This window comes from Brachycentrus maculatus, unplaced genomic scaffold, assembly GCF_059751285.1.
Source record: "Brachycentrus maculatus isolate JH-2025_06_01 unplaced genomic scaffold, ASM5975128v1 h1tg000115l, whole genome shotgun sequence".
Lineage (NCBI taxonomy): Eukaryota > Metazoa > Arthropoda > Insecta > Trichoptera > Brachycentridae > Brachycentrus > Brachycentrus maculatus.
This window is the reverse complement of record NW_028280868.1, coordinates 2,543,262-2,670,000: the sequence shown is the minus strand read 5'-3', so window position 1 is coordinate 2,670,000 and position 126,739 is coordinate 2,543,262. Positions and strand designations below refer to the sequence as shown.

The 126,739-nt window shown below is 32.6% G+C and overlaps 7 protein-coding genes across 9 annotated transcripts in view; 4 read left to right on the top strand and 3 right to left on the bottom strand.

The window, feature by feature from the left end:
* Positions 1-6,096: 6,096 nt before the first annotated feature.
* On the bottom strand, positions 6,097-75,911 carry LOC148309959 (uncharacterized). 3 transcript variants are annotated; one of them, XM_088259287.1, is made up of 3 exons: positions 75,762-75,911; positions 8,704-8,826; positions 6,097-7,739 (listed from the first exon to the last, which is right to left on the bottom strand). In XM_088259287.1, the coding sequence occupies exon 3, from the start codon at positions 7,722-7,724 to the stop codon at positions 6,447-6,449; it is 1,278 nt and encodes a 425-aa protein (XP_088115413.1). In that variant the 5' UTR covers positions 7,725-7,739; positions 8,704-8,826; positions 75,762-75,911; the 3' UTR covers positions 6,097-6,446. The 3 variants fall into 3 exon arrangements, with proteins under 3 accessions (XP_088115413.1, XP_088115414.1, XP_088115415.1); XM_088259288.1 differs by having other exon boundaries at positions 8,766-8,826; XM_088259289.1 differs by lacking the exon at positions 75,762-75,911 and adding an exon at positions 33,487-33,574.
* A 160-nt stretch (positions 75,912-76,071) lies between these two features.
* Positions 76,072-85,126, top strand: LOC148309958 (ets DNA-binding protein pokkuri-like). Its single transcript, XM_088259259.1, has 5 exons — positions 76,072-76,485; positions 79,561-79,851; positions 81,906-82,583; positions 82,987-83,236; positions 83,595-85,126. The coding sequence occupies exons 2-5, from the start codon at positions 79,575-79,577 to the stop codon at positions 83,974-83,976; spliced, it is 1,587 nt and encodes a 528-aa protein (XP_088115385.1). The 5' UTR covers positions 76,072-76,485; positions 79,561-79,574; the 3' UTR covers positions 83,977-85,126.
* A 2,258-nt stretch (positions 85,127-87,384) lies between these two features.
* Positions 87,385-90,217, bottom strand: LOC148309957 (single-stranded DNA-binding protein, mitochondrial-like). Its single transcript, XM_088259252.1, has 4 exons — positions 90,032-90,217; positions 89,872-89,959; positions 89,663-89,771; positions 87,385-88,668 (listed from the first exon to the last, which is right to left on the bottom strand). Exons 1-4 carry the CDS (start codon positions 90,044-90,046, stop codon positions 88,437-88,439), a joined length of 444 nt encoding a protein of 147 aa, XP_088115378.1. The 5' UTR covers positions 90,047-90,217; the 3' UTR covers positions 87,385-88,436.
* Positions 90,218-91,040: 823 nt separating this feature from the next.
* LOC148309956 (inosine-5'-monophosphate dehydrogenase-like) lies at positions 91,041-93,613 on the top strand. Its single transcript, XM_088259279.1, has one exon. The coding sequence runs from the start codon at positions 91,354-91,356 to the stop codon at positions 92,896-92,898; it is 1,545 nt and encodes a 514-aa protein (XP_088115405.1). The 5' UTR covers positions 91,041-91,353; the 3' UTR covers positions 92,899-93,613.
* Positions 93,614-97,652: 4,039 nt separating this feature from the next.
* Positions 97,653-103,666, bottom strand: LOC148309955 (rab proteins geranylgeranyltransferase component A-like). Its single transcript, XM_088259278.1, has 9 exons — positions 103,471-103,666; positions 101,989-102,193; positions 101,526-101,691; positions 101,200-101,443; positions 100,781-101,003; positions 99,924-100,273; positions 99,145-99,293; positions 98,753-98,881; positions 97,653-98,310 (listed from the first exon to the last, which is right to left on the bottom strand). Exons 1-9 carry the CDS (start codon positions 103,514-103,516, stop codon positions 98,146-98,148), a joined length of 1,677 nt encoding a protein of 558 aa, XP_088115404.1. The 5' UTR covers positions 103,517-103,666; the 3' UTR covers positions 97,653-98,145.
* Positions 103,667-104,838: 1,172 nt separating this feature from the next.
* On the top strand, positions 104,839-109,773 carry LOC148309954 (histone PARylation factor 1-like). The gene is made up of 5 exons (XM_088259273.1): positions 104,839-105,633; positions 106,558-106,706; positions 107,589-107,824; positions 108,781-109,034; positions 109,581-109,773. Exons 1-5 carry the CDS (start codon positions 105,040-105,042, stop codon positions 109,632-109,634), a joined length of 1,287 nt encoding a protein of 428 aa, XP_088115399.1. The 5' UTR covers positions 104,839-105,039; the 3' UTR covers positions 109,635-109,773.
* Positions 109,774-111,608: 1,835 nt separating this feature from the next.
* The window catches only part of LOC148309953 (uncharacterized), a 72,926-nt gene continuing 57,795 nt past the window's right edge, over positions 111,609-126,739 (top strand). Inside the window, exon 1 of the mRNA XM_088259290.1 lies at positions 111,609-112,021. The gene's annotated coding sequence lies outside the window, so the exon portion shown is untranslated. The remainder of the gene's footprint in view (positions 112,022-126,739) is intronic.

Sequence of the window (126,739 nt, the reverse complement as noted above, 5' to 3'; positions counted from 1 at the left end):
CAACGATGTGTGCATTTAAAACCCAGCACTTAATATACCTACATATTAAAAAAAAACATTTCATTAATTGATTGCTAGCAAATCTTCCAAGCAACATTGCGTTCACCGGCATTTATGAAAATCAAGAATTTCTCAAATTTATAACGTAAGAATAAAGTTTGTATTCTTCTTTCTCGTGCCCAGTATTTCTCAACCGGAACTCGGTTCGCCGTTATCAAGGGGGCTGTGAGGCTTATAATAGGCAACACCGGAGTCACCTGCGTACTTCCTCACCAATACTGATGCAACTCTTAAGAAACTGTTGCATCCGGTTCCAATTTACTCAAAGGTATTGTAGTGACCCCACTACACGCGATCGAAATACCCGTTAAAGCAGCAATAATAAGTCGTTTATTACGTTCGACATCTCAAAATAATACGACTACTTTTTGAGTTTTTTATTTATTTTGAAATACCAAAAATGTATGCAAAATGAACGTTCGATTCTGATTTATAATTTCAAAATTTGTATTTTAATCATCATTAATGAATATGGAAGCGGAGCAGAGTTTTATTTTAATTATATTATTTACATATAAATAGATACTTGGGAAAGGTTCAATAAAAAAGTCAATAATTCAAGTCGTAATATTCACATTTATATCGTATCTAATTAGTTAAAGCTGAGATAAGCATTATCGATAAAATCATGAAAATATTATCGAAAAAATAATGTGGTTGGAAATAAAAGCATAGGAAGACCGAAGAAAAATGGCGTTATCAAGTAATTAAAATGCTTGAAAGTGGTCAGGTCAGGAGTTGAAACAATCGGCGGGTATGTATGAGGAAATGCATGAATGTGGAAGAGGCTAATATAGTTTGCAAAGACATCGATGTGGCGTTCTAAATAGAGGGAATTAATATAAATTATTATTTACACTTAATTAACATCATATATATATATATATATATATATATATATATATATATATTATATATATATATATATATATATATATATATATATATATATATATTTATATATTTATATGTATATATATATATATATATATATATATATATATATATATATATATATATATATATTTATATGTATATATATATATATATATATATATATATATATATATATATATATATATATATATATATATATATATATATATATATATATATATATATATATATATATATATATATATATATATATATATATATATATATAAATATATATATTTACATATTCTCACAGTATGGTAAACAAAACATTTATTTTTAAATTCATTCAGACTCTTTTCATTTTTCATACATTCAGGCATCTCATCATAAATTTTCAAACCCTTATACATTAAACAATTTTGTGACTCGGTTTTTTTCAACAATGGCAGACTTATTTTATCCTTATTTCTAGTAATATGTTCATGAAAATTTTTGTTTAACACTATTTTATCCTTAAAATATTTCGGAGATTATTTAGCGGCGGTTAGCCAGTTAAAAAATTATAAAAAAGTTTTTTTTTCTAACTAATGTACATTTTACATTATTTTATTTTATTTTCTGTCTACCGCTCAGGAATAGTTAGATAGTTTTTTTAAATATTAGAATATTATATTTTATTTAACTTCCACAAAATTAGGGACCAAATCCCCAATAATCAATCAAACCCTGCAACTCATATTGTTATCCAAATAAACTTATAATTAAATTTTCGAGATAGTTATGTATTTATTTCATATCAAGCCGTAAAATTTAAAGTCATTTACGTTGATGTTGCTACGAATGAATATGTGAAGATCCATAAATATGTAGGTATTATATCTAATCTTAATAATATTATTATGTTGTTTTATTGTTATTTAATGGGCCTTAAGTGGTACGATGTCGTTAGTATTCGAGTCGGAAATGAAACCGGAAATATTCAGGGTCGAGACACAAAGGTTTGTCTTCCTGTTTGATAATGTCGAGGAATTGTTCCTTGTCCGCTTAATTGTTTCCTTACAATGGTTCATTCAACGTCTATTTACGTCGGCGCTGTAATTTTATTTCAATTATCTGGCGTAAAATGTAAAATAATGTTCTCACAGACATCGGGATAAGGCCGCATGTTTTCCGAGAAGAGATGCTTCTTTTGCGCAATAATTGATACCATACTCGACCACATTTATGTATTTATTTCATCATGTATCATATCTTTCTCCAATCCCTCATCCGCACCGGATTGCGCATAGGGCACTGCATCACATAAACGCCGGGTTATCTTGATCGTTAACATATGAAGGAAAGGTGACCAGCCCTCCGTTTGAGGTATTAATTATTCCAGGGTTATATTGAATAAACATTATTCTAACCCTTATCCACACCCGGTAGCGCATAGGGCACTGCATCATAAAAACAGCAGCCAATGCTGCCCTTGTCTTTGCCATATGTTCTTTTAAAAAAAGATTGTAATAAAAACCAGTATAAAAACCAATAATACAGTAGTACAGTAAAACCTCGATATAAATGACTAATTGGGGGGAAAGTGTGTCCGTGAAAGCCAAAAATCCGTTATATAAAGATAGGTTTAAAACAAATATATAAAAAAAACAATGCATTTAGATATAAATAAACAATACAAAACACAAACAAAATTCAATTTATTGTCTTCGGACACTCGTCGTCAAGTGACGTTGCTGTTTGATATCGACGAGCTTGCTTTCGGTAATCCTGCTTTGAAAAAGGAATCAGTTTTGTTTGCACTTCATAAGTTTGGTGTTTTTTTATTGATAATCAACTCTCTAAAATGACGAAAATGGGTATAATATAGTTGAACTTCGTTATCTGACGAATAGTCAATAATTTGACCGGATTTTAGTCCGATATATCCAAAGATCGTTAAATAGAGGTCCGTTATATCGAGGTTTTACTGTATTGACATGTCTACTGGTCAAATGAGCTAAGCTTTATGAAAACGCTGCAACAAGTACTGTATTTAATTTTTTTTTTAAATATTATATTATATTTTTTATGACATTTGAAATTTTTATTCACATTAAGGAAGAATACTATATATCGTATGTTTATATTTATTTTGCAAGACATAAACCAGTTTCTTTGTTTCTAATTATTTTGCAATAGGTATTCTAATTCTTGTGTCTTATTGTCTACCGTCATCTTTGGGATGTGTCATTGTTTGGAAATATCATTGTTTATCATGAAAAAACCTCGCAACGTAGTATTTTCACACAGATACTGTTTATGTACTTATTCAAACCCTTATCCGCAACCGATGGTGCATAGGGCACTGCATTACATAAACAGAGTGTTATCTTGATCGTTAACACACAAAGGAAAGGTGATCAGCCCTCCGCTTCAGGTACCAGTCCAGGGTAATATGAATAAATATTAGAGTGAAAAAATCACTTATATTTATTTGACCCACCTGGGAATCGAGCCCGGGACCTCCAGAACGGTAGCCGACCGTGCTGACTGATGTAATATATTACCATAAACCCTTATTTATGAATTATGTTTCGCAAATTACATTGAAATGTGACAAATTTACTACTAATACCATCATATCGATTCTCTGCAGAGGTAGGCAGAAAGGATGCAACGCCACACTCGTTCATCCTAACATACTCTCGTAGGTTTAGGCTTCCCTTCATCCATACATTTTGTCAAACATGCCCTCCGATCGAATAGTATTTTAGTACTACCAGTTATGATTGATTTGGTCGTGCTAAGCCTTTCTTGGCCAACATTTGCCAAATCATTTCAATCTAAAAATTCGAATAAAAAAGGTAAGTAAATATTCCAGATCCGCCTCTGTAATATAATGGTCAGCACGCTCGGCTACCATGCTGGAGGTCCCGGGTTCGATTCCTACGTGAGTCAAATAAATATGAGTGATTTTTTCACTTTAATATTTATTCAATATTTCCGGACTGGTACCAGAAGCGGAGTGCTGATCACCTTTCGTCCATGTGTTAATGCTCAAGATAGCAGTGCCCTATACACCATTGGGTGCGGATAAGGGTAATAATAAAACCCTTATCCGCACCCCGATGGTGCATAGGGCACTGTGTCATATAAACGCAGTGTTATCTTGATCGTTTACACATGAAGGAAGAGTGATCAGCTCTCCGCTTCAGGTACCAGTCGATGGTAATATTGAATAAATATTACAGTGAAAAAATCACTTATATTTATTTTGCCCCCCTTGGGAATCGAACCCGGAACCTCCAGAACGGTAGCCGAGCGTGCTGACCATTACACTACGGAGGCGGATAAGGGTAAGAAAAAGTAAATGTTCAATCTTTCTAACAGAAGATGCGAGTTTATTAATAGTACCAAGAATACACACATGAAGAAATATAAAATATATGTTATAGTACCAGCCTGTTTGTAATTCATGTGTATTGAGATTATTGCGTAAATACATATATCCAATACATGCTTGTTAGAGCAGTCACATCCGGTGTTGCCACATTCCGCCTCTGCTAACCGGAACTGCCCACCGCCGGAGAACCGGAAACCGCCATGACTCGCAACTGGCAACGTCTTAGACATTCAAATTTAAGCACGGAATGTTGTTATTTCCTCAACGAAATCATTCCATGTAACGCAGTTGAATTCGTGAATGATTTTTTTAATGTATTGCGCTCCAATTGAATATTCGTTTTACCATGTTTTACCTTTATATCTGGAATGGAATTATAAAGCCATATCGACATGGTTAAAAGTAATATTGTGTCGATAAGTTTAACTATTCTTTTATCCCAGAAGAAAAATATATAAGAAATTAAATTAATACAATGAGTGGAGAAAAAACCGTAAAACAAATTTATGAGCCGAATGCTGTTGGAAATAAAAACATAGGAAGACTGAGAAAATCTTCTCTTCGAATGGGGAAACAAGGAAATAATGCAAGGCTAAGATAAGCATTATTTATTTATTTATTTGGGATTTTTACAGCTATAACAATACAATATACAATAACAATAAATAAATCTAGAGCCAATTACAAAAATTCACAGATTATGTTATTCTTATTATAATTAGTGATGAATGAAAGTAATGTTTGTGGTTGGGGTTAGTGTGTGTGTGTGTGTGTGTGTGTGTGTGTAAGAGGGTGTGTATGTATATACTATCGATAAAATCAAGAAAGGTGTGTTGAGATCGTTTGGATATCTGGAACGAATTAGTGAGGAAAGAATGGTATTTTTTGTTGTCGAGGCGAGTTTAGTTGGAAATAGGTGCAAAGTAAGACCGGAAAAATCTTGGCATGATGAATAATTTCAAATACTTTACGGGTGATCAGGTCATGAGTCAGAATAATCGGCGGGTATGTATGAGGAAATGCATGAATGTGGAAGAGGTGAAGATCGTTTGCAAAGACAGATAATTATAATAATAATAATAAATTTGGATAACTTATATAGCGCCATTTTCGTAAAAAAAAATAACTCAAGGGCGCTTCACTGTGAATGAATTGGGGAAAATATTATAGTGGAAATGATTTAGCAAACAAATGTGTTTTTTGTCATGTGTGGCGGTTTATTCTCTCTGCGTACCCCTGCAGTAAGCGGCTTTAGTAAAATCAAATATGATTTAAAAACATTATATTTGATTTTATCGTTACTTAATTAATAACTGTGCCGGATGTCTTGCCGGTTATCCGCCCATCCGGCTTGTGAGCCTGCTGGATATCCGGCATCCGGTGTCCGGCCAAATCACTATCCTTTTCATAATTTATTGAATCAAACTCTCAACAAGACAGTGTTAGCAATGATTCTTGCCTTAATGCTAAGTATGATAAAGTAATTTTACCCATGTATTATAAAAAAAATATTAATTTCCTTTTTACTCTTTTTCTCACCCAATGGTGCATATGGCACTGCATCTCATCGGCGCAGGTTTATCTAGATCGTCAATTAACAGTAGGTAATGTGATCAGTCCTGCACTTTGTCCAGGGTGATTTTACTCCCTAAAATAAATTTTAGGGAGAAAAATCACGCTATATTTATTCTGACCACCATGGAAATTGATTCCGGGATCTCCAGTAAGGTAACCAATCGCGCTGATAACTGCAGAGTAGAATTAAAACACACATGTTTATGATATATTTTATTAGATATTCACATACAATGATACTATACAACACTGTTTCACTCTAAGGCGATTTGAAATTTGCAGAAACCCTTAAAACTATAAATAGTAGAAATTTATTATAGAAATATAAACAAATCATTTAAAAATATAAATTTCTTATTTATTCAATTATTTGTAACACGCAAAAAAAATATATAAAATTTAATTGACAAAAAAAATGTTCTTTTTATTGTACAGAAGATTTATGTTTGCGTGTTTTAAAAAATAAGATAATAAATAATAGTGATAATATTATCATACAATAATGTGAAAATGCATTCAACATACAAAATACTCGAACGTTTTGTACTAATTAGAGAACTTTGTATTTAACATAATCCCGTATAATACCGGTTGCTCTTTTATTAAAAGCCGCCTTGGTAACCGGATCCTTGAATCTGTAACTTTCAACACTGGGATTTTCAAGGCATTCTTCCATATCCATGAAATCCTTGGATTCGTTTAACAGGAGCGGCAAAAACATTAGTGAAATCACTAAGCCGAAAGGAAGCATCGCTTTAACTTGCCAATCATAAATATCCCTGGGATAGCAGTCCGCTATGTCACAATCCAACTCTGATAACCGAGAACCGAGTGAAGAATAGTAATACTCCATTATTTCATCAAAATGATCTCTTCTATAGTCTTCATCAGTGCACGTAAAGAAGAAATGGAAGATATCGGTCACTGGGCACCCTCGGTATAGAATCTGGTAGTCAAGAAACAATACTTTGACTGGTGTGTTACCCTGATACTTGAAGAGAATGTTATTTATCCATGTATCTCCGTGACAGAAGACATCATAAGGCAAGACATTCTTGCAATCTGTACTATACTGGACAACGTCAGTGAATTTTGGTTTGAATGCCTTCAACTTTGATACACAATAATCATCTTCGATCTCTAACTCCGCTCTTTCTTTGGATAGATTCGCAAACACTTTTTCGGCGTTCTTAGAAAACCAGGGCCAACTGTCAACAAAGGTTGCCAGATTGTTGTACGTTTTCGGGTCATGTTTTTTCAACGCAAACGATAATGCGTGGAAGAACGCCAAGTTCTTGATTACAACTTTGATATGTTCGTGATCCAAAGTTTCCTTTCTGTTAACAGTTTTGAAATTTTTATGAGCCAAGTCTTCCATTATTAAGTATTCATTGAGGTGTGCGGAATCAGCTTTGAAATACTTGATAAAGTTGTATTTATCATCACTCTTGATGTATTTCGTTTGTATTGCTTCGAAAGCCGGGATTATGTGGGTATACATATATATCTCGATGGTAAAGATTCTGTCAACTGCTATCTTGTTTCTGAAAACTTCGTTTTTTACGGATGTTTTGAACACAAACGACTTACTTATTTCTTCTCCATTTGGTTTCTTTCCAATTATCATTACTCTTGAAACAACACCGAGAAAGTTGCTGCCTTCAGACGCTACGCCAGACACAGTCAAACCACGAACTTCGATGGACTCACTTTTAATAAATTCTTCTGTATATTTTCTAACATTTTCGTCTGGAATTTTATTTATTTCATCAAGATATGCCATTATCTTGTCTTGTTCAGTAGACACTGTTACTTGATTTGCGAACATATACTAGCAGACTTCCTAAGATAAAAGAGAAAAAATGTTGATTAACCATTATTTACGAAAGACAAACCTTACACGAAGAGTTTATGAATAGCAAACAATTTCATTTTGCTGATAACATAAAACCTGAGAACCAAGAACACCGCATTGAAATCAGAACGAAATAATTGAATATGTTTTAAGCTTCATCTTTATCTTAATTTTTTTTTTCATCATTATTCATCTTTTACTTGTTGTTTACGTTTAACTTTTCATCATTCCATGGTACATGTAGTCAAAGAAAGACAGCGAAAAAATACAAGTAAAACTATAAAAAGGTGTTTTAACAAAATTCAGAGGAAAAAGTTGAAAATTTTTTAAAAATATGTAAAATATAAAAAGAAAAATAAATAAAGCATAAACTAATATTAAAATAAAGAGTAGATATCCTCAATAAATATGAATTTCGCTCATTTACCTGACTTCTCCGCGAAAAAATCTCAATGATCTCTTTCTATAAACAGTAAATATCATATTTTTAAAAAAATATTTATATTTTTGACATCTTAACATAGATGAAGAAGAATATACATGTCTAGGTATTTGCAGGGCTTATGACCTGTCTTAGGCTGGTTAAGTGGTCACTTCACACACTACTGTGGTTGTCAATTATGGGTAGAATGGTAAAAGTTATTACTTAACCAGGCTATGACAGGTCGTAAGCCTTGTAAATACCCAGACTTCCATATTCTTCTTCATCTATGTTGAGATGTCAAAAATGTAAAATAACTTCAAAGAGGAGACACCCAGATTTGTGTTCAAGTATTTGAACACACTCAAAATGTCGTGAACATTTTATGTATTCGATCTTTTTTATTTCTGTTTTTCTTTTTCTTTCTGCAGTTTACAAACATAAATTTGATGCTTTCTAAATATGTTTTTACTGCCCATAGTTTTATTATTTACAATTATGTATTAACAATATACTTTGCGAAGAGCCAACCTGGTCAGATAATATCCAAAAACAAGTCAATCCAATGAGATAATTATTAATGAGATTATTACTTTAGGCATTGTCTTCAGGCTTCGGATATTAAAGATGAAAGAGGAAGACTTGTCTTCAAATCTGGAAAAAAAATTTAAAACATTAATAAATTTAAAGATTGATCGATTCCTCGTAACAGGGTAACATAAAGAAGTAAAGAACAGTTATAAGGGCACAGAGATAAGTAATTACAAGAATTGAGTCATCCACTACGTCAGAATAGTCCACGAAAAGACTATAGTGTATAGATGACGATAACATCAACCTTCCTGAGTCCTTCGTAAAAACCCAATCCCGTTAAAACTCTCCCGAAAATAAGAAAACCCTCGACTCCTAAACGTGTATGAAATCATAAAAGAAGACCGAGTCACTAAACCTGATATTAGTGTTAATTCAAACCATAGTAAGCATAGTCACATAGTAATATACAGTAAATATATTTATATGGAAATAATTCTAAGTAGGAGCTTTTAGGTAGGTTTTTCAATTGAAATGTAATATCAAAAAGTACCAATTTCTCTACAAAAACACTGTCTACTACTACTGACCCTAATCCTTACCTAATGGTGTATATGGCACTGCATCAAATTGACGACATCTTATTGTATCGTTAATTACCATTAACTACCGTTAATTGGGTAGTGTAAAGGCAAAGGGCTATATCTGTCTCATACCAAATTTTACAGGAGAGCAAAAACAAACTTGTGAAACTAAATAACTCATTTGTTTAATGAATTTTTAAATGTACATATCTTAATAAAACTAAATAAGTATTGCAACTACAGCTATATCCTTTTTCCAGATTATGGAATACACTATTTTAGACATTTTGTAGAACAAACATAGAAAATGAAAATTTTTACAGATATACCCCTTTGCCATTACACTACCGAATTAAAGTACCAGTCCGGGGTAATATTAAGTAAATATTAGAATAAAAAAAATACGCCACTAGGATTGAACCTAGGACCTCCAGGATGGTATTTTAATGTCCAGACCACTACACTATGAAGAAGGACACAAAATACAAAAAAACTTTAAATATTAGAGATAATTCTTTTTTAAAAATTGCTTAATTTTCACTAGATTTTTACCCATACGATGTTTTGCCGGGAAGGTATAGAATGTTGATATAACGTCAGAGACATTTAGAGTGAAAAAATGCGGAAAATAACGAATTTTCAAGAGCTTAAGATGCTTTGAAATTGGTCAGTCAACAAGTCACAAGTACGATCTCAAGTCACAAGTCCCACACCTGAGCGTTGGGCATCTCGGCCGATGGCAGATTACGGAACCGGTCGAGCAAGCAGCGGCAGGCAGGCAGGCTCGGGCGAGGCGCCTAATGTATTCATGACGATTGCGTATTCGCTCAAGTCACGGGCAAGGTCAGCTGATCGTCACTTTGCCTGTCGAGACTCTACCTGTTACCTGTTACTTGTGATTCCGTATTCGTACTTGCTTAATTGTTGCATTTATGCACTTTCATATGTGTATACGGGAGTATCGATGCAGCGCAACTATTGCAAGTGAGGAGTAAAGTAGTTTTAATGCTAAAAACAGCTTTTGGTATGGTAATATAACATGTCAAATACTTGAAAGCGACCTGGTCAGGAGTCGTAATAATCGTCGGGTATGTATGAGGAGATGCATGAATGTGGAAGAGGCGAAGAATGTTTGCAAATACAGAGTGGTATGGCGGTCGATTCTCTCTGCCTACCTCTGCGGGGAAGCGACGTGATGGTTAGTTAGTTAGTTAGTTAATATAACACTTATTATCATTCATCGTTCCGTTTGTGTAATACCACGTAAAAACTTTTGAGTCATATTACACAAAGTGAACGATGAATAATAAGGATGATACTTGTGTTTCCATATTCATACTTGTTTAATTATTGCATTTATGCTTGTATACATATTTATATACCGGAGTTTCGATGCAGCGCAACTATTACAACAATTTCTAAAAGTATTTTGTATATTAAAAGCCTTATCAATTTTGTGGTATGGTAATATAACACTCTCCTTATCATTCATCATACACTTTGTGTAATACCAATTTAAAACATTGGTATTATACAACGTGAACGATAAATAATAACGAGTGTTTTAATATTTGAAGCCCTAACTGTGTGATTTTCCACATTATAGCTTACAAAAAATTATGTTTAAAAATATAACTAACTAACTACCTAACCATCACGCCGCTTCCTCGCAGGGGTAGGCAGAGAGAATAGAGCGCCACACCACTCTGTCCTTGCAAACATTCTTCGCCTCTTCCACGTTCATGCATCTCCTCATACATACCCGCCGATTGTTACGACTCCTAACCTGACCACTTTCAAGTATTTGGCATACCTGATCGTGCCATGTTTTTCTCGGTCTTCCTCTGCTTCTTTTCCCGCTAACATTCGCCTCATAAATTTGTTTTACCGTTCTTTCCTCACTCATTCGTTCTACATGTCCAAACCATCTCAACACACCTTTCTTAATTTTATCGATAATGCTTATCTCAGCTTTGCATTCCTTCCTTATTTCACTATTCGCACATCTATCATACATCGTTTTGTTACACATTCTTCTGAGAGATCGCATTTCGACTGCATTCAGTCTACTTTCATCCTTCTTTTGCCAACTCCATGTTTCACTTCCATACATTAGAGTTGGAACCAGGACTCCGTTGTGCACTGCCAGTTTAGCTTCCGCTGATAGGTTTTTATTTGCTATAACTGATTTCAGTGCACCATTCACTTTGTTCCCAGCATTCACTCTCCTTTCTATGTCTTTATCAATCTTTCCATCCCTAGAAAACATACTACCCAAATACACTAAAAAATATCCATGTATTTTTTTTAAACTACTTACATACATAGTAAGTTGTAATAAAATACATATTTTGACTGGTTTCGAAACAAACAGTTTCTTCCTTTATACTAATTAACAATAATACCTAACTTAAGATTGAAACATTTGGGTATGATTCTTGTTTTTAGTAATTTTTTGTAGTGTTGAAGAAGAAGCTATTTACTTCGAAATTGGTCGATATCATAATAATATTATAATAGGATAATGTTGATAATATAACAAAACTATGTATTTTGTATGATTAAAGAAATGTATTTCCTTAAAACATTTTGAAGTTTCCTTTCCTAATTTTTTTTTCATTTAGTGAACATTTTTCTTTAATTGTTCTAGGTTAATCCGAACAACCGTTTCTGAACTCAAAATCAATGAAAACGTAACCAATTTCGTTGAGCATATTAAAATGTCTAATTAACGTCCATATTTTTTCCACTTCACTTATTCTGTTACATTTTATTATTTTAATTTTTAATATTTTATTGTATTTTTTAATAAATAAATAAAACCCTTATCCGCACCCCAATGGTGCATAGGGCACTGCTTTATATAAATGCAGTGTTATCTTGATCGTTTACACATGAAGGAAAGGTGATCAGCCCTCCGCTTCAGGTACCAGTCCAGGGTAATATTGAATAAATATTACAGTGAAAAAATCACGTATATTTATTTGACCCCCCTGGGAATCGAACCCGGGACCTCCAGAACGGTAGCCGAGCGTGCTGACCATTGCCCTACGGATTCGGACACTTACATTTACGACTGTTACATTTACAGTTGATATTTGTAGAGTAAGTAATTGTTTTTTTTTTTTTAATCTTACCTCTGTCTTAAATATGTAATACCAATAAACTAATTTATTTATTTACAACATGTTGTAAATAAATTGTCTGGTCAAATTATAAGCTTAAATAATAAAAATGAAAATGGTATTTTCTGGCGTTTCTCATGTGTGTGATTATAATCCAGGATTCGGACCTCACATACTAATATAAGAGTTTCTGCTTAGTAAAAAGCTTCTTTACATCTCACTAATATATGTCTCTAGTGAAGTTCTAGTGATTCAAGAACAAAGTTTCTAAATTGGTTCATATATACAGAACTTGCAAGAATTTTAGTAGTGTGGTTGTCAATAATGGGTAGAATTGGTGAATGTTACACGTGTGTAAAGCGATCACTTAAACCAGCCTATGACGGTCGTCAGCCCCGTAAATGCCCAGACTCCCATATTTTTCTTCATCTTTGATGATATGTCAAAAAAATATAATTAATTTAATTTAATTTCAAATAAATGTGGTTTTTTATTACTGTTTTTCATTATATTAAACATAATCGATAATTGGTCTTATAGATTATACCTAATTGTATATTTTAAATATTTTAGGTAAATTTTAAATGTACATTTACGATCAGTGAAGTGTTATTTCTTTGTAAATCATCGCATTGGTGACAAGTGTGTGACCAGGAAACTCAAGGGACCAGAGCCTTATCTGGGCTCGTCGGGTAAACCATCTGCTGTTCACACCATTTCTGAAATAAGTTGCCAATGTGGATACAACGGCTGTCAATTATAGTCGAATGGACATCCAGAACTATACTGAAACCCCACAAAACCGTCATTCAAAAAGTTGAAGTATTGTTAAAGACTGTGTCCAGGGCGTACATTCCATATAGGCAGAAAATCAGTGCCTATCCTAACTTACCCACGTGACATATAAAAACGCAACCAGTACCTACCCTACCTTACTAAGTACTAGTACCCAGCTTACCTTACTACCTACCTCTACTGCTTACCTTAATTCATTTTCTGTGCACAACACTAAGTGGGTCTAAATACTTGTTCACAAATCTGGATTTTCTCTAATTAGGAGTTTTTTTTTCATTTTTGATGTCAACATAGATGAAGAAGAATATGGAAGTCTCAGTATTTACAGAGATAATGACCTATCATAGGCTGGTTAAATGATCACTTTACGCACTTGCAACATTCGCCATTTTACCCATGATTTGAATAAAAGGGTCTCTGCTAAATAAAATCTTCCTCAATCCAACAAAGATAGTTTTTGTGAACTCATATGTGCTGTGTCATGAGATTGATCGATATATCTAGGAATTCTGAAATTTCGAGTAGTGTTGTTGTCAATCATGGGTAGAACGGTGAATGTTGCGCTTGTGTAAAGTGACAACTTACCTGGCCTTAGACAGTTCGTAAGCCCAGACATCCATATTCGTCTTCATCTATGTTGAGATGTCAAAATGTAATAAAAGTTTATGTATTAATTTTAAATCAAACACAGATTTTTTGAGTCTACTAAGTTGTATTTTATCAACAAAAAACATATAAAAAATTATATTGTGACAATTGTTTCGCCTTGTTAGGGCATTAAACAATTATCACAATATAATTTTTTATGTGTTTTTGTTAATAAAATACAACTTAGTAGACTCAAAAAATCTGTGTTTGATTTAAAATTAATACGTGAATTAAAATGGAGTTCTACAAATTAAACGCCAAGTCAATAAAAAAAAATAAAAATAAAAAAAATGTAATAAAAGTTGTTATTTCTCTAAATAGAAGTTCAACTGCATTTTATTATTGCCTTGTAGTATTGCATAAAAATTATTACGGAGAGCATTGATTTTTCTTGTGTTAGTTATTGTATTTATTAAGTACGCATACGCGCGTTCATGTACGTACATGAAAATATTATTACCAACGTGTGATATCTCATTGTGTTCGATAAAATATGACAGGTAAGTAATGAGCATGTTGCTTCCTGTTGCTCTTATCACTATCACATATCACGAATGTACTTATGAAAGTCAGCTGATAACGGGACACGTACTTCAACGGGTATTAGAAAATAATTCGCCGAGATCTGATATAACCTGCAAAATGATAAGATAAAATTGTTTCTCTTGTAACAGAAAACGTTAAGTAAAAACATTTTTTAACCCCTTGCACCAGTCGTATTAAATTGCCTACCTATGTTTATTACGGTCAATACAAACTTTTATAATGTGTGTTTTGAAATTTCTGACCAAGAAATATATATATTTAATATAGAAATTGTCCGCCTCCGTAGTGTAATGGTCAGCACGCTCGGCTACCGTTCTGCAGGTTCGATTCCCAGAGGGGGGTCTAATAAATATTAGTGATTTTTTCACTATAATATTTATTCAATATTACCCTGGACTGGTACCTGAAGCGGAGGGCTGATCACCTTTCCTTCGTGTGTTAACGATCAATATAACACTGCATTTATATGATGCAGTGCCCTATGCATTGGGGTGCGAATAAGGGTTCGAATGAATGGTTTTAGTATATGGAAACTACATAGTTATTATTTTATTATATAAAATGAAGTTCTACTAAGAAATGTAGGTACATACAAAACATAAATTTAATGAAGAGTTTGTAGTAAAATAAATTAGTATGAAAATAGTAGGATTCGTTTCCCCTTAAGTAGGTGTTCAGATGTTCGGTGTTCTGTACAGGTTTGTGTTCGTACCTGTTTGTACTCTCAACCCGGAACTGGAATAAATTATCGGCATACGACACTCGACTTGCTAAGTGTTCCTACTATACATACATTGTACGTTTTATCTACACGCACAGAGTGTGCATATTTCAAATGTCTCGTAAAAAATACGATGAGCGACCATTACTCATATTAGCTATAACTCATAAATGTAGACTAAATATCCAATAAGATAAACAATATTGCAATATTAAAATAAATATTTTAATACAATCAATCAGTACAAACGTAAAATGATTCTGAAATAATTTCACAAATCGTAGTCGTACTGGAGAAAGTGACAACTGACAAAACGTAAAATGTTCAGGAGGGCCATTCAAATCACTTTTGCTTGGCAAGAAAATAAACATCAATGCAGTTAGTCATTTTTAACAAGTCGATATATTATACTTCCAAGTTTAAAATCCTTTGGGATTTTTTCAGGATAATATTAAGCTAGTAAGATATGAAATAGTCAATGTTCACGTTTTTGTAAAAAATGCACTTGGTCACTTTCTCCTGTACGAAATGTATATGTATGTATATATGTATATATGGACATCTAGAGGAAGGCTAAAGATCTCTTGGATGCTGCAGAAAGAAAACATGATTCGAAGGCATGACAGGTGACGTTAGTTGTGGTCAGCTTTCCTCGTCCTACTATCTTAGGACGAGGAAAACTGACCCCAACAGTCCACAAAAACGATAAGCTGGAATGAAATTAGGAAGAAATATTTGTATAATGCCTCTGGCTCTATAACTTCACATGAATTTCAACAGATGGAGTTTAAACTCGCATGAGAAATGTTCCTTATCAAATTCATAAATCAAAGTAAAGCGGATATTTAATCATACATATGTAGAATGATGAATATCATATACAAAATAGTGATCATTTCAACCAGCCGACGCAAGCTCTGAAAATGATAAAACATCAATATCCCGATATAAATATCTCCTTCATCTCTGTTTTCATCTTAATAAGAATCTCAATATTTTAATATCATTCAAATAAATTCAATACAATTTAATACAATTCATTTAATCAGTGAGTACGGCGACATCTCAAAGACATTCTCGCATTATTTTCTTGAGTGTGTAGTGAATCACGGTACTTTTCCATCATGTTCATTACATTTTTCCATTTCCTATTTCCACATATCGCCCCAATTAATAAACAAAAAAGTTTCTGATTAAGTTAAATGGTTGAAGTATAAATGATTTCCCAGTCATTTTTTTTCTATTTCAAACTAAACAAGTCTGGTGTTTTCTGTCTAATGATTCTATTATCTCTCAAAACCAAACAGCCTCTGAGATTGTGTTCAGTTCATCTTGATCGGTCATGTTATGACGTCATTCGACTTAAATAGGTTTACGAGGGGTTTCAAAAAGTTAACCTTCGGAAGTTTTTTTAAAAATATGTAAAATAATTTTTCATTCAGTGTAAACAGAAGACAAAGAACAGTTTGACAAAGAAATATGGTGGATTTTTTTAAAATTGTTACTACTACTACTACTATCAAGCTGTTTGGGTGCAGGATAGGCAGAGAGGATGAAACGCCACACTCTTCTGTCCTCACATACACTCTTAGATTAATTCGCATCCATAATTGCATCTAGTTATATATCATATGCTCTCCGATTACGTAGATTTTTGACACCACCAGATTTTGGGCTCTGATGGATGGGAGTTGCATTTATTATTTACCATGCTTATCATGTACAAGGTTTATAAATCGATTCTTAGATTTTTGTTTCTTCTAACTAAAAACGTGTTTTATTTTAATCTGTGTTGGGAACAGGATGGATAATCTAGTGTGGGCCAATCAGGAACTTCTCAGCATTTTCTCATTGCTGGGAGAAAACCACCTCCTCAGGAAAAGCCGGACTGCTGACTGTCGTCAACAGGTCTTCCGTTCCACTAGAAGAGGGTTCGGCATTTTGTGTCCTAGCTTGGTTTATGGTACCAATGTCCTTCAGTATTTTTATAAAGTACTAAAACAGTTATGTTATAAATAGCAAGATTGGTTACGAGGATACAACAAGCTGTTTCTATGAACTTTTTGAAACTCCTATGTACAAAACAATTATAAAATTAATTACGCAATTGCTTATGTATGTAGAATAATCGTACATCGGTTAACGTAACAATCTTCTTCTTGGCGTCAGACATACGGAAGTCTATTTGTGTTGTGTTCATACACTCGTGTTATCTCCAATATAGACTCGCTGAGAAATGGAAACGTTTCAATTTTAGTACATTTTCATCGAATAGTACATCTTCGGGATATCGTTACCCTATTTATGTATTAATATTTCCTTACTTTCAAATCTGTAGAAAAAGTACTTATTTCTACCATCTGCTTCCCCTAACGTTTATTAATTTCAGGTACATTAAAAAAAAACACATACATATTTTCACATATTTAAATATTGTACTGAATAACAATTAAATATTTAATAAAAGTGACGATTTTTTATTCTTTTATTAATTCATTCAGCTTTATGATAATATCTTTCCATTTTTTATTTAAGTTTTACTTGATAAATACCACTATCTCATAAAATCTATTGCGACACGTGTTTCTTTGTATTCCGCATCATTTTCAAACACTTTATTTAAATTTCAAACACGGTGTTTAAAAATCATCTACGTTATATCTTTCTTCTCTCTTATGAAACTAAATGTGCCTAATTAAAAGGCGTGTCCTTGATAATTTTCTCTCGATTCTCATCCAATTATAAACTATCGAATCACCGCTTAAGATATTTCACTTCGAAAAAAAAAATTATTTATGAAAAGTAAATTTAAGATTTTATTTACCCACGATCTTGGGTGAAAAAGTTTGAGTTCGCATACTTAGGAAGGCATTTCCGTTAGGAAATATTATCGATTTTTAAATCAGTCGATGCAAATTAGCAGCCGATGTTCTCCAACAGGTGGCAGTAGTTTGACAATGAATCAGAAACGAGTTTTTTTTTCGCTTCTTCAAAACCCGTGAGGTTTTCGTACATATTTTTTATCCGACTACGACCAAAACCCGTCATTTACAGCCAACAACCATTAGCCAGGGCGATTTTTTAAATAAATTAATCGTCTCTAATATGTTTATAGAATGATATGTATATGATGACGAAAAAAGATAAGCCGCATACATTTGTATAAAGGTTTTGGCAGAAGAGAAAGATTTTTTGAAAGATTTGTTTTTATTATGTCACGTTTTTATTTCATTTATTTAGAAATTTAACAGAACATTAACATGAATACATTTACAATAATGAATAACAAATAAAACAGGTAAGTGTAACATTCCAATCACAAAATTTTCCAAATGTTAAATGAGTTAAAAGTAAACAGCAAGGATAAAATATCAGCAAAAAATTAAAATAGCAAAACTTAAGAAGATTTAATAGGCAGTCTTAATTTAGAGCTAAAGTAAAAAAATTAAAAAAATAAAAACAAAAGCAATTATACGATGTACAAGTTGAGAAGAGCAATAAAGTAAAAATAAGTACTATAAGGCAACACAAAAAAAAATCAGTAAACACATAAAACAGAAAACATACGCAACAGATACGTAGCTATTCATTTATTGATAATAATAATTATTTTCTTGTTTTTATTTTTTGCGTCTATAACCTTCTATATGATTCTAAGAAGGATCATTTTTCAGTCGCAAACTTCTCTATAGTGGAGTCGACGTCACTACTACTACTCATTTCACGCCGTTCCCTGCAGGGATAGGCAGAGAAGATGAAATGCCAAACTTTCTGTCTTGACATACACCCCTAGCCTCCTTTAAACTAATCATGGGGTACACGAATCATATCTGAATTAATATACATACTTGAATAATAACACCATTTATTATGTTTCTTATTTGTTTTATTTTGTAAATTAAACGCATTGTTTAACTTTGTGGAATGGTAATTTAACACTCTCCTTATCATTCATCGTTTAGAATTATTGATCAAATGAAAGGAATCATAATGAAACATTCACCTTATCATTCATCGTTCACTTAATGTAAAACACTACTTTATGGCTGCCGGTTTCAGAAGTCTACATTTGACACGATGGTGGATTTTTTTAAAGATAATTATTTGTGTTTTTATTATTTACACAAATTTTTCAATTTCATACTATTTCTGAGAGCCTAAGCGGCTCATTATTAGAAATAGGAATCAAATTGCGAACCGAGAAACTCTGTCACTAACCACAGGATCACAACTCGAATTGTCATTTAAAAACCGGTAGTCATGAAGTAGTATTTTTAAGTGGTATTACATAAAGTGAACGATGAATGATAAGGAGAGTGATAATTCTCGGTAACGATGTCTAAAGAACGATTTTCCGAATTTTTAGTTAGAGATTGGCGACGGAAAGTAACCAAACAAAACGAAGTATCAGGAGATCAAACAAAGCGAGGAGGTGTTTGAGTTTCCCGTGGATTTCAGCGTCGCTGTACAACTACATAAACAATGTCTGTCTATTTGTATTTTCATTAGAGGCGCAAACATCTCAGTCCGCATCGGCTCCATACTAATTCCATCTCCACCTATTTACACTTAGCGATTGTTCATCGCGTTTCAGTTGAAGATAAAGCCACAGAAACGCAATGTTTTTAAAACCGTCATTATTTTCTCACCAAATATGTGCACACATAGGTAGGTCAACCCGTACATTTTTTTCTCAAAAACTCGTGTGATTTTTTTGTTTCTTTATTTGCATATACCTATTGCACACAGATATCTCTATTTCCTTATTTTATCAATTGATTCTGCAGTCACCTTGCTGTAATAAGCTATCAATTTCAAAATGTAATATTGACTTGGTAAACTACCACTAAAAATAAACTATGTTGTGACACGTGTTTCGATGCATTCAACAACAGTTTTTAGACAATTATGTGCATCGAAACACGTGTCACAAAATAATTGAAAAATTATTTTTTATTACCCAGATTTTTCTTTATTTAGAATCGTTTTACTAAATTCAGGTGTTAATTTTTTTGTATAATTTTTTTCAGAAATTTCATCTTATCCCATATCTTATTTTAACACCCTAAAATAAAAGTTTAAACTAAAATAAATAAATATTTTCATCCTGCCCTTACTTGATTTTATCAACGGAAGCTTAATGTTTCAATGTAACTATGACGCAAACTTGTATTATATATATATATATATATATATATTATATATATATATATATATATATATATATATATATATATATATATATATATATATATATATATATATATATATATATATATATATATATATATATATATATATATATATATATATATATTACACATATAAGTTGTTTTTTTAGAAAAAAATGGTTTTTGTCGTTGAGAATTTGCTTATATATTCTTTAAATCATAAATGCACTAGCATTGGGTATTGTAAAGTCCTATTTTGAGGCATGGATAGTAAAAATAATGTTAAATTTCTTTAAGGCAACTAACATAGTCTTCCTTGAGACTGGTGACATTGATTTTCAACGTTAATTTTTAACTGCTTTTACAGATTACCTTTTTGAAAATCAACGTAACTGATTAAGTTGTGATTTTTGATACTAAAACAGTTATTTTTATGATAAATTGAACGCATTTTTCAACTGACTGTTTAACAATTTGGAAAAACCACCAATCACTTAAAATTAATCCCATTCGATTTCTTATCAAGAGTTAGAAAACCAATACTTGTAATCAGTACCATTTATGAACATTTTAATTCTGGAAGGAAAAAACGTAGATTACAATCATAATTTGTGCTGAATCATTGATGACAATTTTCCGCTAATTTTCACAAATGTTATTTAAGTTTTGTCAATAACAGGATATAGAATTATCTTATCACCTTTATATTATTTTTGAGAATAAGTAAAGAGCCACACGTATTAACGATTTATATAGTGATTATGTTTGCGGTTCTCAATTCACAGGAACAAGACAGGAGCTCTGATGAAACAGATCTAATAAGAGAGGAAGAGGAAGATTCTCAATTTCAAACGTAGAGAGATTTCAGGACATTGATAAACATGTTTGTCTCATAGAATACGGAACTTTTTAAAGTTATTAGCTTTGGCAGCGCCATCTATTAACGAATAACAGTGTTGGAAAGGTAGATTATTTAATAACATAAATTACTGTGCAAAGACTGTAAGGGACGGAGTAATTTCAATTACAAATGATATTTTAAGCTTTTAACTCATTATCAGGCATACGCGCCTAGTGCGTATTACACAATGAAGTGGAATATGGAATGTACGCGCCTGGCAAGTACGCCGCACACAACGTGTACAACGAATTAGAATGGTTTTTATATAATATTTAATTACGTTATTAAATTTTAAGCCTTTCACTCATCACAAGCCATACGCGTTTAGCTCGTACTCCACACTGAAGGGGAAATGTATGAAGTACGCTCCTGTCGCGTACGCCGCATGTAGCGTGTTAAATTAATTAAAGTGGTTTTTACTATGATATTTAATGAATATAAGTAATACCTAAATCTATCAGGACTAATGTAATTCATGTAATTGACGATCAAGTCATGTATACACATACGTGCCAATATAACTAAATATTATATACGTGTAACATTCACCAATTCTACCCATTATTGACAACTACACTACTCAAATTCTTGGAAGTTCTATATATATGAACCAATTTAGAAACCTTGTTCATGAATCACTAGAACTTCACTAGAGACATCTATTGGTGATTAATAATATTGGTGATTTATAATCCAGGATTCCGATCTCACATACTAATATAAGAGTTTCTGCTTAATAAAAAGCTCCTTTACATCTCACCAATAAATATTATATTATTATCTTTACACAAGCCTTACCGTAACGTACCTTGTATTTTACCAAATATTTTAGTTCTCAAAGCAAATTGCCAGATGACATAATTGCCTAAACTGGTACTATGATACGTGATAAAAATGTTGTTTTTGTAGCGAAAAGATTATTATGATTTCGCGAGTATTATAAAAATAGATTTTATCATTTATTAACCTTTTGATAGCAGTTGGCATGAACCGGGTCTTTCAAATTATCGACTGATACCGGCAGGTTGATAATTTGGCCCGTGGCTCTCGAGTATAAAATTCATAGAGAAAATATCCAACAAATTTCAACGTTTGACAGTCACGCAATATGGCACAACAGTCTTTACATATCGCTCACTCCTTTCAACAACGTCATATATAACAAAAATCGTCAATTTTCAGTTATGCATGTTTTCGGAATGCCCCGAAAATGTACTATATCCCAGCAACAGCGGCATATTTTTAACTTAATATTTACCTATTATTTTTTGACATCTCATCAAAGATGAAGAAGAATATGGAAGTCTGGGCATTTACGGGGCTTACGACCGTCATGTCAATGTTGATGAGATGTCAAAAAATAATATGAAAATAACTCCTGTAATTGGAGATAATCCAGATTTTGTGAACAAGTATTTGGACACACTCAAAATGTTGTTAATATTTCCCCGCTAAAGGGGAAAAAGTGTTGTTTTTGCATTTTGAAGAAAAGGAATTGCTTAATATTTTTTTTTAAATGTACTAAATATTTTTCAAATGGAGAAAAAACCTTTAGGTTTTACCTAAAAAGATCTGTTGCACAGTAAATAGTTCAATAAGTGGCATGATATTTATTTTTTATACATTTTATTATATCTTTAAACTTTAAAAACGATCTCCTGAAAAATCTTTTTATTTTATTTATGACGTTCTTGAAAGGATTGAGCGATTTGCATGTATGAATTACTCCCCATAACACAAGAAAGCACCTCCCAGTAAAGCACATAATAACACACTTTTTTGAAACAGAAAAATGGCTAAATATGAAAAACAGGTAAACATGCTTTTCAAGGGCAAATAAATCCTAAGTTCAAAATACTTATATATTTGCATATACATATATAAATTTCTTTGAAAATTAAAAGGTAATTATAGCGTAATACATAACAAAGATCGAAGATAGTCTATTTTCTGTATCATTTTAAATATATTTATATATATAAAACGTCAATATAGTCCACATATATACCATAACATGTAGTTTGAATTGAGGAAGTATAACTGGCGCCGTTTGTCCACTGTACAGAGAATAATAACGTCTACTCTCAATTAATATCTTACTCGCGTACATGTATGGTGAATACGTAATGTGTAAATAATATAAACAAATAATATTGTCCGCCGGGTACCGACATCGCCGTCCGCCATTGCCCGGCGCCTAGGGCCGGCCGAGGGGGTCACAGTGATGGGCCGATCTGCAGCCAATCCGGCGCTGCTTTGTTCTGTATAATCTCGCTCGAGATGTGTTCCTGCGCCGCGGGATGATGTCACTGCCGGATCTACGGCCGTTTTCTGAGAACGCGGTGACGTCACGGAGGAGATATGTACGGAGAACGCGAACACTCGGCTCGAGGAAGTTCGTAAATACACCAGACGGCCGAGCTCGAGAGATAATTGAACGTTTAAATACGACCGATTGTTCACGGTGTGACCAATTACATACCTATCTGAGAATGGTGACAAAAATCCTGCATTCAATCTGGCTATCTTTGAACTCCTATGGTAATGAAACAAGTAAAATATTTTGAGTAATTTTCATAAACGCGCTAATCTTACTGAACAAAATAACACAAAAAAAGACTTCTCGCAAAATGAAGAAAATATAATTAATTATTAATTTTTTTATCAAATGATAACTGTGAATTGTTTCGTATTAGATGCATTTTATGAAATTTATTGATTTAAAGATATTCTTATTGGTTGTTAAAACTAAAAATGTACAAAATAATAATCTAATTTCATTAATTGATTCGGCACTCACTTTTTGGTAAAATCTATACATTTTTAATTTTAGTTTTCTTAGTAAATACCATCATTTCTTAAAATCTAATGTGACATTTCTTTAAATCTAATGAGTAAAATGTAATGTGTTTCGATGTATTCAGCATCATTTTAAACGGTGCGGTGTTTGAAAGTGATCCGGAATGCATCGAAACACATGTCACCATAAATTTTAAGAAATAGTGGAAAAACTTAAATTCAATTTTTTTAAAGGAATAACCCGCAAAGCGTCTATTTTAGATGCTTGTCTGCAGGTAGGATAGTAAGGATAGGGAAGGTAAATGTGAAAAATACATCACAAACACTCAGACCAATTGAAAATAAATCTTTCTTAAATTTATTTTGCAATTGGCGAGAATCGAACCCGCGACGCCTATTTCACAGTCGAGCGTCTACACAACTACGCCTCGGCGCCTGTCAACAATAGATACTTCATTGTAATAAATGTGTTCAAAATTACCCAGTTCGATTGTAATAATTTTGCATATTTATTACAGTATCCATCATTCCTGAGGAAATTTATTCACGCGTGTTCTGAGGATGGAAAATATGGCTTTATTCTGCCATATACATACATACATATGCATTTTTTTTAGTAAAATTGTTATTATTATTGAATATTTCTCTCTTCTCTAAAATCCACGTAAAAGTATCCACTCTACCTTTCTTTTGATATTGTATTCAGTATTTCTCTATCCTTTTGTTTTTTGTTTGTTTATAACCAGTACTTTTTCCCGGCTGCGCACGTGATTTAAATTGTAGTTTTAGAGTTATTTATCTTTTTTTCCTCGTAGGATATCGGCCTTATATTTAAAATAACATAATGTGAATATCATAACACATTTTTAAAATTACTATCGATACATAAGTGAGGAGCACTTACGGTAATTAATTATTGAATTAAATTTTATTTGATTTGCAATAAAATATATCACATTTTTTGTAGTCAGTACGTCATTTGTATTTCATTGAATTCATTGCGATTGTCAAAGTTAGTAATAATTAACATTGACCGACATGATAGTTTTCTACATCGTGAGATTGATGTTTCCGGTTCCTATCCTTTCTCTTTATCTTTGTTATTTCCGGCGGCAAATCATTGTCATTAATTATTTCAAGAAACGGATGTACGAGTAAGCCAAGAAGTTATTTGGTCCGTAGATATAGTACAATGAATAAACATAAGTCTTGTTGATTTTTTAAAGTACAATAAGTGTTTAAATTAGAGATGCTTTTGTATTTATCTTTGGATGATCTATTTAAAATAACACATTCGTTGAATAATGAAGCATTCGAGTAAAAAGAGTAAAAATGGTTTTGTAAATACCTAGACTCCCATATTCCCATCCCAAGACTTCTTCACCAATGTCGATATAATGTCAAGATTTATAAAAATCTTGATTAATAATAATAAATAACTCAAAAAGTGGAAAAACCCAGCATTTTTAAAAATAATTAAAAAAAATTGGATACACACAAAAAAATTCAAATAAACATAAATATTCTTAGCGAATATAAGATTATCATTTTTTTATAAAAGAAAATCACTTTCTTTTACCACTTGAGTTTATTTTATTATAACGACTAGTTTCGGAAGCTATGCTTCCATCTACAGGTCTAAATATAAACTAAAACATAAATAATAATATGTTCTACTAATAAGGGGGAGGGGTAAGTTAAGGAGGTGGAGTGTGAAAATAAAAGAACAATGGAAAGCAAAGGTGAAGAATTTTGAAGCAATATATTATTTATTAAATTATTATTGGAATTTAAGTTTTTTTTGGATTTCTAAATTTTCAAAGTAATTTATTATTTGGCCTTTATGTGGTACTGGGTGTAATAATTTTAATTCATGTGAGTGAAATGAATGATTTGTATCAATTATGTCCACAAAGTAAATGCCGAAATAATAAAAAATATATATCGTTTTTTTCATCAAGTTTTACTATCTGCAATTGTGAAACACACATGAAGAGACAGGTGACATATCGAGTTTTTTTGTCGGTGTTGCTATGTTAAAAATAATCCATTACTATTTTCTATAAATCAAAAAATCCTATTACTATGCTAATTTTTTTTATTTGTATATTTTAACTGATAATAGCCCTATCTATAATACATCACACTATGTCCTAACAATGTATGTTACATTCGACTTATTGACGCAAATCGGAATTCAGAAATATTGCACTCATAGCTATAAATAATCACACTAATCAACAAAGATTACATACGGTAAGTACCAGTAGATAAAAACTTAATTAATTAGAAGGTAAAGTCTGTTATAATATAGTGATATGTTGAATTGATTACACCGATAGTATCTAAAATGATAATTTTGGTATTTTTATCAATTTTTATTTTAAAAAAATCATTTCCGAATACGTAACCGTACAAATTAAGTTATACAGGTAAAGTACAACGAGGCTACAAAGTCTAGGGGTAAGAAGGTCCAATCTTTGTTTCTATAAAATCAATAAATATTAGTTGATCACATAATTAATATAAATATAATCTACATATCGCTCACTCCTTTCAAGAACGTCATAAATCAAAATACTTGATTTTTCAGGAGAGCATTTTTTATGATAAATATTATAATACAATATATTAAAAATAAATATGAAGCCACTTTTTGAACTTTTTACTGTGCAACAGATCTTTTTAGGTAAAAGCTGAAGGTTTTTTCTCCATTTGAAAAATATTTAGTATATTTGAAAAAACAATTAAACAATACCTTTTCTTCAAAATGCAAAAACAACACTTTCTGCCCTGTAACGGGTAAATATTAAGTTAAAAATATGCCGCTTTTGCTGGGATATAGTACATTTTCTGAGCATTCCGAAAACATGTACAACTGAAAATTGTCGATTTTTGATTTATGACGTTCTTGAAAGGAGTGAGCGATATATGTATATATAGAGTTCACGCATTCGTGGAAGCTTTGGTATTCTAATTCCAATAAATAAAAGTATAATAGAAGAAAGGCAATCGAGTTAGTATGATCACATAAGACGCAGGGATGTGAACGAATTGTGAACTAGGCTATTGCCAAAGATCTTCCTCGAAAGACATCTAGAGGAAGACCGAAAAATTCACGGATGCTACAAAAAAATAACATGATTCGAAGGCATGACCTAGGTGACGTTGTCCGTGATAGAAGGACCTACAACCTGATGACAAAGAGAGCTGACCTCAACAGTCTACAAAGACGATGAGTTGGGATAGAGCCAGGAAGAAGAAAAAGAAGTTACATGGGTAAGAGTTAAGTTGTCAATCTTTTGACTTAACAAATTTGAGTACACGTTAATCAACAGAGTACTAAACAACATTTGTGTGCCACCAGATACTCGTTCATAAATCTGGATTATCTCCAATTAGGAGTTATTTTTTTGCCATCTCAACATAGATGAAGAAGAATATGGAAGTCTAAGCATTTACGGGGCAAACGATAGTTTTTGCTTAATAAAAAAGCATCTCTCATCCCGCCATAGACGTCTCCAGTGAAATTTTAGTAAAGTCAAACACTATGATTCGAGTTTGATCAATATATCTAGAACTTCCAAGAATTTAAGTAGTGTGGTTGTCATCACGGGTAGGACTGGTGAATGTTACACATATGTAAAGTGATCACATAACCAGCCTATGATGGTCTTAACCCCCTTAAATGCCCAGACTTGTACATTCTTCTTCATCTATGTTGACATAAAAAGTAATACAAAAAGTAAGTAAGTACTAAACGTCCGTCTTCTGAGAAATTTATGAATTGGCTGAAGCTTTGGCGTTAAAGTATTGATTTGCATTATTAGCTATCCAAGTTGTTACGACTCTGATAAGAGTATTATCAGAATTCATCCCTTAGCGTTTTAACCCCCCCCCCCCCCTAGGCCGACCACCCGCCGCGGCCTACCGCCCACTACTTCCGCTTTCTCGGTACGGAAATTCCGGTCCCCACTCCATTTGGCACTCAGCTCGTTTCATTTCCTCCTTACCTTTCCGCTCTCATTTCCTTTACCCATATTATTTTTTACCCGATCCAATAGTGTTTTCACTGCTAATTGCGATGGAGAATCACTTTTTTGTAATACATAGTAATATTATGCAATACAGGTACTCGAACAATTTTTAATTGAACACTCTCCTTATCAATCATGTTTCACTTTGTATAATACCACAAAAAAACTCTTCTTTACGACTACCGGTTGACCTGATGATGGAATGGTTATTTCGAAACTAGTAGTTAATACTATAATAATATAACACTCTTTATCATTCATCGTTCACTTTGTGTAATACCACTTTAAGACACTACTCAATGACTACCGGTTTCGGAATAACCATTCCATCATCGGGTCAAATGTAAACTACATTTGACCTATTGATGGAATGGCTATTCCGAAACCAGTAGTCATGGAGTAGTGTTTTAAAGTGGTATTACACAAAGTGAACGATGATTGGTAAGATTAGAAGCATGATCAAGATTTCGATTTTCTCAAATAAAATAAGTACTTAGATATAAGGAATGAAAGAATGCAAGGCTGAGATAAGCATTATCAATAAAATTCAAAAAGGTGTGTTGAGATGGTTTGGGTATATGTGAATTGGATGATTGAAGAAAGGATAGGCAAACAAATTTATTAGGCTAATGTGATTGATAATAGAAGCAGAAGAAAATTTTCAGATTCGGCAGTCACTTTGTGGTAAAATTCTATCCATTTTTTATTAATGTTTTACTTAGTAAATACCACTATTTCTAAAAATCTACTAGAAGAAAACTTGGCATGATCAAGTATTTAAAATACTTGAAAGTGGTCAGGTCAGAAGTCGGAATGGCGTGTATATATGAGCAGATTTATGAATATGGAAGAGGCGAGGATTGTGTGCAAAAACAGATTTGTGTGTGTTTCTGTTTTATCTGCCTACCTGTTTTTTTTAGAAATCTAATTTGTCATGGGAGATATAAGATAGCATCGATAGAATCTTCAAATATATTGGTGTGGTGTTCTATTCTCTCTGCCTACCTCTGCGGGGAAGCGGTGTGATGTTTCGTTAGTAAGTTTGCAAATTAAAAAAATAAACTTACATGACAGTTAAAATAGTATTACCGTGTTCCTTCTATTTTCGGCATTCCTCATAAGGTTGTAGGCATCTAATTTGCCCTCTTCTACATTCTGCACGCCCGATAATGATTAGTTATGCCGTGTTTTCTCGTACAGCTTTAAATACCAATTGGAATAATATAATGCTGGTTATTGTTGGCATTAACTTTTTCTGTTTATGGTGAGCGGAATTGAATTCCGCCAGCATTTACAAATGCCAATCAATTTTATACATCCTGGTATGTACCCGAGCAAAAAACGCTAAATCTCTAATACTCGTACAACTTCCTCGTTGACCATTTGTTTAAAGTTGGCATTTGTTCGGCGTCGTGGTTTAATCATACGCTGTTATATAGTTTTTTTGACCACCCTGTTAATATCTTGGTTTATTTTAAGCTGAGAGTAGAATTTTAATTTTCGAGAACTACAGATGTTATCATTAACATCCCTGTTGATAAAAATATCGGTAGATCTCGAAACTAGTCGTGTTTGCATTAATAAATCGTTGGGTAATATATCCAAAATTAAACACGGTTATTGGATTGAATTCTACTTTTATTTACATATATATGATAATGTGTGACCCGTTTCGTCTTATTAAGACATTATCAAACACTTCTTAGCAAGACGAAACGCGTCACATATTATCAAATGTATGTAAATAAACCTAGAGTTCAATCCAATAACCGTGTTTAATTTTGGATATATTTCCCAACAATTCAATATGGAATTCTACCAACTGTCTGCAGTTACAATAAATACATTAATAAACTCAAAAAGTGGTTTTACATTTTTTGGCATCTAAACATAGATGAAGAAGAATATGGATGTTTGGGTATTTACAGGGCTCATGACAGCGCTGGTTAAGTGATCACTTTACATGTACACACGTGAAACATTGAACATATTCCGATTGACATTCCGGGAAATGAAAACACCGATACTCTTGCTAAGGAAACTGTTTTAAACGGAAGTACGAATTTCTCTAACTACCCATCCGATGACCTTTTGGCAATCCCAAATAATATGTCTTCTAGCTGGTCCATCAAATGGAGCAGCTTCAATATTTCAAAAGTAAATCATTACTCTCGCATTCAGCCTAATGTCCCATCCCGTCTTTGGTTAAAGAAAATTTTGAAGAACAAAAGATACATCCATCATTTGTCGAATGAGGATGGGACATTACTGTACGAGATCTGTACTTTTTAGTATTTCTAAATCTTTTATCGAGAATAAAAAAAGAGATTTTTTGAATTTAAAACATATATTTTATTAGGTATCAGATTGAACTCCCATCTTAACCCACAGCACGGATGAACAATAATAATAATTTAAAAAATAAGTATGCGGGCATAACATTTTTTGTTAGGAATCCTCTCTGGCGTCACTGTGTATAGTTGTACGAGTATATCCAGGAAATGTCGATAAGTCTGCATCATTATTTATGCATTATCATTCAACTTCATTAAGTATGAATCTATTATTTTTGACATCTCATCAAAGATGAAGAAGAACATGGAAGTCTGGGCATTTACGGGGCTGACGACCGTCATAGGCTGGTTTAAGTGATCACTTTACACACGTGTAACATTCACCAATTCTACCCATTATTGACAACCACACTACTCAAATTCTTGGAAGTTCTGTATATATGAACCAATTTAAAAACCTTGTTCTTGAATCAATAGAACTTCACTAGATACATCTATTGGTGAGATGTAAAGAAGCTTGTATAAATATATATATATATATATATATATATATATATATATATATATATATATATATATATATATATATATATATATATATATATATATATATATATATATATATATATATATATATATATATATATATATATATATATATATATATATATATATATATATATATATATATATATATATATATATATATATATATATATATATATATATATATATATATATATATATATATATATATATATATATATATATATATATATATATATATATATATATATATATAAATATATATATATTTATATATATATATTTATATATATATATATATATATATATATATATATATATACATACATATATATATATATATATATATATATATATATATAATTTATTATTAGATTAAAACCAATATTTTTAGCTTTTCCACTTTTTTATTTGACCAGCGACCGGGTTTCGTCGTTACCGACATCATCAGACTGGTCTGATAGACCAGTCTGATGATTTCGGTAACGACGAAACCCGGTCGCTGGTCAAATAAAAAAGTGGAAAAGCTAAAAATATTGGTTTTAATCTAATAATAAATTAAAAATGCAATTCCATCACGAAGTGTCAGTGGATAATATAAATATATATATATATATATATATATATATATATATATATATATATATATATATATATATATATATATATATATATATATATATATATATATATATATATATATATATATATATATATATATATATATATATATATATATATATATATATATATATTTAAATAAAATAATTGTAAAAAACTTTTATTGAATTATTTTCCTCACTTTCTCACTTCCACTTTTTTCTAGTTTTAATCGAAATAAAATTAATATTATTGAATTATACTATTTTTCATAAAAAAAACAAGGCGATCATCGTTATATCTCATAATAATAAAACATTTTGTCTTTTTTTTCACCCATCCAATTGATTAGAATATTACGCTAATTGCCTTCCTTTAAAGACATCATAATGATTCCTAATAAAAACAACAATTGCATTTGATACTTGTAGATTGATTACAACCATAATGACGTCACATAACTCATCGTAATTATTCGCATTTATAGTATGCAATTAATATAAAACACATGTCTAATGAATTATTTATACATATTTCTTTTGTCTGACGTTAATATGCATATTATTTTGTCATATATGTATAGGTATATACATATTTATATACAAATTTATTAGTTAAATGTAGTTGGTAATCGAAACGGAGGAAAACTGAGGAATACTTGGCATAATCAAGAATTTTAAATACACATTCTTCTATAAGCAATGTTATCTTGATCGTTAAATACATGAAGAAAAGGTGATAGCGAACTGCGCTTCGGGCACCAGTCCAGGATATTATTAAATAAATATTAGACCTTCAGCACGGTAGCCAAACGCGCTGACCACTACACTACTGGAGCGGAGCATTGTCACAAATACCTACATAATAAATTTTATTTTTAGCAAGTAACACAGTAAATTATAACCCTTAATAGTAAGCCAACATTATGAGTGTTGTTAAATACTTAAAGTGGTCAGGTTAGGAGTCAAAATAATTGGCGGGTATGTATGTATGAGGAGATGCACGAATGTGGGAGAGGCGAATAATGTTTTCAAAGACAGAGTGGTGTTGCCTTCTATTATCTTTGTCTAACCCTGCGGGGAAGTCGCGTGATGGTTAGTTAGGTTTTAATTAATGTTTTACTTAGTAAATACTATAGATTTTATCACAAAGTGACTGCCGAGTCAGAAATATCATCAAGCATTTTCGGAGCCGTCTATAACAGTTATCGGATATCCTGTTTCCCTACTGCTTATCTTTTGATGATTATTTTAATAAATTTTAAATATCAAAGGTTATCTCGTTCAGCTGGGGACAAAATGTCAAGTATAATTTCCGTTCCGAAACTTCTTCAGGTTCCATGACCATTTACCGACCAAAATATTTGGTTAAATGATGTATTCATTTTAGTTAATCGTTGTTATGAAACGGATAATATTATAAAATAAAAATATAAGAAAAAATAATACTTTGAACCGTTTCGTCACAAAAACATTTGAACTCCACCCATAAAATTCACTTATTTAAATGATCTGTTCATTTTAGTTGATCTGTGTTTAGAAATGGAGGAAGCAACCCAGAAAATTCACTAATTAAAGTGATGTATTGATTTTAGTTGGTCCTCATTATAAAATAAGTAATACAATAAAAATATATGACAAAAAGAACACCTTGACTGAACTTTTAACCGTTTCGACACAATATCATTTGAACTCCACCCATAAAATTCACTTATTTAAATGATTTATTCATTCCTGCAGATATAAAAAATTGAAGACATGAAAACGCTAAAAAGTAAATTAAATTAATTATATACATGTTAATCTAAGACAGAAAAAGAAAAACACACAAAAAAATAATTATGATAAAAATAAATTATATTACCAACGAACATAAACAATAAATAAAAAGTGAAATTCCCTCTCGAAGCACAAGAGCTTAGTCTCTTTATTGGAGAGAACTGGCTTATTAATTTTAATATTGTAAAAGTAGAAATGTCTAGAAAATGAAATAAAATAATTAAAAGATAAAATTTACCATTTTAATAAATAAAAAGTTGATCTTTGTTATAAAATAAAGGAAGCTACCCAGAAAAAAGAGCACTCCGACTGAACTTTTAACCGTTCCGTCACAACAACATTTGAACTCCACCCATAAAATTCTCTAATTTAAATGATCTATTCATTTTAGTTGATCTTTGTTATGAAATGGAGGAAGCGGAGGATATTTATTGATGTGCAGCTTGGATGTTTTATTTGTGAGCAAGGAATCGTCGTGTGGGATTAGACACAAAGCTGGCAGCCACGATGCTCAGGAAGTTATTTCTGGCACTTCCGCGTTGGGCCGCCTGACCCGACTCACCTATACCACCAACACTAACTCGTGTCACAATACGTCCGGACCAACTAAAATACTTCGCACTTAATTTTCCTAGTCAAAACACCAACAAAACTAGGCACTTAAGCAAAGAGTGGTCATCAAAAAAATCGCTCATCGCAACGAGCATACCGATGAAACTATTTTTTTACTCGAGTACAGCATAACTTTGAAAAAGAGTTAAAACGCTGTTAAATCTTGTTTGAAATCGTGAATTGATATTCACGTCATTTATTTTATTAAATATTACATACTTAAATACGTCGAATCACTTAATCGTTCTAATTTCAATAAATATGCTACTATTACCATCACGCCGTTTCTCCGCGGGGAAAGGCAGAAAAGATAGAATGCTACACTCTTCTGTCCTGACATACACTCTTCACTTCCTTCACATACATACTATATCTAGTCATTCTCTCACTATCCATTAGCTCCACATGTTCATAAAACCCAGATCATATGTAGAAATAGATACGAGTCATCTCCAATGCCTGTCACATCAGGTGTACAGCAGGGATCTAGCTTTGGGACTCAATTATTCTTAATATACATATATTAACGACCTTAAATCTCCGTGTACATTCTTGTGTTGATATATCTTAAAATCAAAAAAACAGCTGACCATCGGCTTCTCCAGAAAGTAACTTGTGTAATCTGAGTGATGAGATATTATTTTTTGACATCTCATCAAAGATGAAGAAGAATATGGAAGTCTGGGCATTTACGAGGCTGACGACCGTTATAGGCTGGTTAAAGTGATCACTGTGAGTGATGAGAACATATCTGTTTCAAAATTACGCTTACAAGAAAATGATTTCATAAAAATATAATATCCTGTGTTATCAATTTATCGTGCGGTCTTTTTCTGTTCCCAAGTGATACATAGAACACCTTATCGAATTGACTATCCAGGAATTCCATCATATCTGTAGTTTTGCTTGGGGTACATTTTACCCCAAGTAGAAAAATATCATGGAATGATACTTATGTATATCATGTACTTTTCACAAGAGCAGAATGTTATAAATATGCGTATAAAAGTAAGTACTTGTAGGTTTACGTAATGCACATATCAAATTTAAAATCTATCGTAAGTGATGTTTATTTTCAATACCGATAAAACCTAGACGTTGGCCGTATCTTTGGCCGGGTGTAATATCCCAAACCAGTACGCAAACCAAAACAAAGAAAATACACTTCGACACACGCGAGTCCGCCCACTCCTCACTCCGCACTCCGCATACCCAGGCAGGAAAATCCCACAGAAACGACTGACCGGAAATGGCGATGACGCCCATCGTGAAACGAAAAAAACCGCGAAATGCCGGCTTCTTCCTGTGAGTGTCTTTGCGTCAGCCATCTGCAATTGGCTTCGGCGATTATCGCAACAAATATGGGTAAATTGATACCGAGAATAATTTACAAACAAATTTTCGTCGAAGTGTATCGCTATCATCTGATCACGAGTAATACGTTTTTTTGTGCAAGTATGTTTTATTTTTAAGAACCGATTTGTGTAATACAATGTGGTTTTTTTCACAAAAAATACAATGCTTATATTAATTTGATTATTCGTAAGTGTTTTTAAATCATTAATGTATCAAACAATATATAAATTTATTCCTGTGGATTGATTTTTTTATTAAATATTCTATATAACCATCGTACATTCTTTTCATTTAAACATATCTTAATGAATTTGATTTAAGAACTCAATCACAAACATCCTAAATTGCAGTTTATCAAAAACTGAAATTGTTAAATTCTAGATGTACCATTTATATATTTATTTTAATGATCTGTCTAAAAAAATAAAATGTAATAAATCGATGTTAAACTAAAAGGCAAAATATATTTACAAATAAAATATTTTTCTGTCAATACATATTAAGAGTGATTTTTTAAAATTAATGTTTCTTCCAAAGCTGATTTGAAGCGAATCAATAGAAACGAACCATACTCATGCCATTTTAGTCACTCAAACCCTTATAATTTCAATTATTTAAGTTCCTACCTGTGTAAGGTAAATACTTTACATAATACATCTAAAGATAGTTATTCGAAAATAATTAATTTAAGCAGGGATTCTTACACTTTGGTTCTTATACAGGTTTTACACGTTGAATTGGACGTTTCACAAATCAAATTGGACGTTCAACAAAAGAAATTGGATACTATAGTGTATTTTGTTTAAAGTTAGAATTTAAAAAGATATATTCATATTGGTAAGAACATATACGTACCATCAGTATGAATACCTGCCTATATATTTTATTATTAAAACTAGGAAGTGGGTTATTCATCAAAATGCGCGGCGCGCTGTCATAATCTGTGCGCGCGATGTGCACTGAAGATTTTCAATACAACTTTGAATCATGAGTACTACATTAAATATATATTTTTTAAATCTATATAACAATATAAAGTCCTATTTGAAGTAAAAACCCTGTATCACCGTTTACGTGGTGTTTTCTCTGTGATTTAATTTTACGTATTGAAAATATCTGCTATTATCATATTTATTGCGAGATTTAAAGATCAATCTTGGTCATAAACCAGTTTTTACTCGTTTTCTATCACTCAACAACTGATATAATATTATCTCCGCGACAGTAAATATTTCACCAGTGGACCTAGAAAATGTCCCGATGTTCGAAAAACTATTGAGACCTGAATTTCTAATGTCAAAGAAAAGTGAATCGCTCCCCCCCCTATCTATAATAATTGTCGGATTACTGAAATTACTGATCCTGAAAAGTTTCAAATCCCCCTCTTCTTGTCTTCCCCGTGAATTTGAAATTTTCAAATCGTGAAAACGTTACTAACTTAAACATAATGAAATTAATAAAATAATTTTATGTATGGAAATGAAGAATGGAGTTGGCAAATGAAGGATGAAAGTAGACTGAATGCAGGCGAAAAGCGATCTCTCAGACGAATGTGCGGCAAAATGATGTATGACTGATGGTGATATAATGAAAGAATGCAAGGCGGAGATGTGGCTGGATAGATGGCATTATCGATTAAATTAATAAGGTGCGTTGAGATGGTTTGGGTACGTGAATCGAATTTAAGAAATTAAGAAGTTGAATTTAAGAAATAATAGTAAAACAAATTGATGAGGCAAATGTGGTTGGTAATAAAAGCAGAGAAAGATCGAGGAAAACTTAGCATTATCAAGTGTTTTAAATACTTGGAAGTGGTCGGCGGGTATGTATGAGGAAATGCATTAATGCGGAAGTAGCGAAAATTATTTGCTAAGATTGGTGTGGCGTGGTTCTCTCTCTGTCTACCCCTACAGAAAGCTGCATGATGGTTAGTGATAATAATATTAAAACCCTTATCCGCACTTCAATGGTGCATAGGGCACTGTGTCAAATAAACGCAGTGTTATCTTGATCGTTTAAACATGAAGGAAAAGTGATCAGCCCTCCGCTTCAGGTACCAGTTCATGGTAATATTGATAGTTAGTTTTTTTTTAAACTTGATATTATTGGAAAAACGTCCCTAGAAATTGAGTGTACGAATTTATCTAGTGTTAGAAGGTATGTATCTATGAAGGGCAAAGGAAACATTGATAACATTTTTTTTAATAATAACAATTTTTGAAAATTTTAAAATCGATTGAAATTTACCTCATTATCGAGAATCTTATCATACTTTCGAATTAATATTTTAATATCAATTCTGTCTAGTTATCCATCCGTATTGACAATTTTTATCACTCCCTGAAGGACTACGTGCAGATTCAAAGAAATTGATAAGCTGATTACTGATGTAATTAATATTAATGTAGCAATGGATCATTTTTATATTTATTTTCAAGAAGCTGCATCTGGCCACGCGTTGCAGTGGCTCACTCTGGTTAAATGGAAAAGAAATAAAAATAAAAGAAAAAAAATGCTGAAGTCGAATATTTTTAATTTGCTCAGTATCTAGTGAAAATATAAAAAAATCTATGGAACAATGCACTCGAAAACATTGAAAATGATGAGTGACATTTGTCAAGAAGCTCGGTGTCCGCCCTGAGCAAGGGTAAGTATTACGTGAATAGTGGTTATGTTCAACAGATGGCGCTGCCATTGAATTAAGAAAAGAAAAAGAAAGAAAAAAATATAATACAAACTAAAAAACAAAAAAAACAGTAAACATGTTTTTTACCAGTGAATACCGTTGAATATATTAAGAAGGATGAATTAATTTAGAAGATTTAGATTCTAAACAACCGAACATATATATTTTTATTAATTTAGATAACATGAAATGGATACATTAATTTTAGAGTAGAGATATGTGGGGGCTAAGACATTTGACAGTAATACTTCATTCTTTTATTTTCAAATAAAATAACATTTCATAAAACCTTTCATTTTCTTCATCTTCCCAAAATATACAGTCCGTATATTGTGAATTTAATCCATTAAATGGCCAGATCCATGCAGAATCTAGAATTACTTTGCAGTTGAAATGAAATCATAATAGTTGAAATTAAGCTGAATTCATCGATTCTAAAAATATGCTGATTTGTTTATTAAAATGTATAAATAAGAAAACATTGCCATTTAAATTTATTTTTGCAAATATCAACTTTAAAAGGGTGGAGAGATAGCTTGCAGTCAACATACCAAGAGCGACAGGCGGCGGCAAAGACCTATCCTGAGGTTCTATAAAAAGAAGAAGAACTTACAACATTTTGAGTGTGTCCAAATACTTGTTCACAAAATCTGGATTATCTCCAATTATATTTTCATATTGCAAATTACATCAAAAAGCTTCTTTTCATCTCACTAATAGATGTCTCTATTGAAGTTCTAATGATTCAAGAACAACGTTTCGAAATTGGTTCATATATATCACTCACTCCTTTCAACAACGTCATATATCAAAAATCGTCAATTTTCAGTTATGCATGTTTTTAAAATGCCCTGAAAATGTACCCACCAAAAGCGGTATATTTTTAACTTAATATTTACTCGCTACAGGGCAGAAAATGTGGTTTTTGCATTTTGAAGATCAGGTATTGTTTAATTTTTATTTTACAAATACTAAATATTTTTCAAATGGAGAAAAAACATTCAGTTTTTACTTTTAAATAAATCTGTTGCACGGTAAAAAGTTCAATAAGTGGCTTGTTATTTATTTTTAATACATTTTATTATTCTCTTCAACTTTAAAAACGACCTCCTGAAAAATCAAGTTTTTTTATATATGACGCTGTTGAAAGGAGTGAGCGATATATAAAACTTCCAAGAATTTGAGTAGTGTGACTTATTGACAAATAATGGGTATAATTGGTGAATGTTACCCAGACTTCCATATTCTTCTTCATCTCTGATGATATATTTAAAAAAAAAGAATTTTGTTTTTAAATGGAGGAATACGAGAAGCACGATTGTATATCCCAATTACCTAAACGTAATTTTGGAGGCGAGGCATTTTTTATACATGTAAATACATTTATCAGTTGACATCGATGATAATAATAATCATCAAAACAATGAATTTTGTACCCATAGACTTTAGTACTATTATAATTATTTTAATTAAAATTTAAAGATTTGCTTCCGATTACTGATTTCGTAGTGTTTTTATTGCATTGACGTAAATAAGTATTTTGCACGTGAATTGAATTAGATAATTTTATCACGAAACCAATCACGATATCAGTTTGACAGATGAATGTGATAAATTTATAAATGTTTATTGGTTTACGTATCGATTGGCCAATTGCAAGAATTACACGTCTTCCAAACCATATTTTTAAGTTTAAATATTCAAAGTATTGTTACAAATGTTTTATTCAAAAATACTTATCTTTGTTACATTGTTTTAATTGTCGAACGTGCAATATTTCATATCATTGAGTTGAAATAAAAAACATTCAATACTAAAAAATATATAAAAAAAATAAGGGTTGAACATTAAACGGTTTTTAAAATAGAGCGAAAAAAAATTCTTTCAACCATTATCCGCACCCAATGGTGCATAGGGCACTGCATCGTAGCGACGCAGTGTTGACTTGATCTTTAATTGCATGAAGGAAAGGTGATCAGCCCTTCGCATCAGGTACCAATCCAGGGTAATATTGAATAAATATTAGAGTGACAAAATCTCCCATGTTTATTTGACCCCCCCTGGGAATCGAGCCCGGGACCTCCTACCGTAGTAGCCGAGCGTGCTGACCATTACACTACGGAGGCGGCCACATAAAATAATGTACATACACTAAACAAGAGTACCTGCTTGACAAATAATTTATATTATTCGCAATGAGTAAGTTCCAACGACGCGCGGCAGTATAACGAATTCCTGGCCAGTGATATGTGACATAGGTGTGTGGTAAATATATTTACAAATGCAATAATTAGAGGCTGGGATCTGGCTCTCGGTCCGCAAGCCGAGCGCGCGAATACAAATGAGAAATGTCACCCGACCAGGAGGAAGGAAGCGCGCGAGATTCCTGAAGTCTGTAAAAATGGCGGGCGGAGCGAATCGGGCGGGAAAAATGCCCGCGAACGGGCAAGGCGCCAGCTCGCGCGTACGGTGAAAAATACGCAACATTCACCGTTATAACCTGCCTATAAGTAAGCATCTAGCCAAACTATGTACACAGCTTTTGGCGAAAAAAAAATAGCGATATCAACGTGTATCAACACTTATTCAAACAATATTCTTTCCAACATTTTGAGTGTGTCCAAATACTTGTTCACAAAACTGGATTATCTCCAATTATAGGAGTTATTTTTCAAATATTTTTTTAACATCTCATCAAAGATGAAGAAGAATATTAAAGTCTGGGCGTTTACGGGGCTGACGACCGTCATAGGCTGGTTTAAATGATCACTTTACACACGTGTAACATTCACATAAAAACAACTATTTCTTAAGATCTATTGTAGAAATAGTGGTATTTACTGAGTAAACCTCAGATTAAAAATGGATAGATTTTACCACAAAGTGGCTGCCGAAACAATTAATGAAAATATTCTTTCCTTTTTAGATCGTTTTCTAAGTTTTCATATGTATGTATGTATATATTGTATATATATATATATATATATATATATATATATATATATATATATATATATATATATATATATATATATATATATATATATATATATATATATATATATATATATATATATATATATATATATATATATATATATATATATATATACGTGTGTATATTTATTTCAACTTAAATGAAGAAGAATATGGAAGTCTGGTTTTTTTAGGGCTTAGTGACTTATGGTGAGATGATGAAATTTTAACATTTTCGGTAATCGACGTTTGAATGCAAAAAAAATATTTCCAAATGATAGCATATTTATTAGTAAAGCATACGGTTAAAACAGCATATTTTGATTTTTTCAAAAACACATAATTATGATTCGCAATAATTTTATCCATTCGCAAGTCGCCTACTGAAAATATTAATATTTCATTATCTCACTTGAGTTTGTAAGCCAAAAAATAACCAGACATCCATATTCTTCTTCATCATCTCTGTTGATATGATAATTTTATCGTGAGTTATGCATACGTATAACATAAATAAATATGTACGTGTTACATATAAATAGCTCGCTATCGCAAAGAAAGGCATCAATTCGGTGTTATGATATAACCAGAGCAGAACAAAGACGTGAATCACGATTAATCATCCATATATGGGTTCATGCGATGAACACTGCACAGTCTGAACACTAATCACATTAGCGCGGTGACTGGCGACCGCAGTTGAGTCTCCAGGATACTTCATCACTTCCTGTTTGTGATAAACTCACTACTGTTACCATACCGGAACTTTGATATGTTTATTTACCAATGTACATTACTCCATCACTGTGCTAGCGATGGTTTAGTCACTGGCGACATTCGGTTTCCTTTGTCGACTGCAAATATGGACTCATTTATAGATCCTTATGATACATTAATATATTCGTGTTTTAATAGGCAAATTTATACTTTTAACAAATCTAAAGGTACAGAATACACATTCTACTAATAGAGCATGCTCTCTGTGAGTATTATTTTTTTCCAAAATGATTCAAACAATTTTACCAGGGCAGGACATATTGCAAGACAGGACCCCACAAGATGGACCCTAAAAATTTTAAGATGGAGACCTTTGAAGAACAAAAGAGACGTCGGAAGACTCCAAAAGAGATGGTCCGATGACATAGACGCTGTGGGGGGTAGAAACTGGCTGCAAGCAGCAACCAAACGATGGAAATGATAACGTAGACGAAGATACGGAAGAGGCCTATATCCAGCAGTGAAGGGCAGAGGGCTTATAAAGAAGAAGTATTTTATTGACATTATTTCTGGGCGTGTCCAAGGATTCGGATCAAGTATTGTGAAACAGGATTTGGACACATTCAAAAATGTTGTGAAGACACACTTATAAGTTATTTGTATTCATCATCCAAGGTAATAAAATAATGATGTCATGCTAATGGGTCGTCAGCCCCGTAAATGCCCAGACTTCCGTATTCTTCTTCATCTTTGATGAGATGTCAAAAAATAGTATGAAAATAACTCCTGTAATTGGAGATAATCCAGATTTTGTGAACAAGTATTTGGACACAATCAAAATGTTGTAAAGTCATCCTAATATCAAGTAAGAAAGGTGGTCTGAATATGAAAATATTTAACAGAAATATAAATTAACTTTCCCAGACAAATTCGCCGGCTTATATATATTATTTTTATTTAGATTTTATTTATTTTATTTTGTTCAAGAATTATATTGCTTGTACATAAAATAATAATAATAAAACCCTTATCCGCACACTAATGGTGCATAGGGCACTGCGTCATATAAACGCAGTGTTATCTTGATCGTTTACACATGAAGGAAAGGTGATCAGCCCTCCGCTTCAGGTACCAGTCCAGGGTAATATTGAATAAATATGATAGTGAAAAAATCACTTATATTTATTTTACCCCCCTTGGGAATCGAAATAAATAAAATAATAAAAATAAAATTGTTAGATTGACAATGATAAAAGCCAATTACATAATTCAACATTTATGTTATGAATTACTTAGTAAATACTATTATTTCTTAAAATCTTTTGTGATAAGTGTTTCAATGCATTCCTCATCATTTCAAAGACCGAAATGCACCGGAATGCATCAAAACACGTGTCACAATAGATTTTAAGAAGCAGTAGTATTTACTAAGTTAACTTAAATTAAAAATGGATATATTTTACCACAGAGTGATTAATTAAATAATGTAGTTCTATATTTTTGTTCATCTGTTTGAAGTATCAATAAAAAATCATGCAAATAAAAATATTGTTTATCGATGTTTCTAAACTATTTAACAACAATTTAAATTAAATAACTTTGCGGTTACATTAGTTAAACGTTTTCTGGAATTGAAGATCCCTTTCATAAATAAAAACAATAAACTTGATAATATTAAGTAAAGAATCTATGTTTTTTGGTATCGAAACAATGTCTGATTTATAATCATCGACCACTAAATATCGTGGAACCCTATACTTAAAATATTAAACATGATTATTAAAAAACATATACATATAATGAATTACTGTGTTATTTTATCTATTTCATATTATGACATCAGTGAGTGTGTTGTTTTTTAAAGAATTGAACTTCTTAGAAAATGAAACATTGAACGGATGGAGGTTCACCGCAACACACGAGTATAAAATTAAAATGCTAAAGTTCGTTTTGAATCACAATGCATAGTAAAAATCCTATACAATTACTCATATGGTCAGTATAGATGACATTTATATCCAGTAATTATACAATAAGTTCTTCTTCTTCTTCTTCTGCTTTGTGTAGGTCTTGTAGCCTGTTTTTAAGAGGGATTAGCCTCTTGTGATGTTGATTCCCAGCTGTCAAATCATCTCTTTGGTGGTCTGCCCGGGAGTCGTCTACCTTGGGGTTAGAGTTGGGGGGAGTCTGGATGTTTCCATTCTCCTCACATGCGCATACCCTTATTTTCTTCATTGTCTTCCCCATCTAACGACTTTTTTTTCTTATCCTGGTGTTCCTTATTCTATCTCATAGACTCTTGCTAGATATGCTTAGAGTCTTCATTTCTGACATTAGTGCATTTTTTGTTACTGCACTGTGCGCTCTGCATTCGATCCCATGTCATGATAAGTCATATAATGTCAATTATTGGTTTACTAGCAGTACACAGCTACGCGTTGCTGTGGCCCAGTCTGACTAGATAAAAAGGAAAGAAAATAGAAAGCACTCATCCCTAATATGTACAATTTCACAATGCTTGTGAAGCAATGGAAGTATTAAAAATCTACAAGAATCCAATCGAAAACATTGGAAATATATAATGACAGCATCTGTCAACAAGCACGCTGTCCGCTATAAACGATGTTTGCTACTTGCGTGTGTTTCTGTAATTTTCAACAGATGGCGCTGCCATTGAGGTAAAAATGTTTTAGAAAAACATGATTTTATCTGTCCCACTTCAGTGTTTATTTTATGACCTTTCTGACCACTTTCAAGTATTTGAAACACTTCCTTATGACAAGTTTCTTTTTCTTTCTCAATTATCAGAAAATATTTTCCCTGGTACCAGCTTTTTAAGACTTAACTTATTTTCCGTGGAAATGTTTTGCAGTAGATATTTACATCAGATAATAATCGTGCACATTCGCATTTCATTACTAAGCCTACACGCGTAAATATGAGGAGACTATAAACTTGGGAAGATATAACAAATAAACAGCGTTTAACTACCATTCCTTATCGGTCACGGAGATGATAAGCTACACAAATAATAACACTGGCACTTGTCACTTCCATTTTTGACACAGGAAGGAAAATCTGCTAACAATATGATAAACTCTGTGTCATGACATTTATTATAAAATTTCACCAACTCTCTTTATTTACACATATTATTCTTGCATTTGCACATACTATATACGTATATGCACATATCGCTCGCTCCTTTCAAGAACGTCATAAATCAAAAAACTTGTTTTTTCAGGAGAACGTTTTTAAAGTTTAAAAATATAACACAATGTATTAAAAATAAATATCAAGCCACTTATTAAACTTTTTACTGTGCAACAAATCTTTTTAGTTAAAACCTGAAGGTTTTTTCTCCATTTGAAAAATATTTACCATATTTAAAAAAAATAATTAAACAATACCCTTTCTTCACAATGAAAAACAACACTTTCTGCCCTGTAGCGGGTAAATATTAAGTTAAAAATATGCCTCTTCTGCTGGGATATAGTACATTTTCTGGGCATTCCGAAAACATGCGTAACTGAAAATTGACGATTTTTGATTTTTGACGTTCTTGAAAGGAGTGAGCGATATACACATCACAAAAAACGTATCCGAGTGTAATTTTTCAGAATATGTTGCCTATGGTTAAAATAATCATTGAATTATTTATATTGATAAATATAAAACAAAAGAATATGTTATTCAGGGCATTTACATGGCGTACGACCTTTCATATGCTGGTTTGAGTGATCATTTTAAACCCAACCAGACGGCCATTCATCCATCGATGGTGCCGAAGATGTAGCATAAACAAGATGGCGTCAATTGAAGCAGTACTCTAAATTCCGATATTTAAGTAGTGTGGTAGTCGATCACATCTAATATGGATAATGTTACATTTTATAAAGTGATCACTTAAACCAGCCAAAGCCGTAAGCCCTGTACTTATTTCCTGGACTTCTATATTCTTCTTCATCTATGTTGAGATATCAATATAGTAACTCATCAGTGGAGACAAACCTAGTGAACAAAGATTTGGACACACTCAAAATATTGTGAAGTAAAAATGACCATAAATTACATACATATTAATTTTTATAATTTTAATCATGGTCAAAATTTTCTGAGAAATAACACATGCATACATTTTTTTAAAATTCTGTACGTGTTATAAAGAAAAATTCATCAAAAATCAGATTGCAATTATCAATAGGTATGTATGTGTTATGATGAAATATTACAAACAAAACGTATTTACAAAATACATTTTCTTCCAATTTTCGTGACTTTATCACGATTCCGTGCTTTGATACCTACTATTAAAAATTTATTAATCATTCAACTTTTATCGTTGCGAAATATCACGCAATCCTAATATCTAGTTTAAATATAAAAAATTATTTTCAAATACATGTCGCAATCAAATTAATTGCAAATATAATATATTTAAAATAATTATTGACTAACTTGTACACCTCTAATTTAGCGTATGTAATATCTCAAGGGCGCTTTAACTTATCTTTACAGGCGAATATTGTGCAGATAAGGTGGCTAATGCCTTGAGTCTGCGTTACAAATAATCGAAAAAACAGCAAATGGGAAAATTATGTATATTTTTTTCCAATACCAAGGGTTGCCGGTATAATCGCTTCATTAGTAAAATCATATCCCGACAATTTGCGCGCTACTAATATCTAGAATTCTAAAGACGTAATGACCAACCGGCGGCCTGCGAATAATTTTAGTAGCGATTTTTATGTCTATTCAGCAAAATTTCTCAAAACCATGTTAAACCATAGATTAGTAATAATAATAATAATTTTGGATAATTAACTGTGAAGTTTTCAAAAAAAAATACCTCAAGGGCGCTTCCACAGACGTGGATATGACATGGAAATGATATTATTTACAATTCCTAATATGTTAATTTAAATATTTCTCTTTCATCATACATATGATTACAAATTATAAATTACAATATGCCCTCACTGATTTTTTCTTGTACCGAGGGCACATTTAACTATACTTATGTATCGTATAAAATTATTTTATACTTATTATTACTATTAAAATTATTTATAATGCAATCAGGTTATACAACTTTATTGCATAATAATTATGTTCTTTAGACCAAAAGAGGTATGTATTAGGTTTTGTTTGATGTGATTCAGTGTTTTGAATCTTGTAGATCAATATACGTTATCAAAGAGGGCGTTAATTAGATTTTTTGCCTTCACAGCTATTCTCATAATTAATTTATATTCATCATCATTATACTTCAATATAATTAAAGTATAATGATGTTGAATGTTCAAAATAGCATATAAAGTGGATCTTATTTTTGTTTCAAGTTTACTCGTCAAATAAATAAAACATATTTGCTCGGATATCATTTTTATTTATTGGTAAAATGTGTATGCGAAGGGATGAATTACCCAAACAAATATATTTGATACATCGGATTAAAATTAATATTCAATTTTTAAATAAATAAAAATTGAAAACCCTTAGAGTGGGTCTTATTCATAAGCCATAGCCCTGAATACTTTTGGACTATTTAGATGATTTAATTTTAAGTTAAGCCCACATCAAAAAGGTTTCTCATCACTGTTCCGTTCGCTCAGAAAAAAAGGCGGTAAGCTTTTACGTGATCGTTAAGGGCATAAAGTTTACATACCATTTCCGTGGCCTATTAATGTGTTACCGAACACATTGGAGATAATTACGTCACCATCCTCTTATAATTCGAGCGGAAACATTTTACTTTTACTAATAGGTACATTCCTCCCTAATAAAACAAATGTGTTCGCAGATCGTCGCTCGAACAACATATCCGAACACTTAAAAATTGGTTAATATTTGCTCCAAATATATCCATTTTCGGTCTCTTGGGTTGACGTTCGGATAATCTACTTGAAGCAGTGGAAATATGGCATTTTTTGTCAAATATTTTTAAAACATTTGATTTTCGCCGCTTTTGGTACTCGCAAGTTCCGGAGGGATATAGTCAAGTAGATATTTCGTTAGTATGGATGACACGAAAAAATCGCTTATTTTTTTTATTAATTATATAAAATTAAGAAATGTGTGATGAAATGGGTTGGACGTATGGACGAATGAGTGAGAAAGAACAGTAAAACAAATATTAGGCGAATCTAATTGGAAAAAGGAGCAGAGGAAGACGGAATAAAACTTGGCATAATCAGGTATGTCAAATACTTGAATGCTGCCGGGTTAGGAGTTGGAAATAATCGATGGGTGTGTATGAGGAGATGCATGAATGTGGATGAAGCGAAGAATGTTTGGAAAGACAGAGTGGTATGGCTTATATTCTCTCTGCCTATCCCTTTGGGGAACGGCGTGATGGTTGGTTAGTTAGTTGGTTCTTATATATATCCTTATTTTGCCAACTCCACGCATCCCTTCCATACATTAGGGTTCATACCTAAATTCCGTTGTTCATTGTTCCATAGTCTAAATTTCGCTGTTAGACTTTTGTTGACTACATCTGATTTCTGTACTCAAAGTATATATTTTTATTATTAAGTTATACCTGTCTCGTTTCTTTTTACATTTTTGTATTTGTTTAAATAAACTAATATAAAATACAAAATTTAATGGTCACGCACGTTTACGTATCTTTGTATGATTATTTTGGGTTTCGATATTTACTTTAAATCCTATTACAAATAAAAATAAACGTGTCTTAACGGTTCTTAATCGAACAATGGATATAGTTATGTTTTTTCCTTCTCCAATTTATTGAAATGTAAATGTTATTATTTACATTTTTTATTTCAATTTTACTTCGTAAATACAACTACATATATCTATTGCGACAAGTGTTTCGATGTTTTCCACATCATTTTCAATGTAGAACACTATATCTTTGTAAACATTATTGGCCTCTTCCACATGCGTCTTCTCATACATACCCGCCGATTAATCGACTCCTGACCCGGCCGCTTTAAGTATTTGACATACCTGATCATGCCAAGTTTTCTTCGGTCTTTTTATGCTCCTTATGCCAACTACATCTGCCTCATTACTTTGATTTACAGTTCTCTCCACACTCATTCGTTCCACATGTCCAAACCATCTGAAAACACCTTTCAAGTAAGTATTCAAAATGCTTGATCATGCCAAGTTTTCTCATGTCTTCATTTGGCCCTATTTTCAACTACCAGGAAGTAATTTTAATAATAATAATAATTTTGGATAATTTATATAGCGCCATTTTCGAATAATACTACCTCAAGGGCGCTTACACAGACGTGAATTAGGGTTGAATTCAGTACAAAGATTTGAATAAATGTACTGAACATATTGTTGTGATAATAATATTATAAACCGCACGTCTCATACACACTGTGGAAGTTTAAAAAAAACTAAACAAATAATGTTAAAAATAGCTGACATTTTCGTGCGTATTTCAAGTACCGTGTGTTTGAAAGGCAACGATCCAGTCGAGATGAGTAAGGAGGAACACTTGACGACACCAGATGACTTGAAAGCAAAACACTATGACGAAAAAAGGAACACATATATTTGAACAGAAACTGAAAACAGATGTCCCGGCCCCTCCGAGCGACAAAGGAACGTGATAAAACCTCATCTCGCAACTACACAATAATTCCGACATCTGAGCAGAACATGTAGTAAAGGGTTTGATCATACGTAAGACACTCATTTTTCAAAGCTCCTAAACTGTTAATTCATTCAACAAATACTATATGATATACATTAATTATAGAAATTTCTTTCGATTTAAAATATTGCTTAAATTATATATGTATTTAAAAAACAGATCTAAGTACCTTCTTCTTCTAAATTTATAAGTCATATAGTACATATTTGATAACTTATTTCATTTTCATCTTTGATTTTTTTTGTTTTCTGTTAAAATCAAATATTTGAAGTTTGTATTAGCACTTTTAATCCATTTTTATTTCTGATATCCATTGTATTATTGTCACTGCCCTTTATTTTAACCTAAAACAAAATGTACACCAACACACATGCCATGCCTTTGTGGGATCTTTTTTGGTATTCATTTTATTTTGTACTTGTAATTATAATATATTATGAAATACAAAAGAATTAAATAATTATAATAAAAAAAATACGTAGACTCCACTAAAACCGCTGATTTCATACGTAAAACGGTCTTGTAGTTTCGTTTCCAGCGCATGTAGTAACACATCTGACCTCTTTAGAGCTGAGAGGAAGAACAGCAGAACAAAGCCAGACCTTTAGTGCAACCACATTTATAATGAAATTATTAACACTTGAAGTGTATTATCGAATCTGTAATGCATTGAGAAGGATACTTACCAAATGTTATTTACGAATACCTTTGAGACTGAACGCGGAATAATCTAAATTAACCCTCTGAAATGTAAAAGAAAATGCTTAGAACTTATACTCCAAGTTAATTGATGTATCAGAAAATTACTTTATTTTCACAATTTACATAACTTTAGACCGATAATAGCAACTGAACTACCTTGTTTTTTGAGAAATCTGAATATCAGAAAGGGACATAAAATTGGAGAGAGATATTGAAGTACAGTATTTATTATAATAGAATTTATATATATCGTAGTCGTACAGGAGAAAGTGAGCAACTAACAAAACGTAAAATGTTCAGGAGGGCCATTTAAGTCACTTTTGCTTGTCAAGAAAATAAATATCAATGCAGTTAGTCATTTTTAATAAGTCAATATATAATACTTACAAGTTTAAAATCCTTTGGGATTTTTTTCAGGCCAAGATTAAGCTAGTAAGATATCAAACAGTCAATGATCACGTTTTTGTAAAAAATACACTTGGTCACTTTCTCCTGTATGACTATATATATATATATATATAAAGGGTCCGCCAAATAACTTTTTTTTTTGAAAATGGGGCGCAAAACATCGAGTGTAGCTTCGGCTGTGTGGCACGTAGCGCCGTCCTGTTGAAACCAAATGTTGCCAATATCCTCCTCTTCAATTTTTGTGAACAAAAATCCGTTCAACATGATCGATAACGATCGCCATTGACTAACGGCCACTCCTTGCTCATTTTCAAAGAAAAATGGCCCAATTATGCCTCTGGACCAAAATCCGCACCAAACAGTGACTCGTTTTGGGTGTACCGGCTTTTCAATGTATGCGTGCGGGTTTTCTGTGCCCCAAATACGACAATTTTGCTTGTTTACATACCCGCCAAGATCAAAATGAGCTTCATCCGAAAAGATGATTTTTTTGGCAAAATCGGCATCTTCTGTAAGTCGAATGTCGCAATATTTCCCAGCGTTGTTCAAGCGTATACACAACCATATTCGCTCAGCGGAAGGATAAAACTAATGTCGGAAGGATAAAACTCTGTCAAATCAGACATGAGCTAAGTGTTACCATTCACGAAATAAGCACTAGTTGAAAAAAAAAACTTTAGATGGCGGACCCTATATATATATATATATATATATATATATATATATATATATATATATATATATATATATATATATATATATATATATATATATATATATATATATATATATATATATATATATATATATATATATATATATATATATATATATATATATATATATATATATATATATATATATATATCTATATATATATATATATAGAGAAACCCAGATTTGTCAAGTATTTCGACACACTCAAAACGTTGTGAACATCTTATTATTACCTACTTCTTTTCCCTTATCCGCACTCAATGGTGCATAGGGTACTGCATCGTATTGACGCAGTGTTATCTTCCTTGCCTTCACGAAAGTTTTGATCCTTACTTACGTGAAGGCAAGGTGATCACTCCTGCGCTTCAGTCCAGAGTATAATTAAATAAATATTAGAGTATTCGCTGATATTAATTTTCAACCCCCCCCCCCCTTGGGAATCGCTAACTAACCATTACACCACGGAGGCGGAATACCTACCTACTGACTATCTACCTACTCGGCTGTCTAAACTTAAAAGACAGTAAGGGACATTTACAGTAGATTCTACTTAGTCCAAAAATGCAATAAAAAACGTACTACAAAAAAAATGTCCCTTACTGTATTTTAAGTTTGGACAGTTACTGCGCCGAAAAAATCCGTTCCGGGAAGATTTAATTTACCAGAAGCGATGACTGGGTGAGCGATAATTTGGAGAATATCACCGGCGTGTTGTGTATGCCGAATACCTGACGCGATTATGAATAATAATCACGTTCGCGTCGAGCAGAGTCGCTTATCACGGTCCGCGTCGGTCGGCCTAGTTCTATTTCCGCAGTTCGTGAGAATTTGGCGCCCGCAGCCACTCTACACTCTACCTGACGTCTTGCTAAATTATTGCGCACCACCTCCTACCCACTCCATACAGGTACACGCTCTACTCTCAAACATACAATTCAGTAAGCGACCGGCAGCGCAAGGAGCCACACGTGTCTCGAAGTTTTTTTTTAAAGAATATATCGTGGGTATACTGGCAAAAAACGTTGACTCGAAAATGTGATATTTTGACTTAATGATGCATATTGTAAAGTTCAACGTTCTTTAAACTGGGAAAATAAACTAAATAATTTGAAATGTCATATTTATGTGATTTTAAAAATAAATACAACTTTAAGTTTAATAGCCGGTATTTTATCCAGGCTAAAAGCGTTAAAGAACAAGGATTATTCAAACAGGGATTTTACAGTTAACGCTTTTTGCGCCAGTATACCCACGAAATAATATATTACAATTAGATTTTTTTAATAGTAGGTATATATTTAAATATTATAAGTCAAATAAATATATAGGGTATAGACCTAGATGTACACGGGTAAACTGCGAATTCAATTTTATTTATGTCAGTTTTCGAAGTTTACCCAACAGTAGACTTACCCGTATGCGTCCCGGTTTAACTATTTATTTTTATTTATAATGTTAACTTCCGTATTTAATCGATTCCCAATGCTAGATATGCATTAAAAAAAGCCTGAACTAAGGTAAGTATGTAAACTTATCTTTTATTCGGTAACAAAAAAAAAAATAAAAAAATAAAAAAAAAAATATATATATATATATATATATATATATATATATATATATATATATATATATATATATATATATATATATATTTAGCCCGTAGTGTAATGGTCAGCACGCTCGGCTACCGTTCTGGAGGACCCGGGTTCGATTCCCAGGGGGGGTAAGAATAAATATGAGTGATTTTTTTACTGTAATATTTATTCAATACTACCCTGGACTGGTACCTGAAGCGGAGGGCTGATCACCTTTTCTTCATGTGTAAACGATCAAGATAACACTGCGTTTATATGACGCAGTGCCCTATGCACCATTGGGGTGCGGATAAGGGTTTTATATATATATATATATATATATATATATATATATATATATATATATATATATATATGTATATATATATATATATATATATATATATATATATATATATATATATATATATATATATATATATATATATATATATATATATATATATATATATATTGATTTTATCTTCGATTATGTTAACTTCCTAATAAAATTCATCGACAACCGGTTTTAAAATGGCAAATTCGTTAGAAATAAAAGTCCAAAATTAAAGGTTTAGATATCTACGTTACATAGTTACACTGTTAACTTTTCACTGCAATTCCAGCCCAGTTCAATAAATGGACTATTAAAATTCATTACTCGAATAAATTATTTAAGAAACATCCTACAAAGGCCCGCGAATTCATTAATATGTTTTTGACAGACAATTACGCGTGTATGTAAATTCACTTACGGTCCGACATCCGTATTTTTTGTGTGAATAAACGATGCACGTAATTGATTTAAGCAGTACACTCCAAATTAGCACAGAAATTATGCGACAGTCGTATTATAATGCAAAGTTAAATTCTAAGTCAGCAACTTCGTTAACTAATCACATTTTAAATGTATTTGTGCCTATTACAAAACATCTGAAAGAGGACATTGGTGACGCCTTTTCGCAAATCTACGTATTCGGAATGCGAAATTATTATCCGCTATTTGGCCATTTTTGTCGCCGAATATCCACATCAATTATTTTATATCCAAGGTTGGCCGATAATAATGTTTGATATTGAATAACTCAATGAACTTTTATGGAATAAAATTACAACTAAGCAATTTTTTCCACATTAATTTAATTTGACCAACAACCGGGTTTCGTCGTAACCAACATCATCAGACTGGTGTGAGGCTAGACAAAATTCTAGGTAATACACACAATAAGGCAGGAGTTGAAGACCATGATTTTATATAATTTTATTGACAAAATGAATTAAAATTTAATGAGTTGAAGTACTGTATTATAATAATAATTACATGTAATTTATGGTAAAGGTTTTAGCCATGATTTGATATAGATTTATGTTTGAAATGGATTTTGTATGTGAATTCAAATATTATGTTAGTTAAATCTGGAATCGTTGGTTGAGGACCTATTCTTCTGCTCATTAGTATGGGGAAGTCCCGTGTTCTCTGAAACATAACTTATTTTTGTGTTAAATTTTAAAGTTGTATGAAATTTGTTAAAATTTTTCATAATTATTATTTTATTCTATAAAATGCAGTTCCACCAAGAAATGTCAGTACAATACTTAAATTTAATTAAAGAACTTTGAATTACTATGAAAACTCTATCTATCGTTCCTCGAATAATCTTTTCCCAATGTGTCATTTATTTCTCCTACCCCGAATTAATTTCATACAAAAATAGATCCCATCGATCGTTTTTCAATCACCATTTTACCGCATTCAACGTTTGAATTACGCTGCATATATGACATATTTTGTTTGTGTTTTTTACATTCTTCTCAATTTTCCCGATTTTGTTATATTCGACGACAATATTCCAACATGTGGGATAGAAACTATCGACGCTTGTGTGGCGCAAGGTTGACAGATGCAGCAGAAGAGGTCGAAATTGGTGAAGAGGAGCCGCTGCATAGTTCATAGTGTGCATAGTTCTGAAAATGAAGGTAAAGACCTTCATTTTCAGAACTATGCACACTCTTTGAAATATTGAAAACTTTCTACTACGCACATTCAATAATTGATGCCGAAAAAAATGTTATTGGCAATGTCAAAAATTTGCTGTTGCGGAAATAAAATGGTAAAAAAACGTTGATAACAGATTATTGACAATGTGATAAACTTTGATGTTTTTTTAGTTCTATTCAGCTTTTTATTTTTTTAAAGAAATAAATACACACCACTGGTTATGCAGATTGGGAGGATAGTTTCTTTACTCGATCGTATCTCCTTGTTTATTAACCTCTTAATCCCGCATTCATTGTTTTTTTTTCAATAGATCCCTTTAAAAACGACGGAGAGAGGTTTCACTGCATTTAGCTGTGCCGATTAAGACGACTCGATGTTTGCATTATTTCTCATTTGGATTGTAAAAATGGTGATCTCTCCCGAATCAAATGTAACATTTACTAGAAAAATGCGATCGAATCTCATTACGAAACAGGTCGTGTATAATCCCATTAAAATGTATAACATGAAAATTGGTTTGCTCGTTGTGAACCCATAAATTACAATATCAATTTGGAAAATGTGATAAGAAACCAATATAAATATGTATCATACATATGTATACTCTGCAAGAAAATCGAGATATTATCATACATCATAATGTTATAAAACAATCTCGAACCCGAGGCATTAGCATGAATTCCAACTCATTTTTACATCTTCGTCTCGTCCTTATGAGAAATATTATTATATACTTTCAGTTTTTATGCGTTAATGCTCGCGATTTGGTTAAAAATAAGTCTGACGATCATTTTATTTCGAATTTCACATAATATAATGATTTTTTGGTTTCAAAAAGTGGGAAGCTTTCCAGGCCAATATAGGTACGACTCTTTTAAGTCAACAGAAGGTTGGTCTTTTGAAGGTTTAGGTATTTTTGGCCAAAAAATATTAATCCTACGAGTCCACGAAACAAAATATTTGGACTAATATTGATCAGATTTCAGACCTGTGATTTTTTAATTTATTTACATTGTGTATTTTGGCTTTATATATATGATTTATATGTGATTTTGGATTTATTTACTTTACGATTCACATATTTAACTTTTGGAGTTTCAATTTCAGAGTTAATATTATTTGATTTTTATTTTAGATAACCTGATTTACATTATAAAAAAATTAAATTAAATTTTTGCATTATTTCCGTCTTGGGATATAAAACTGTGCCAAAAAATATGAATTGACATAGAAATTTCCCTCAGATTAGCCAGAAAAAAAAATAATATGCATAAGGTGTTCCGTTCCGTCGATACTTGTATATGTAAAATCATGATGAGAGAGAAATACCTCCGATCTTATATATCGGAGGTATTTCTCTCTACACTTATACCAAAAGCCAATACATCGGATTTTGGCAGCCAAGCGGTTAAACCAGCCAGATCTTTTGTCACTCGTTTCCTTTGCTAAAAAAATAAATAATAACAACACAATATGTTTTAACAAAAAATAAGCCTTGTATTCGCTTGATCAAGCTGTTTTATCCCAGAGATTTATAAAACAGCGGTAAATACGTGTCGAGCAAAAATATGTATACTGTTGAACGCATTGTAATTTGGCGGATGTTATATTTTTGTCACGTTTGCATTCAAATATCTGTATTACTGAATTTGTAAAATATCTGCATGCTTGCATCCGTGTTCTTGCGAATATCAAATAACAACTGCCATTTTTTTAGCGAGAAAAACACATACGTGATTGCAATTCGCCATGAAAGCTGACTCAAATCTTCAATGACTAAGCCATTGTTGGTTTAGGAAAACCGGTACCTACGTATACACACACATCATGAATTTAAATTATTTAATAAAATATTTAACACTTGTACAATACTACTTAATGAGTTTTATTTCATTACACACGACTAGTTTCGAAAACTACAGATGTTTTCATCTCCAGGAGGAGAAAAGTTTTACTTATTTTTTTTTTAATAATCAGCATGTCGTTCCACAAAGTTATTGCTTCGTCTAGAAATAATAGAATTAAATTAAATATTTGATAATTTTTATTTATAACTTTTTAGAAGCAGCCCTGGTCCATAATACGAGGAACACCCCCAAAACATTTTTTAGAGGGTGTTGAAAATACGAAAAAAAAGTTTTGTTTCAATTAATCTGTTCGATACTGTAGCAGTTTTTTTATGCTTTTACTTGTACTATTTTTAACAAAATCCTGATCAAAGCATCCTTAAGGTAGTATTTTACGAAAATGGCGCTAAATAAATTATCCAAATTCATTATTTTTATAATTATTATTAAGTCTTAATTGCATTTTTTATCAATACCATTTTGTATGTGTGTTTTTTTCAGCAATAATGATTTCGAAATTCCGTTGTGAAATTTCTTTGAAGACCGTGACAACTAAAACCTCAAACATACATACATTTTTTTAAAAACTGATAAATCACATATGTATACCAGATTTTGTGTTCGATTCCCTATGCCTACTCCCGCGGAGAAGCGGTGTGATAACTAGTAAGTTAGTTATTTTTTATTTTCGGAAAATATCTAATACATATTTGTATAGAACGGTACACCGAATACCGTATTAGTTTACCATTTTAAAAACCTTATCTCAAACCCTTCTAGTGAGAAAATAATAACAAACCAAAAATAAATTGCCACAGAATAAAGGAATGAATTTATTATATTACCTATATTTCAATGGAGTACGTACATACGAGTATATACTGACATTTGTAGGGCTATTTTCATTCATAGATTCGCGGAAGTGGATACCTAGGAAGGAGAAATATTAAAATACATTTTAGTCAATTGTCCTAATCACCAATTAGTGACAGAATAAGGGATCTACCCTTATAGGAAATACACCCATTGAATAAATGGGTATTTCCACCCTATAACATGGAAGGTATTTAACACATTATTGGAAACTAACACCCGAATGATAAAGAATAACCTACCGGCCCATCTAATGAATGAGCTTATTCCCAAAGAAAAATAGTGCAGTATAATTAGTGTCAGCCAGTTTTAATTCTTTCTAGTAATTTTTATTAAAATAATTACTAGTAAAAATAAAAAAATTAAATGACTGAATTATTAATTAAATCATTAGCTATTTGTACTGATATGTTTTTTTCTCAATGTGCACAAAACACTACATCACACAATGAAATTTACCAGTACCCACCATATATCGCTCACTCCTTTCAAGAACGTCATAAATCAAAAATCGTCAATTTCCGGTTGTGCATGTTTTTGGAATGCCCAGAAAATGTACCTACTATATCCCAGCAAAAGAAGCATATTTTTAACTTAATATTTACCCGCTACAGGGCAGAAAATGTTGTTTTCGCATTTTGATGAAAAGGTATTGTTTAAATTTTTTTTAAATATTTAAATATTTTTCAAATGGAGAAAAAACCTTCAGGTTTTACCTAAAAAGATATGTTGCACAGTAAAATGTTCAATAAGAGGCTTGATATTTATTTTTAATGCATTGTGTTATATTTTAAAACATTAAAAACGTTCTCCTGAAAAATCAAGTTTTTTGATTTATGACGTTCTTGAAAGGAGTGAGCGATATGTGATTTCAGTTTTGAAATCCAAAACTTTTTGTATGAAGAAAAGTTTTCTCTTAAAGGGTTTTTTTCTAGAACTGTTCCCATACTAGCTTTTATACTAGAGCTACCGTGCAATTTTGATTTTGAACATAATTTTGTAGGTACTTAATAGTTTTCTTCTCCTCTTCTTCTTCTAGGTGTATGTCTTGTAGCCTGTTTTTAGAGGGATTAGCCTCCTGCGTTGTTGATACCCAGCTGTCTATCCATCTCTTTGAATATTTAATAGTACAAAATAGATATATGACATGAGAATCTTTCCATCCCTTTGGACGGTGACATGAGTGAGATAAAATTCGCTCGTAGGAGCAAATCATGCGTTAGAACATTAGAACGTGGAGTTAATACATGTCCGTGCATTGCCGACGCATGCGTAATACATAGTGCCTTGACGATAAGTCACTTCAAACATACGTAACATATGTGATGCCTAAGCAATGCATTGTGGAATTTAATAATTGTAATGTACAATACAATGTAAGCGCTACTAAAACGGACAGTACACACACCCACACATATCTGTGTAACAAATTAACGCGGCTATCTCGGACAAATCAAAAGTAAATGCTTATTTATGATTGCGTGGAAATGAAATATTGCGATAAACGTTTATTTAGGTATAAAATAGCACGATGAAGCAGAAAATTGAGTGTGTTTGATAGATTTTGTTGCCGAAATTTATTCGTCTATGAAGAAACACCTTCAGAAATCAAATATTTTCGGAGTTACTAACACAATTCAAAATAATCAATTGGATGCAAGTTAACATGTTACAAGAGAATTTTACATTAAAAAATACTTAATCCGCACCCAATAGTGCATAGAGCACTGCATCGTATTGACTCAGTGTTATCATGATCGTTACTCACATGGAGGCAAGGTGATCACTCCTGCGCTTCCGAGACCAGTCCAGGGTAAACTTGAATAAATATTAGAGTGTAAAATCACCGATATTTATTTTCATCCTGCCTGGTAATCGAACTCGGGACATCTAGCGCGGTAGCTAAACAACGGAGGCGGACAACAAAAAAAGGATCAGACCTTTTTTTTAAACATGTACTGCCATTTTTAAAGTAAAATGCACTGCCAAAAAATTAACTCACTGGTCACCTGTGATAACTCAAATCATCATAAAACTCCAGTGGAATACAGATGGGGGCTTGACACATATTATAGCATTAGAGTGCAGTGTTACGATTGCAAACATCGGTAAGCTGCATTACATCACGATTTCAGGACTCCATTATGTACTGTCAGCTTAGCTTTCCTTCTTCTTCCTGGCACTATCCCAACTTATCGTCTTTTTAGTTGACTGTTGACGTCAACTCTCCTCGTCCTCAGGTTCTCGGTCCTTCTATAATTGACAACGTCACCTTGGCTATGCCTTCGAATCATTTTATCTTTCTGTAGCATCCATTAATTTAGCTTTTAGCCAGTTTAGTTTTTTTTACAACATTTTGAGTGTGTCCAGATACTTGTTCACAAAATCTGGATTATCTCCAATTACAGGAATTATTTTCATATTATTTTTTGACATAATTATATAATTATATTAATTGTATTTGATATAATTATATTCTTCTTCTTCTTTGATGAGATGCGAAAAAATAATATGAAAATAACTCCTGTAATTGGAGATATTCCAGATTTTGTGAACAAGTATTTGGACACACTCAAAATGTTGTAAATAAATTATCTGGTCAAATTATAGGCTTAAATAATAAAAATGAAAATGATATTTTCTGGCGTTTCTCATGTGTGTGATTATAATCCAGGATTCGGACCTCACATACTAATATGAGAGTTTCTGCTTGATAAAAAGCTTCTTTACATCTCAACAATGGATGTCTCTAGTGAAGTTCTAGTGATTCAAGAACAAGGTTTCTAAATTGGTTCATATATATAGAACATCCAAGAATTTGAGTAGTTGTCAATAATGGGTAGAATCGGTAAATTTTATAGTGTGTAAAGTGATCACTTAAACCAGCCTATGACGGTCGTCAGCCCCGTAAATGCCCAGACTTCCATATTCTTCTTCATCTTTGATGAGATGTCAAAAAAACAATACGAGTTTAGTTTTTGTTTATTTGCTGTATATTCATGAATAAATCACTCTCCTTGCACACATTATACTGTATACCTTTGCCACCAGCTCCTGCAGACCAATACTGATATCAAGTACTGATAATTCATCATTATTGTAATGACTACTTTTGTATTCCTCGGTTATTCCAAGATTAAGACATATTTTTTACAATTTCTAAGGCGTTTTTATACACTTCTCGCCACATGTAACAGTTTTTGTTTGCATTGCTCAGAACTGGAGACCGTTGCGTCGGAATTTGATAGTGTGTGGAGTATGCAGAGTCGAATTTATTTAATAAAATATACTAGTATTAATCATAACTGTATATTACAACTTTTACTTTATTAGCATAATAAATTTGTACTATTTATTGATTCGGCATTAACTTTGTGGAATGACATGGTTATTTTATTAGAATTAAACACTTGAATAATCCACTTTATCGAGTTTTATTTTTATTTACGACTAGTTTCGAAAACGACAATTGTTTTCATCTTCTGGTACAAATTAAAACATTTAACATTTAACAGTCTGTGACAGTCTGAGTCCATTCCTCTTCAATCTCATCATGGATGGGATTGTGGAAGATATTAAAGGACTACATAAAGAATACAGACTGGGAGAGAAAACCGTCGATGTTGTCTGCTTTGCGGATGATGCCGTTGTATTCGCTGAGACTGAAGGGGACCTGCAACTACTCTTGAACACATTCCACCTTGCTAGTCAAAAATTCAATATCGCTATATCCGCTACAAAGACCAAGAGTATGGTGTTCTCTCGCACCCCAGTGGGATGTAGCGTGACTGTGGACGGCGTCTTGGTAGAGCAGGTGGAAAAGTTTAAATACCTGGGTGTGGACCTATGTGCTTAGACGGATCTGCGATGCGAAGTGATGGGGCAAGTGAACAAAGCTGCAGCCATCTCAGGATGCCTGAAAAATGCCATATGGAAAAACCCTGAGATGAAGATCGGCAGCAAGATCAAGATATACAAAACTTGTGTCCGACCCATCATGACGTATGGAATCGAAAGTAGAGCAGACACCGCTGCCACAAAAAACACGCTTAGAGTGTCAGAAATGAAGACTCTGAGAAGCATAACAGGCAAGGGTCTTCGAGATAGACTGAGAAATGCCAAGATCAGGGAAATATGCGAGATCGAAGATGTCGTTAGGTGGGGAAGGCAACGAAGAAGACAATGGTATGCGCATGTGAGGAGAATGGAACCATCCAGACTCCCCCACATCGCATTGTACGGCCAACCCCATGGTAGACGACTCCCGGGCAGACCACCAAAGAGATGGGCCGATAGCTGGGAATCGACGTCGCAGGAGGCTAATCCCTCTTAAAAACAGGCCGTAAGGCCTACAATAAGAAGAAGAAGAAGAAGAACATTTAACAATTGTTTTAATTTGTACCAGAAGATGAAAACAATTGTCGTTTTCGAAACTAGTCGTAAATAAAAATCAAACTGGATAAAGTGGATTATTCAAGTGTTTAATTTTAATAAAATAATAAATTTGTATGTCTTATTTCATCATATTAATTCTTTCATCAAGAACCACTTTGAAATTTGCCTTAAGGGAAAATTGAATTTTTTATTAGGTCAAAAAAAGCCAAAGCGAAGTTAAATATATTTTTAATGGTGTCTCAACTTGATATTATGGTAAACATGTTTCAGTCTTCCCCTTATTTATGAAATAAGATGGAAATCTGAGCATTCCAGGGTTTACCACCTGGCATTTGGCTGGCTTAAGCGTTCACTTTATTCACTTGTGTAACGTTCACCATTCTGCCTATTAACGAACATCCTCATTACATTAATTCTTGGAACCTGTATATAGAGGTTGTTACCCCTGGGATGCATAGACTTTCATCTTGTTTCATATAAAGAGGAACTGTAGATGTTTCGTATCATGTTGTGATACCGAAAATATAACTCCTAAGTTGACAAACCCCAGATTTGTGAACTGTAAGGAATGTGGGTATGTCGGTGACACAATGGTGACGGCAACATAGCAGCAATCGTGGAGATACCCACACAGTCTGGCAAGCGGCATTCTAAATTTGTCACTCAAATAGAACTACCTAGTCAAAAAACTATCAATATTTAACTGATAATCTTCTACCACTAAACAAAGGATTGGACACACTAAAAATAACGTGAAAAAACACAACATGAACAAAGATTTGGACACACTCAAAATGCTTTACCAAGTACCAACTGTATTATCTACTTTTACATCTTTAAGGCCTCACTCGCAAACACAGAATTCAATCAGTGGGAGAGGTTACGCGTCTCTTCACGCCCGATTTTTTTTTAATAATGTGTATTGGATATTTTTTTGTTTTTTTATATTTTTTAAACATAAATGGAAAAAATACTCCTTATCTTTCAATAACTCTTATCTTTTCAAAACCATATAATTATTTCGAAGAAAAACTTATTTTTTCAATGCAAAAAGATGTTTTAAGAAGGAAATTACAAAATGTCGGATTGACCGAGCCGGCCCTGCTAAGTAGGTGTATAGTGTGTAGATATAGTGTGTGTCAGCATGATCATGTGTGGTGTGTGGTGTGCGGTGTGTGGTGGATGCTGCAGGTAGTGCGGGACAGGAAGCGGACCGGTTCCCGCGCTAGGAAGTGTCCCCCCGCCCCGCCGCCCCCTGCCTTCCGCCCGCGAGGGGATACACACAAGATGCCCGCGCGGCATTCCAGCTACGAATTTTTATAATCGCGTTCCGACTCGAGATATGGCGGGAATTGTGCTCCGAGATTAATTGCATACCAATAAATATATATATGGTTTTTTAAACCAACCAACCGTCACGCCGCTCCCCGCAGGGGTAGGCAAAGAGAACAGAACGCCCACAGCAATATGTCTTTCGAAACTATTTATATATTTATCAAATAATTTATGGTATATGGCACTGTTTTCTTGAATTTTATACAACTATATATGGTAGTCATACGGGAGAAAGTGACCAAGTAGATTTTTACAAAAATGTGATCATTGACTATTTGATATCTTACTAGCTTAATATTGCCCTGAAAAAATCCCAAAGAATTTCAAAGTTGGAAGTATAATATGTATATATATATATATATATATATATATATATATATATATATATATATATATATATATATATATATATATATATATATATATATATATATATATATATATATATATATATATATATATATATATATATATATATATATATATATATATATATATATATATATATATATATATATATATATATATATATATATATATATATATATATATATATATATATATATATATATATATATATATATATATATATATATATATATATATATATATATATATATATATATATATATATATATATATATATATATATATATATATATATATATATATATATATATATATATATATATATATATATATATATATATATATATATATATATATATGTATATATATATATATGTATTGTCTATTAAGGGTAACTAACTGCACCACGCCATTTCTCCGCAGGGGTAGGCAGATTAGGACGTCACACCAATCTGTCTTTGCCGACAATCTTCGCCTCTTATACGTTCATACATCTCCTCATACATACCAGCCGATTATTTCGACTCATGACATGACCACATCCGACTATTGGAAATTTTCGATTTTTTCTTAGTCTTCCTCTGCATCTATTTCTAACCACATTCGCCTCGTAAATTTGTTTTACCATTCTTTCTTCACTCATTCTATTCACTTGCCCAAACCATCTCAACACAATTTTATCGATAGTGCTTATCTCAGCCTTGCATTCATTCCTTTTATCAACATTCGAACATCTATCATATATCGTTTTGCCTCACATTCATAGTACCAATAAATGGATTGTAAATAAGCAGAAAATAATTTTAATGATATGCAATATATCACCGAAATTTTATAAGTATCCATAATTCGTATTATATTCTCGTGAATATACTTAGATGAAATTTCAGAGATCACTTAAACCAGCCTATGACGGGTCGGAAGCCCTCTAAATACTAAGGGTTCCATATTATTCTTCATCTATGTTGAGAGACATCTATTGGACACACCCAAAATGTTGTGAATGTTATTCTTCTTCAAACCCTTATCCGCACTCAATGGTACATAAGGCACTCCATCATATAAAAACAGTGTTATCTTGATCGTAAACGAAGGTAAGGTAATCATGCCTGCGCTACAGGTACCAGTCAGGGGTAACATTGAATAAATATTAGAGTGAAAAATCTTCCTTTTTTTTTACTCTCCCCCCTAGGGATCAAACTCGGGACCTCCAGCATGGTAGCTAAACACGCTAACCATTACACCATCACTTATATTTGTTTGACCCCCCTGGGAATCGAGCCCGGGACCTCCATTCATAACCGAGCGTGCTGACTATTAGCGGACAGTATTAATACTATACAGGACAATGTGAATATTACAAAAACCCACATTTAAGACATTTAAATTTTAAGCCGATGTTCATAAGAGTTTTGAAGTAGATATTGTATCTGGAGAAACGTGAATAATTTTTTTCTTGACTGTAAAATCACGAGAATGCCTTTTAAAACCTGTTGGCATTTATTTAGTATAAACCGATTTTAATTTCCTGTATAATCTCGGAGAAATAAGATTGTTATTGAATCCGCTGCAAGTTGCAACAGGATGCACTGCGACTGAGACTTCCTTTGCGTTATATATTCTCATGTCGGTTTTTTTCTCCCATAATACCACACCGGAAGTCAAACCCGACGATTCTATTTTATGTTCAACAAGAACGAATCAAACAGTAAATAATAAATGTCTTAAAAAACGATATGATATTTCACAACATATTGAGTCTCGAAATTTACGATCAAAATTATGTATTTTCTCACGATTTGTAATTAATATCAATATTTTTTATTCAGATCTACAACAAATATGAAGGAGAATACGGATGTCTAGCTATTTACACAGCGTATGACCTGTCACAAGCTATTTTTAGTGATCACATTACACACGAGTAGCATTCACCATTTTACCCACACAATCACACTGTTCAAATTTTGTAAGTTAAATTCAGGTTTATTTGAAAATATATTAATGAAGGTTTCTGCCAATAGAAAACTAAGTTATTTCAACAGTAGATTTCTCACGTGTGATATGTTTTCAATAGAAATATATGTATAACTTCCATGCACAACTGAAAATTGACGATTTTTGATACATGACGTTCTTGAAAGGAGTGAGCGATATCGTCAATAATCAAACTAAGATTTCGTAGAGTATTTATTTAAAGTGTTTCTAAATCTCTAACAGGAACAAATAATTTTTTTTTAAATTGAGTACTTAGTATGGTTGTCAATCATGGGTAGAATAGTAAGGGTTCACGTGTATAAAGAGATCACTTTAACCAGTCTATGTTAGGACAGCCCTATAAATACCAGACTTCCATATTTTTCTTCATCTACGTTGAGATATCAGTAAACAAAACTTAATATGATATTTCCTGATTTATGATAATATGAAAATAACTAAGTAATTGGAATAATCCAGATTTTGTCAACAAGTATTTGGACACACTCAAAATGTTGTATATTAATTTGGCTTTAATTTTTTGTAATAACATGATGATTCAAACATAAAAATAAAAGACTTACATAAGACGACTTATTTGGTTTATTAATGTAAAGACGACTAGTTTCGAGATCTACCGATATCCTTGTGAACAAAAATGTTGATAAGAACTTCTGTAATTCTGTGAACTAGTCATGTTTACGTAAATAAACTCAAAAAGCGGTCTAATTTAACCGTTAACTTGTTATACTTAATTGATATCTCATCATATCGCTCACTCCTTTGAAGAACGTCATAAATAAATAAAAAATAGTTTTTCCGGAGATCATTTTTAAAGTTTAAAAATATAATGAAATGTATTGAAAATAAATATCAAGCCACTTATTGAACTTTTTATTTGCAACAGATCTTTTTAGGTAAAACCTGAATGTTTTTTCTCCATTTGAAAAATATTTTCAAAATGCTAAAATAACACTTTCTGCCCAGTAGCGGGTAAATATTAAGTTAAAAATATGCCGCTTTTGCTGGGATATAGTACATTTTCTGGGCATTCCGAAAACATGCACAACTGAAAATTGACGATTTTTTATTTATGACGTTCTTGAAAGGAGTGAGCGATATCGTCAATAATCAAACTAAGATTTCGTAGAGTATTTATTTAAAGTGTTTCTAAATCTCTAACAGGAACAAATAGTATTTTAAAAATATGACGTCATACGCATAATATACTACAAAAATATGAGGGCATTAATTAGTTCATGTGATAGTGGGATGTTAACATCAAGTTAACTAGATTAATTTAACAAATAATTATAGTTCTTTTATTTCTAGAACAGTTTCAATTAATACTAAGGAAAAAAGTGGGATACTGTGAGAAACGAAAGTCTTCAATTAAAGTACTAAAAATGACGAGCTTAATAATACATTTTAACCTGTCATAGGCTGGTTAAGTGATTACATTACACACTTATTCGTTTTTTTCGTTCATTCCTATTATTTTTAAATAAATTAATGTTTTTATTCATTTCCTATTATTTTAAATAACCCGAGGTTCATACAAATAATACGGTCTTTACTAAATAAAAGCTCTCTCAATCCAACATAGATGGCGGTTGTGATCTCATATGTACTGTGTTACGAGATCGATCATATCTATATCTAGTAGTTTCAACATTTTGGTAGAATGGTGAATGTTGTGCGTGTGTAAAGTGATCACTTAATGGGACCATGACAGGTTTTGTGCATTATTTTGGAATTTCGACTTTCGGTATTCGTTCGAAGGTTTGCGTTCACTGCGCATTCCAACAATTATTAAAAATAAAAAATAAATAAAAACAATCTCCAGACCTCGGTATATATGTACATACGGGTACATATAAATACCTACAGAACACTATCACACACACTTTCAATAATATACTTTTTTGGCATCATATTTAATTAAATTGATTTTTATTACTAAATACCACTAATTTCTTAAAATCTATTGTGACACGTGATTAGATGCATTTCGCATAATTTTTTCCAATAAACTCCATGTTTGAAAATGATGCAGAATGCATCGAAACACGTGTCACAATAGATTATAAGAAATTAGTGGTATTTACTTTATAAAACTTAAATTAAAAATGGGTAGATTTTACCACAAAGTGACTGCCTCATCAATAAATAAAATCATAATTTTTATTTTCGTTCTGTCACCTCACCAATATCTTTTGAAATAGTCTCAATCAGTTTCATCAATTATTTTCTTAAGATCTCTGTACACTTTCCCAATGGTTAGTGAAGCAACGTTTTGTAAATGCTTGCGTACCTACGCTTCGCCAATTTTTCTTCAAATTGCCACAATAACTTCCGTTACCACATCCGGTCATATGTTCCGTCGGCTGCGCGATTTCCTTCCACAATTCGACGGAAATATCTTTCCTTCTTTGCTGGCCTAATTTTATTTTTGTAGACGTCATCACCAACTCGCGTGGGAGACTGACTGTTCGTGAACTAAGAATACTTTGGTCTAAAGAAGATCTTCTAAATACACATTCTTTTCGGACAATCTCTGTTTTAAATATAAATAATAATACAAATACATATCGCTCACTCCTTTCAACAACGTCATTTATCGATAATCGTCAATTTTCAGTTGTGCATGTTTCCGGAATGCCCAGAAAATGTACTATATCCCAGCAAAAAAAAACATATTTATAACTTAATATTTACCCGCTACTGGGGAAGAAAGTGTTGTTTTTGCATTTTGAAGAAAAGGTATTGTTTTGTTATTTTTTAAATATACTAAATATTCTTATTTACCTAAAAACATCTGTTGCACACTAAAAAGTTCCAAAAGTGGCTTGATATTTATTTTTAATACACCTAATTATATTTTTAAACTTTAAAAACAATGTCCTGAAAAATCAAGTTTTTATTTTATTTATGACGCTGTTGAAAGGAGTGAGCGATATGTTAGTAACACGAAATACATACATGGAACTAGGCAAGAAAACACCATGTATAATATAATGATGAACGCAAATATGCAGGGTTATGCTTTTTAAAGGGTGGTTGACATTAGATATTTCGGAAAGTATTGAATATTTCATCCGCCTCCGTAGTGTAATGGTCAGCACGCTCGGCTACCGTACTGGAGGTCCCAGGCTCGATTCCGAGGGGAGAGGGGTCAAACAAATTTATGTGATTTTCACTCTAATATTTATTAAATATTACCCTGGACTGTTACCTGAAGCGGAGGACCCGAAGACGGAAGCATCTGTAGCTTCCAAAACTAGTCGTTAAAATAAATATAACTTAAGCGGTAAAAAACAGGTGTTTTCATTTACAATTTTATTTATTTGAGTTTTGCTTGGTAAATACCACTATTACTTAAAATCTATTGTGGCACGTATTTCGATGCATTCCGCATCATTTTCAAACACCGCACCGTATCGAATGATGCGGAATGCATCGAAACACTTATCACAAGAAATACAAAATGGTATTTGCCAATTAAACCTTAAATTAAAAACGGATAGATTGTGACTGCCGAATCAACTAATGAAATTTTAGTTTTATCTTTACGCATTTATTATTAACATCTACGTATATAAAAAAAAAACTCCAAAGGTAAATTTGTATGACGTGTCACATGACAAGTCGATAAGATTTTTAATTATGAAATTCAGGTAAGATAGCTATCAAGTTTTCGTATTGATTGATTACGTTCAATTTATTAGTATACAGATATTTATGCCAGAATTTCAGATATCATCAGTTTGTCAATTTTTCACAAAGTCACGATTACTATAATTAAATTAATTATAGTATTATCTTTTACGGTGCACTTAAATTAGTTTATGTTACTTTTATGGTCGTTAACTATCATTGAACTGTTTTATCCTAGAATCTAATACATTGTCAATATTTTGAGGGTGTCCAAATACTTGAACCCAAATCTGGGTCTCTCCATTTGGGAGTTATATAATACTTTGGACATCTCAACATAAATAAAGAAGAACTTAAATATATAGAACTTTCAATAATTTGTGTAGTGTGGTTGTCAATAATGGGTAGAATTGGTGAATGTTACACGTGTGTAAAGTGATCACTTAAACCAGCCTATGACGGTCGTAAGCCCCGTAAATGCCCAGACTTCCATATTCTTCTTCATCTTTGATGAGATGTCAAAAAATAATATGAAAATAACTCCTGTAATTGGAGATAATCCAGATTTTGTGAACAAGTATTTGGACACACTCAAAATGTTGTAAATAAAGAAGTGTCAGACTTATCAGAAAGGCAAGTAGTAAGCCCTGTAAATACTTAGACAACTATATTCTTCTTCATCTATGTTGAGATGACAAAAATCTAACTTATATTTATTTTGAACCCCCCCGGGAATCGAACCCGGGAGCCTCTGGCATGGTAGCCAAATTCAGTACGTAGGCGGACATATCCACATTCTTTTTTTTTTAAAGAAATATTTTTGTTTTTATTATTTACAAAAATATTTCAATATCAAACTATTTCTGTGAGTCTAAGCGGCTCGTTATTAAAAATAGGTATAAAATTGCGCTAGAGTGGGTTCGAGCCCAGAAACTCTTACTCGAGAGTCCGTGACACTAACCACGGGACCACAAACCGACATAAACACATTTGTTTAAAAACATTTTGAGTTTGTCCATATATTTTTCACAAATCTGGATTATTTTCAATTATAGGAGTTATTTCATATTATTTTTAACATCTCAACATAATGAGAATATGGAAGTCAGGCCATTTACGGAATTTGAGTAGTGTGGTTGTCAATCATGGGTAGAATTGGTGAATGTTACACGTGTGTAAAGTGATCCTTTAAACCTGCATATGACGGACGTAAGCCCATCTAAAAGCCCAGACTTCCATATTCTTCTTCACATTTGATTAGATTGCAGAATACATTGCAACTACACTCATCAGCTGATGAAACGTATCCAGTATCCGAATAACTGGGCGATGTCAAAACACCAGTTTGGAGATGAAATCAGGAATGAATGGAGGCAAGTCGGTGTCAATTATTTTGCAAGGCTCGGCCGTTACAAAACCAGGAAACGTACCAGAACCTCAATCCATGAACCGTGGCGCAAGACATGTCTCGAATGATGCCATTATTCCTACCCAGCACTGGTGTAGTGTGACCACAGAACCGGTGTGACCAAATCTAGCCACACTACAGGCGCTGGATAACAATCGACAAATTTGTAAATATAACATCGCTTACAAAATCTTTTTTTTTACAAAAATTGTGTACATTTATTTAAAATAACAATTATGAACATATTTCAAATATATTTTTTGCAGAGACCCACCAAGCCAAGCCACCTTGTGGGTCTTGTCGATGGGGTTCTTTTTACATAGACTTTTTACATATTAACATAGATTATAGACAAACACCGACTATGAAGCTCAGTCTAAATGTTAAAGTTGTGTAGTGGTACCAAGTAGAACTTAAATTAAAAATGGATGGATTTTACCACAATGTGACTGCTAAATAAATTAATGAAATTGTTATAAAATCACTATGTTTCTTGTTCAAACTTCATAACATCGCATAATTTAATCTTGAAGAAGAATCATTTTGCTTAAAAACTTTACTCGCTACCAAACACTTAACACAGTAGTTAAACACTAAAATCATAATAAAATCGTAGTTTTGTGATCAAAGAATCGATATTTGATCGGTATACTACAAGTGAGAAGATAAAGTAGACAAGTATGTATAGCAGAGTAGCTTAGTGGAGTCTTTAGCTCAACGTTTTTGTGTGAAAGTGGTATTAGGGTCAAACTGCGTCTCGTTAGCTTGGGAATACTACACCGGATTTCCGGTCGTGAGGTAATTACCGGACCTTGTTTCTTTTTTCCGGCCAAAGCATTTCGTTAAGGCCGTGTAATTATTAAGAGGTACTCGGATCTTCCAATTTAGAAACCTTTATCGGAACTCCGCAGTTGAAAATACAAAAATAATAATTATGTATATTGTAAATCTGCGACGCCCTCGACATGGGTTATACCAACGAGATCAATATAAATGTAGTGGTTTATCATATTTTCTTATTTTGTTTTAACCATATGTTTTTTTTTTATATTTTCTTAATTGTTATATTTTCTCATTTGTTTATTTTAAATATGCTTCTTATGCCTATTTATTATAAATGTTTATTGTTTTTATATTTTGCCATGTATTAGTTTTGGTTATTTAAAAAAAAATCTTTTTTGTTACTTTATTATTTGTGTTCCAGTCTTGTTAACCTTAATCCCATGTCCCAAAATGAGAAATAGAAATTACTCATCGGGAATATTGACTTATGTATGTAACATGTTTTAAAATAAATAAATATGTGTACATACATACGCAAATACATACAAATACACACAAGTACATAAATAAATTAATATTTCGAAGATAATAATATTCATTGCAATTATTTTTTGACATCTCAACATAGATGAAGAAAAATATGGAAGTCTGGCCATTTACGGGGTTACGACCGTCTTGGGCTGGTTTAAGTGATTACCCATATTCTTCTTCATCTATTTTGAGATTTCAAAAAATAATAGGTCGTTTAATCCAGATTTGTGAGCAAGTATTTGGACACATTCAAAATGTTGTAAATATTCTTTCTGCCTACCCCTGCGGAAGGAAAAAAATCAAAACGCCCGTGTGACCTCTAGGACCGACGGACGGTGGCTGAATCAAAAGTCGAGTCCCTGCGCATGTCGAGGTGTCTGCGAGAAGAAAATTTGTGCTTTAAAAATGCACGTAGGCCGAAATACACCATTTGAAAAATGTCTAATTAGAAGTAAAAAAAACTTAACAATATTTTGAGTGTGTCCAAATACTTGTTCACAAAATCTAGATTATCTCCAATTACAGGAGTTATTTTCTTTCTTTTTTCGTCAGCCACGTAAATGCCCAGATTTCCATATTCTTCTTCATCTTTGATGAGATGTCAAAAATTAATATAAAAAAAACTTTTTCACACTCATATCACACCTATTATAAGAATCAGCTGGTTTGTTTGGCAATATGAGATGAGATAGGTAAGTACTCGAAAAGATTTAAAATAATCTCAATTTTTTTACAGATAAGTACAACTATATAAAAAAATATTATGACGTCAAACAAGAAAACACGCTGTCATTGTCATCGAGTAGTCTTCTATCTTGAATTTAGTAATAAAAAATTAGAATCGGTAATTTAAATTAATGTACATCTTATAAATAGATTGGTTATCCGAATATCTTCCAATTTAATATTAAATCTATGACTATGATAAATGGAGGCTTTGCATTTCACAATTATCAGTACTTTTTACATCTTTTCTTTTGATCAAAGAAAGATAAATCCATTTGAAATATATGTTTACATCATTAGAGAAGTCATAATTTAATATACATAGACGAAAGTAATACGATATTCGGCTTTTCCGGTATTTTTCTTAATATCCGGAATTCGATATACTGGCTGCAATCTGGCCGGATACAGGTTACCTAATTAAGCGAACTGAACGCCATTTTAATCAAAAATATATATTTTTTAATAAGAATGCGTTATATATCGCTCACTCCTTTCAACAACGTCACATATCAAAAATCGACAATTTTCAGTTGTGCATGTTTTCGGAATGTCCAGAAAATGTACTATATCCAGCAAATGCGGCATATTTTAACTTAATATTCCCGCTAAAGGGCAGAAAGTGTTGCTTTTGCATTTTGAAGAAAAGGTATTGTTTAATTTTTTTTTTTCAAATGTACAAAATATTTATCAAATTGAGAAAAAACATTCAGGTTTTACCTAAAAAGATCTGGTGCACGGCAAAAAGTTCAATAAGTGGCTTGATGTTTATTTTTAATACATTGTATTATATTTTTAATCTTTAAAAACGATCGAAAGTTTTTTGATATAAGTATGACGTTGTTGAAAGGAGTTAGCGATATGTAAAATATCTATTGATAAGGTAAATTGTGGTAAATAAAAATAAGTTTTTCAGTATTTATTGGCAGTAAACGATTGCGTTTTTCTTTTTACACAACACCTGTAGATCTATCAAAAATTAGCTTCATACAATACATGTTAATAATAAAAAATAAAAACGAAAAAAATATTCTTAGGATGCTATTTGACGTTTGATGGCTATTACTTGTGGTGTTACTTTCGATATAGCGAACTGTTTTAAAATAATAATCAACCCAGTTGTGAGTTCAAAAGGAATAAGCTTAATGCTTTACCAATCGCTCAAATAATGGCCTAATCGGCCATGCTTCACGAATGTATCGAAAACCTTACCGGTAGGTATGCGGAAGGATCTAAGACCATTGCATATATTTAACAGGTTTCAAGAATTAATGCAATATGAATGTTCAACAATGGGCGGAATGGTGAACGTTACACAAGTGTATAATGTGATCGCTTAACCCAGCTAAATGCCAGGTCGTAAGCCCTGGGATACTCAGACTTCCATCTTCTTTTATAAAAAAATTACGAATGATGCCAGCGCCCTCAATTATATATAATCTAAAATAAAATGTATACATTTTCTTGGGAATCAATAATACATATTATAATCACCATTTATCATTCGTATTCCTTCTCTTGCTAGGCGGAAAAGAGTCATCATTTGTGCTAAAATCATCACATTGCAACATGAACGGCCAACCGGATTATGATATCCGGTATCCGGCCAAATCACTACTCGTTTCATCTCTAGCTTAGCTTTCGCTGATAGGGTTTTATTTGGTAAAACTGAATTCAGAATTGAGTTATTTGAAATACTTGACCATGTCAAGTTTGCGGCACATTCGTCTAAGGGATCGCATTTCGAGTGCAATTTGTTTTATAATTTGTAAATGTGCAAGTATAATTTCCAACATTTTGAGTGTGTCCAAATACTTGTTCACAAATCTGGATTTTCTCCAATTATAAGAGTTATTTTTCATAGTGTGTGTGTAAAGTGATCACTTAAACCAGCCTATGACGGTCGTGAGCCCCATAAATGCCCAGACTTTCATATTCTACTTCATCTTTGATGAGATGTCAAAAAATGATATGAAGTATAATTCATGAGGTAATGACGTCTAGGATAGTTATACTTTGAACCAACTGTTATTTCGACTACGTTTCATTTCAGGAAGTCTGTAACAGTTTAAAATAAGACATTTTTTATAGACATAGGAAGCCGCGGGCCGGCGCTCGCCCGGGAACCCGGAAGTGCTCTCTGCCAAGTGCCTTGGGCGGGATGTTTTCCCATTTTTCGTCCGCTAATAAATAAATCTGGAATTCCGTGTCCTCCGACCACACTCACACCCACTCGCAATGAACAATATCTACCCACCGAATAAATTATTGCCACAATTTAGAAGAAGTCAATCCAGACACGTTGATTTTATCATCCATTGATTCGGCAGTCAGTTTGTGGTAAAATCTATCCATTTTTAATTTAATTTTTACTTTGTAATAGTGGTATTTACTAAGTAAAACTTGAAAATGTTGATTTATCTCGATCATGCAATAAAACATTAAGTTTTTTTTTAATCTCTTTATTTATAAAATATTTCATGTTTACAATAAATTGTTTTTTTTTAAACTGTAATTTTAGTGGAATTGAAGACTTTTGAGACAACACATTTGTATAAAACCCGTTTTCTACAAATGGAAATAAAAATGTATTTGTATTTATTAATTTGGCGTTTAATTTGTAGAACTACATTTTAATTTATGAATGAATTTTTAATCAAACACAGATTTTTTGTTCAACTAAGTTGTAAATTATTAAAAACACATAAAAATTAATATTGTGACAATTTTTTTGCCTAGTTATGGCATTTTCAAACGAATGACACAATATTAATTTTTATGTGTTTTTAATAAAATACAACTAAGTAGACAAAAAATCTGTATTTGATTAAAAATCAATTCATAAATGTATTTGTATATTAAAAGCATTGTTAACTTTGTGGTATGGCAATATAACATTCTCCTTATCATTCATCGGTCACTTTGTGTAATACCACTTTAAAGTGGTATTACACAAAGTGAACGATGAATAATTAGGAGAGCGTTACAAATTTCATGTCTTTGTTCATATTTCAAAGAACAGCTCATAATTCGAGGGATTTTCGATTTTTTTAAAATCCTTTCTATAGTTGTGTGTAACGATAAACAAGGAAACAAAAAATGGAGAAAAAAGAAATGATGAATATTAAAACATTTGTTGTTTCTGGTCCTTCAATTAACGTTCCATAAAACAGTTTTACTAAGTTTTATCCTAACTTCGGGCAATATAAAGTATGGACATACTAACCGGTAAATCCACGAGATAGGTTTTGCTTTGTATTAGTAAGATTATCCCCTTCCCTCCCCCCGCGGAGGCTTCCTGCTACCGACTACCGACGGAATCGAGCGACGAGCGAGTGAAAAAGTTGAGAAAGAATTACGGACGCTTCTTTCAGGATATGTGTTGATTTACACACTTTTTTTCAGTCTCTGTTTATGCCGAGCCTCGTCCGCTCTGCCGGCAGACACCGGCATTCCGGGTCCCCCCGCCCCGCCTGCCCTCCGCCCCCGGCCCCGCCGCGCGCCCTCCTGCACCCGCGTGCTCGCTTACCTCATTCAGTTGAAGCCGGGACTTTGGGCCGATCGCACGTTCGCGTTGGCAGTCTGAGTCTGGCGATCGCTATCATTTCGACTTTGTGACACTTGTTACGCTTCCTTCTACGCGAGAGTTACTAAACAAAGTGAGTGAAACATCAATAAGGTACTATTGTGTATTTTGAAAGACTCATTAACTATCTAAATTTAGTGATATTATTATTGGTGAATGCGGAAGTGTTGACTCCAATCTCGGAGTGCCTGATAACAATATTACGTCCGCAGTGGGAGTTTACACGATCTCGAGTGCTACGCACAAATATCTTATGTTGTTTAAAGCGAGTGATATTACTGTTGCAGTGAAGTGTATTTTGTGACAATTATTTGGATACACAGGAAGTGACAGTATTTTATTATACACGGGGAATTTATTTGAGGTACGTTTCTAGAAATATTATTATAAAGTAACCGATCTCGCTAGATATGAAAATGCACCTGACGCGCGTTTCCTTATCGCTGTAACACCATTAATTCTTTTATAACGAACAATAAAGTTTTGCTAAACTCTCGCGGGAACAAATCTCACTTTGCTTCGCGATAATTCCTTTTCTTTATCGTACGAATCTAAACTTGGAAAAGTTTATCCCTGGCAACAGCACCTACTTTATATCCTCAACTTACAATCTTATCAGTAACTTAGTGCGGATTACACTTTTATCAAAATCATTTCCGGTTTCGGGAATATTATAATGTACACGCATAAATATCGAATGTAGGTATAAAACGCAGGTAATTAACATCACAGAAATTTGCAAGTATTCGTTAGTTTCATGAAAAAATAATATACCGTGCCAATAGTATTTTTCCACAAAACCAAATACCTGTTAAATACATATGTAATATCACGTGCAACTTTGGCATAGTAAATAAACAAAATCCACCAAAAAATCTTGTTTCAAGATTCCAAGACAGTGAATTCTTAATTTCATTTTTACAAACATCTGGAATTGTTTCAATGAAAAGTTTACCAGTTAAATTTATCGGAACCTCGTAAGATATTCAAAATAGATATGTAGACTTGTTCAATTAAGAACGAACGTTTATTTTTTTAAATATATTTTTTGCGCGCGGAATTCCTCCTTTACTAAACTCGATTTTTTCAACTTATCGTTCGTTTTTCGCGGGAAATGAAAACATTTTTATTTACACTCAGTTTATTGTTAAAAAGGTTAAGAGTTCAATATAATTTAATTCTATACCAAAATACCCATAAAATCTTCTCTGAATTGACTCCGATGTATTTATTGGTCACTCAGTTTTATAAACATATTATTTTATACTAAGTTGTTGGTTTGTCTTTATTTTAAGTTCTTCACGCGCGCCATAAAGTTTTTAAGTCAAACTTATTAAATAACCCATTATGTGTGATTGAATTAAAATGAGAAGCTATTATTCTTCATAAATGATTAATAATTCGTTTTAAAAACATATTCATCACAAATCAGTTACAAAATAATGTCAATCCTAATCACTTAACGCGAAAGAGCAATCTTTTTTAATAATTTGGGTATTTTTTTTTATTTGAAATTAACTTGCTATATCGAAAGGATACCAACTTTACAAAAATCTGATAACCATTTCCGGATTCTTTCAAAGTCGCGACCCTCACGTCTCCTTCAATACTACTAGCGACATCTGTGTTCGTTATACCGTTTCGTTAAACGCTCTGTCTGGTGGTCATCGTTCAATTTCCGGTGTAGAAAAAGTTCTAAATCTTCAAGCAATGTAACTTTAATTTATAAGATGAGGATAAGACTGTTTTTTTTTGCCATGAATTCAAAAATTATTTGCAAATTGTAAATGTTCTTTATTGACGTACTTTATTTACAGTCTTTTTATAGGAGGCTTACCGTGTTATGAATTTCACGGTAAAATGTTTATATTGTAGGATCCAAGAAAAAAAGATATACCCTTCACTGTACTTAATTTATAAATTTTATTATATATAAAGACAACATAATAAAGTGTAAAAAATATGTGATCTACTCAGAATGAATAAAGTAATACATATTCGAAAATTAAACAGTATAATATTTTTTTAATAAACCAAATTAAAAACCTATTTGATGCCATCTACTTGCATGTGTGAGTAATCTTACTTTTAAAAATATTGAGTCGCCTTTTTTTATGTATTTATTAAATTCTAAGAACGAAAATTTTAGTCCAGAGTTTAATAATTTACCTACATAGTTGAATATAATACTTGTACCACCTTTTTTTTATTGTCAATAATAATTACCGGGCACTATCTCTCATACCTACTGAGCAATATATTTTTAATATGAATAAATGTAGAAAAACTATTATTTTTCTATAATCCAGGAGTCGTAAAGCATCTAGGTTTATATTGAAGTAAAGTTATTCTTTATTTTTATTAAAAAAAAAAACAATGTTTTAATTCTTACTATTTTTTCCATTTATTTATCAAATCATATTAACTCTACAGATTTTAAGATCAAATATCTTATGTTGCTGTCAAAGTGTTAATAAATTCAATTTTATTCTATTTTATTTACAACTCCACTGACAAGACACATAAGTGGCACAAAAAATAATATAATTATGTATTTATTTTATGAATTTATAAATGTATGTACATATGTTTATATGTAACATATAAATGAAAATATAAAATATTATAATATTTTTTTCAAAATTTTATGACAAAAATACTACTTTATTTCTTGTTAAGTCTTGTTATGCGCCCTTGAGGTAGTTTTTTTACAAAAATGGCGCTATATAAATCATCCAAGTTTATTATTATTATGGCTCTTTAAATAGTTTGAAATAATTTTTGTTGGTATTGAATATTATCCTTGAGTAATTGGTATTATTGCTACCTAATGAGCTGCTTAGACTCACAGAAATAGTATGAAATAAAGTATTTTTGTAAGTAATAACACAAATACTTCTCTTTTTTTTAAACTAAAAGTACTGGAAAAACCTAGTGAGGATATATTTTTAGTTAAAAAATAGTTTAGATGTGTATGATGAAATACATAAATAAATCTGGCCTAAAGTGATCACTTTACACACATGTAACATTCATCAATTCTAGAATTGAGCCAATAGAATTGGTGAGAATGTTATACTACCTGTACCTGTGATGGTCGTAAGCCCTGTAAATTCCTAGACTTCCATATTCTTCTTCATCTATGCAGAAATATAAAAAATTATGTAAAAAAATAACTTCTAATTAAAGATAATCCAGATTTGTGAACAAGTATTTGGACACACTCAAAATGTTCTAAATAAATAAATATTTGTATATTAAAAGCATTGATAACTTTGTGGTATGGTAATATAACACTCTCCATATCATTCCTCATTTACTTTGTATAATACAACTTTTATAAACACTTACTCGTGACTGTATTACATTATTAGATCATTGAAATAAATTTATTACAATTTGACATTTGTATAAAAATGTTTATATTTTGTTTTTGCAGGAAAGGAAGTGGTTATGAAGTTGCTACCACTGCAGCTGCCCCCCCTCGGTACGATGGAGAGAATGCCGCTGCCGTTCAGCCCCACGGACCTGCTGTGGCGCTACCCGCTGAGCTTCCCGCCGCCCGCGCAGCCCCCCGCCTCGCCGCTGCTGGACTACAAGACGCACCTGCCCGGCGCACTGCCTCCCGACCCGCGCACGTGGGCCCGCGAGGACGTCGCCACCTTCCTCAAGTGGTGCGAGAGCGAATTCGACCTGCCTAACTTCGACATGGAAATGTTCCAAATGAACGGTGAGCTCCCATTCCCTATCATTTGTATCTGTACTTAACACATTGTTTAGTTTCGGCACTCACTTTATATTAAGACATGATGAAATTGTAAAAGAAAAACACTTTGTTATAATAAAATAATAATTTCTAGTGGTAAAAAACAAGTGTTTTTTTTACAATTTTAAGACATTGTTTGCAGGAAACACTTAGAAGTACATACTGCTGGTAGAGAGCAGGATACACTTATAAGCGTTCTATCTTACTATGCTTACTTTATATAGACCGCGAGATGCCAAAAAAAATTGTACAGACCGGAATTGGGTTTAAGGTTACTTGCGATTAGTATAACACCCTTATCAGCATACTAACTAGATTTATTTTTAATTTATACCTGCGACTGTAATAATAGGTTTATCGTAAATTTCTGCGGTATAGTCATCCACTAGTCATATCCATGTAAACTATTTTCTCATAATCCTCTTACATTCATATCATAGTCACTATCATTTACAGACTAGCAAAGACAAAAGAACTAAACAGAATTATGCGCACAATTTTAATGAAATACTTATTTACATAAACATATATCAATGACCTTATATTAATAATGAAATACGCAATTTCCATTACTAATGCATTAGCAGAAATTACTAAATTCTCGCTCTCAACCGATTTCACTTATCAAAATGCCAAAATTTTACCTAATTTCACTACAAAAGTAAAAACTCACTTATTTTTAGTACGTAGACAAAAAGTTATAACACTAAAAGATCCTAATATTAGCAGAAATGTTAAAGAAAACACTTAATACTGTTTGGAGGAAAAATATTTAGCATTTAAGAAAAACGATTCGGTGATGGTTTTTTTTTAGCTTTTCAAATATTGAAGTTTCTTATTAGAAACATACTTTTATTAATGAGATTGTAAATCGAATGAACATAGTGAACTTCACGCAGTTTTTATTGTTATCATGTAAAACATTTAAACTACTCTTCTGAAAAATCAACAACCTTATGTAATTTGTATGTTTCCCCTCTAAGGCATCTAAATATATACTTCCGTCACTAAAATAACAATATTTATGGGTTTTCCCCTAAATTTCCAATAATTAAAAGAAGAAAAAATTATACAAAACATTCCTATCCTTCTTTTCTTTATCTAAATCTAATGGCTGATTAGAGCACTCCATTGAATCGATGTTGAATTAATATGGCTATTATTTATTTGAATTTATAAAAATAGGATAATCTATATTATTTCTGGTCATGTTATGAATGATTACTAGATGTAACAGTCCACTGCAAAATAATAAACAATTATATTGGAAATTCAAGCATTTTATATTGCCTATTAGGAATCGAATCAACCTCTTATGTGGTAGCTGAACAGTTGAACGATTACACAATGGAGACAAATAATCAAAGCAAACTAAACCACAAAACAAAACATTAACAGTTATCAAAAAGTATTTGAGTATGTATTTAAAAATATTGAGAATGAGTATAGTTTTATTATTATTGTTAATATGTCTTTAAAAATCCTAATTACTGGTTTATAATATCTTCAATATCACTTCAGTAGGAAATAGTACTCTGGCTACATCTTATACTCCATCGAAATCAAACATGACCCATGAAAAAAAAAATTATATTTTAAAATTTCCACACAATATTACTTTCCAGGAAAAATAAATAATTGAAAATTATCGACGCATATAATGCCATAATAAAATTATGTAAAAATAATTTTAGATTTAAATAAATTACTTTGAGAATCATGTCTAACTTTATACTGTCTGAAACCGTTAAATTCCTCTAGTAAACTATTTTTAATTTGCGTATATAATTTGAAGCAATCAGTTGTGGTTTTGATGTTAATTAATCATTATTGATTATTATAAAATTATATGTACAATGATACTAATTTTAATGATATTTCACTTCGAAATACTTCTTCTCTTAAAGTATCCACCTGCTAATTATGCATTGGAAGATATTTATCTAAATTGACAATACGCTATTTGTGTATATGGAGAACTTTTAATTCTAGGTTTTAATTTTTATTATCTTTTTCAGGAAAAGCCATGTGTCTTCTGACAAAGAACGATCTGGGAGAGAGATGTCCGGGAGTAGGAGACGTTCTGCACAACGTGCTGCAGATGCTGGTGAGGGACGCCTCCCTGCTCGGGCGCCTGCCCTCCTCCCCCGTCACCCCCACCTCCCGCGCCCCCTACCCCCTCTCCCCGCACTCGCACCCGCCCACGCCCAACTGGAACCTGCTCGGCCAGCCCTCCGCCGAGTCCACCTTCCAGCAAGCCAAGCACCTGGCCCACTTCATCTCCCAATCGAACTCCGTCACGCTGAGTCCCGCTCCCTCTCTAGACAGCCAGACAGGCAGCCCCCAGCACGTGGAAAACGGCACCGCCGCTAATTACGTCCAGACGATGTACGGACACAACACCGCCAGCTCGGGGAGCAATCAGTCGGATTCAGATGAGGATAGCTACCAAGAAAACAGCGCACGACTGACGTCCGCCGTGAGCTCGGTGTCGCAGAGCACCCCGCCGACTACGCCGAGTTACGGACAGGCCCCGCTCTGCCTGCTGCCGCCCCCGCAACCCCGATCCCCCAAGGAACCCTCCACCCCCTCGCAGACCTCCTCGGTCCACTCCCCACTCACCCCGGGAGGATCCAGCGCCTACAAAAACATGCCTAGAGAATTCTTCCCCAACGATATGCCAGAACCTAATACAAGTGAGTATTAGTATTACATTTTTCATTATATTTCGCAAAACTTGTAAACATACAATTAAATTAATTACTTCTGGGATAATATGTCATTGACACTGTCTACCGTTGCTTTACTTTCATCTTAGCCAAAAATTATTTGAAACGATTTGTTTTACCTGCCCTAGAAAAAAAGAAGTTACACCAGAAAACATAAAATGTGTTGTTGTTGTGTTAAAAATATACATTGTTGCAGAAAATGAATTGTTTTATAAAAATATTAAAATTCCAGTGTTCATTAATTTCAATATGATCAAATCACTGTTTACAGATATGTTTTAATTTTCATATCTGAAGCCATCCAATCATAGTCACGAACATATTTGAATGATTTTGCCGGTTTACTTACAAATTGTTATTATTTTTCCAGATGGAAGATTACTGTGGGACTTTCTGCAGCAGTTGTTGAATGACCCGAGTCAGCGATACACCAACTTCATTGCGTGGAAGAACATCGATTCTGGAGTATTCAAGATTGTAGATCCCGCGGGACTCGCAAAGTTGTGGGGAATCCAGAAGAATCACCTCTCCATGAACTACGACAAGATGTCCCGGGCACTACGATATTATTACAGAGTCAACATCCTCCGAAAAGTTCAAGGAGAAAGGCATTGTTACCAGTAAGTTCATTCAATATTGTTCTCAAATTTTAAAATCACTTTGAAATCATAAGCTTGATGAGAAAAGTTTAAAAAAAATAATCCAGTGTATCTTCGAAATTCTGAGGATTTTCATACAGTTCTATTCTATGGTGATTTCTTACTTTAAACTACATACATGTACAAAATGTCTTCCATAGGATATTAATTTCTTTGTCTATTTTGAAATGAAAAGTACACCTTAGTGTAAAAAAATGAACTCTGGGTCTTGGACAAACAGTCTGTGACTAATCTTGATTATTTCAAGGATTGCTACACTTTGAATATTCTCGCATACTGTTACTATTTCCAAAGCTAACAATTGCTTTTTTCTTTGCAGATTTCTGCGCAACCCCACAGAGCTGAAGAACATCAAGAACATTTCTCTGCTGCGACAGCAGATGAGTCCGACCCGGGTCCCCGGGCAGAGCGTGCCGGCTCCCCTCTCCCTCACCATCAAGGCCGAGCCCAAGGAGGAGGAGAGCTTCCCGCAGCCGTGGAGCCAGGGGGCGCCGGACGAGGACCTGCCCACGGACCTCAGCATAACGGCCGACTCGCAGTCCCGCAAACGAGCGCACCCCGACTCCCCCAAGCAGATGACCCTCTCCGACAAGCACCGCATCAGCATGATCGTGGGAGAGAACCTGCAGAAACTCAGCCGCCAACGGGAACTGCACTACGCGTCGCTGAACATGAAGCGCGAAGAGAGCTCCGTGCAATGATGACCGGAACATCCCCCGCGTTCGCCGTCGACAATTACGCCAAGACTGATCCATATTTCGTAATGTGCAAACGACAAATATACATAAGTGATAATGTGATATGACACTGGAAACTATATGTGCCAATATTATTTAAGATAAGTATAGTATCGTTGATAGATTATCAAGTAAATTTTTATATTTCGAAGCGAACCGGCTGTCAGACGCCGAGTCAGCGGGTGTGATTAAATTAAGGATTAAAAATAAACCGTAAAGAATGTACAAATATTATATTTCCGGAACGATGTGTCGGTCTGTATCCGGGTAGCGTTATTCCGGAATTCTCCCCGAGTGAAGTTTCGATTCGCCGAGAAACATTCCACGGTTATAGGCAAAATCTGAGTTCTTCCAAAGTGAATGAGTTACACCGTTGTTACCTACAACAGTGCACCATATTTCACCTTGCGAGAGCGATTCACTCAATCGTTTCTTTGAAATACATACGATATATTTTTTATAAGTGTAACTTTTCTCTAAGATACAGACACTTTTGTATATATAATGATATATATCGCCCGACGATTCATGAAGAACAAATAGTTAAACTTCTGTGATAGTACATCGTTGGGGGAATTTAATATTACCAGCTATATTTTTCTGTGATCTCTCATGTGGATACTGTCTGAAGAAAAATATACTGAAACTTGTAAATATTTGAAAAATAAATATTGTCATATATTTGTACGTGAAAATATGTTTAAAGATAAAAGAGCTTTATGATTTATAGAAAAAAGTATATGCTAATGTTTAACTCTATATACGGAGATTAGTGTGGCCCGGGAATCTTCCGGCCGAGGGAGACTAAGAGCAAAGTAATTATTCCTCAGGAACTTTCTGGGTACTTGTAACTTCAGGGTAAATAACCAATAAGCATATTTACACAAATTTATTTTATTAAAAGTAATAGGAATACTTCAAATTCGGGAAATTACCTGTAAAATTCACGGCCTTTCATTCGTCTCTATAGTTATATAAAATAAAAAATATTTAAGCTTGTTGGAATATTTACCAAATACATTATAAGATATTGTAAGATAGTTCTCAATAAAAATGTTTACTTTACATTCTGTTATGTAGAAACAAATGGAAAATATAAGTGCATAGAATGCAATCCAATGTCTTTTTATTTATTTATTTGTATGAAATCATATTGTCCATCATATATTGAGTATGTAATTCCTAGACTCATGGTAAGGGATGACTTCAAGAAAACTCGGTTGATTAAATGGAGTATATTATCACATCGTTGGGGGGTGGTTTTTTCATCCACCCCTACCCTAATTAGTATACAATTAGGGTCGTATACTAATCACAAGTTACCACAAATCTAACTGCAATCTGTACAATGTTTTTTGGCATCTTGCGCTGTATCAAAAATTAGCAAATAGAACGCTTATAAGCGTCTCTCGCTCTCTACCATCAGTATGTTAAAGACACTTAAGCGTTTCCCGCAAACAAAGTAGAAAAAGGTAAGTAGAAAAAGGTTTACTGTCAAAACTATGAATATGTGAAATAGCAGTACAAAACAGACTCCTGGTACCAATCCTTATGCATGGATCTGGAAAAAGGATAAAAGCAGCCTGAACACATTAAAAATATAATCTCTCACACATATGAGTGACAAAGCAATGTATGATAGACATCTTATTAAAGTAATACGGAAAACCTTCGTCATGTAGCAGTAGTTTGACTACCATACTGAAAGTTCCAGGTTTGATTCCCAGGAGGTTAAAATAAATATCAGTGATTTTTCTTAATATTTATTTGATGTCAGCCTGGACAGGTAACTGAACCATAAAAATAATCACTGTCTTCATGTAATTAACGTTCAAGATAACACTTCATGATATGATGCAGTGGTCTATGCACCATTGGGTGCCATTAGGGATTGAAAAAATGAGAATACGAAAAGTTGCAAGGCTGAGATAAGGGCTATTGATAAAAGTAAGAAGTGTAATAAGATGGTTTGGGTGTGTTTAACGATTGAGTGAGGTAAGAACAGCAAAATAAATTTATGAAGCAAATATGGTTGGAAGTCGATGCTGAGAAAAGCGTGATTCAAGTATATTCATGTACTTATGATGATATGCCAAGAGTCAGAATAATTGGCAGATATGTATAACGAAGATGTGGGAGAAGAATTGTGCAGACAATGGTGCGCCATCCTCTCTGCCTAACCCTGCATGTAGCGGCATTCTCAGTGGTTAGTCATGAACATAAATAATTAAGAATTAGACACACAACAGAGGGAGTTAATTGGCTTTAATTAGTGATAATTAAGATAAAACTTCTAAGTTATGTTTGTAAAACTTTTTGATACATATTATTTTAAATATATTTTTGAGGTAGCTGCTGACAGTTTTTTTTTTCAATTCGCCATTTATAAATACAATAATATCTACATTACGTTCTGTTGTGGGCTACAAATAATATAGTCTTGAAATCGGGAAAATATAAATGAGTAAGAACACACTTTTAGGAAAATATTTATTAATCTCTCAAATGAGAATATAAAACTATAAACAATTTATACATAAAAACTACAATATTTGTAACCAGTATTGTACGTTGTGTATATTGGTTTGATAACATTTCCACATATCACTACAGAGTTTGGCTAAAGTTTTATATATAATATAATACAATTATCTGCTAATTATTCATGGGTAAGGAAAACAACTGAGGATAATTTCCACAAATAAAAGAAATTGAAAATACAAAAACCAAAGATGTCAACTTATATTTACTAACCTGCTTGGTAACAACAAAAAATATATATCGCTCACTCCTTTCAAGAACTTCATAAATCAAAAAACTTGATTTTTCAGGAAAACGTTTTAAAAGTTTAAAACTATAATAAAATGTATTAAAATAAATATCAAGCCACTTATTCAACTTTTTATTGTGCAACAGATTCTTTTAGGTAAAACCTGAAGGTTTTTTCTTCATTTGAAAAATATTTAGTATATTTTAAAAAATTATTAAACAATACCTTTTTTTCAAAATGCAATATAATAATATTCTGGGCATTTTGGAACATGCACAACTGAAAATTGGCAATTTTTGATTTATGACGTTCTTGAAAGGAGTGAGCGATATTACATTGACATAGATCGCCAAAATCTTGCATCCAGAATTAGACTAAAGAATGGTATTGTATGTATATACATACACATAAATTAAAGACTGATTTATTATTATTCATAGTACAATTCAGATCTTTTATAGATTCAAAGTTATCAGATTAAAGTTTCAATCTAAACGAAAGTAAAACTAATACAGCAGCAGTGGGATCACAGGTCGATATATAAATTTTTCTTGAACCACATGTTGAGAATAAAATATCAAAAACTTCATTTATTTTGTACATTTTGTGAAATGGGGGCGACCAATTTTTCCACCATTAAACAGCATTGCGTTTGCACAAATGTTATTCAAACAAAACTCAACCTCTAATTTGTAACATTTGATAAAACCAAGGCGTAGATCTGCCATTTTAATAGGTAAAAAATTTCATGGTGTGAAATTGCTGTGAAAATTTTGTGAACGCTCTTAATGTTCTTTATGACTAGGCTTGCCAGATATCTGAAATATTCAACTGGGACTCGGGAATGGCCCCAGCATACAGAACAGTGAAATAAATGACAAAATAAATTATCATAAATAATCCTTCACAGTTGAATACATATTTAGTTATTTGACTTTTTTGTCATCTATTATGTTGTCAATCAAACCTTCATCCGCACCCCAATGGTGCATAGGGCACTGCAACATATAAACGCAGTATTATCTTGATCGTTAACACATGAAGGAAAGGTGATCAGCCCTCCGCTTCAGGTACCAGTCCAGGGTAATATTGAATAAATATTAGAGTGAAAAAATCACTTTTATTTGAGCCACCCTGGGAATCGAGCCCGGGACCTCCAGAATGGTAGCCGGGCGAGCTGACCATTACACTACGGAGGTGGACAAAATTATATTATATTTTAATCAAATTTTGTCCGCCTCCGTAGTGTAATGGTCAGCACGCTCGGCTACCGTTCTGGAGGTCCCGGGTTCGATTCCCAATGGGGGTAAAATAAATATAAGTGATTTTTTCACTGTAATATTTATTCAATATTATTATCCTGGACTGATACCTGAAGCGGAGGGCTGATCACCTTTCCTTCATGTGTAAACGATTAAGATAACACTGCGTTTATATGACGCAGTGCCCTATGCATCATTGGGGTGCGGATAGGGGTTTTATTATTTTATTATTATAATTGAATTAAATATTTACCGGGACGTGAAGTAAACCGGCAAACCTATTTATGAGTTAATGTTAGTGGATATTGATTACCATCAACTTGTGAGCCCACCACAGATATATTTTTATAACAAAACATTGGTAAAACTAATTACTGAGAACAGAACATATTTTAGGTTTCAGCAACGGCGTTTCCCTGCAAAAATATCACATCGTCGGCGATTATTGAGGTGGTCATCCTAACTTGTCCATCTTCAGTTTTAATTTCCCCGTAAGTTAGTCTTCCGGTGACGTATACACGCTGACCTTTCTTCAAGTAGGTATTGACCGTATCTCGTAAATTAGGTTTGAAGATACTGACTCGGTGCCAATCTGTTCGCTGTAGCAAGTCCCCCGTCTCATACCTGGGCATTAAAACATTCAGACTAGTAGATTCAAGTATGCAAGAATGGTACGCATCTATCTTTTTTTTCTCGATATAAGAGATCCAACAAAAATAATAAATTGTAAATGCAAACACTTGTTTTTTTACCACTACAGTATTATATTTATTTTTAATGACTAGTTACGAAAGCTATACTTGCTTTCATCGACAGGTGAATAGTAATACTGTCGATAAAAGCAACTGTAGCTTTCAAAAATAGTTGTTAAAAATAAATATATTTTGAATATTGAAAGCATTAACTTTGTGGATCATAGTGTTATATTACTTTGAGAAATAAAAAGATTTTGTTTTTTGATCCACTCACTATGTGAGTGGATCAAAAAACAAAGTCTTTTTATTTTTCAAAATAATAAAGTTAAAAGTAAATACAATACTTAAGTGGTAAATACAAGTGTTTTCATATATAATTTAATCATGTCTTACCAGAAAGTGAATGCCGAAACAATAGAATTTGATTTTACACAGATTTTTTTTGTGTTATTTATTAGAAATAAATAACACAAAAATTTACTAATAAAGCAAACAATTATTTGTCACTGGTGATACAGACAACAACAGTGCATGGTGCTGACGGCATTTGCGAGAGGCTAGTATTCAAAAATTCCACTACCCAAAATTCAAACCTCAATTTATGAAAACAGATGGAAATAAATTTTGCTTTTATACATGGCTTATTCTTAAAACTTTTGATGTCTTCCTTAATGATACTGAAGAAAAACATTATTTTGTACAATCAAATAATAAAATTAGGCTATGGTAATCTGAGCGGCATTAGGCCAGTGAATAAGTCAGCATTATTGAACAAGATACACTCAAATTCGCAAAATTAAAATCCGGACATTCAATCAATGTATATATGAACGGTTTATTGAAATTCGTTCACAAATGAGTTAACTAAGTTATGACATTTATTGTTGTCTTGTAAGAAAAAGTTTGATGGTTTCAAGGAATACCTATAGTTATTATGAGTAGCGAGAGAAAAAGTCACCACAGGGCGCTCTTCAGAACCCCTCAGTTGAGGGTCATTACCAACTCTACCGAGCAGAGTCACCTGGTTGATTGCTGAAATGAATAATTATGTAGTAACTACAAGTAAAATAAAATCCAAACACTATGTAATGAGATGGGAATATTTTACTAAAAAATAAAACAAATAACTTACATTTTTCAACTCTTGCGTCATTTTTAAGTCCAGCAGTGGTGTGGATATTATTCTTTGGAATGCATCGACCAATAAAAGATGAAAAAATCTATAAAATATTAAAAATAATATAACCAGACGTCGATTATGAATATTAAGTTATTACAAATATTGAACTTACCCTGGAAGTAAACATGGTTGTGTTTTAACCAGACGACGATTTTAAGACGAATCAGCTGGAATTTTGAAATCTCAACAAATCCGTACCAGAAATGATCAGATGGATTACTTTTTTTGCTTTTAGGAAATATTTGTACACAAACAAAGAAAACAGACGGTAAATTTACCGCCTAAATATCAAAGTAAATTCGAGGTTAGTTTAGACAAGATTTTGTCTATTAATGACCAAAAACAATAATTTAGAATGAACCATAAATATTTCTTAGTGTAAAAGGTAACCATACACAAGGCCAAATTTTTTTAAAAAGGAATAACCCGCAATGCCTCTATTTTAGAAGTTTGTCTCCATGTAGGGTAGGGAAAAGAAAGATATATGTGAAAAATGTATTCCAAATACCCAGATTTATTTAAAATGGATATTTTTAAAATTCATTTTGCAATTGGCGGAAATCGAACCCACAACACCAGTTTCGCATTCAAGCGTCTACCGATTACGATTACGTCACGGCACCTGTCTAAACAGCACGGTGTTCCAACTGTCCAACAGTTGGTATAGACAGGTGAATATTTGCATGAATGTATTATGTATGGCACAGGATTCATTGCCTCTCAATCTTATAGTAAATTCTATAGTGTCACCCATTCGGCCGTGCGTTCCATTCATTGATGGTTTGAAGTCACACATCAAAATGGTGGGAATTAGTTTGTTTCTATCATACGTTAAACCATTGCATATTCCGTCGTTATTTTAATTTTAAATTCGTTGTTAACAATTAATGATAATGTTGGTTATAAATTTCGACACCGATGAATCATACAAATTTATTAAGCTTTTTGTGAGATGTCATTTATATCTCCATCAATTTTTTTTCTTGTTTTGTATTTGCTTTTTCGTTGAATTTACGTTTTCTGTTTGAAAAACCTGCCTGTAAACTGACAGGCGTACACATTTACCTGGATAGATAAAGTAAACTTTCTGTAACCATAAAATACATGTCTCCGCTGTCTGACAGCTAGAATCTTTGGACACATGTTCTTGATCGGTTTCGACGTGCTATTTAGAATCGTTCGGAGATTTGCCGGTCAACGTGTAGTTTTTTTTTGTATATAAAATATTACTGGAAGTAATTAAATCCTGTTAGACTATTCTGACATCCCAATATAAACCAGAACTAATCTTATTCTTAAGAATCTTTTTGGTATTCAACTTCATACAAGCATTATATTTGATTAAGTGGCTCGGGAACACCACGTGTTTGTATTGTGTTTCAAAAGTGTAATTGTCACGAAGCCCTCCATCACTACTCGATCGCCTTAACGACGATGGCCGGAATCGAAGCACATACCGAGGACTTGCGAGACGGGCTTTCGGTTCAAGAAATGTTCGCGTCAAGTGAAGGGTTGACTTATAATGATTTCTTACTTCTTCCCGGCTTCATCGATTTTAGCGCGGACGATGTTGACCTAACATCGCAACTAACTAAAAAGATATCTCTCAAAGCTCCGTTCGTGTCCACTCCTATGGATACTGTAACTGAGGCCGATATGGCTATAGCCATGGCGCTCTGCGGCGGAATCGGAATAATCCATCACAACTGTTCCGCCGAATATCAGGCCAACGAAGTATCGAAGGTAAAAAAATACAAGCACGGTTTCATCAGAGACCCCGTATGTATGGGTCCTAAGAACACCGTGGCTGATGTCATCCTATATAAGAAGAAGAATGGATTCACGGGGTACCCTGTGACCGCTAATGGAAAACTCGGAGGAAAATTAATCGGCATTGTTACTTCGCGAGATATCGATTTTAGGGAAAACAGTCCTCACTTATATCTGGAACAGGTAATGACACCCATCGATTCCATGATTACCGCTAACTCCGGAGTTACTCTTCAAGAAGCTAATTCCATTCTAGAAACGAGTAAGAAAGGGAAGTTACCAATTGTGAATGAAGCCGGAGAACTCGTCGCGTTGATCGCTCGCACCGATTTGAAGAAGGCGCGCAGCTATCCCAACGCTTCCAAGGACTCCAACAAGCAGCTCCTCGTGGGAGCCGCCATCGGCACTCGCGAGGAGGACAGGGAGCGCTTGAAGCTCTTGCAGAGCAGCGGCGTGGATGTCATCATCATAGATTCCTCTCAGGGAAATTCCATTTACCAAATCAAAATGATTAAATACATCAAATCCGAGTTTCCCAACATCCAAGTAGTGGGCGGTAACGTAGTGACACGCATGCAAGCCAAGTCCCTCATCGAAGCCGGAGTGGATGCCCTCAGGGTGGGGATGGGGAGCGGCTCCATCTGCATCACTCAGGAGGTGATGGCGTGCGGCTGCCCGCAAGCCACCGCCGTGTACCAAGTCTCTTCTTTCGCCCGTCAGTACGGTGTTCCCGTTATCGCGGACGGAGGCATCCAATCCGTGGGACACATAGTCAAGTCTCTGGCCCTGGGAGCCTCCTCTGTGATGATGGGATCTCTGTTAGCGGGTACTTCCGAAGCCCCCGGAGAGTATTTCTTCTCCGACGGTGTCAGACTGAAGAAATACCGGGGAATGGGAAGTCTAGAAGCCATGGAACACAAAGACGGCAAAGGGGCGGCTATGAGCCGATATTTCCACAATGAAACGGACAAGCACCGAGTCGCTCAAGGAGTTAGCGGAAGTATCGTAGATAAAGGTTCGGTCCTTAGATTTTTACCATATTTGCAGTCGGGACTCCAACACAGCTGTCAAGATATAGGAGCCAAGTCGGTTTCTGAACTGCTAAAGATGACTTATTCCCAAGAGTTACGTTTTATGCGTCGTACGCATTCGGCTCAGATTGAAGGCAATGTTCATGGTCTATTTTCGTATGAAAAACGACTGTATTAAAGTCTGTTACTAAAACATTTTATTATTTTTATTAATAAAAATATCCAATAAGTCATTGAAAAATTTTCTCGTTAGTTGTAGAACTGATTCTCTGAAATTGACAGACCAATAGCAAAATTCTTTAAAAATATTTTAAGGATATTATTTTGTGATGAAAGATTTATTTTTTAAAATGCAAAATGAAGAACATAACGCAGTATACCAATGTATTTCTTATTAGCCACCAAAATATTCTTTGATCCTCTCAACTCAGTGAAAACATTTTTAGAATATTATATTTTATAATAAATGTACATCCGTATTATTTATCAAGACAAATGCTGTATGTACAAAACATGACTGATTTATATAAAATTATTAAAATTTAATCGGGCATTTATGTATGAGCCAACATATAAGTTTTTACAAAATTATTACATTTTATGTTTAGAATACGTACGATTTTTGTTTAACACCACCAAATTGTAATAGTGCTTGAATAGACTGTGTGAATATAATTCCATCAACTAGTTAATTTTATTCCCATATGAATTGAGGGAAAATATGTTCTGAATGACTATTTTTACAGGCATTACAGGATGTTCTTAAATGTATTAGTTAGTACCTATTAAGTAGAAAATAAGCTGTCTTCTATTTTTATTATACATATCCTAATTTTTGTAGCTAAGTGGTTACTATTTCATACTATTAATATGACAATTTAAAAATAATTAGAAAAAAACTGAAAAAGATCTCTCATTTTTAAAATATATTTTTCGACGTGTCTTTAGAAATTATTGTAAAGATTGTTTACGAATTTACTAAAAATATGTATAACCATTATAACCTGTATACATGACAATCAGTATTAAACGGGTCCAGAGTATCTAAAAAGCTTTGCATTCCAGACGAATTAGCCGATAGACATCTCACGCTTCAATCAACTACGCCAATTGCCATAGGTAAGGTGATCTTAGCAGTTCACTAAACTTGGCAAGCGCGCCTTGGCTGTTGTGGGCCTGAAAGATCGTAGCACCTTCCACCAGTAGTTAGAAACATAGCAAAATGATCTTTGGAAAATACTAAAAACTTATTCATCTACAAAATCATTTTAATCATTTTCTTTTCTTCATAATTGAATCTCAAGGAAGCGCCCTTGAGGTAGTATTTAACGTAAATAGTGCTATGTGAATTATTCAATGTTATAATTGATTATTGTTAAGTGACCGTTGCAAGACAGACTCGAATCTCATGTAAACTCGAATCAATGGCAATTCAGATACAAAATCTCAATGGGCGATTGGCAACATGAATATCTCATGGATCAGGTTGCTGGTCATGTATGCGGGCTTTATTACATGTTAAAGACTCTAGGTTACTCTGCAAAGAAGACATTCAAAAAGTTTTCATGAATTGTATTTGTATAAAACAACTTGTGGTATTCTAGGGCCTTAAAAGCAAAACATACTTGAAAGCAATACATTAGAAATCAGCCTAGTCAGAAAAACCGGTAAAAAAACAAAAAAAAAATGTGTATAACAGAATCTGTAATACGTACTACTTTTTCCTAAATGAATTATATGTTTAAAAATGATCTTTTTTTATTTAAGGGTACTTAAAATAGTTGTAATACCTTTTTAAAATTAGTTGTGTGTATAAAAATGATAAATGCAATTAAAATATGAGTAAGGTATAGAATAAATCTCTTAGAATACTTTCACAATGGTTTCAAAGAGAAGGTAGTATTTTGATAAAAAAAATTATTTGAAAGGAGACAACAAAATGTGATTTCAATATATAATTTTTAAATTTATTACCATTTGTTATTTGTTCTTATAAAAATATGTATTAAAAAAAATCATAAGTAAAAAGTTTTTTTATATGGTGTTAGTCTTTGGTGTTATTTGTAACCAATTCATGTTATTTCTTATACGATGCAAATAGTTAATAACTAACTCACATATATCTCTAATTGTAGTAACGTGATGTTAAAAGGTTTATATCCTCTACATATTTGGAACATTTTAATTGTACAACTCGTTACATTATGCTGTTATTAGGCAAATGCCGGCGACACCGCATTGGTGTCGTGTGTAAAACTATTGAGATGCCAGTAACATTATCCAATATCGTATGACAATATTCTCGAAATTTTGTGAAAATAGAGGGACAGGATGGCTTATGATCTGCCGAAAACCACTGGCCCTACCAGCATGAAACAAAATAATGCAGGCCAGGCATTCAAACAGCATAGTGTTAATAATATTCAAATTTTCTTTAAGCAAAAGTATATTATGCTCCTTTGTCTACGTAAATGCTTCCTTCTCTCTAAATCCATTATAGCTATTTTATTTAAATATGAATTTGTCTGAAAATGAATAATCCTGTTTATATATTCAGAATGTGTGTAAAATTTATGAATCATTCTCAATCTCTTGGTGCCATCAAAAAGTATAATTATATATTTTAATATGAAATCTATTCTGTGTAAAATAATATTTTTTAATGAATTATTTAATTCTATGAATCTCTAATTGATTAGTAAATATGTATATATTTTGTAAACAATTATTTTCCAATTAATTCTTTCTACAAACAGATAAAGAGCTTTTAAAAAAACTATTCTAAAATAACTCAATTCAATGCCATTTTTAGTGACATGAAAAAAATATGAAATTTTTAACACTGTTTAATACCTATCGAACAGAGAAAAATATTTCTTCTCTCAATTTCTTAATGTGCAATATGTACTTGGAAATATATTTACATTTGCACAATCTTTACAATACAATATGTCTTTTAATAATATAACAGCGGTTATTCTACCATCTGCATACACATGTAATTAAATAAAGGTGATTATTACTACAAAAGTTTGTAAATTAATTATATTTTAAAGATGTAATTTAGTAATAACAAAAATATGTATTATACATAGAATGGTGTAAGCATGTCCCAAGTACTTCTTGATTTTGTAAGTAATATATGGTTTTATTTTGTGACGAATCTAATGAATTGTTTTTTTATTAAAAAAATATATTTATCTAAATTGCAAATATAAACCGTATTTCGTATTTATTTAATAAATCGATTTCCATATCGCTCACTCCTTTCAACAACGTCATGTATCAAAAATTGTCAATTTTCAGTTGTGCATGTTTTCGGAATGCCCAGAAAATGTACTATATCCCAGCAAAAGCGGCATATTTTTAACTTAATATTTACCTGCTACAGGGCAGACAGTGTTGTTTTTTGCATTTTGAAGAAAAGGTATTGTTTAATTATTTTTTTAAATATATTAAATATTTTTAAATGGAGAAAAAACCTTCAGGTTTTACCTAAAAATATCTGTTGCACAGTAAAAAGTTTAATAAGTGGCTCGACATTTATTTTTAATACATTTTATCATATTCTTAAACTTTAAAAATGATTTCCTGAAAAATCAAGTTTTTTTATATATGACGTTGAAAGGAGTGAGCGATCTGTATTCTTTAAAAAATCTGAAATAGAGATAAGAAATCGCTTACTACTTTTTCTAAATTATTAGTTTATCTTCTTCCGACCTTTATCCGCACCTATTATTTCATATAGCATTGCATTCCATCGATTCAGTTTAATTAATATTATTAAAACAAGGTGTTATATGGAAATCGAACCTGGGACCTCATCCACGGCAGCCAAATACCCTATCTGCTTCACTATGGAGGGGAATAAAACATTAAATTCATCTCGTATTTTAGTTAAATGTTCATTTTACTAGTATACTTTGCGTAATAAAATATCCAAACTGGCTTTTGGCTTCGTACTTTGTTAAGAGATTAATGTGTTTGTAAATGAAAGACAATGTGATATTTAAGTATTTATTATAATATTACGAGGTAATATAAAAAAGTACTTATGAACTTAAATAGGAATGCAACATAGCAAATTGAATGAGGAGTAATATAAGTATTGGTTTGAAGGAAAATTAGCACAATTTAAAAAATCCATGTGTGGTTACTATAGTTTTACCACTACATATAATAAATATTATCTTAATGTAAAGGGAAGCATGCACCAAACTTAATTTGATATACATATGTGAAATATTTATCCATCCTTGTAATAAGATTAGTAAAATTGTTAACTGTTATGCTGCGTACCCATTTAACGAACTTGAACCACTCTGCCCAAATGCAAGATTTGCTTCAATTTTGTTTGGCGTAGAAGTTTCGTGTTCTGTGGGTGCCCTGCATAATATAAATACTGTTTCCTACCACTATTTCCAATTGTTTCCTTTAGTTTGGTTAACCATTTTATTTTTTGTGCAGTCCATATCTAAGATAAAACCACATTCCTAAAGAATTAAAAATATTCTGCTGTTTTACACTTAATTTTTTTTAATGTATCAAAGTACGTATATTCAAATAAATACTTTCCACACAATCAGTTTTTTTTCTTCATAATTGAATACTTTAAAATAAGGAATGATTGAAGATTAACTCGAAGAAGATCGTGACAAAGTATTTTCATAGATATTTATTCCACCATTAATTCCTCTTTTATGAATGGTATAATCGAAATAAAATTTTAAAAAATTAATGCACTGCACTGAAAATATAAAAATTTTTGTAAAGAAAAACAAAAGGATATTAATGATTCACGGTATTTGACAACTTTTAAATCCTAATTTTATAAATACACCATTTGTAAGTAAAGAGTTCATGGTAAAAAAAAATGTAAGAAAATATTACATTGCGTTACCATATTAACCCATGCATTGAAGCACGTGCATATTTATTTATTTTCTTTTCATATTGACGAATTGTGTTAACACCATTTTTTTGTGTTCCATAAACACTAAAAATTATTAAAGATTATTAAACTATAAGCACTTTCTTTATCGATATTCAATATATCAAAGAGCGTTTCCAAACTTTTAGATATTTGGCAAACATCTAGATATATGATAAGCGTAAAACAGTAAGCTTCCATTCAATTAAATAATTGCTTGATAACATGATAAAGCATATTAATTGAAAACTTATCAAATCGTTAAAACATTGTAACTTAAGTCTTTTTTCGCACATTTTATAAACCCGGATTTTATGGGCAATAAAATACGGATGCGTCCAACAAATAGGACTGGAGGCTCTGCAGTCATACATACATAACATGAATGTAAGCCAAAAATGTCATATTTAGGCAAATGCCCTTCCACAAAACTCGCTCTTTGGAAAAATCTCATTTGGTAAAGCTGCCCGTAAAATCCGGGTTGTGCTCTTTAATTTATTCTGCTGGATTAGCGGGTTCCTCAGTTTTGGGGTCGTTTTCATTCTTCTCGAATTCCGGGCCGGCTTCGGCGTCGGTCCCTTCGAAAATGATCTCCTCTGGATCTGGAGCACGCGGCAGAAACTCAACATCCGGGCATATCTTGGAGAATATTTCACGGCCCTGAAAATTCACAAATACATACCCATGACTGAATGAAGACTAAAGATATTAGAAGAGTGCAGTCCTTTAAAAGGATGGCTAAAAGCTGTCGTTGAAATTGATTTGTCTATATCACGGTAACAAAAAAGTATTCATGTACATTGGAACCTCAGATTATGAACTCAATTCACTGTGTATGTATGTAGCCCAAAAGTAATTTTGTTCTAGGCTCTCAGAAAAATCCAATACAAAATAATGGAAATTCAGTCTTAACTAAATAGCATTTTTTTGCTATTAAAATATATTTTGAATGCAAAATTGCTAAATTAGCGAATGATTTAACAAGAATGTCTGCTCTCAATTTGTATGCAAATTCTACATAACAATTTCTAAAAAGAGCATAGCTTTTTTAAGTATAGAGTAATGAAATACTAAGTATCTACAGAAGATGTTATATTTTTACCTGTTTCACCGCATGATCGAAGTCCAGATCGATGTCCGGGCCAGAGCACAGGTGAATTTTATCAGAAGAAGTATCGCACATTCCAGGCTGACTTGTATCCACCATGTTGAAATAAAAGCTCCATAGCACCTATATAAATATTATACAAATATAAATCATGCATGTATGTTATAAACTTAAAAACAAAATTTAAGAAATAAAATAATCATTATAAAAATAAGTTGATTGACTGCACCGACTAAATAAAATACATAATTTGATACGCTAGCTTGGAGGATAAAAACATTTGTGAATTTACTTAGAATACAATGTTTTAAGATTCAATTTAAGATATACATTTTTTTATGATTCATTTGAAAAACTCTACTAAAATAAGATAAATAAAAAATAACCTGCGGTTTGATCTTCTCGGTGGAATCCCCGCTATCTTTCTCCGGTGATTCCACAGTGTCACACTCGGCAAAATTCAGTAATTTCTCAGCATAAACTTGGAGATCTTCTTTAGCTGTCTTGCTTTGGGGACAAGTCATGTGAACCAGATCTGTATAAATAAATAAATAAGTTTAGAACCAATATAACCAGAAATGGGTCATAGGGATTGCAATTTCGCAAATTGGGATCCTGCAATCCCACATAGATATCGCATCATTCCAGCGTATGTAAGATCCACGCAGGATTCGCTACGTTTATAATTTGCACAAATGTAACTATCGGCGATCTTATAAGACCTGCATAAAAGCCCATAACAATCCTCATTATTGCAAGTGAATCAATTACTTATTACAGAGGAGTTTGATTCATACAAATTATGAAGAAAAAAAATCTTAAAAACTTGTATTTTCATGCTATACATTAAATTATTATTTAATTGGCAAATTCGCATGTACACAATTAAGAAAATGGTATATATGCATGAATATAGCATTTTAAGTTTGGAATTGTAATCGCTAATGCCACACACAAGGTCATCTTAATTTTTGGTATAAATAATTAATGTGCAAAGCTGCTCTAATTGTGTGAAGATATTTTTTTAAACAATATCTTGAAAAGTATAACAATTTGCAAAACCACATGTATGGTTAGATTAATCCTAAATGATTTCCTTTACCACCCATGAAATATTTTCCATCAATATGTTACACATCCTTTAATGAAAAAGTAATATACTCACAGAGTCCCTTGGGACATGAGGAAGTAGACGGTCCCAACTCGATGACCGTAACCGGGTCATTCATTCCTTCCAGAGGAGGAAATTGCAAGAGAGTAAGAGATTCCTTCTCGAACTCCAAGATACTTCGGTTTGTCACGAACACGGCCCTGGATATTCCCTTAGTAAAATCTGCATTGGAGAGGAATTCCTTTGGTGCCTTGTCGATGCCCATCACAACATGCTCGCAAGAGAGAATTTTATTATTACTGTGGATTTGAACGCACTTCTTAGGATCATCGGCGTTCTCATTTATTTTTATAGAATCAATCGGTCTCTTCAGGCAGTATATTCCGCCAAATACTGCACACAGTCTAAGGGCAATAAAATGAATAATTATACATAACACAAGTATGATTATTCGCACAAATATAAAAATGGCAAAGGATGTTCATTTATTTATTAAAAGTGATTTCTTCTTCTTCAAACCCTCATCTGCACCTGATGGTGCATAGGGCACTGCATCACATAAACACAGTGTTCTCTTGATGATTCACACATGAAGAAAAGGTGATCAACCCTCTGCTCCAGGTACCAGTCCAAGGTAATATTAAATAAATATTAGAGTGAAAAAATCACTTATATTTGTTTGACCCCCCCCCCTGGGAATCAAACCCGGGACCTCCAGTACGGTAGCCAAGCGTGCTGACCACTATGGAGGTGGACAAAAGTCCAAAAGTGATTTACTCAAATATAATGCAAAACTTAAACTGGTTTAACCCTAGTTTAAAATCAAAAATACTTTTTCGTATCTGATGTGTGAGTATGAATATTTGTTTTGGGAATGATTACCAATACTTACAAAATTGGCTTTAACAAACCTGCAGAAGCACTGAGGCAATTCTCCACAGCCATACATAGACCAAAGGAATGGAGTATTCCCGTATCTTCCCAAGCTGATGAGAAATCTTTTGCATCTATAAATACCATCGAAACAAGGAGTGGAGTCAGTTCCTCCGGCTATAGCGTACAGCACGTAATGGATAAGATTTCCGGTCAATTTCTTGCTCTTGAGAAACTCCAAAAATGTTTTATTTTCCACATCTATAAAAGATTTTTCATTTAAATAAGCAACAAAGTATGTTAATTATACAAAATTAGTTATGACTTTTCAAACTGAAAAGCTATAGGTGGATCGTAAAGATTCATATGGATTATTTATGATATTTAAGCCAAATTGTGGTTAAGCTGACAATTGTCACTTTACAACTATGGTTTGCAGCTGGTATTAAGACTTCACCTTTAAATTCCTCATGTTCCTTGGTTTTTTCATATTCCAAAAATGATGTAAGAAGTTTCATCAACATTCGTTTTTCAACGACAGAAACGTGTTTAGTAGCAAACACATCCGCTCGGGAACACGGGACGGGTTCTAGCACGTCACCAATCCATGTGAGGACTCGGTTCACGCAACGAAATTCCGCATACCTGGCGATGTTAGATGAAATCAACAGCTCCACCAACTCTCCCCGAGAAAAAAGAAGCTGAAATAACAATAGAAAATAATTGCCAATGTACACAATCGGTAAAAATATTTCATATGTTCAGAATTATTGGATTCTATACCTTCGGTGCCAAATCAACGTTAAATTTTCGATACTCGTTTTTCAATTTATTTTGAGACCAAACAGGCTTAGGTGCCGGCTCTTTGGCTTCTTCTGGTTGAGTCGGTTCACCCTCAATGTTCAAATTCTTTACTTCCTTTTCTATATTCTCTTCTTCCTTGATAGATCTAAGAAAAACAACAAGTCAGTTTCCTGCCAATTGTGACATCAATCATTGCACAGAGAACTAGTTTGAATAAGAAAGGTTGGGTTTGATAAAAAACACTGAAACATTAATCGGATTAAAATATGTTATAATTGGAATTTTATCCTGTTGAAGAAAGAGTATGTCTGAAAACCGGTAGACTAAAATCTCGACAAACTAAAATAACAAACATTTTGTTATAACATATTTCCATTAGTATAAGCCCAGTGATTCATGACCCAACATCTTCAAAGTATTACTGAATAATTGGAAGTCTTACTCTTTGATGTACCACTGATCTTCGACATTAAAGATTCCAAAGTCTCCTTTCGAAAAGCTCTTTCCTTTGGCATCCTCCACGAGTTTTTGCAACCCTTCAAAGTTGAAAGATGCCCACAATCCTCCGTAAAAGTCGCTAGAGTCGAGATGAAGCACAGTTTTCCCAATCCTACTAGCTGCAGCTGCAACTATGGACTCTGTCATACCTTTTAACAAAATTATATGGTTAGCTTTATATATAAATACCCCCCTCCCCATATATAAATATCCCCACTAAATAGTATAAAATAAATTATATAATAGAATGCATAGTAGAATGACTTGCTTGAGAATAAAAAGACTAATGCTCAGGGTTGTGGAGTCATATATATGGAGCTGTTTTGGAAGCCGTCTTTAACCAAATGACTTTGATTCAGTAAAATATTTAAGAAGATTGAATACAAAAAATATTTAGTTTCTGGCTGAGTTGGAACCGTAAAGCAGCTTGTGCATTACATAGAATTTTACCGTCCGGCAGTCCGGTTTTGAAAAATGAAAGCGACTACGACAGTTTAGCGTGAACGAATTTATGCGCAACGTGTTCATGCACCAATCAAGAGCACGATCCGAAGAAAGATGGACAAAAGAACAAGCCAATCTAAGCCAATCATCTGTTTTATATGCTAATTGACATGCCGGACGGTAAAATTCCGTGTATTGTCCGGCAGTTCGTTTTTTTTTTTTTTTTTTTTAAATAAAAGCGACTACAACAGTTTAGCGTGATTGAGTTCACACGCGCCATGATCACGCACCAAACCGGTGCGCTTCGGAGTAAGACGGACAAGTGCACAAGCCGATCATCGTTTTTTTCATGCTAACCGGACTGCTGCACAGTAAAATTATGTGTAGTACACAAGCGCTCTAACTGAAGCATAGGGAAATCTGCCAATTAAAAACTACTACACATCATTATTGCTTTTATGGTTAAAGTTTGACAGGAAAGAGAAAATGCGAGAGTTAAATTCAATTTTTAAGTAGTGATAGATGAATTTTGACCTAAATTACGGAACCAACATTTTTTCAAATAATACGTAAATTAAGAAGTACAAATAAAAAGAGCTCAATTCATTCACATAGCAGCTTTTTTTTGTTACCGAGATTTTTACGAATTATTATTTCGAGATCGAATTTTAACCTATGTCATTGGTTTTCTGGGTAAGTTTTAAAATCCCTTCGTTCCGTGACATGTTGGCATCGGAACACCATTTTATAAAGCTGATTGTTCGTCACATATTGCATTCCACAAGTCTTTTCTTATTTGTAGTATCACGTATTTCATACAGCATGTGTTTTCATTTTGAATAATTTTCACTTTTCTCGAAATTTTCCTCCAGCGATTTATTGAAAATAGTAAAAATTGCATTGTTAACGAATTCTATAGGGCATACGGTGTTTCGCGAAGTGACTGGGTGTCTTAATTTATGTGCAGTATGTAAAGAAATACCTGTTCCGATGACGATTACATCGAAATCTGTCGGCAGATCGTCCATTTTGATGTAGGTTTTTAACTACAGAAAAGTAAAGTGAAAGGAATAGTTTCTCGACAAAAACGTATGATAAAAATTGATTTTTGACAGATGCCTTTCAAATTTTCACTTTGACATATAAGAACATAGACACGCCTACGATATATTCTAGGTATGTATAGAGTTATAGACAATAATGTAATTATGGGTTTACAAATCTACTCTTGACCATCTCTTTTTTGTGGTGATAGCGTAGTATACCTACTTGCACAATATAGGTAGATATATAGTTTTAGATCCCGATTTTCTTGCTATGAAACGCGAGTGTTTTTGCCTAGAATTTTCACTCATGAATTACATGAAATTATAGTAACTTTAAACATAAAGAGTAAATCCACTCACAAGTAGGCATAGGCTATGAAACTTTTAAAGTTGAAGCCTGAGTAGGGACATGATAAACGGTGTTGCATAAGCCGTAGCTAGATTTCAGAGTCACTTGGACGTTAGGTAATTCAAAAAAAAAAAAATTTTTTCTATGAATACCTATTGTTCCTTGATTTTATTTTTTTTTTATGCCATACAAAAGAAAAAAATCTAACTAACTAACTAACTAACCATCACGCCGCTTCCATAGGGGTAAGCGGAGAGAATCGAACGCCACACCACTCTTTTTTTTGCAAAAATTCTTCGCCTCTTCTGCATTCATGCATCTCTTCATACGTACTCGACGATTATTATGACTCCTGACCCAGCCGCTTTCAAGTATTTGACATACCTGATTGTGCCAAGTTTTCCTCGGTCTTCCTCTGCTTCTTTTTCAAACTGCATTCGCTTCATAAATTTGTTTAACCCTTCTTTCCTCACTCATACGTTCCACATGTCCAAACCATCTCAACACACCTTTCTTAATTTTATCGATAATGCTTATCTCAGCCTTGCATTATTTCGGAAAAAAATCTACTCCAGTAAAAATGTCCCTTCAGACCACATAAATGAATTATGTTAGTGGGTTACAATTTTAAAGAAATGAACGCTAAATTTAATGATTATTCAAGACAGACACCGTGGTGTAAAAGGTAAATGCTGGATTTTAATTGCAAAATAAATTGAAATATCTCCTTTCATTTGTTCTGGATGGTAGTTTTGTATTTTTCATATCTACCCTTATAGAGATCCTTATTATTCTATTTACAGACAAGCCTATAAAATAAAAGTTTTGTGGCACTTTGTGGGTTATTCAATAAAACAAAACTAACATATGTGGGGGGAAAAGACAAATAATACGAAAATGATAAGCACAACAAAATGAATTCCATCTATCTTTGCAAATTTTAAAATATCTATGAGTTAGCTTATTCGTTTTTGACACCATTTTGACGTTTCTTTTTCTGGTTATTTTTTTTAGTTAATTAACCTTATTTGAGAGTAAAATCTGTAGAGAGTAATACTAAGTTACAAGTTTTTAAATTATCTTTTACGAGTGACAGTGTTAAAAAAGATCCTTACAAGACTCTCCACTCTCCAGCCCCTTTTCAGTTTTATATGTCATGTCGGATGATACAGAAGAATATATGAAGGACCCGCGGACAGCTTGCAAATATGGTACTAAATGTTATCAGAAAAATCCTGAGCATAGTAGGAAATTCAAACATCCTCCCAAACAGCGTCTTAAAACGCAAGATGAAGGATCTCCACCCAGAAAGATTTTAAAAATTGATGATATCCCATCTAAATCACCAATAAATGATGTAAATAATTCTACTGAAAAGCTCCGTGTATCAATGGATAACGAATTGTGCGATAATAATAGTTCTAATCTATCTCCGAATACTTCAGATCCTAAAACGAATGATATAGCTGATAAATGTATCCAAGAACCTGTTGATTTCCATGAAGCACCTAAGGATTATGCACAATTTATCAAGGAAAAGTTTTTAGTGGAAATGCCAGATGATTTTTACAGCTTTTGGGAGTTTTGTAAATCATTGCAAGCCAAAGACGGAGTTAAGAATGTTCTCAAGCCTGTGGGTTTGTTGCTGGTCGGACCATTTGACGTTTTGCTGGAGAGTTTACCCTTAAATGAAAACAATAAGGATTACCTTCTCCACTGGCGCTATTTTTATGACCCTCCAGAATTCCAGGTAATAGATTGTAACTATCATTTTAGTATTACAGGATTTGGCTACCATCCAGGTCAAAATAACAATTTGTGTGTTATGATAATTCACTATTATATATGATAATTTAATATTATAACTTTCACCTTTATCTTAAGTTATAGACTGTCCACCTCTCCATCATGTTATTTATAGACGGGGCTTTTTTCCATGTAACGCGGTGGAACGGCGTTCCGGCACCCTTTTTCATGGATAATTTTTTTTTATTTTCAAAATCAATTTAACAAAACAATGTTTGCACTTACGTAATCAAAATCTATATTTATATCATTTGTAAAAATATAAAATATGGTATTGTAATGAATATTTAAATGATATTTGAACACATATTTTTTTAGTAATAAGTTTGACATGATGTGAGTTCTGGGACCTTTTTTGTTTAAAAAAAGCACTGTTTAATGATATGATACCACTATATTAATAATTTATAAATCTCAACATAGATCAAGAAGAATATGGTAGTCTGGGTATTTACAGGTCTTACAACCTATCATATGCTGGTCATGTGATCACTTTACACACATGCAACATTCACCATTCTCTACCTAAGATTGACAACCACACTCCTTAAATCTTCAGTACTCCTAGATATATTGATCAATCCCATGACACAGTACATATGAGTTCACAAAGCCATCTATGTAGGATTGAGAAAAGCATTTATTTAGCAGAGTCCCTTTTATTTGTATGCAAGATGTAATGTACACATAAGCCTTGTAAATACCTAGACTACCATATTCTTCTTCATCTGTGTTTAGATTTCAAAATGTAGAAATAACTCCCAAGTGGAGAAAACGCAGATTTGTGGACAATTGTATTAGATAAAAACAGTATCAGTTGTAAATGTATTAGATAAAGCTTATGGATTTTTTAAAATTTATTTTGCAGACTATTTTGGCCTCTTCGGGAAATTCTGGATTCCATATGGGTTACTTTAGAGACTCTCCATCAGAATTACCTTGTTTTGTGGCCTCGAATGACGTAGAAAAAGGATGTAATATAAAACCTATTGCTGAGAATGTATTTGGGGCTGTATTGTAAGTATTTAGTATTCCAAAATTACTTTTTAATTTATTAATCATTATTATGTGTACAAATATATATTTTCTATATATAATTGATATTATTATGTAGCGTTTTTAAAAAATATTCATTATAATTTATATTTGAAACACTAACTTTGTGATTTTTCATTTTATAATTAAAGTGTTACTTTGTTTCAAAATCACTATAAATATTTTATTATAACTTGATTATATTGTCTACATTATAATGTCTCCAGTAGACATTATAATTAAGTTATAATAAAATATTTATAGTGATTTTGAAACAAAGTTACATTTTAATTATAATATTCATTAGTTGCCTAAAAAATTCTCCCTGCTTGTGTTATCACCGAGGATTTATAGCACATTCTATTTATATACCTGAACAATAATAGTGAATCCGTACAGTAAATAATAAGTAAACGAGGTTGATCTCTAGAAACAATACAATAGATTCAATGGATTCAATATTTTATATCAATCAAGATTTGTCACATAGTTAATTTATTTATCTTATTTTTGTCATATTTTCTAAATAAGACACCACTAAACCTCATAGTTCTTTATACCCTTTTGCCTCATAAATTTTTGTCAACCTTCTTTCGCACATTCTGTTTCCAATTTAAATCTTTCTTTAAAAAAATTAAACATAGCCACATTTAATGAGGGACATCTTATGATAATGTTTCATCGCATTCACAAAGAGAGTTTTTGACAAAAAAAATTTTTTTACAGTATTGTAATTTTTTTCTAAATGCCATTATCGAAAGTAGGTTTTTTTTTGTATGTCTAACCAAGCAATCTGTCAGTCGATAAAATAAAACAGGTATAATGGTTATGCGTTATGTATCTTTTACACAAATTATGTTTCAGGTCTTATTTGGAAATGACAAAGAAAAAGTCTCCATTCACATCTATAGCCTGCCAAAAAGTAATTGCCCCATTAAAAGACTGGGCGAATAAAAATCATTTTACCCTGGAGACCAACACGCCTTTGATGAAAAAGCGAATGAACTCTGTCGTCACTAAGACATTCCACGGAGCTGGTATACTTTTTCCCTACAATAGAAAAACTCAATTGGGATACAGACGTCTTGCGGAAACCGATGGTAATAATAAAAATATTTTATGTTTAAATTATGTCTTTCCATATATCGGTCCACTATTTGCTTTTATTTTGGAGACTGCAATTCAGTCAAAACGGTGAGTAAAAAGAGGAAAAGACACGGCATAATGATTAAGAAAAATGCTATTAGACAATCATAAAGATTTTTTACCTATACAGGTGGCACAAAATAAATTATTAATTTTTAAGTGTAAAGCGAAAAAGATGATATCCGTCAAGTGGTTGCCGCCAATACATATTTATGCCCGTATTATCAATCTGTATACTACAGCTGTCTAGTTTGTAAATATCAAATATGATTGACGTACAATGCCATTTGCAAAAATTATAACATTTTCCAATAGGGTGATTAATTTTGTGCCACCCTGTAGGATCAATATAATCTTCTTGAATACTTATTCTTCATCCTTTACATAATTATAATTTTGGAATTTATGAAATACCATTTAAATATAAATAAGTGATCTTTGCAAGCTGGTAAGATATCTTTACCAATTGCAGCTGTTGTAGTTGACCAAAATTTAGGACGTTTGCTAACTAATTTATCTAAAATAAACAACTGTTTAAAAATATTCTCGAACCATCCGTACATTGTGCGTTGATTTATAACCAGTACAGTTTGTGAAGTAATAGAGTAACTGAATTTTAACACGTTGTGATTAGTCTCGCAGCAGTATCTATTACTACTACTACTACTAGTACTACTTCTACTACCATCGCACCGTTTCCTTGGGTAGGCAGAGAGGATGAAACGCCACTCTTTTGTGTCCTGACATACACTCCTAGCTGTCTTTACGTCCATACATCTATACATGCCTTCCAATTACGTAGACTTTTGACACCACCAGATATTAGGATAATGTATTTTATTATTTTGACTGCTTCATTTGTTAATATTACTGTATTAAAGTCATGTTTTTGTTGTTTTTGTTTTTTTAGCAAACATAAAAGAAATGATTTCTAATATAATTGAAGCAAAAGATGAAGATGCGAGGGTTAAAGCTCTGGCCCTCTTGCAGCCAGTGATCACTTATGCCAACATCGCTACGGATGAATGTGACTTTGGAACTGGATTTGAACTAGGAATAGATTTCTTTTGTACCGGTGAAAAAACATTTCACGCCTCAACCATACAACTACTGACTGTCGCATACGATATGCTCAACAGAAATGAGTATGCAGAAATTATCAAGGTGATTTTGGTTTCTATTTTTTTTCTTTTCATTTTTCAATAATGGCAATCCTTTCCGTCACAACTCCTAAGTCCTAAGATGACTGATTTGTAATCATCCATGATATGAGGCGTGTGGATATCATTCCCATGGATCGGCATTGTCCGAATATTGTGAGCTCCGATGCGGGGAGATGAGTTGTTGGATTGACAACGTTATTGAAAACACAGTCGGGTCAGCGAGTGCCAGAGAAGCTAGTGTCCGAGGCATTTTGTGGACTTTGTGTAATTTGATATTTATTTTCATTTGTCTCGGTGTTGTGATTGAAACCCACTCACAAGTAGGAATAGGCAATAAAAATTAATTCATACAATAAATGTTAAAATCAGTGTTAGATTTTAACATCAAATATATAAATTAAAATGGAGTTCTACAAGTTAAACGTTAAAAATTACTATAAATAATTTTTAAAAAAATAAGGTATTTTTTTCTGATAGAACTTGAAAACTAATGTACTACTTATGACTAGCTTTTTAAAACTTATTCAAACTGTATTTTTTCTTCCAGGCCCATTTGGATAATCGAAGAAAGGGATCTAACGTTAGCTGTGCTAATTTATAAACGATTTCGTACTGTATAAATTTAACATTTTTGCTTTTCTTCAAATGGACTGAATAATTGTTATTGTTTGTATATAACTAAGTAATTTAATATCTAAGTCGTTTTGCATACATTTTTCAATAAAATAATTTGTTAAATAGTCACAATGTTTTATTTATGTTGTAATTTGTTATATATAATATTTGAACTGTCTTGGGTACAGTGGGGACATGTATGGAAAGACTCTTAAATGTACGTAATTAATTAATCAGAACTTTAAAAAAAATGCCATTTTAATTTAGGATTTATTTGGTAAATACCACTATTTCTTAAAATCTATTGTTAAATTTGCCAATTGTGGTATATACTAAGTAAAACATTTAATTAAAATGGATCGAAAACACTACAAAGTGACTGCGAAATCAATTAATGAAATTAAAGACGGCCTTTGACTGTAAATCATGGTCTATCCTCAATTAGTTGGGGTATCAGTGCCACATACTTTGAATGCATCCCAAGAGCCTGGAGGCTGTTTATGGATTCCATATGCTCCACATAGGGAGCTGATATGGTTAAGTAGTAGTAGTAGTAGTTGAAATATGATGTTGGTGACGAATGCTGCGGATTCCATTGACAGCCAGGCGTTCAAACGTCTTGTAAGCACAAGAAAACATTTAACTGTGTGTAAAAGACGGTTCTTTCGTTATTTTGGGTACATCTCTAGAAGAAGTCCTGATGGTCCAGAGAAAAGCATCTGAATGCGATGTACGGAGGTTGCGTAGGTGGCAACCAATCAGATGGAGCATTCTGATCAAAGAGCTGAAAATAAGCTGGTCATAGCCTGCAGAAAAGTGACAGATACCTATAGGGCAGTACAGAACTGTTTCAGATGAATAAATATCCCCCTAAGGGAATCTGTGCTTGGAACTAGGAGTGATCACCATTCTCAATCATTTATAATTTAACAAATTCAATCATTTGTTTTTTTTTTAATATCAAATTTTATCATCCTATATTTTGTAGAGGTACTTGTTCACCTTTTGAATAACTCATTTTATCATTCCATTATATCTCTTGTATAGGTACTTGTTGACCTTTTGAGTATCGAATTGTATCATTCTATCTCTTGTATAGGTTTATGTATTAAATGTTAAATAAAACACTGATTTTTTGAGCCTACTAAGTTGTATTTTATTATTTAAAAAAACACAAACATCTATTTTGTGACTATTGTTTCGCCTAGTTTAGGACTTTTTTTTTAATATTTAACCTTTTGAATATCGAATTTTATCATCCTATATTTTGTATAGGTACGTGTTGACCTTTTGAATATCGAATTTTATCATCATCCTTTCTTTTGTACAGGTACTTGTTTTTCCTTTTGAATATCGAATTTTATCTTTCTATCTTGTATAGGTACTTGTCGACCTTTTGAGTATCGAATTTTATCATCCTTTCTTTGGTATAGATACTTGTTGACTTTTTGAATATCGAATTTTATCATCCCATATTTTGTATAGGTACCTACTTGTTGCACTTTTGAATATAGAATTTTACCATACAATATTTTGTATAGGTACTTGTTGACCTTTTAATTTTAAATACAGGATTTTATCATCCTATCTTTTGTATAGGTACTTGTTGACCTTTTAAATATCGAATTTTACCATCCTACATATATATTGTATAGGTACTTGATAAACCTTTTCTACGTGTATTTGTTGACCTCTAAATATCATACCAATGCTTCAGTTACCAATCTTTTATATTTGATTTTGATCTACAAAGAATTCCATTTCTGACCCGAATCGAGCATCCCTCTTGACCTTTCAGCGCCACTTTCAGGCGCGAAAATTGAACGCGGAATTCCATTTTCCTACGAGACGCTACGCGCACGCGTCGTGTTCCCATAAAGCTCGCCTTGCTATTGGCGGCGTCGCTGTCAAAAGGAAAGCTCTGTGAAGTTGGTAGTTCTATCTCGCATATTCCGGGGTCAGTTCCACAGAGGGTTCGTCGGTGTGTGCGTTCTGGGAATTTTCTCAACAAGTGATGGAATAATAGAGAGCAATATGCCATAATGTGTGAATAAAGATAGCGTTTTTTATTTGTTATTTTGTGTTTCGTTTTGAGGTGTGTGGAAATGCACTCGTCGAATTGATTTCTTCTCGCAGTTCAGTGACATGTGTTTCTGGAATGTAAAATATCATTGTTCGAAATAGTGAAGTCGGTTCTTCGCGAAACGATGAATGATCGTTAATCCTTTTCGTCGCGTTCGAAAAATATGTCATAATGAATTATATATCCGTTGAAAACGAATTAACGAAAAGAATGAAGACTGATTTAATTTATTATAGTTATAAAAAAATGTTCCTCAGGTGGTTGGGTTGATGGATGAATCAGTAATTTATGTAAGTGTTCAATGTCCCATATTTTTATATTTGTTTTCGCTTAATGCCATTTTCAGATTATTACCGAAAAAATATACATTATATATATTCGTATTTAATTAATGTTGATTCCTTCATTAGCTTTAATTTTTTATATGGTAAATGAAATTCTTTTTTCTAATTACCGAAGAAAAAAAAATACGAAGAATCTTTTTAAACATTTTTTAAAAATGAATTCGTATCCCATTTTTTTATTGTTTATAGATATTGCTAAATTTTATTCTATATTTTAACATTTTTCTATGAAGCATCCGTCGAAGAGTGCTATTTTTGGCATTAAAGCAACATAAATCTTCGATAAAGGAATATTATATCTTCGCCAAATCATTTTTCTGACCCTAAAAAGGTTCACTAAAAGTTGAACGAGTACAAAATTACGAAAGGTCAAAAAAGGTAAACATAACATTATCTGGGTTGTAGTAAAGTACTAGCCTACATAATTACACGAGTTTGTAAGGATTTTGATGGCAGCCAAACATCTCGTTTATCTCCCGAATAATTTCCAATTTTACTATCCTAAATTAAATGGTGGTCCGATTTTCGCGCAACTTTTAATGGCTACTCAAAGGCTACGATAATAAGATGGCTAATGCGTTTTTAAGTTATCGGAAATATGGATGATTTTTACGATCTGTTTTTAATATCGCTCGATGTTCATCCGAACAGATAAACATTGGAACATAAATGGAAAAGTATTTTCAGATCGATAGGAAATTTATTGCCAGAGCCAGGTTTAAGTTTAAATTACTATTTTACTGCATTCACCTACATCATCTATTAAGTGACTGAGTGCTAGTGGTATAAAACATTTTTTTTACAAATCCATACACATTATTTATTCGCGTCCAAATATGTTACAAGTTGTTTCATATCACAATTAGCGGTGATATAAATCGAATGAAAACATTCGAGCTATTCGATCGTTAAGTTATTTAAATGATTTACTTGATGATTATTATCTATTTTTAAAGCATGATTGATAAAAATGTGTAAAAAACAGGTTTACAATATAATTTAAAACATAGTACGAGTATGTAATAATAATTTTATTTGCAACAGAAGATTTACACTAAGAATAAGAGTGATCATCTTGTCTCGCAGAATTGATCATCTTGCCTTCATAGGTAACATCGCGTGTACCCGATGTGGTTGCCCTATGCACTATCTGGGTATGGTAAGGTTCAAAGTAGAAAAGGATAAGAAAATACGTACATCGAGTACGTCGATTGCTGTGAATAAATAACTATGTAGTGTAGATATCTTTATTTCTGTAATTTGATTTTCAATGACTTATATTTTCAAATCAATTATCGATCTAAAAAATATTGTTTTTTACCGAACAGAAGAAGAGTTAAAGTTATCTACACTGCATAGAGGAAGACCGGAGAAAACTTGGCATGATAGAGTATTTCAAATAATAAATGGGTCAGGTCAGAAGTCGGAATAATTGGCGGCTATGTATGAGGAGAAGCATGGATGTAGAAGAGGCAAAAATTTATTGCAAAAACAGATTGTTGTGGAATTCTATTCTCTCTGCCTACCCCTGCGTTACCGTTATTGAAAAATTAGTGCTGTAAAAGTAATTGAAATGGAAATATCGAAGTTTGTCGATACATAAACAGTCTTTAAAAGTTATAAAATCTAGCATTTATATTAAAATATTTGGAAGCGATATGGTGATTGGCTAGTTTTTTAGTCAGTAAACTTTTATTTGAATCGACGCCTGTAATAGATATTTAAAAATTCGATTTGAAATTGTTGTACTTTTTCCAAGAAATTAGGTCAATAGTAACTTAAGCCCTTAACAAATAATCGATTGGTGTATATTTCAGTCTTTCCTTCCCCACTCATTCCATTTCACCTGCAGACAAGCCTCTAAAATAGAGACTTGGCGGGTCATTGTTTTTATTTGACTTGTTTTTTTATTAGATCAATTAGTGCTTCCACCCATTAACCTTTTTTTATAAAAATGTAAATACACTTTTATCGTAGTATCGTACACTTACTACAGTATGGCATTTTTGGACGGGGCCGGGGAAGTTATAAAAACGCCTTGAACCCTATCAAAACAGTTCAGAGAACAATAATTAAAGTCATTTTAAAGAAAAAAACCTATCCAACATTTTTTCCAATATTCATAGTCCGAAAAGTAGAAACCATTAAAAAAAAGTAATTCTCCGACTATTTAAGCGTGAAAAATATTTAAAACTAAAGAGAAAGTTCATCTTCCAGATACCAACATGACTTAACATTACCAAAATGCAATACCAAGTCATTAAAATGTTAAAAAATAAATTAAATTAATCATATAAATTTTAATCTAAGAAAGAAACAAAAAGAAAAAAATTATTAAAATATAAATAAATTTTATTACTAACAAACATAAACAGTAAATAATAAGTGTCAGTCCCTCTCCAAGCACAAGAGCTTAGTCTCATTATCGAACAGAACTGGGTTATTGATTTTAAGATTCTAAAAGTAGAAATGTCTAGAAAATGAATAAAAATTACATAAAAAACTTTTGTAACTATATTAAATTAAAAAAAAATAAAAAAAACGTCCAAACTTTTTTTAAATGAATTGTTAACGCTAAAGATAGTCCTATACCTGATTCTCTTTCAATGATAAAGAGAATCAACCTTCGCGATGGACAAAGTTTGTCGTTTAATTAAATATTGTTTCAGCGTTTATGGCCAACGCTCACTGCCCCAGGGTGTTAGGAAAATGTAGCAGAATAAGCATAAAAGGAGATGGAATAAAGCCGTTAAATTTGAAAGCGGGAAAAATATACATGTGCGAAAGTCGGAACCCAGATATCGCCAGGAGAATAAAATCTAGCTCACAGAAACCCATAAACCGTGCGGTGCAATGAATTATCGAGATATTGTTGATTTCTTAGCATGGTTGGGGAAATTTGTTGATCTGGGAATATGGAAGTCTGGGCACGTGTCATTGGCTGGTTTAAGTAATCACTTTATATACTGTGTAACATTTACCACTATACCTATGATTGACAACCATATTGGAGTAAAATTTAATGTCCTGGAAAATGTGAAATTGGTGCTTATGTTTTTATTTATAATTAAAATATTATTTCAACCTTAGTATTGAATCCTATCGAAGATTTTCGAAAGTGTATCTCGTGTTACTTTCATTGTGTCAATCTTTATAAATACGAAAAAAAACTTCTACTTCATGTAGCTCATAAATACATATATTGTCCCCCTCCGCAGAGTAGTGGTGAGCACGTTTGCGTACCGTGTTGGAGGTACCGGAATCGATTCAAAGACCAGTAGGGTCAAAATAAACAAATATCGATTTTACTCAATATCACCTTTTATTGGTACCCACAGCGCAGGACTGATCATCTTACCTTCATATAATAAACGATCCAGGTAATACCATGTCGATTTGATGCAGTGCCCCATGCACCATTGGGTGTGGATAAGGGTTTAAATAAAAAGAAGAAGGCGTATTTACTGTCGCAACCATTTGCGAGCTATTGAAAATTTTCTAATGTATTATTTTTGACCACGATTTCGAAGCCTTGAAAATATTTGTTTAAAAAAAATCTAAGTCATTTTGGAGAAGTATCTGGGAAAGCGGAGGCTCATGTGCTTTAGTCTACAAGGACTGTTATATATATGTGCATACGTGGCAGAGAGAGATGCCCGTTGTTGCTTTTTACCAGGGTATCTAATATACCTCTGCTTGCTTAGTTATGAACTACTCCATGGAAGTATCCATGCTTGGTTTAAGCCTGATCGATAAAGTAAGAAATTACGAAATCAGGAATACAGCCAAAATAGAAGATATCATAGATTGGGTGGCAAGACTCAAATGGCAATGGGCTGGACATATTGCAAGACAGGACTCCACAAGATGGACCCCATTTTTTTGAGATGCCTTGAAAGAAAACACAGGCGTCGGAAGACCCCAAATAAGATGGTCCGACGACATAGCCTCTGTAGGGAGTAGAAACTGGCTGCAAACAGCAACGGACCGAAAGAAATGGAAGGATACGGAAGAGGCCTATAACCAACAGTGGAGAATAGAAAGCTACAGAAGAAGAAGAATGCTAACTTAAAATCCTCGTATGGCGCGCTGTGACGCGTATACAATAGACATTTTGTAAAATGATTAAATAATGTTGGTACCGCTGCCCACTCCGTGCACACACGGGTCGGTGGGGAAATTGCTGCACGAGAAATATGTGTTCCCCGCTCTCGCGTGTAAACAACGAATTTTAAATATAGCGTATTCGAGATGGCAAGACCGAAATTCATCGACTTTATTAATCTGTATGCGAGGAAAATACACACATATATTTGTAATGGCATGTACTAAATCGTTTTTTATTGGTATGCCAATCGCCATTTTACCTCCGCTTGTTGAGATATTTTTAGAAGGCGATTCGACGCTGAATACCATCTATCTTGGCGGCCACATTACTCCAGACTATGTACATCGAGCATTAAACACATCGATACGGAGATGCAAGACCTCGTATTTCATCTTCGGAGTGCATTCGGCTGAAGGTGATTCGATCGAAAGATTTGTATTATTATTCGAAAACACTCTTAGAAATTTCAGAAATTCCAGCACTTTTTTAGACTTGCTTTCCATTGTAGAAAAATAATCTCCTCTTAAGGCAGGATGTTCGGTAGCTCGCAACTTAATTGTCTTTAAACCCGGGTAACATTTAACGTAATTGAATTTTTCCGTAAAACACCGTTTTTGTACTGAAAAAATAAGTTTTTCTTCGAAATAAAAATATGATTTTTAATAAAAAATGAGAGAGGCAAGGATTTAAAAAAATATTTATAAAAAAAAAATATTTTCATATTTATTACTTGAAAAAAAAATTCTATTTAATATTCTAAAAAAATACACGGAGATATGTTTGGTCCTTCGCGCAGCCGGTCACTTACTGAATTGGATGTTTGCGAGTACCCCCTTGAACAAAACAAATCATTGAGACAGTACAAAAATGCTAAAGTTTATCCAAATCTGTACTTATTGTCGTAGGAAATTTCATTTAGAATTACTTTTACATTGATTTTTAGCACATGGCATTACAGATCGATGGTAATTTATTACAAAAACTATGATTTAGGACCTATGGGGAAAACGCTTATCTATTTTATGGAGAAAATTATCTGGGCAAAACCTCGAGTCTCTGATAGAAAAGGTTGATATCACACAATCCGAAAAGTTACTCAACTGCTCCTTATCCCAACGCAAGGGTGGTATTATCAAAATAATACAACGTTATGTGGATTAAATTTCAGGATTCCAGATAACATATAAGTATACATATTAGATTGAAAAAAAAACCTTGATCCAATAGGAAATATTATAAAACTCTGGATATTACGTATAGTATCTTAAAAATTTCTCCGGGTTTAGCTCAAAAAAATAGCGGGACACGATCGATTCTTTGTTTGTCTGACTTAAAACAGAGAATAGAATAGCAAGTCAGGCAATGCAATGAAAAAGAATTGAAACAAAAAACAAACTTAGAAAAAGCTAAAATATACACAGAACAAAAAAAATACTTTTTTATGTAAAAAAGTAACTTACGAAAATGAATTAATAAAATAATATTCGGCATCAATACGAATGTGTATATTTGAATAAATATCTGATAAAATAAATTATATTGAAAAAAAAAATAATCCAGGCTATCAACTTTAGAGTATTATTACATCAACGTCAACCATTTCAAGCGGTTTTTTTTTGAACCGTTTTTTTTCTTCTTACATAAGCTTGACAATGAATAATGAATGAAATTGTAGTCAAGTAGAATCGTGTTTTTCCATAATACATGTGTGTTCCGTGTTTAGACAGGTTTCTACTGATATACTACATCTTCTGGATACTGTCCAGAAAATTCTTTGTTTACTCCAGAGCTTTCGGGCGAATATCAAAATTATGAAGGTATTCTACTCTAACAGGATTAGTTACGACTGTATTATACCGTCTTGTGTTATATATGGTGCATATAGAAGGTTAGAATTATTAGGGTGTATATTTAAAATGGATACACTTCCATACCTGGTTGGAACCAGGACTCTATTATGAACTGCCAGTTTAGCTTCCACTAATAGGGTTTTATTTGCTATAACTGAATTCAGAATTGAACTATTTTAAATGATTGATAATGAATAGTTTTCCTCTGCTTCTAATACTAACCACATTTGCCTCATAAATTTGTTTAACTGTTCTTTCATCATTCATTCGATGCACATGCTCAAACCATCTCAACACACACCTCTTAATTTTATCAATAATGCTTATCTCAGCCTTGCATTCTTCCTAATATCTCCATTCAAACATCTAGCAGTCATCGTTTTTCCGCATATCACATTTATATTTATATTTAACTTACTATGCTAATTATAACGTCGACAGATTTCTAGAGAATTTGCTGAGAATTTACTGGGCCAACGATTTGTCTTGAGCTGGTTAAGTGATCATTTTGTGCACGTGCAACATTCACCAATTCTGCCCATATTCACAACCACACTACTCACATTTTTGGATATATTGATCAATCTCGTTCCTGTATTCAGTACATATGAGTTCTCAACAGCTTTCTTCCATATTCTTCTTCACCTATGTTGAGATGTCAAAATTACATACAAAATAACTCCTAAGTCGAGGTAATCCAGATTTGTGAACAAGTATTTGGACACACTCTAAATGTTGTACATACACACCGTTTTTCGTAATATGAAAATAAGAGAAAAGAGAAAAGAGATTAATACTAAATTCGTTCCGATTATTTTATTTTATAAAACTACACATACATACTTTGCTACGTATATTTTTGAATATAACTAAAGCGTTCTTTGTGAAATAAATTTTCGCCAATTTGTTGGAAAAACGACATTTTTTCCACCGAAAGCACCTTCGCAAATTTCATTTTAACCATTCCTTCTACCTTTCGAGCGAGCTGATTGTAAAATCGATTTTCGCTTTGCAAACCTACTTGTAGACACGCCGCCAGAGTTCAACGAAAAACTACAATCCCGAAGCGAGCCATGGTTGATTTACAACAAATTCCGTGCTCACGGAACACGCGATCCTAATTTGTTCAACTTTCTGAAAGAACTAACCTGTAAACCTGAATGTAGGCAGGCACTCGCATAATGTAATGTTAAATTTGAAACAATGTCACGACATTAAACGGATTTAGGATCCAGTCTTATTTAAATAGTTAATTAGTTTACAAAATAAAGCATTTATAAATTGGAGCACAGTTTTAATTGTTATACAATAGTATTCCGAATATTGTAAACAATTCTACGAATTTAAATTAAGGCGAGATGATGGCTCGCAACTTAATTTTCTTTAAACACAGGTAACATTTAACGTGATTGAATTTTTTGCTTAAAAAGCCGTTTTTGGACGGAGAAAAGATTTTTTTTAATCGAAATAAATATATGGTTCTGAAAAGAAAAGAGTTTAAATGAATATGAAAAACATAATTTTTCAATAAATATTCTAAAAAAATCAAATTCTAATTTTTTTTTCAATTTTTGTGGCTCATCGTACAGCCGGTGGCGCACTGAATTGTATATTTACGAATACACCCTTGATAGGAAGGTTTTTCTGCAATGCAATTATCCCGAATTCAGTGACCACACAATGCCAAACATAACTTGAATACTAGCAGTGGCGACCAGATGGTGTGACGTCTGATTGGAGTAAATCATGAAGTCTATATCACGAGCGTTACCCTTATGAAGGCTACTACGCCACGAGTACCCACCCTAACCCCATACTGGCTGCTGTACAGCTAGTGTTAGTGAACTCGGTGGGGGATGGTAACCTTGAAACACAATAACAAATTCAGCACTAGAGGAAGTGCATGTTTTATGTACTCATTTCATCAGTTATTTTATTAACAATATTTTTAGAGTAATCAATGACTAAACCTCCTTATTCCCATTTAAAAAACGCATTCGTTTCTGTTCATATATCAATGAAAATCTTGATAGTAACCTCCATTCGGGACGCATTCAGTATTTGTTAACCAAATTTGAACACAATTTAAATATTATTGATAAGCAAAGATTAATATTATTATTATTAAAAACGGTTTATGTATTGTACATTTTCAGTTTTAAAAAAAACTTAACTGATTTCTAAAACTTGCATTTGGAACTATTGTATTATATAAACTCGTATTATTATTATTACGTAAACTCACAAAAAAATAATATACCTAAATAACTTCATGCTAACTTAGAGTCATTGAATTATTTAAAATCATGCCTTTAGTGAGAAAGTGAGTGTTTTTGCCTGGAATTTTCAGTTATGAATTACAGGAAATCATAAAGGGTAAACCTCACAAGTAGGTTTTAGATATAAACCTAATTAAATTGAAGCCTAAGTATTGCTATAACAAGCGGTGTTTCGTTAGCCGTAGCTAGATTTTAGAGTTACTTGGATTTTACTTGGTAATTTAAAAAAAAATATTAAATGAACTGTGTATGTTTTTTTTCAGTTAAAGTCTAACATGTGTTATTATTTTTATAATTATTTATTCAGATACTGAAATATTGACCCTACGGAAGAAATGTTTATCAATATCTATCGTTTATATACGACAAAATCTGAAAGTCTGAGCATTCTCGAGTTGAGACACCTTTAATACTAATATATGTTTGTAGACGATATCGGTGTAAAAGCACACATTGATTTATTTTCTGTAATCAATAAAAAATACAACATTTCTAAAGAAAACTCCGGATTTTTATGAGTAGTTTATTTTTCCTCTTGACGTTAAATTAGATTTTTTCCTTATTCTTTGTTACTTGTAGATAAACCTAAATAAATCTTCAATATGAGTACAAACAGACTTCGCGAATTTCTTTCAATAAATTTTGATATTCTTTTTTTTTCAATATAAAAACATTGCCTGTATACATTGAAATAATCCCCTTTTTATTTGATATTGTATTTGCACAGGAATAATTTCATTTGCATACAAACAAATATTTTGAAACAACTAATAAATAAAACACATTTACGTAGGAAAAAGCACATTTATCATTACAAAGATAATTTGAAAACTTGTATCAAAAACTTGGTAGTATCTTTTCTAATTTTATTGGAAAAGATACTACCAGAGATACAAAACAAAGGTCAAAGAATATTTCAGCAGGATTTAACCCCCTGCCACAAATCCAAAAAATGATGAAATTGTTCACACAAAAACAATGAACTATGTTGGACTGGTCAAAAATTTTGCCAGACATAAACCTAATTGAAAAATCTTTCGGCAATCTGTAAGAATCGGCTCTCCAAAATCGATTGCACTACGGTGGAAAAGCTCATTTTGTCCATAATTCAGGTATGGTTTTGAGACGAAAAAATGGCACCCACGTGCCAAAACCTTATATAATAGATGCCAAGAAGAAAAAATCTTTGATTGAGACCAAATGAGATCATATTAAATATTAATTTGTGATATCACTAATAAACAAAAGATTTCACAAAACTTTTTACGAAAATACAACAAAAGTTTTGTGTCAATTAATCTGTTCGATACTGTATATTCAATAATGAGCGAATAATGAACGTTACACAAGTGTATAAAAAAACAAAGAATGATACATGTTTCATATCAAGTTGAGACACCTTTAAAATTGACATCTCATCCGTAGGATGAATAATCCAGTAACCTATTTATTAATTATTGTTAATATTGTTAAAATGTATTTCGGCTAAAGCGTGAATTTACCTAAAAATTATGAATAAAATATTTTTAATTGAGGTTAGCCTCTGGGTGTAAAATATCTCCAGGGCATTTCTAATGTTGCTGAATGTTTTCACAATTAAGGATTTATGGGAATATAATGGATTTTCAGAATCGCGCCTGAAACAATACATGAACAGTACATATTTACTCATGATGAACGATTCAACATATAATTTTATTTGGCTAAAATTGTTTATAATGTTTGGTTGTTATAATTTAGTATGAAATAGTCTTCAAATGTTTTGATGCAATTTATGCAAATGAAACAAAGTGTATAAAATTGTATCATTTATTATTTATTTTGTATGTATGTGTGTAATAAAAATATATATTTTAATTCAACCATAGATGCTGCCGTAAACTCAATTATGAAGCGACGTGAGATTTATGATATTTATAGGAGTTTAAAAAAATTGTCTATAACATTTTGAGTGTGTCCAAATACTTGTTCACAAATCTAGATTATCTCCAATTAGGAGCTATTTTTAGTTTTTCATCTATGATAAGATATTTTTTAAAAAATGTGGTTGTCAATCATGCGTAGAATGATGAACGTTACACGAGTGTAATGCGATCAATAATTCATTAATTACCAGTCTATGATAGGTCATAAGCCTCGTAAATACGCAGAAGACTTCTATACCCTTCTTCATCTATGTTGAGAAGTCAAATTGTTGAATCTAATAATAAATTTTTATGACTATTTGGGATATTATGAGCTCGCAAACATTATGCGCCAATATTATTGGCACACCAGATTACTTTCAGCAAAATACGATCGTAACCGCTGAAAAAGAGAGCCTAGCCACAAGATTATCAAGCTCCAATTGGTTAAAATGTTAATCAAACTCTCGTAACTTTGCTGTATAAAATATTGGCGGTTTTTGCTCGACCAAAACATTATACGAAATATTTTATGGAACATTATAAACCGCTTTACATACTTAAAATAAATATTATTTTTTCATACTCGTATTCCATTTAAAATACCTATATGTGGTTTTTATCATAATATATTAATAATTGAAAATGTTAGAACGAGTGTTTTACATTTTATAGTTGTTTTTTAGTTGTCAGCACGCTCGGCTACCGTTCTGGAGGTCCTGGGTTTGATTCCCAGGGGGGGTCAAATAAATATAAGTGATTTTTTCACTCTAATATTTATTCAATATCACCTTGGACTGGCACCTGAAGCGGAGGGCTGATCACCTTTCCTTCGTGTGTTAACGATCAAGATAACACTGCGTTTATAAAATGTAGTGCCCTATGCACCATTGGAATGGGGATAAGGGTTTGAATTGAAATTGAATTATAAGTATTTATTACGGTCTTATTATATACAAGGTTTATAGATCATTAAGAGGATTTTTGTTACTTATGAAATAAGAATTAAAAAACTAGTTTTTTTACCATTCGAGTTATACTTATTTATTTTTATTTTAACATTACACGGAATTTGTTTCTTATCGTTTAATAAAAGCCTGTTTATTTCAATCTGTGTTGGGAAAAGGAGGAATAAACTAGTGTGGACTAATCAGCAACATCTTAGTATTTGCTCATTGCTGGAACCACGTAAAACTCATCGGGAGAAGCAGGGCTGTTGACTATCGTCAACAAGTTATCCGTAATAGGTAATAATGGTTGAGTGGAAATGCGAGGACTGACCAATCTCTGTAAATGTCTTTGCATTGTTCCGTGTCTGTCTGCTGTGCTGGTCGGGGTTGTGGGCGTCTGTGTACCGGCCAACGTCGGGTCGGAATCGTATCTAGCTGACTAATTGAACTAAATACTAATCCCCTTCACTGCCTGCACTGGGGTACTTCTAGAAAATTTGGTGACGGATTTACAAACTTATATTTATTTAGATTGGCAGCGACAGGTATATTGAAAGCTTTTAAATGTAAATTCACAGTAAAATTGGGATACAATTTTAAATTGTTTCACATTTTCAATAAATTTCGCAATTTGGTTAAAAAAAAAATTGCTTAGCAAGAGCAGATCTGTCAGGAAGCAAGCCTAGATGCTTCTGTATCAGATCTGGGCATGCGGTGGGACAGCTTTCAATATCGTTAACAAGCCTTCTGTTCCACTAGAAGAGGGTTCGGCATTTTGTGTCCTAGCTTGGTTGATTGTGCCAATGTCCTTCAATATTTTTATCATGTATGATAACCTCGTTAGAGTCATCAAACGCTGAAACTGAAAACAAAAAACATGAAAAAGGTCAAGTTTATTGTTATTTTATTTACCCTGTTTGTTTTACGATAAACATATTGTTATTTTTCCGACTGCAATAATAATAATTTAAAGTTGGCAGTGCGGTCTTAATTTAATTTCTGTAATTGATTCGGCTTACACTTTGTGGTAATATCTGTCCATTTTTATTTTTATTTTTACTTGGTAAATACCACTATTCGTGTTTCGATGCACTCCGCATTTTTTTCAAACACCATAATTTAATTTAATATAATTATTTATTTCCAAATTTAACTGATTTAAAAAGCATTTTCCAACGAAACAACTGAATTTGTTCACAGCTTGATGGATGCAATGGCAACACCCAATACCGCAAGTATTTGTTTGGCTACTCAAGTTAACGGCTCGCGCAGACGTGCAACAAGCTCTAAATATAGGGAACAGCTAATCTAAACCGAGTCTTCGTGTTCTGATGCATCGTACCAGTAAAGACGTAATAATGTTTACATACAACAATCCTTGAGTAATTGCTCAACTCTTTCTCTACCGTACGCTTTGTGGCCACGCGAAAATGTTTTTCTTCCAAATTATTTATTTATATTTCATCATACACCTAACTACATTTCACGATACAGTAAAACCTCGCTACAGCGTACTAATTGGGGGGAGGGAGTGTCCGTTGAAGCCGAAAGTCCATTATATAAATATAGGTTTAAAATAAGTCTAAATAATTTCTTATTCTTCTTCTTCTTCTTTTTGTAGATCCTAGGGATCTGTTTGTGCCTCCGCATGTCGCTCTTGAGATGTTGACTCCCAGCTGTCTTTCCATCTTTTCGGAGGTCTGCCTGGGGGTCTGCGTCCTTCAGGGTTACCTTGAAGGGTGATACGTGGAAGTCTGTCTTCTGACATTCTGTTTATATGTTCATTCCAGTATCGCCTTCGTTGTCGTCCCCACCTCACGATATGCTCCGTCTTACACATGCTCCGGTATTTCTTACTAGGTCTCGCAATGTGTTTCCGGTTATGGATCGGAGAGTTTTCATCTCGGAGGTTCGAATTCGAGATTTTGTTGAAGTATCTAAAAACTTTGTTTTTAAATATGAACACTGCATTTAGATATAAATAAACAATACGAAACACAAAACAAAAATTATATTTATTACTCCCCCAAATGCTATCGCTCCGACTGGGTGCAGTCAACGAACAGGACGGCATTATGTCTCAAAATTAAGTGCTAGACGTATGACGTGATTATTATGCCATGAAAAATTATTTGCATGTGGCGACACTTGAATTTAAGCACGTATTAACTGGGCGTTTTTATTTGTTTACATTTGACCAGATTTTTTTATCCGTTATATCCGAAGATCTTTCCGACTAGTAACTCGTGATCACTATGAATGTCGGCCCCTCTGTAGGACCTGATATCGAGCGGCTCTCGCCGGTTAGCACATCCATAGAGGATGTGATCTATCTGCGCTTTTGTTCGTCCATCAGGGGAGGTCCAGGTGCACTTATGGAGAAATACGTGCGTTCCGCCAATGACAAGGTCGTGGAGAAAAGGCGATTCAGTTGGCTTGGCCGTGTACTCCGCATGCCTCCCGAGAGCCGCCATCAAGCTTGCTTCTTTTACAAGGCATCAGGTTCGCACTGCCCAGGACGACCACTGCTGACAATTCGTCGGCAGTTCTCGTCAGAACTTTTTAAGAGAGAGAAAAGCCTGGAGACAGTTTGTGGACTACTTATGTATACTTATTATTTTTCAAAGTACTCATCTTACAAGGTTTTAATGTTGGAGAGAGTTAGAAGTCACATATCGTACTTGTGTTGCCCCTATATCCTCAGTACTGTGGAGAGCGGTTAGAAGTAGGCACCTACAAGCCTACAATCGAAGCCGCTATCGGCACTCTTCCGTCCTCGCTCGGGATGTCGGCACTTCCGTTCTACAGAGCGTGTAATAGCGTGTAATGTCGGATGCAGGTAGCCGAGATTCACTCCACTAAACAATGCATGGAATACTCTTCAAATAAAGCGATTTTTAAACGAAAATGGGTAACCTACACTAACCTTTGGTGGAATTATCTTGAATGCTGCCCAAACTCATGTTCTTTTTAAGCGTGAAATATATTTTTTTAAAGTTTTACCTGGTAAATACCACTACATTTTTCTTAAAATCTATTGTGACACGTGTTTCAAAGCATTCCGCATCATTTTCAAACGCCACGTCAATCAAATATTCTGCCTTCTTCATTATTATTAGGAAGTAAATAGGAGCCAGACTATTTTGAATAACAGAATTACTTCTTTAGAGCTATTTATGTGCTTAGGTTCAAAATATTATTTTTAATTTATGTTTTACTTCATAAATGCCACTATTTTTTTAATAGTTTTTTTTCAAATATTGACTTCAATTAAAAACGGATAGATATTACCACAAAGTAACTGCCGAATCAGTTAATGAAATTATTGAAATATTTTTTTCTGCAAACCTTAGACGAAATTATTTTGAGCACTGCCCAAAACCATTGTCTTTTTTTTGTCTCGAAAACCGCCAAAAAACTTGTAATTTTTTGCGTGCCATATTTTTTCCGGCAAACCTTTGACAAAATTTAACTTGAATACTGCCCAAAACCATATTGGAAATTTTTATTTAATTAATCAATAAAATATACTGTGCATTCTCAAAGTATAATGATAAGACAAAGACCATTGAA

Bases quoted from the DNA above. Each gene is read 5' to 3' on its own strand.
- LOC148309959 (XM_088259287.1), bottom strand. From the start codon at position 7,724: ATGTTCGCAAATCAAGTAACAGTGTCTACTGAACAAGACAAGATAATG.
- LOC148309958 (XM_088259259.1), top strand. From the start codon at position 79,575: ATGAAGTTGCTACCACTGCAGCTGCCCCCCCTCGGTACGATGGAGAGA. The intron at 79,852-81,905 runs GTGAGCTCCCAT...TATCTTTTTCAG, and splicing joins GGAAATGTTCCAAATGAACG to GAAAAGCCATGTGTCTTCTG. The intron at 82,584-82,986 runs GTGAGTATTAGT...TTATTTTTCCAG, and splicing joins TATGCCAGAACCTAATACAA to ATGGAAGATTACTGTGGGAC.
- LOC148309957 (XM_088259252.1), bottom strand. The intron at 89,772-89,871 runs GTAAGTTATTTG...TATTCATTTCAG, and splicing joins TGACGCAAGAGTTGAAAAAT to CAATCAACCAGGTGACTCTG. The intron at 88,669-89,662 runs GTATTCCTTGAA...TTTAATGCCCAG, and splicing joins GCTACTCATAATAACTATAG to GTATGAGACGGGGGACTTGC.
- LOC148309956 (XM_088259279.1), top strand. From the start codon at position 91,354: ATGGCCGGAATCGAAGCACATACCGAGGACTTGCGAGACGGGCTTTCG.
- LOC148309955 (XM_088259278.1), bottom strand. From the start codon at position 103,516: ATGGACGATCTGCCGACAGATTTCGATGTAATCGTCATCGGAACAG. The intron at 101,004-101,199 runs GTGAAGTCTTAA...AATCTTTTATAG, and splicing joins GGAACATGAGGAATTTAAAG to ATGTGGAAAATAAAACATTT. The intron at 98,311-98,752 runs GTAAAAATATAA...GTGAATTTTCAG, and splicing joins TCGATCATGCGGTGAAACAG to GGCCGTGAAATATTCTCCAA.
- LOC148309954 (XM_088259273.1), top strand. From the start codon at position 105,040: ATGTCGGATGATACAGAAGAATATATGAAGGACCCGCGGACAGCTTGC. The intron at 105,634-106,557 runs GTAATAGATTGT...TTTATTTTGCAG, and splicing joins ATGACCCTCCAGAATTCCAG to ACTATTTTGGCCTCTTCGGG. The intron at 106,707-107,588 runs GTAAGTATTTAG...ATTATGTTTCAG, and splicing joins AATGTATTTGGGGCTGTATT to GTCTTATTTGGAAATGACAA.